The 133,665-nt window shown below is 43.7% G+C and overlaps 1 protein-coding gene across 1 annotated transcript; it reads right to left on the bottom strand.

Annotated features, from left to right (window-relative positions):
* Positions 1 to 37,079: 37,079 nt before the first annotated feature.
* Positions 37,080 to 113,271, bottom strand: UBE3C (ubiquitin protein ligase E3C). The gene is made up of 24 exons (XM_075271518.1): positions 113,197 to 113,271; positions 106,359 to 106,472; positions 104,362 to 104,415; positions 103,611 to 103,685; positions 102,340 to 102,480; positions 99,218 to 99,333; positions 96,755 to 96,912; positions 95,848 to 96,001; positions 92,940 to 93,160; positions 91,295 to 91,446; positions 90,870 to 91,057; positions 77,212 to 77,298; positions 76,971 to 77,128; positions 75,297 to 75,529; positions 69,147 to 69,251; positions 67,990 to 68,077; positions 65,850 to 65,947; positions 64,679 to 64,811; positions 62,602 to 62,849; positions 47,955 to 48,167; positions 45,106 to 45,294; positions 43,111 to 43,177; positions 42,404 to 42,534; positions 37,080 to 37,988 (listed from the first exon to the last, which is right to left on the bottom strand). The coding sequence occupies exons 2-24, from the start codon at positions 106,422 to 106,424 to the stop codon at positions 37,818 to 37,820; spliced, it is 3,246 nt and encodes a 1,081-aa protein (XP_075127619.1). The 5' UTR covers positions 106,425 to 106,472; positions 113,197 to 113,271; the 3' UTR covers positions 37,080 to 37,817.
* Positions 113,272 to 133,665: the final 20,394 nt, after the last annotated feature.

The following is a 133,665-nucleotide window of genomic DNA, read 5'->3' as shown; positions in this document are numbered from 1 at the left end:
GGTTCTGCGCAGTGACCAAGTATCCCGGTGTTGCACGTTGGCTTCTCCTGTTCAAGGGAGATTTGATGTGAGGCCTCCCTTTTTCTAAGAGCCTCCCAGACATTATGGGAGAGTTTGGGAGTAACTTTGGCAGACTAAGGGCTAGTTCACACGGGGGCAAGGAGGCAGATTTTGACAGTGGATTTCATCTCAAAATCCGCCTCCATACAATAGTGGTCTATGGAGACCACTAGCGTTTTTTTTTTTTTTCCACTAGCAGCGAAAAAAGAAGCGAGCTGCGCCAGCAACCTCCAGAGTTGGCCCATTCATTTGAGTCGACTCTGGAGGGGCAAGCCGCAACCGCAACGGTCGTGGCAGGGGTTTTGACCCGAGAGTGACGCGGCTCCCCACGTCACTCTTGGTGACAAACTCCGCCCCCCATGTGAACGAGCCCTAAAGCCTTAAGAGGAGAGGCAGACAATTCTGGGTATTGTAATCCACACTTCAAAAAAAAAAAAAAAAAAAAAATGCAGTAAATGAATTTTAAAGAGGACCTTTCACCTCCTGGGGCACATGTGGTGTAATACACCGCTGGAACGCCAACAGCGCGCTGAATTCAGCGCACAATCAGCTTTCCTGTTCTGTGTCCCCGGTGAAGAGCTATCAGTGCCAGTACCGTAGCTCTTCACTGTCACAGCATCTATTGTACTGTTAGAGGGGTCGCTGAGCGGTGAGAAAGGCCCCCCCAGTACTCTTCTATGGACGAGCACTATCAGGAGGGGACATGGGCGTTCCTCACTGCTCTCACAGTACAGCGCTATAGACACTACTGTGAGGAAGGGTGTTCTTGACTGACTGCCAGAAATGCCCTTCTGACAGTGAAGAGCTGCGGTACCGACACGGATAGTTCTTCACCTGGAGCACAGAGAGGGAAAGCTGTCTTTCTAGCGGTGTATTAAAGAGGACCTTTCACCACTTTTGGGCACATGCAGTGATTTCAGCGCACTGTCGGCTTTCCCGATCTGTGCCCGGTGTAAAGAGCTTACGGTGCTGGTACCATAGTGCTCTATGGTCAGAAGGGCGTTTCTGACCATTAGCCAGAGACGTCCTTCTGCCTCGCGGCGCCAATCGCGCTGTACTGTGGAGCCGGGAGGAACGCCCCCTCCCTCTGCTCACAGCGCTCGTCCATAGACGAGCATTATCAGGAGCGGGAGGGGGGAGTTCCTCCTCGCTCCACAGCACAGCGCGATTGGCGGCGCGAGGCAGAAGGACGTCTCTGGCTAATGGTCAGAAACGCCCTTCTGACCATAGAGCACTACGGTACCGGCACCGTAAGCTCTTTACACCGGGCACAGATCGGGAAAGCTGACAGTGCGCTGAAATCAGCGCACTGTCGGCTTTCTGGCAGTATATAACACTGCATGTGCCCAAAAGTGGTGAAAGGTCCTCTTTAAGCCGCATGTTCCACAGGTGGTGAAAGTGGGGGTGATGTTTTTATCTTTTAGTTTGGCAAACTAAAAGAAACTGGCGGTTCACATCTGCTTTCAGGCCATTCCATTCCCCTCTCTATGAGAAATGCAAGCAGCTCTTTTCTCTCCGTATTTTTCGTGCGGAAACAACACAGACCCCATTAAGTCTATGGGTCCATGGGTTTCCTTAGGTAACCACTTTTTATATGGACTAGGTTTCTGTTCAGGGGATCCCCAAGCAGACTTCCCCAAACGGAAACCCATGCGGAGATGTGAAGTGGGTCAGTTCTATATAAAGGAGTCAGGACAGGTTTCTCCATCTTGGCGCTTCACACAAATGCACAGGTTACCTTGATACATATGTAGGTTTTTTTCTAGCTTATTTTCTCCATTTTTTGCATCTGGTGATTTTTTTTTCCTGTATTTTTAAAGACATTTATGGATTCATTAAAAGTTATATTTTATTCAAAGAATCATGGCTTTTTTTGTGCTGAAAGTTTTATTATACTACTATAGTCAGGACAGTAGTCAGAGGAGGCGGAGTCTATGGTCTGACATACTGACTCCATAGAAGATTTGTTGATCCTCTGCTCCGGGTCCAAGCCATTTTTTATTCCTAATTTATTGTCCACCCAATTATAGCAGTTTTTATGTTATGGCTAGCCTGAGGGTGCCCTGCAAACATTTCTCACAGATTTCCTGGCAGAAGATTTGTACCATATACAGCGGCAGCAAAGCAGATGCAACATTATGAAATCCACTGTGTAAAGTGACCTGCATATTATTTTATGTTCACTATCTTTGGCGACAGTGTTGAATAAGTCCTGCATGGGCATCTAATGATGGTGTAGTTCCTGATGCAACAGCTGGGATCGGAAGAACCTAAAATATCCAACACTTTGGCAGGGGTGAACCTGCCCCTTTCGCCGCCGCCCGAGGCAAACGACAGAAAGCCGCCCCCCCCCCCTCCGGGAGGAGGGGGCGTGGCACAGTGTCGGGGCATGGCTTAGCGAAGGGGGCGGGGCTTCGCACCATTTGCAGGAACGGAGAGGACCTGCTCTCTGGTCCTGTGGCCTCCCCAATCCACCGCTCGGTGCTAAGCCAGTCGGACAGCTTGTCCTGGACTGGCTTAGGTAAGCAAAAATGCCGCCCTCCCAGGGGCCCTGGCATAGCGCCGCCTGAAGCGGTCGCCTCATGGGAGGTGCGGCGCTGCACTTTGGTCAGCGCAACCAAGGGGACCACAGCATTAGCAGAAGGGTCTAACCCTCTGAATTTCGGACATGATCAGGCACTTAAAGGGTTTGGCCGCTTTCAGACCAATATTGATAAACAAATGTACAATAAAAAGATATACAATTTTCCAATATACTTTCTGTATCAATTCCTCACAGTTTTCTAGATCTCTGCTTGCTGCCACTCACTCTGTTACTTCTAGAGGATAAAACTCTGACCATGGTCATGTGATTTACGGTCCACAGAACGTTGCTGTCTCCTGCTCTCACGATCCGTCGCCCCCGCCCACATGCCCGGCCACGCCCACAGGCATGCCCCCGCCCACAGACACATCCGCCCATAAGCCCGCCTGGTCCCGCCCATAGGCCTGGCCCCGCCCATAGGCCTGGCCCCGCCCTAGTAGATCTTTTGCTTTGGTCAGCTAACAAAGTAGCTCACACGCTGAAAAAGTGTGAGCACCCCTGCTGTAGAAGTAACAGAATGAATGACAGCAAGCCGAAATCTAGAAAACCGTGAGGAATTGATACAGAAAGTATATTGGAAAATTGTATATCTTTTTATTGTACATTTGTTTGTCAATATTGGTCTGAAAGTGGCCAACTCCTTTAAGAATCCCTGAACAGTCACCTCTATAAGAATCTGAAAAGGGCCCCAGCGCTGTCTGTGACTATTCACATAGCACAATTTTTCCAGAACTGTAACTATTTGTCACAAATTCATAAAAACAAAACTTGTGTCATGACCACAGTGGTGAATAAACACAACGCCTGCTGTCAGGGCCCTCTAAGTGTTGCTCTAACAACAGCCTTTGTCACAGTGACACAGCATACATTGTATTATCATACAAAAGCATGCTGATACAGTCTAAGATTAACACAATGACAATAAAGGGATAGTCCAGTCTGAAAAAAATCATCGCCTGTCCACAAACAACTGCATCTTGTTTGATGGCTGCTGTTGCCACCAGCTCACGAGCACTGTCGTGGGGTTCTCGTCTGGCACATATGCAGACAGATCTAGCTTTATCAGACAGGTGTAATCACAGATCCATTAAGCCCCCGATTGAAATTTATTAATGGAAGATTATGTAGATAATCTGTTTTCCCATAGTCCAAACAGCAGCGCAACAACTGGGGTATTCCTGCCCCTGCGAGCAATTAGGACAGGTGGAACTTTTACTTAATCAAAAGTGGAACCTCCCCTATAAGAGGCCAACTGACCCCCTCCCCCCCGCGTAATTATAAAGTATAATATTCCGAAAATATCTTCAGAACAGGAAGGGAGGGAAGCTTGCGCTGCTGTTTGGACTATGGGAAAACAGATTATCTACATAATCTTCCATTCCCCATACGTCAAACAGCAGCGCAACAACTGGGGAGGTAGCAAGTAAATCCCCCCTAGGGTGGGACTTCCTGGCAGACTGATGAAAGGACTGAGTGGCCAAAAGCCACTGCCTCTGCCGCGAACCGCTCCAATCTGTAATGTCTTACGAATGTCAAGTGCGAACTCCATGTTGCCGCTGAGCAGATTTGATCCAAAGAGACGGACTGTCTCTCCGCACAGGAGGTGGCCACCGCACGGGTGGAATGTGCCCGGACGAAGTCTGGAGGTGGCAGTCCCTGATTCTGGAAGGCCTGAAAAATGGCCCCCTTGATCCAACGTGAAAGGGTACCCTTGGATACTTTCTCCCCTCTATTCCTACCTGACGCATTCACAAACAGGTTCTCGGTCCTCCTGAACGCGCTAGTCCGTTCCAGGTAGATACTTAGACATCTCCTTAGGTCCAGGGTATGCCACCTTTCCTCCTCCCGGCTCACTGGGGAAGGAAAGAAGGTGGGCAGTGAGATAACGTGGTTTATATTCTGCCCAGAGGGCACCTTGGGTAGGAACCCCGGCAGGTACCTCAACTGGACCCTGTCTGGGAAAAATAATAAGTAAGGCTCTGTAGCAGTCAAAGCCTGCAGCTCCCCAGCTCGTTTTGCTGAGGTAACCGCCAACAAAAATGCCACCTTATAAGATACCCATTTCAAATCTGTCTCCTGCAGCGGCTCAAAGGGGGGCTCACAAAGTCCCTGTAGTACCGTACCCAGATCCCATTGAGGGACCGGGCTGTGAACAGAGGGGCGGAGCCTAGAGGCTCCTTTCAAGAATTGACTCACCAAGGGATTCTGGGACAACCTGATCCCCAGGACCGCAGACAATGCTGCCATGTGTACTCTTAGCGTCGCCGGAGCAAGCCCCTTGTCCAGGCCATTCTGCATAAACTCCAACACCGACTCAATCTCCGAACCGGATCGCCGGTTCTCCTCGCACCATTGTTGGTAGATTCTACCAATCCTTACATAAGCTCTGTTAGTTGATAGTGCCCTAGAACAAGCTAAGGTCGCTCGAACGGCTTGGGATAGTCCTCCGTGTCCATATAAGGCACGGTCAACCTCCAGGCTGTCAGGTTGAACGTCTCCAGGTCCTGGCATAGCCGATTGTTCTGGGTTACCAGGTTGTGAAGAAGCGGAAGTCTCCAATAGTTCCCTCGACTCATCTGCATGAGGTGGGTAAACCATGCCCTCTTTGGCCAGAATGGTATGATCGCAATGACCGATACCTGGTCTTGTCTGATCTTGGCCAATACCTTCGAAACCATGGGAAGTGGAGGGAAGATGTATGCCAGCCTGAACTTCCAAGGTATTGATAGGGCATCCACTGCCAAGGGGTTGTCCTCCTGGTAGAGGGAACAAAACCTCTCCACCTTGGCATTGTACTGGGTGGCCATCAGGTCCACCTCGGGGAGACCCCACATCTGGGTAAGTTGAAGGAAAACTTCCCGATTCAGCGACCATTCGCGCGCCACAGTCAGGCCTCTGCTTAGCTGATCCGCCAACGTGTTTAGATGTCCTCTTATGTGCACCGCCGTGAGATGACTTACGTTGCCTTCCGCCCAGGTGAAGATCTGGCCTACTAACCTGAGCAGAGATGGGGACCTCGTCCCTCCTTGTTTGTTCAGATACAGGACCGCCGTGACATTGTCTGTCCTGACCCTGACTGCCTTGCCGCGGAGCGTTTGGGTGAAATAACGTAGTGCCTTGAGGATTGCGCACAATTCGCGCCAATTTGATGACTGGGACCTCTCCTCCGGCCCCCATGTTCCGCTTGTTAGGGTCTCCCCCAGATGCGCTCCCCATCCATAGAGGGAGGCATCTGTCGTCAACAGGGTCCAGACAGGCTGGACCGTGGACTTCCCGTTCTTCAGATGGGACCACCACCGTAGTGACCGACGGGTTTCGACAGACAACTGGATGAGTCTTTGCAGCCCCGTCTGGCTGCGGTTCCATAACCTGAGAGTCTCGCACTGTAATGGCCGCATGTGCCATAGTGCCCATGGCACTGCATCTGCAGCTGCCGCCATCAATCCCAGGACCCTCATGGATGTTCTCACCTGAACTCTCCGTGTCACCGCTAAGTGATGTACTGCCCGGCGAATCTTCTCCTCCCGCCCGGGAGGTAGGGAAACTCGCATCTTGAGGGAATCCAGGATGAATCCTAGGAATTGGATCCGAGTGGACGGAATAACCACGGATTTTTGCCAATTTATGAGCCAACCCAGTTCGCCTAGGAAGGCGATGGTGGTGTTTAGGTGGGCAGTGAGGACCTCTGCTGACTGGGCTTTCAACAGCCAGTTGTCCAGGTAGGGTACTATGAAGATACCCTGGAGCCGAAGAGCCGCAACGACCGGAGCCACAACCTTTGTAAAGGTGTGGGGGGCCGAAGAAATCCCAAACGTCAGGGCTGCGAATTGCAAATGGCGCAGCGTACCGTTCAACACAACCGCAATTCTCAAAAACCTCCTGTGCGGTGGAAATATTGGGACGTGTAGATATGCATCTCTCAGATCTAACGTGACGAACATGTCTCCGTGCTGCAGGAACGGCAATACTGACCTGATAGTTTCCATTCGGAAATGAGTCTTGACAATGTAACGATTGAGACCTCTTAGATCCACCACCATTCTCCAGCCCCCTGTGTTTTTTGGTACCAAAAAAACTGGAGAATACACGCCGGTTGACTGCTCTACCTGAGGCACCGGTTCTAGGGCGCCCTTGTCCAGGTACTCCTGGACGGCCCTCTCTAGGAGAATTTGTTTGAGATCCAATAAAACACGGGTTCTGACAAATTTGTTGGGGGGTTTCGAAATAAACTTTATTCTGAATCCTGCAGCTACCAGCTGCAGAACCCACGGATCCTGAATACAGCAAACCCAAGCTGGGAGAAAAAGAGACAAACGCCCTCCTACCGGAATTGGGGAAATGGGAACGGGCGGTAGAGGAGGGGAGGATTGAATGTCAGAAACTTGGCTTCTTCTTCTCTGCCTCACGGGTGAGACGCCGACCAAAGCCTCTGCCCCGGGCCCCGGGGCGCCTTTGATATGTTCCCCTAGAGGGGAAGGGTCTAAATCCTCGACCCCGAAATGAAGGGCCTGCTCTACCCAGAGCTCCTTGGGGAAGATTCTTCCCCTTACTGTCGGCTAACCCCTCCATAATGGCATCCAGCTCCTTACCGAAGAGCTTACCAGGCTCGAAGGGGAGAGCGCAAAGGTTGTACTTCGATGTATTGTCAGCCCTCCAGGGCTTCAACCAAAGGGGCCGTCTAGCCGCTGTGGCTAATGCCATAGCCCTCGCCGCGATCTTCACTTGATATGATGCCGCTTCCGCCAGGTAGTCCACCGCCAACGAAGTGGACGACAGAAACGCCAGCAATTCATCGCGTGGGACCCCCGCATCAATATTCCTCCGAAGGGCTGAAACATTGCCTTTCAAAAATTGGACGACCTCGGTCGCTGAAATTCCCACGGAGGCCTGCGCAGCTGCTGAAGTATAAATTCGACGTAGGGAACCCTGATAAAAGAGAAGGGATTAGGTATGTTCTCCTGAGATCTTGTCTCCCCACCTTAAGGTGGCCACTTACCTCCGTACGCCGATCCATCGCATCCTGTAGATTAGAGCCATCTGCCGATGGCACCACTGTTCGTTTCGACAGCTTCGAAACGGCCATATCGACCCTCGGGGGCGGACCCCAGCGATCAAACTGGTCCTCCTCCACCGGAAAGAGGGTCCGAAACTTCTTGGAGAGTTGAAACGACCTCTCCGGGCGCTTCCACTCCGCCTCCATGTTTCTTGCCACTGCCGGCTCCACCTTGAAGGACCTCTGTCCCTTCTGGTCCGGGTCCCCGTCACGCTCTGGACGCACCATTTTCATCAGCCTTGGCATTTTCTCCAAGGGAAAAGACGGACCCGTATCCACCGACTCTTCATCTGAAGAGACTTCATCCACAATCTGAAATTCCTCATTCAGAGGAAACGGACGGGAAGTGGACTCCAGACGAGGTCTCTTCGTGAGATGGGCGATAGAGTCCTTCATTTCACGCATAGACTCCTCCACAAAACCTTTCACCCAGGAGATGACCTCATGAACCTGGGTTTCTTCCGCCCGTGGAGCCCTACATTGACGACATCGTGAATTTTCATATCCATCAGGTAACGGAATATTGCAATCCTTGCATGGTGCGTGTCTGCGCACCGCTGCGGATTTCCTGCGTCTTCCCTCGTCGGAACTTGACGACGAGGATGAAGAAGCCATCTAAAAAAGAGACCAAATTCATAAAAATATCTCCCCCCATACCTGACAGGGAGCCACAGATCACTTCCCTAAACCAAGAAAAAAATACCTTACAATCCAGTCCAGAAAGTTTAAATGCTGAGTTGAAGACTCTCTGTACACCACCAAGCTGAGCAAGCTTCAGAGCCTGAACCAGTCCCTGCAACACCTGAGCAGTGACTGGCAGGCAGAAGCTGCCATACTAATATACCTCCCAGAGGGGGAGGGCACAATAAACCCCGCCCCTCCCGAGGAGGGGTGGGTGGTGTAAAGGTGAGGGACCCAGGGGCTTCATACTCTCCCCCCCACCAAGGGGGAGCTCCGTGCCCCTTCACCGTGTCCCAATACTCCCCCCCGCTCAGTTTCTAAGAGCCGGGGAGAGCAGAGAAAGCCGTCGGACAGGCGTGAGCTACTGCGCATGCCCGGCGGCACGGGAGCGCATAACACAGCCGGGCCCGGCGCGCACGCGCGCGAACCCGTCCTGCGCATGCGCCGAACTCCGAAGCTCCGTACAGGAGCCCGGGAAAGCCGGCGCCGAACGCCGAAGTGCGCGGGTCCCTGCCCGCGCCTCCAACGCTTCAGGTAGGCTGCAGTCGAGCTCTCCCCCCCCCCCCCCCAATCTTGGGGAGGGGGCGCCCAACCCACAGCAACAAAATATAAAAGGAAAAAAAAAGGAAAAAAAGGGAAAGTGGGAGAGAGGAACTCTGCCCCCCCTCCCAACCTTCCCCTGCCACCTGTTCTGCCCAGCAGGACAGAAAAAAACGCGGGGGGGAGGGGGTCAGTTGGCCTCTTATAGGGGAGGTTCCACTTTTGATTAAGTAAAAGTTCCACCTGTCCTAATTGCTCGCAGGGGCAGGAATACCCCAGTTGTTGCGCTGCTGTTTGACGTATGGGGAATATTTTTTTTATATAATCAGGAATTCAAGTCAATATCTTTTAACCTGATTTCCAAAAAAAGTTGGGATATTGTGTAAAATGTAAAAGAAAAACAAGAATGTAGCGATTTGGAAATTTCGTATCAGTTTTTATTTGCAATAGAACACATATCAGAAGTTCAAAGTTAAATTTTTTTCCATTTCATTTGAAAAAAAATCACATATCTCAAAACATTGCAACAGGGTTAATAGACGTATGCAAATATAAATGGTACTAAAGAAAAATAGCTGGAGGATCAACTGTTTATGAAAAAGAGCATGTTAGAGAGGCAGAGTCGCTCAGAAGAGGTTATTGGTGCATCTAAAAGTTCTGGAACGATTTGAGAAAAATGTTCCTCAATGTAAATTTATTTATTTTTTTTATGTAGATTGTGACCCCCATATAGAGATCACAATGTACATTTTTTTCCTATCAGTATGTCTTTGTGGAATGGGAGGAAATCCATGCAAAAACGGGGAGAACATACAGACTCCTTGCAGATGTTGTTCCTGGTGGAGTTTGAACCCAGGGCTCCAGTGCTGCAGGGCTACAAGGCTAACCACTGAGCCACCATGCTACCCCCTTCCTCCATGTAAAATTGCAAAGACTTAGGATATCTTACTATCTACAGTACATAATATCATCAAAAGATTCAGAGAATCTGGAGAATTCTATATGCACAAGGGACAAGGCCAAAGGTGAATATTGGATGTTCATGATCTATGAACACTGATGGCACTGTATTAAAAACAGGCAAAAATCATTAATGCAAGTCATTGCCTGGGCTGAGAAATACATACAGAAATCATGGTCTGTGAACACAGCTCACTGTGCAATCCACAAACGCAAGTTAATGCTGTATCCTGCACAGAAGGCTATCAATGCTGAGCAATATATAGCAGTCTCACGCTAGGTTCACACCTGCGTTCATGTCTCCGTTCTATGGTTTCCATCTTCTGCATGGCAGAAGATGGAAACCATAGACCGGGTCCAGCCGTGAGCGGCGGTGAGCGTTTTAGGCTCTCTGCCGCGAAACCGGATTTTTTAATCCGGACACAGAGTAGTGCATGTCCGACTCTGTGTCCGGATTATAAAACCCGGTTTTGCGGCGGAGAGCGCAAAACGCTCACTGCCGCTCACGGCCGGACAGCTTTCTCACCCATTCAAATGAATGGGTGAGAAAGTCTCCTGCAGGCTTCCGTCTCCTGCTCTGTTTTATGCAGGAAACGGAAACTTGCAATAAGGACAGATGAACGCTGATGTGAACGAGCCCTTAGAATAACATATACTTCTGTCCAGACTGTCATTTTCAAGAAAGACCTTGCATATTTCAGCAGGACAATGCTAAATCAAATACTGCATCCATAGGATAGTATGGCTTCATAGAAGATGAACCCGGATGCTGAACTGACCCCCTGCAGTCCAGACCATTCACCAATAGAAAACATTTGACAGCTAATGAAACAATCTGGCAAAGAAGACTCAGGACTGTTGATCTGCTAGAATCTTACATCAGACAAGAACAGAACAACGTTCCTCTCCCAAAACTCCAGCAATTGGTCTCCTCATTTCCCAGAGGAAGAGGAGATACTTCACAATATAACGCCAACATATTCTGAAGCACTTTACAAATCAGAGGGTACACGAGCAGATGTATTTGACATTACAATGTGACTAATAATTAACATATCAAATTATAGGAGTAAAGTAAGAGGGCTTGTTTGGTACAATGGTCCAGCCATTTTTTAATAAATAAAGTCATACACAGTCCAGTCACAGTAATGTGACCATCGCCTACTTTTGACGTCAACGTTATATAACCAATCGCAGAAGGCCCGTGTCATCAGCCATCTGGGTGCACTCATCATTGTGGAAGGCATGATGGATCAACACAAGTATGCATCTATCCTTGCGGACCATGTTCACCCCTACATACGAATTGTTTTTCCTCAGGATGATAGCATCTACCAGCAGGACAATGTGACATGTCATAAAGCTTGCAGTGTACGTGCATGGTTCGAGGAGCACCAGGATGAGTTTACTATACTCCCTTGAAATGATAGCTTAGTGTCATGAGGTGTAAATCAGTGTGATCAGGTCATGTGAAAATCCTGCCTAATCAATTATAAATTTAGGGAATGTTTGAAGCTGCCACAGTTGGGTGTTAATCACATTGCTCAGGTTAAATTGTTCTAGAAGACCAATGCAGCTCGAGAAAGGTTTTGGAGATGGGAGTGGGATGTTCAGATAACAGAGGTTACAAGTGTAATATCATTGGCAGACTGTAGAGGATGGTTAGGGCAATAGTGAGGAGGGAGGAGATTTAGGGAGACACAGCGCTATGGACAGATTTATGGGTGAGTGTGATCATTTTATACTGTACTAGCCTCTGCCCTCGACTTCGTCTGTGGGTTATTGGAGTGGATCATCCGCCTATATTCAGCAAATTGCTGCTGTCGATGGTTTGCCTGCTTTGGTGTTTTGGCAGCTCTTAAGCTATCCTGCTGCTGAACTTGTTCCTCGCAGCGTGCCTATGATTGTTCCGGCATCTCAGCAGCTCGCTGGGTGCCATATAATGAGCGTGTTGTTGGTGTTGATGATCCGCCTGCTCCAGTGTTTTGACAGTTGTCAAGCTGGCCTGTCGCTGAACGTGTTCCTGGCACTGTGCCCAGGATTGTTCCGGCATCTCAGCAGCTCGCTGGGACACCATATACAGTCCTATGAAAAAGTTTGGGCACCCCTATTAATCTTAATCATTTTTAGTTCTAAATATTTTGGTGTTTATAACAGCCATTTCAGTTTGATATATCTAATAACTGATGGACACAGTAATATTTCAGGATTGAAATGAGGTTTATTGTACTAACAGAAAATGTGCAATATGCATTAAACCAAAATTTGACCGGTGCAAAAGTATGGGCACCTCAACAGAAAAGTGACATTAATATTTAGTAGATTCTCCTTTTGCAAAGATAACAGCCTCTAGTCGCTTCCTGTAGCTTTTAATCAGTTCCTGGATCCTGGATAAAGGTATTTTGGACAAACAATTCAAGTTCAGTTAAGTTAGATGGTGGCTGAGAATGGACAGCCCGCTTCAAATCATCCCACAGATGTTCAATGATATTCAGGTCTGGGGACTGGGATGGCCATTCCAGAACATTGTAATTGTTCCTCTGCATGAATGCCTGAGGATTTGGAGCGGTGTTTTGGATCATTGTCTTGCTGAAATATCCATCCCCGGCGTAACTTCAACTTCGTCACTGATTCTTGAACATTATTCTCAAGAATCTGCTGATACTGAGTGGAATCCATGCGACTCTCAACTTTAACAAGATTCCCGATGCCGGCATTGGCCACACAGCCCCAAAGCATGATGGAACCTCCACCAAATTTTACAGTGGGTAGCATGTGTTTTTCTTGGAATGCTGTTTCTTTTTGGACGCCATGCATAACGCCTTTTTTTATAACCAAACAACTCAATTTTTGTTTCCAAAATGAAGCTGGCTTGTCCAAATGTGCTTTTTCATACCTCAGGCAACTCTATTTGTGGCGTACGTGCAGAAACGGCTTCTTTCTCATCACTCTCCCATACAGCTTCTCCTTGTGCAAAGTGCGCTGTATAGTTGACCGATGCACAGTGACACCATCTGCAGCAAGATGATGCTGCAGCTCTTTGGAGGTGGTCTGTGGATTGTCCTTGACTGTTCTCACCATTCTTCTTCTCTGCCTTTCTGATATTTTTCTTGGCCTGCCACTTCTGGGCTTAACAAGAACTGTCCCTGTGGTCTTCCATTTCCTTACTATGTTCCTCACAGTGGAAACTGACAGGTTAAATCTCTGAGACAACTTTTTGTATCCTTCCCCTGAACAACTATGTTGAACAATCTTTGTTTTCAGATCATTTGAGAGTTGTTTTGAGTAGCCCATGATGCCACTCTTCAGAGGAGATTCAAATAGGAGATCAACTTGCAATTGGCCACCTTAAATACCTTTTCTTATGATTGGATACATCTGGCTATGAAGTTCAAAGCTCACTGAGGTTACAAAACCAATTTTGTGCTTCAGTAAGTCAGTAAAAAGTAGTTAGGGGAATTCAAATCAATAAAATGATAAGGGTGCCCATACTTTTGCACCGGTCAAATTTTGGTTTAATGCATATTGCACATTTTCTGTTAGTACAATAAACCTCATTTCAATCCTGAAATATTACTGTGTCCATCAGTTATTAGATATATCAAACTGAAATGGCTGTTGCAAACACCAAAATATTTAGAACAAAAAATGATTAAGATTAATAGGGGTGCCCAAACTTTTTCATAGGACTGTAATGAGCATGTTGTTGGCGTTGTTGATCCGCATGCTCTGGCGTTTCAGCAACTCTCAAGCTGGCCTGCCGCCGAACCCGTTCCTCGCGCTGTTCCTGTGATTGTTCCGTCATCTCAGCAGCTCGCTGGGTGCCATATAATGAGCGTGTTGTTGGCATTGATGATCCACATGCTCTGGCGTTTCAGCAACTCTCAAGCTGGCCTGCCACCGAACTTGTTCCTCGCGCTGTTCCTGTGATTGTTCCGGCATCTCAGCAGCTCGCTGGGTGCCATATAATGAGTGTGTTGTTTTTGTTTTTTTTTAAGTTTATTCACCTCTGGGCCTCTGCTTATTATAGTTAATGGATGGTGAACCCCAAAAATAGTGTCATTCAGCCCCTCCAACACTCAGGGACAGTAAGTATGGCTGTTAGTGTGTGATTTTATATGATGGCAAGCTAGGCAGCAAAATTGCAGTGATATTTACTAGCCTGAGTGTGAGGTTTATAATTGGTGTTGTATGGCCATAATAGTGAAGATGTGATGTACAACCAATTCAGCAACCATGGTCTGGTTTAGTATTGAGTAGCTGATATAGGGGTGGATTTGATTATATTTCTATATCCTTTCTGGGGTGCATTTATTAAATGTATAAATTTTGATGTTATGATGATATTAGAGATAGCAGAGAGACAGTCACTGGTGTTCTGTAATGGTGCTGGGGTGCTGGAGTGATGTCATGAGATGAGGTACAGAGAAGGAAATAAGTATTTGATCCCTTGCTGATTTGGTAAGTTTTGTAAGATTTTGCTCCGTTCTGAGCGCTACTGCGCATTCCCGAGTGCCATTATCTTATAGCTACCTATAGAACTGCTATAGCGAAGTGCACTAAAATGGCGCTCGGATGCACAGTACTGAAGTAGCCTGCCACACCTGCGCAGTAGAGTTGGAGTGCCGGCTACAGCGCAAGGCTGGAACTATTGCGCACGCGTGGCGGAGTCAAATGAAGTGGAAGAGCCATCCCCGCAGAAGGAAGTCTATAGAGGAAAACATGTAAACATGATGGTCTGGAGGGGAGTATTGGTGACGTTCCATTTTCGGAAACAGGGAAATGGAATGTCACCAGAAAGTGTACCTGGGGCGGTCATGTGATATGGGTAAATATACCTTTTTCCTAAAGTATGTAATTTAGAAAGTACGCAGGAGGAAGATGTTTAGATTAGTGTAGAAAATACATTTTATCCCGGACAATCCCTTTAAGCATGATGGTCGGAGCATCCTGGGTTGAGGCTGCTTTGCTTCTTGAAGGCTTGGATGCCAGGCAGTCACTGCTAGAAGATTTATGTACTATAAGGTGCTTCAGAACCTTTTACAAGACAGTGTGAGTACAGCAGTCCATCACCTTGAGATGAAGAGACATTGGGTGATGCAACAAGACAGTGTGCCGAAATACAAGTGTAAACCAACTCAAGGGTGACTGACAAGTCAGATGCTTGACTATTAACCCTATTGAGATGCATTGGCAAGACTTAGCCTGTGCACATAAGGCATTTTGGAAATATTACACACGAAACATAATATGTGGGGGAACCACTATAACACAAAATCAAGGACAAAAACCCACAAAAACTAAGAAAATATAAATTTACTGATGAATACTAAAAAACATAAATACCACAAAAGTACATATAAGGCAAAAAATTGCTCCCAAAAAACAATGGAGGGGGGGGGGGGAGGAGGACTTGTAAGGTCTTAAAAAATACCAGTAATGCCAGAGCATGATAGTAAGGGTATGTTCACACTGAGTTTTTTGCAGGTGGATTTTATCAGTATACGATTCCATTTGCCTGCATTTTCTGGTTATTTCACATTATTATTAAATCGTACATTATGTATTCATTACTATAAAGTCTTTATTTAATGATTCATTAAATTAAATTAATTAAATATTCAAATACAGGAAAGAACAATTAATCTTCAGCCTGTCCTGCTCACTGTGACCACTAGGTGGTGCAATTTCACTATCAAAATTCCTGCTGCAGGTTCTTTTGTTCGCACACAGTAGATAGAAGTGGATTCTATATCCCTATAATGCACCGAATGCAGAATCCTTCAACCTTTGGTGACATCACATTGGATGGCGCAGTCGTGACACACCCCGACTATACCCCTCGACACAGTATATCAATAATATTGGGGTATGACAAAATGATTCGTTTATCCCCATTTATGAAAAGGGGTTTCCCAGGCTAAATAATTGATGACCTATCCGTAGGATAAAGATCAGCAGGGGTCCGACATTAGAGACCCTGGATGATCAGCTTTTTGAAGTGGCTGCAGCATTCAGGCCTTTTCGGTACTTACCAAGCATAACACTGTACATTTATGGCTGTGCTTGGTATCACAGCTCAGCTCATTCACTTGAATGGGACTGAGCCGCTATAAGGTTATGAGACCGATGAATGTGATGTCATATGGCCTGTGACAACTAAAGAATGGGTAATACAGAAGATTTCTTTTGAAATGACCTTTGCCCTATCGAGACATGACCTGTGACATGTCCTGAAGAGGTCTGTACACATAAGTACCCCAGAAATATTGATAAACTGAAACTTATTTACAGGGAGGAATCATCCAAAATATCTCCTCAACCCTGTATAAACTTCATTTACAGCAACAGGAGACCATTGGCGGAGATGCTCAATAGAGATCTACAGGTTATTAAATTCAAGGGTTCACTTACTTTTCTTTCTGCATTGTGGATAGTTACTTACTAAAGGACAGGTACATTAATGTGTGTGTTAATAGAATAGGTAGATTCTGCTTTTCTACCATTATGGCTTCGATAACAGCCAGGCCACATTTTATTAGTAAATCCAGGTAATTCCTGAGGGTTCACCAAGGGGGGCTTTCACGCTACCGTCGGTGTCCGACAGCTAGTGTCCGCTGCTAATGTCCGTTCAAAATCTTGTGCGGACATTAGCATTGGGCACTAGCTGTGTCCGTGACATTTTGCATTGATTTAAATGGACATCGGGTGCGTTGTTTTACTGTCCATGGGTGTCCTTAAAGGGGTTGTCCCATAACAAGGATCCTATCTATACTGCTAGTTTATGTGGATATAAGACTTTTCCTAAATACATTGCTTTATCAAAACTGCTTTGTTTGGCCGCTATCTTAACTTATTCACTTCATTGTTGACACTGTCCCTTGGGATTATCTGCTCATTTGTCAAGTGACATAGCTGCCTGCTCTCAGGGGGGGGGGGGAGTGAGGGGCTGACAAGCAATGGAGCTCCTCATATAGGGGAGGGGGAGGTGAGAGCTCCGGATTACTGTGCTGTCTATCTTCAGCTTTTCCACTTATCAGCCGGTTTCATTTTATTTGGCTGATAAGGGCTGAGATAAGGAGTCTGTTACCTTTATATGTAATGAAAGCTGACTCAAATCCAGCTCTGCTACATCAGTTTCCACATCAGCGACATACTGTGGATCATAGCAGATAGCAGAGCAAGTGAAACCCCGCCCACCAATGTGCGAGAAATCCAGGAAGTGAAGAGAGTACAGAGCATTCAGGCTGCAGAACAAGAGTTATGGGAATACCCCTTTAACTGTCCGTTCCCAAAGATGTCTGACTTTTCAAGCGGACAGCAAAACCCGACATGTAGGTTTTTGCTGTCCGCTTGAAAAGTCGGACATCTTTGGGAACGGAAAGTTAAGGACAGGCACGGACAGTAAAAGAACGCACCCGATGTCCATTTAAATCAATGCAAAATGTCACGGACACAGCTAGTGTCCCATGCTAATGTCCGTACAAGATTTTGAACGGACATTAGCAGCGGACACTAGCTTTTGGACACCGACGGTAGTGTGAACCCTCCCTTACTTTTCCCGGACACTGTAGTTGTCCAAGGGAGGTCAGAGGTAGACTTATTATAATAGACATACTACAATCTTTACCTCTTGGTGACAGGGCACAGGGCCATACATTATGGTTATGACTGTACCTAGCATAATAGCACACTATGGCTCAGTCCCAATCAAGTAAATTAGACTAAGCTACAGTCCTGGCATAACCACAATTATATAATATATTTATGTCTTTCTGTAGTTCGTGTATTGCTTCCCAGTATTTGCGTGGGTTTCTTCTGGGTACAAGACGTACTAATAGAGAAATTATATTGTGAGCCCTATATGTGACTGACAATGCCTATAAAGTGCTGCAGAATATGATGGCGCTATATAAGTAAGAGATAAATAAATAAAATATTAATGGTCTACTCTATATCCTAATATTAAAGTCCCAGTCCTACAATATTGGTATTACCTTATTACCTACTGTTGCCCTTTCCACTATTGTCAATGCATTCAGTATCTCTTGAGAGTTTATTTGTACAGAGAGAGGAATCAATGAGCCGGATTAGGAGCTGGAAGTCTAAAGAACAGGGCAGTGACCACAAAGACAGTAAAGAGGAGAGCGGCAAACAGACATACAAAGGGAGGCCAAGATGTGGGGCTGGAAATCGAATTACGCCACAACATTCCATTGACTGCCATGAGATATATATATACTCTATGTGTTGTGTCTATTGCACACATGTATTACTTATCACAGTATTAGCCTACATTTGCCGGATTTACCAGCCTGACATCATACAATATTAGGGAGCCTTCACACGGAGTTTACGCTCCGCTCATTCTGAATGTAAACTCGTTCAGAGTGAGCGGAGTAAAAACAGATCCCATTGATTTCAATGAGTGCCGGCATACGCGCGTATCACAATGAAATCAATGGGAGGCTTTTTTTTTTAGCCTATTGCTTTCAATGTGATACGCGCGTACAACATTGATTTCAATGGGTAGCATGCATAGGCCGGCACCCATTCAAGTCAATGGGATCTGGTTTTTACGCCGCTCACTCTGAACGAGTTTACATTCAGAATGAGCGAGCGTAAACTCCATGTGAAGGCTCCCTTATAGTTATCTATGTTGTTAGTAGTCCCTGCCTCCTAGCGACATACTGTCCTGTATATAATCACTATCACTATCAGTATGTCAACGGAAGGCAGTGACTCCTAGCAGCGTACTGTCCTGTATATACTCACTGACCAAGTTTCACGGATTAAACTCATTTGTGTGAATCTAAGCCAATACTGTAGTACACAATACATGTGTGCAGTTCACACTACATATTGAGCCACTTATTGGGAACAAGTATTTGATGGAGCACTCACACCTGACAATCGGTCTGGACACTTGTCGATCAGCCAACTAATGTCGATGCAGCATTTTTTATTGCTATGACAGAAATCTCTGCTTTTTACAGGACCTACAAAATGGATGAGATTCTTGCTAATCCCATCCACACATTGCAGAAAAAACTCTGCAGCAGAAATGTTGTGATTTCAAAAATGCAAGCATTTTTGCAAATCACAGCATGTCGATTATATCTACAGAAAGGCCTCTTTTTTTTTCCTGTAAACTCTATGTTGATGCCTTTTCCTACTTTTGTCTCATCTGACCAGAGAACATTCTTCCAAAACGTTTTTGGCTTTCTCAGGTACGTTTTGGCAAACTCCAGCCTGGTTTTTTTATGTCTCTGGGTAAGAAGTGGGGTCTTCCTGGGTCTCCTACCAAACAGTCCCTTCTCATTCAGACGCTGACGGATAGTACGGGGTGACACTGTTGTACCCTCGGACTGCAGGGCAGCTTGAACTTGTTTGGATGTTAGTCGAGGTTCTTTATCCACCATCCGCACAATCTTACGTTGAAATCTCTCGTCAATTTTTCTTTTCCGACCACATCTAGGGAGGTTAGCCACAGTGCCATGGGCTTTACACTTCTTGATGACACTGCGCACGGTAGACACAGGAGCATTCAGCTCTTTGGAGATGGACTTGTAGCCTTGAGATTGCTTATGCTTCCTCACAATTTTGCTTCTCAAGTAGGGTTGAGTGATCGTTTTAGGTGGGATCGAGATCGGTGATCTTTTCCCACAATGCTTTGCTTAGCCTTCACACTGAGTATACGCTGTATACTCAGTGTGAAGGCTCCGCTGCAGATCCCATAGGAATGAATGGAAGCAGCCGACACACAGCCTTAACCCCCTGCATGCCGGCTGCCTCCATTCATTCTAAGGGGAGACTAAACTAAACATCTGTAGTAGCTACTTACCTCCAGAGATGGCTGGTCCGGTGCCAGGTGTGTTCTCTTGCTGCCGCTCCACGCTGGTCTTCTCGCTGCCCCGCCTCCTTAGTGTTTAAAGAGCTAGGAAGGCGGGGCTTGTGGCTTAGGAGCGTGTGGGCGGGTACGGGGCGGGGAGACCCCTTCCCAGTAGCCGCCCACACTCTCCTAACCCGCCCACACTCTCCTAACCCGCCCACACTCTCCTAACCTGGCAGGGAGGGGGCAGGGAGCAGCGTGGAGCGAAGCAAAGAAGAAAGAAGGACCGGGCACCGGACCAGCCATCTCTGGAGGTAAGTGGACACCAGGGGGGACTAAGTAACCAGAGGATTAAAAAAAATCCTCTGGCTACTTAGTGATTCACTACACAGCGTGGATTCTAACAATTGTTAGATTCCATGCTGTATAGTGAATAGGATTGCTTTTAAAATCCGATCTCTGATTAATTAAAAAATCCCATTGACTTGAATTGGGATCGGAATTGGGATCGAGATCGGGTTCGAATGAAAAATGATCGGAAATCGGATTTTAAAATCGATCCTGAAAAGTCAAGATCGGCTCAACCCTATTCTCAAGTCCTCAGACAGTTCTTTGGTCTTCTTTCTTTTCTCCATGCTCAATGTGGTACACACAAGGACACAGGACAGAGGTTGAGTCAACTTTAATCCATTTCAACTGGCTGCAAGTGTGATTTAGTCATTGCCACCACCTGTGAGGTGCCTCAGGTAAGTAACAGGTGCTGTTAATTACACAAATTAGAGACGCACACATGATTTTTCAAAGAGTGCCAATACTTTTGTCCACCCCATTTTTATGTTTGGTGTGGAATTATATCCAATTTGGCTTTTTGACAATTCTTTTTGTGGTTTTCCATTGAAGACAAATTAAATGAAGATAATAATACCAAAGAACTTGTGATTGCAATCATTTTCTGGAAGAAAATGAGTATTATCTGACAGAATTGCAGGGGTGCCAATACTTTTGGCCAACACTGTATGTATAGTAGAGGCAGTGGGTCCACAGAGGAAAACGGCCAGCTTTTTGTGAAAAATGTGTTCTGCCAACAGTCCACGGTGTGGGACCTTAACCTCATGTAGTATATCAATTTAGCAAATAAAGCCTAAGGCCAGGGCCCCACAGGTCAGAAACGCTGCAATTTCACCTCAAAATCCTGACCAAAAAACCCTGTCTGAACTCAGATTTATAGTCCAAAAATACGGTAGATGATCCAAAATAGGACAGGCTTCATAATTTGTGATCCTTGTATTCGGCAAATGTAAATGAGGATACAGGAGGCCTAAGATTTCTTAGACAATAAGGGAAAAATGTACTATGTAAAACACAAGCAGGTAGAGTTTGTACATTAATGCTCCTTAAACTCTCAATATTGTTTTATTCTGCTATAAGGAAAAATAATGTAAAAAAATTCCATATTCTCCATGTAGACACGTCATTGCCATGTGGCAGAGGTTGATAATAATACTAGTGTAATGGATGTATCCGGCCGCCGTGCTCTGCTATTTCCAGGAACAATCTGCTCTCTCCTCTGATGGGATATTTAAAAGGCGATGTCCAGTCAAGGTTCAGATGTAAAACTATTCATAAGGATTGTGCCCTTGAACACCTAAACCTAATCTGCTCCTTCTATTACTTTCCTATTGTCCTGGCAGTGACTCACGGTCCCACAATCTGCTTATTAAAGATGGCAATGCCATAGATTTACAGATATTCGCTATTTTCAGGACTACATTTAACAAGGAACGTTAAAATAGATGTTCTACTTACTGGCAGCGTTAATAGAAAGCCTGGTCTCAAAGGACAATAGAGAATCGCACACGAGGCGGACATTTATTTCTACATTCTCTGTAATTTTCTGCAATTTTACAAAACCTACAACAGATCGGATTTAATATAACGCCGCAATACTCCCAGGACTTCTAGCTAAAATAAAGCAAACAATGCAATTACTCATTTAAAAAAATTGTGAAAAGCAATGTATTATCGTAGAATGGCATATTGTTTTTAGGTTTGCGGAGATGCGGATTATCAGTTAAGAATTTATCCTTAGAATAAGTCATCTATTGAGAATCAGCGGGGGTCTGACACCCAAGAGTAGACCCCCGAGGATCAGCTGTTTGAAGCAGCAGCAGCGCTTACTGGTTACATGGCTCAGTCCCATTCAAGTGAATGGGGATGACCTGCAATACCAAGCACGTGACGGCTGGGAGAGGGGAGCAGCATCATGGCGGCTCCCATAGCTGTGTACACAGTGGTCAGAAAGGCAGGGACGGTAATAAACCTTCCCTGCCTTCATTAGGGGAGCTCCGGCTGTAGAACAAGAAAGACACTTCCGGATATAAATACTCTATGGATGGTGCGGAAGTGGTTAAAGGGATTGCCCAGCCATGAGAAGGTGTGTAAATGAGATAACTGTCTTATAAATACCGCACCAGTCAATATTTTCCAGTATGCACGGACATAGGTTCTCAATAGAGAGACAGCAGTTTATCTTCCTTGATAACAAAAGGATTGGACATGTTCATGTTTAACATGCCTGATCGTATTTACCACCAAAAGACAGGACACCATCATACGCATTAGTTAATTGGCCATTCTCATCCAATATGTATGGCAACTTTAGTCCTGGTTCACATTTGCGTTGGTAATCTGTTCGGGGAGTCCGCATGGAAACCCCCTCTAACGGACTACCGAACGCATTGGCAAGCAGTGAACAGTAAAAGCACATGGACCCCATAGACTATAATGGGGTCCACGTGCTTTCCGCGTGGTCTCCTCACGGAACATGCGGATAGAAAAGTACTTCACAATCTACTTTCCTGTCCGCATGACTCATGCAGACACAACGCGGAAAGCACATGGACCATTAAGATTTTGCACCAAATAGTGCATGACGGTAAATGCAGCAATGGCAGTGATCCCCCCACCCCCAGTCCTTCTATCTAATAAGCACCCAAGCTTGAGCTTATTGTCAAATGATTTTATTCACATTTTCCAATAAATTAACTAAAAAACATTAACAACCATAGCAAACAAGGTGGTGCAGCGCCCCACGTAAGACAAGATAGACTCAGATTAATAAGAGCAATGGCAAGAGGTATAAGTAAACCGCTGTGTCCTGCAAAAGTGGGAGCAAAAAAATGGGGAAGATGTGTAAGTGGGTGGAGGCGGAGTGCTGGAGGGTTCAACTGGCCAACATGATGAAAAGATCGAGTGTATGGAGCGCCCAACCCACCCCACAGGCAACGCAACACAGTGTGGGGAAGGGGAGAGAGTCAACCTGAAAACCCTCGAAGAGTCATAAAAACCAAACAAAAAGAGATGGGGAATGGAGAAGGGAAGGGACAGCACTATGGGAACGAGGACCCTCGGCCACGGTGTGGAGCAAAAATGGCACTGCCTAGCAAATGACTGGGGGGTTATAGGTAGGTGTTCTAGATACCTAGAGACAGGGGTGTAACTAATGGGGTAGCAGTGGTATCAGCTGCCACAGGGCCTGAGACATTAGGGGCCCGACGACAGCCACTACCGCTGTGTTTTTTCTTTTTTTTTTAATATGCCATTACCAGCTGGAGTTACTCCAGACAGTAATAGGCCCTATTTACTTACCGATCCTGGCAGGGACTGGGATCGGTAAGTGACGCCGCGGGCCCCACAAACACTATTATTGTACCCGGGGTCTTTTCAGACCCCCGAGTATAATTATTGGAGGCCCGGGAGAGGTAAGGTAGCATAAAACACACTGTTACTTACCTCTCCAGGCAGGCTTCGGGCCTACTTCTGTGACGTCCCTTACGTCACATGACCGGGGCCTGCGTCCTTATGCGTTCGCCACAGGGCCCCATCATTCCTAGTTACGCAACTGCCTGGCGATACCTAGAATACTCTTCTTTGTTTGCAGTGTCTATATATCGATAAAGTTCTCCCAGCACCACGAGTTTCCTTCTTACCAGGGGACTCCACTAATCCTAAGCATGTGCTTATATGGCCCCATTCACATCTGCATTTGTGTTTCCTTTCAGGCAGTCTGTTTGGGGACCCACCGAAGAGAAACCTATCCACATAAAAAAAGCAGTTACCTAAGAAAACCTGCACCCCATAGATTATAATGGGGTCCGTGTGGTTTCCAGTTGGTTTCCGCACTAAACATGCAGCATTTTTCTCTCTTCATATTTCATGCGGAGAGGGGAACGGAATGGCCCGAACGCAGATGTGAACCGGGCCTTAAGTTTAAGGGTTAATCCAGCTCAGCTTGCAGCACATTTATTATGTGTTTTAGGCTGAGGCCATACATTACAGAAAAGCTGTGTTTTTGTTGTCAATTTTGTTGCCTTTTTATGAACCGAAGCCAGGAATGCATTGAAAACGTCACGGTCATGTGAATTGTCCGATTCATGGATTTGGTAATCGCAGCATGTCAATTATACCTGTAGAAACGGCGATGGTTTCCCTATAGGTATAATAGAAGCAGAAAGCCCGCGGAGGTTTCCTTGCTGTGAAAAGCACTGGAGGAAAAACCCTGGTGGAAATGCATTGCGCTTTTTCGCTGTGGCCAGCTACGCGGAAACGCTGCCCGTGTGTGCAGATTTTGCTGTGTTTTTTTTTTTTGAGCCAAATCTAGTAGTGGCTACAATAGGAAGGGGAAATATAAGGGAAGTTCTTATACTTCTTCCTTCTGCTCAATCCACTCCTGGCCTTGGCTCAAAAAATGCAGCAAAATCTGCAACAAAAAAGACAACTTTTCCGGAACATGGGGCCTTAGTCTAAAAATTTTCGCCGCAAAGTAAGCCAAAAAAAAATGAGTAAAATTAGAAAAAAGTGTATAAATATGGATCAGATTTAACAAAGTGGATTATACTGGACGATATGTTGACTGCCTGTTCTAAGGCCTGGTTCACATCTGCATTCGGTAATCTGTTTGGGGAGTCTGCATGAGGACCCCCCAAACGGAATACTGAACGCATTGGCCAGCGGTGTACAGTGAAAGCACACAGACCCCATAGACCAGGGGTGCCCAATACGTCGATCGCGATCTACCAGTCGATCGCAATGGACGTATGGGTCGATCGCGGGATGCAGCCAGGGATCCCTGGTGTCTGCTTGTTCACAACGCAGGCTGAGAGTCATCTACAGACACTGGCTACCACAGCCCCAGCCTGCCAGTGTCCAGAGATAACTCTCAGCCTGCGCTGTGAACAAGCAGACACCAGGGATCCCTGGGAGGCCACAGAACGCCGCTGTCTCCTGCTCTCACGATCCGCCCCGCCCATATGTCTGGCCCCGCCCACATGCCCCGCCCACATGCCCACCCCGCCCCCACCCACATAACTTGGTAATGTTATAAAGTAGCTCACATGCTGACAAAGTGTGAGCACCCCTGCCATAGACTATAATGGGGTCCGTGTACTTTTCACACGGTCTCCGCACAAAACATTCGGACAGGAAAGTAGATCATGAAGTACTTGTCTGTCCGCATGTTCCGTGGGGACACTGTGCGGAAAGCACACGGACCCCATTATAGTCTATGGGATCTGTGTGCTTTCACTGCTCACCACTTGCCAATGTGTTCGGTATTCCGTTCGGGAGGTCCTTATGTGGACTGCCCGAACAGAATACCAAACGCAGATGTGAACCAGGCCACGTCTAAAATGAGATGCTAAAATTTTGTAAAAAATTTTTTTATTTTTGTTTAAATGAAGGGATCGGACAATTTTCTCGCAATCCTTTTACCCCTTGTTTGGCGTTCCAGCCATTATATGGTCTTGATGTGTAATAATCCTTCCTCCCCATCGCTAAGCCTTGATACATCTGTCACTGTAACCTATGGAATAGCTTTTTAATAAATAGATTTTTTAAGTGTTACTAATAATATGGGAACCATCGCGCCGTTGAACTCCATCTTAATTTATTATGGCAACTTTGTATGTTCCCAAACGACTTCTAGATGAGCCGTTACTTTAGATCTCTAGTCTGGATTACGTCCAGATTTCGATGAACAAAATTGCAAAGAAGTATTTGGCAGTAAGATTACATTTATAAATCTGCTCACAAAATGGGATAAGTTTTGTTGTTAATGGAAAATGTGCACCTCATTTCCTGTTCATCATGCTAAAAATGTGACCTCCCGATTGTATGAAATATTGTTAAATCATTGTGCAATAAGAACATTTTCTCTGAAAAAAAGAAGAAATGTAATGACAACCGCGGAGAGAAGCTTAATATAAAATAATTGTCACATTCCGAGGCCACATAATTCTTAGACATCAGGACCCAGCGCTGACAAGTAAATTTACTTCCGGATATTACAGATTTTTAGACGTTATGATTATTACGGTGATTATAGTAGAAGATGCTGAAGGAGAACGCCGGATAAAGGAGAACTCTGCGGTAACCTTGTAATACCTAGGCCTGGTCAATGCTTATGTCCAGTTGGGTGGTAGTGGTCAAAAGTAGAGATGAGAGAGTAGTATTTGATCGAGTAGGTATTCGATCGAATACTACGGTATTCGAAATACTCGTACTCGATCAAGTACCACTCGCTGTTCGAATGGAAAAGTTCGATGCAGAACCAGCATTGATTGGCCGAATGCTATACAGTCGGACAATCAGCGCTGGTTCTTCTCCTACCTTTAGAAGTCTTCTCCGTGCAGCTTCCCCGCGGCGTCTTCCGGCTCTTCATTCACTCTGCCAGGCACCGGGCCTGGGCAGAGCCGACTGCGCATGTCCGCTTGTAGTGCGGGCATGCACAGTCGGCTCTGCCCAGGCCCGATGCCTAGGCAGAGTGAATGAAGAGCCGGAAGATGCCGCGGGGACGCTGCACGGAGAAGACTTCTCGGATGATCCAGCCCAACCCTCACTCATGGACTTGGTAAGTATAATTTGATGGAACGTTGCCTACCCCTGAAACGAGCATTTTCCCCCCATAGACTATAATAGGGTTCGATATTCGATTCGAGTAGTCGAATATTGAGGGGCTACTCGAAACGAATATCGAACCTCGAACATTTTACTGTTCGCTCATCTCTAGTCAAAAGCATTGACCGGTTCTTGTCACATACACAGTAAATCCCAGCAATATTTGGTGTGACCTTTGCCCTTTGCCTTCCATCAGTTCTTCTCGGTACTTGCAGACAGTTTTTGAAGGAACTCGGCAGGGAGGTTGTTCCCGCCATCTTGGAGAACTAAGCACAGATCTTCTGTGGATGTAGGCTTGTTCCAATCCTTCTGTCTCTTCATGTCATCCCAGACAGACTGGATGATGTTAAGCTCAGGGCTTTGTAGGGGCCATATCATCATTCCTCCGAGGGTGGTCACACCAAATATTGATGGGATTTAGAGTTCCCTTTTGTTCATTCACATCATTTTGTGACCACATCCACATATGTTCTTAACATCTGTCCACTGATTCCAGCACAGATGGAGTTTTTGCTCCCTTCATTATTGGGCAATCAGTGCAGTCAGTTTTGGTGCCTCATATACTACTTGCCTCTCTATTGTCAGGTGGGTGAGTAAGGCAGGAACAGGCAGGGGGTGTGATTCAGAGCTCCAATCATAGGCAGCCAGTGTCAGAGCTCAGAATCACACCCCTTGTCTGCTCCTGCCTGACCCAGCCCTTCTGACAGTACAGAGACTAAATAGCATATCAGGCACCAAAACTAACAACACTTATTGCTTGACAACAGTGGGGGCTAGAGAAAAAATTCCAACTGTGCCAGAATCAATGGATCAGTGTCTAAGGTGGAATTGAAATGTTGTCTTTCATTGACAAAAATAAACTAAAAAGCTCTCTTACTTTGCAGCATTTTTACATACCTTCCTAAAACTTTAAACAGTACTGTGGATAAAGAAATGTCTCTGTGTCTAAGGGTTGAGCCATGGATGTCTTCTCCTTCTCACCATCCTGTTGCAGGCTGTAAGACAACTGGCTGGTTCAGCAGATCCTCTGTGGTGCCCTATCAGCATTAGGATTCAAAGATATCGGGGTGGTTTCTTAGGTTTTTATATTGATGACCTAACCTTAGGATAAGTCATTAACACCCAGCACCCCCACCAATCAGCAGATATCAGCAGTCACAGCATAGGTAAAACCTCCAGCGACAGTTCAGAATCCACAGCCAGAAGTGCACAGCTCTGTACACTGTGTTTTAGCCAGTGCTTTGGCTGCTCATATCAGCTGATTGGTGAGGGTGCCACGTATTGGACCCCCACCAATCTGACCTCTGCGGACTTTCTGCTTCTATTATGGAATATAATAGGTATATAATAGGTATAATTGGATTCGCTAAAATTCCATCCACTATGCATGGACTGTAAAATGCCAAATTTTTCCCGCGATGTTTACGCCTAAGCCTGGTCATGCTGATAAGGTCAAAACTGTGTTTATGACTAACTGACCAATAATTCTGGGTAACTGTCGTTGTCCTAATTGATATGAGCTAAGGGCTAGCAACGAGGTATTGATACCAAACGCAAAATGTTGGCATTAACTCCTTTCTTAGCAGTGAAGAGAGTGCACTGACACACTTTTTATTAAGAACACGGGGGTTAAATAGTAGCAGAGAAAGGAAGAGAGATAACAACAACGTAAGTTTTCATATTCATTCCTGATTGGTATGATACATCTCAATAAAACAGAAAAAGTTTAATCAGTGCCATATATAGCCAGCTACTCCCGGTCCTGCGTGGTGACCTTGGGGAGCTGTCTTCTGGCTGCAAGCCAAGCACTTGTTTTTCTTGCACCCATCCTGGATGCAGGCGCCATCTTATCATATAACATTATATTGGTTTCAAGCGTAAGCAACTATATCTAGCATTTAGCTTTTAAAGATAACAATGGCTTTCATACATTACATGATTATAACCTTCACAACTTTGCCAAAGCCTCACTCACAGTTGATCTTCAACTAAAGACGAGCAGCTCAGCCGGAGACTGATATCTGTGTTCTCTGTAAAAAACACAGCAAAATCTGCAACCAAAAAAAGCAGCGATTCCACAACGTGGGGCCTCAGCCTATCTCTACTCACCAGACTTCCAGTTCTGTTGTATCCATTGTCAGTGCATGTACGGGCTCGTTCACATCTGCACCTTTACTCCGTTCTGCAGGTTTCTGTTTCCTGCACAAAACAGGGCAGGAGACGGAAACCTGTCGGCATGTTTCAATCCCAGTCATTTGAAAGGGCTTGAAAAGTCTCCGGCCGTGTGAGCCGGTGAGTGTTTTATGTGCTCCGTGGCGAAACCGTTTTTTTAAACCGGACACAGAGTCAGGCATGCAGTATTCTGTGTCCGGTTTTAAAAAAAACGGTTTTGCCGCGGAACGCATAAAACGCTCACCGGCGCTCACGGTCGGACTCGGCATGACAGGTTTCCGTCTTCTGCATGCAGAAGACGGAAACCTGAAAACGGAGTTGAGGCGCTGGTGTGAACCCAGCGCACCTGGTGAGAAGCATTGTAGGTGTGAACCCCTTCTTGCGTTATTTGCTGTTGTATTCAATCTCTAGACTCCATTTACATTACACTCCCACCACGGCTAATAAAGCCAATGTCAATGGATCATTTTTATTCAAGGAGTAAATTCCATGCTGTGTTCTGAATTCTCATTTTATCGCTTCCTCCTCTGACAGATCACTAATCTCTTCCCGGGAGTCAAGTCCTAATATTTCTTGAATAAGAAAATCTGGGATGTGTCATTAGATTTGTTTCATGGAGCTGTATCTACATGGAATGGCCACTTTATTAGAGATACCTGCCCTTACACCATTGAAGCTTCTCTGTATGACACCGAGACATGGCCCTGGAACGCAGCACAACATGGCGTCCGTGTCAACCATCACCTTCAGGCTGGTTATCCGCCTTGTGTCTGGAAATGCAAGACCGGAAAATATCGCAGAAGACCACCTCAAATTCCTCTCCAATTTCTGCCATGTGACCCCACCACTATCCATATACATTCTCATGAAAGCTTTCCTGACATCATTTATTTTCCAAAAAAACCTTGCATTACCTATGAAAAAAAAACACAACTCTATAAATAAATTGACAACTGGGTAAAACCACTTTCCTTGTCAATAAGGGGTGTACCCACAGACTCTGACATTGATTGCAAGGACACATATACCACTAGTAGAATAGTAATGCTTATTTGTTAATTTATCCATACAGTTCCAGGAGGAATAACAGAGGGACAGTACAAAGCATTGTGTACAAAGAATTGAAAGGAAATGGATTACAGTGTCTGGGATTTTTCAGATTTTTTTCATACAGATAACTTACCCACAGGATAGTTCATCGGTGTATGATCTGCAGGGTTCAACACCCAGACCCCATACAGATCAGCTAGTCCACAGTTTGTGGGTGCTGAAAGCTACAGTAGTGAATGGGGAGTCTGTTCCTATTCAAGTCATTGGAGCGGTGTTGCCTTTCCCCATCCATTACCGCCTCTTCCTGTGCCTGTAGGCTGCTAGTACAGCTGATCTGTACAGGGTCTGGGCACTGGACCCCTACAGATCAGATAAAGAATAGGTCATCAGTATGAAAATCCGTTTGTGGATGAACAACCCTTTTACCCCTGTGTTTCCTTATTAGTCTTCATCTTTTCTAAAGTTTAAAAAAAAAAATCTCAATTTATTATTTTTTGCATTTAATCTGCAACAAATGGCCAGAACCTGAAACCCATCAGATATTGTTCCGAGCACTTCAGCTGTGACGGGCAGTATTTTGTGTCCGTTCACTTTGTCACCGTAACACTTGCATTGCCAGGATGTACTTAGAAAATGTTTTAGCGTCCATTTGTCTTGACCGTTCACACCTCTTGCATGAATCGGAGGCGTCCGCCATGTTTTATTACATTTCCTTCTGCTTGATGATGACTTAAGGTGGAAACATGTTGATAAGTTCTAAGACTTTGTGTACACCGCACCTCCGTAGTCTGTATATTACTTCAAGTTTTGCCTTCTCCCCGTGTTTATGACAGCGCTTAACACCGTGAACTGCGGGATATTTTATCTGCCGTAATGGATGATAATGTACTTCCAACAACGCCGCCATCCTCTCTGCATACATTACGTTCCGTGCTCGCAATGAATTCAGATACTTTAGGTGACTGGGAATATTTTATGGATTTATTGTGGTATGAACTGAATTAGTAAGTGCGTGAATAGAGATGAGCTTGGATAATTACTTGTGTAGCCTGTTGACGGAAGATGATATATAGAAATGGATGCTGGAGTCACATGACCACTAAAATCATCATAAAGCAGAGGGAGGAAAAAAAGACAAACAAAACTTTTGGCTCCGAACCTTCTCTCTGCATTTTTTAAGTGGATTCGGGGACGGAAACCCCATACGAAGACCGGGCCGAGGTGTGAACCTAGCCTGAGAGAAGTAGTTCTTTCTTGGGATCCGTAACGTGTTACGATTATATAACCCAATTTGATGATGTTCTGACACCTGAGGTACCCTTTCATGATGGTGGTTATTCCACAGCCTCTATCCAGTATTCAACCTTTATATCCTATTAATATAAAGGTTTGGATGTTTGTGGGTTTGTGTGTTTGGATGTTTGTTCCTCAATCACAGCCAAACAGATGAATGGATTTTGTTGAAATTTCATACACACACACACACACACACACACACACATATTGCCCAGGAAAAGGTAATAGGCTACTTTAAATGTGGGTCACTCACCCCAAATCGCCACCGTGACCCTCCAAAGAACCCTCCGGCTCTGCTGTAGAAGCTGGCATTTCGCCAGCACTGGTCTGTCCACGCACCTCCTATTGGTGAAAGGGCTGGGTGTGGGCGGGCTCTGGAGCCAGGGCTGTGGCACCATACGTTGGGGGCTGCATGTGGGCGTGCCAATTGAGCAGGGACACAGTGAGGAAGATGGCAGCAGCCCACATGGTCCCGGCGCCGCAGCTATCCCACACCGCCTACACACTCACTTTGCGGACAGCTAAAGAGGAGGCTGTTGCCCCCGACACACCACATAACAGGTCAGTTCAGCAGGTTGGGGGGGGTTTCCCGGGGGGAAGGGGGGGTCCCGGGGGGTTGGTGTCCACGTCGTCGGTCGGCACAGCCATGTCCCCTCTCCACGCCGGCACCCAGACGAGTCTCTGGGGCCGGCATCAGGTTGATATGCCAGCCAGAAGCCTTGCGCTGGCTCCCTGGCCTGTCAGCAATTCGCTTCTATTGCAGCCTTGGCTGCGTAGCCTGCAATAGAGGCGCCGGTATTATGCAGTACATTGCATAAAAGCGGTGCTTCCATTGCAGTCTACCTGCCATAGCCAGAGTTTCCTCCGGGTGTCGGCGTCAGTGGAGTGAGCGAGCGGCGTGGGAAGGTGAGTAACAACTATTTATTTGTGTTACAAATCCAAGGGGGACATAATCTAAGGGGCCTATGAAACTGGGGGGCAGATAAAGAGCAGGAAAGAGAACATCATGACACTGGGGCACAAAACTGGAGGAAGAGATGGGGGGACATGACACTGGGAGCAGACATGGGGGGACATGAAACTGGAGGCAGAGATGGGGGGACAAGAAACTGGAAGCAGACATGGGGGGACATGAAATTGGAGCAGCGATTGTGTGCATATAAGTGGTTCAGCACCACCGCCAACCCGCAGACGAAGACGCGGGTAACTGCTAGTACCTCAATAATTTGTTGAAGCCGAGGGGGGCTGTTGGGAACATATAATACTGGGTGGGCCCCCCTGTGGAGCATATAATACTGTGTGTGAGCCACTGTGGGAAGCATATACTGAATGGGGGCCACTGTGGGCAGTATATTATAGTGTATGCTGCCACTGTGGAGCACAGGGGCACTGTAGAGCATATAATGCTGTATGGGGGCCACTGTGGAGCATATTATACTGTGTGGGGTCCCGTCACTATCAACATTTTGCTATAAGGAGGAGGTAGGGGGCCCCGAGCAAAAGTTTGTATCGGGGCCTACAAGACTTTAGTTACACCACTGGACCTATCAATCCCCAGTTTATGAGGATTATAACCCTGCTTGCTGATTCTACACCGCAGCACCTTTCTAGTATACACCCTGGATCATTAACCCCTTGCTTTTCTTAGACTAATTTAGTCAATGTCTTAAAGGGGTTGTCCAACAAAAAATGTTATTCATTCATTCCAGCACCAGTTTTATTTTCCCACAGACATTGTACACTTGTGTGGCATCTCCTTTATAGGTTCCTCATTGGGACCCCTGAAAATAAACGAAGATGGCCTTTTTTTCTTGGCAGTTTGTAAAAAAACAGCCATGTTAATAGACACATTTAAATTAACGTATTCTAAAATGGCTGTATCATCATATTTGATGTTCCTGTGAATAATACCTATAGGTAGTACTGTATGGTAACTTTATGACTTCCTTCTGTTTGTACCCATTGCAGCCTCTGGCAACTACACCATGGCAGTTTTTCCCTGTTTACCACCCCCTTCTTTCTCTCACGATCTCACGAATAATTACATGTGCAATGGGGGCTGGCTGGCTATAGTAAATTGACCCCGTGTCAGGGGATTATTCCGATCAAGGCCAGAACCCCTGGGTCCATTATGAAGCCGCCGGATAACCTAAAGTGGTTTTCCCCTCTCACAGTTTCAGCTTTGCCTGCAATCTCTTCTTCTCACTTCCTGCATTCCCCCCCCCCCCTTCCCTCCCAGCTTAATGAATGACAATATGAGGTATCACAATACTTAAGTAGATCAGATATGCACATGCTTATCTGTGTGTTTACATAGAGAGATAACAAACTGCAATTAGCTGAACGGATTGTCCTGCTGGCACTGAGTGAGTGATGTCACTTGTCCTATCTCACAGGTCTGTGGTTATAGCAATGCTGTGTAAACAATGGGAGGAATAAGGTCACATAGCAGGCAAGCAAAGCAGAATTTCTAAAGTAAAACATTTAGGAAAAGTCTCCAATTTACATAAGCTACCAGTATAGATAGGAACCTTGAGATGGGACAACCTATTTAATATCTCTGCATTTTGCTCAATTCAGCTTTCTTTCAACCCCGACCAATCTTCCTACCCCAGCTGCAAAAACTCCCACAGCATGATGAGTAAGTATGATGCTTAGAATTAAAAAAAAAAAAATTAAAAAAAATTCAATTTTGGTTTCAAAAGATCAGGGAATTTTGTTTCTCGCACTCTTAGGGTGAATTCACACTGAGTAAACGCTAGCTTATTCTGAACTTAAAACACGTTCAGAATAAGCGGCGTCTAAAGCAGCTCCATTCATTTCTATGGGAGCGGGGATACGAGCGCTCCCCATAGAAATGAATGGGCTGCTTCTTTCACTCCGTGCAGTCCCATTGAAGTGAATGGGGAGTGCCGGCGTATACGGCAAGCTCTGCTCATGCCGGAGCGTACACGCCGGCACTCCCCATTCACTTCAATGGGACTGCACGGAGTGAAAGAAGCAGCCCATTCATTTCTATGGGGAGCGCTCGTATCCCCGCTCCCATAGAAATGAATGGAGCTGCTTTAGACGCCGCTTATTCTGAACGTGTTTTACGTTCAGAATAAGCTAGCGTTTACTCAGTGTGAATGCACCCTTAGGGTCCATTCACACGGAGTAACGCGAGGCATTTTTTGTGCTTATTTTTACGGCTGTAATAAGACATTTCCATTGAGTTCTATAGTAAAATACGCCTGTATTTTTACGTCCGTAATTTTACGTCCGTAAAATAATGGACGTAAAATTACGGATGTAAAAATACAGGCGTATTTTACTATAGAACTCAATGGAAACGTCTTTTTACAGCCGTAAAAATAAACACAAAATAAGGACAAAAACCGCCTCGCGTTACTCCGTGTGAATGGACCCTAAGAGTCATTTAGGTGCTCTTTGATGTGTCTTTTATTGAGGAGAGGCTTCGGGAATGCTACAGCGATGGTTGACGTTCTGCAAATTTCTCCCATCTGCACACAGGATCTTTAGAACTCAGCCAGAATTGGTCACCTCTTTTACCAGGGCTTCAATATGCATTGCCAGCTGTGAGATGTGAGTTTTTTCCAAATCATGTCCAGTCAACTAAATTTAATCAAATATGCCTCCAGTAAAGGTGTAAAAACATCTCAAAAACAATAAAGTGAATAAAATACAAAGCCTCAACATAACAAAATGGGGAAAAAAAAAGTGAAAGTGTCTCATCATAGATTCAGATTGTTGCTCTCTCTTTCAGGTCGAGCACGTATAGATCCAAAGCTATTGATGGACTGTGAGACTCCTGGAAGTGCAGGGTACAGTGACCTGCTATTTACATCAGTGCCACAGAGAATGAATGGAGTCGCAGTGCATATACTTGGCCTGCCGCTTCATTTTGATGGGGTAACGGGACCCTGACTCTTGGTGAAGCCAGTGCTTGGACCCCCACCAATCAGCATGTTATCCTCTAGCCTGTGGGCCAAGTGTACGACCAACTTTAGTAAGGAGCAGTTTAAAGGGTTACTAATTCATAGTGATAGTAATAATTCAAAGAAGTGTCACGCTGTCATTGCACATGATGTTCTGAGAATTCAGCCATATACAGGACAGTAATCCAATCCTACAAATCTAGTAACTGTGATTGTGATACCAATATAGGATTGGCTGTTTCCGCATGGAACTATAGTGTAGCCACTGTAATTGGTGCACTAATGTTACAAAAAAAAAAAAAAAAAACTCCTCCTAAAGTGATCCTACTCAGATGGTATCACTATTCTATTTTACCTCAGTCTCTATGAATGTGAGTGGGGAAAAAGCGGAAGGGATTCAGGCTGCTTTGTGTCTATGAAGTAGCTTGCTGCAACAGAAACCTTCTCCCACTGCTTTGCCTTATGTAACCCAGGCAAGTTTGACGCAACTGGAATATAAGATGACGCAAGGATTTATAGTGTTCTGTAAGTGATTTAAAGTGTACCTAAACTTTCAAGCAAATTAGATTTTCTGGCAATATTTGTGTCATTAATAAATGTTGGAATCTACTTTATTTAATTTTGGCTCCTTTCTGTGAAATCCTGAACTGAAATCCACTTCTGTCCCATCTTTATGCTTCTCTTCTCTGTACACTGCTACTATCTTTAGTATGATGGTGTACAGGCTACTGTATAATGCAGGGAAGCTGAGGCTGGGGGAGGGTCACTCCAAAGAGTATTATCTCGGGCACTATAAAATGCACAACTGTGATTCTGGTGTCATATGAGAGAGGAGATTTTCATCTGTCATATGACACCAAGAAAGTTCTACCTCTATTGTTTCCAGAGAGATCACTAGTTGGTATATATATGTCAGTTCTGGCTGTCTTCAACTGGTGATCTCTAGAAATAATAGAATCTTGGTGTCACATGTAAGAAGTGAATCTCATCTGTCACAGGACACCAGACACACTCTTCTATGTTTTATAATGCCCGTCATTAAACAATTTGAAGGGAGCCTCAGCTTTCCTGCATTATACAAGAGCCCGTCCCTTTGTATTTAGTAAGTAGTGTACAGATTCAGCTCACAGTAGAAAATGGAAAAGAATAAAGTGCACAATTTCATGGAAAGGAGCCAAAATTCATTAATAAAGTAGATTACATTTATTAATGTCACAAATAAAGGGGTTAAAGGCCTTAAAGGGGTTATGCCACCAAACGTATAGATGGAGGATAATTACTTGACGGGTCAGGGTCTGACCACTGATCCCAAGTACAGAGGGATCCTTTTCCTTGCTTATCAGCCAGGCTGAATATACACGTAACTGGTGATGGACGCTGCTCCCTTTCACTTCAATGGGAGCGTTGGAGACAGCTGAAGTAAAGCACTCGGCTATCTTTGGCATTCCCGTTGAAGTTAAAGGGAATGTTGTCCACCACCAGTCGCACCCACATTCAGTCTGGCTAGTGTGGTGGAGTAAAGGGGTTGACCATGCAAAAATGGACAACATGTTTATGTATTAAATAGGCAGAGGGCAATGAAAAAAAACAATTCATACTTACCTATTCATGGTACTCTGGTACCTCCTTGCTCAGTCCGGTGATGACGTATAGCAGAAGTCCAAGCCACATGTGACCACTGAGGCCAATCAGTGGCCTCAGCAAAGGGCCTGAGATGCCACTACCTGTAACATCGCAGCTTCAGCGGAAGGGATCCATGATGTCACAGCCAGTGAATAGTTTCACTTTGAGAAGATGCCGGAGCAGAAAGACTAGAACGTGCCAGGAGAACACCGGAAGATTGGGGACAGGGGAGGTTGTTTTGTTTTTTTGACCTCTTGGAGTTGTCCAGTCATTAAAAAAATGCCTGGACAACCTCAATAGAAAGGGAATGACCTTTAATAGAATTGACAAAACAGATTTTGAGTCTGAAATAATATTTAATAGATGTTACCATATATTCTCCTCCATAGCCATGACAGTGGACTGTACTACATGACAAAAAAAAAATCTGATAAAAAAAAACCAAAAACTGTACAGTAATGAGAACTGAAGCAAAGCAATTCTTGTATATTCACAAATTTATCGTAGTCATTGTGATGTACATTGTACAGAAGCACTTAAAATTCATAGTCCATTCAGCCTCTCCACAGGGGTCTTTAATAGAAAGAAATAAAATACTAGAAATGACACTTGATGTCTACCCACCAGCGGGGCAGGTAGTGAGGGGGACACAGTGGAGACAGTTAAAATTCTTGTACTATTTCTGATGCAGGTAGGATTGGCCGTAACGCGCCTCGCTGTTTTGTTGTTGGTGGAGGTGTCTGTATTCTAGATGATCCGAACCCTGTTTTTTTGCCCTTAGGGTACCAGTCTGCTGGTGGTATAGACATACTGCCAGCTTCTGGGGGGTTCAATCCAAACAGCACTAAGCCAAGTGATCATCTTTGGTAAATTGTTGCAGACTGGTGACATTATTTAGTGCTTTTATTCCTGGAAAATTGTTCTCAACCAGCAATTTTTACTTGATGAAAGTCGATGGCGAATTTCAGATCTCATACAGATGTAATAAAGCCAGGATTCCTGAAACATCTCCATGTCATGGGGTATTCTATTTAGGCACCAGTTTCCAATCCCACGTTGGAGTTGAAGTGTAACTCAGCTCAGCTCAAAGCCAGCAGCACATTCTATAGCGTAAAGCAGTTTGCTCCTCATAAGATTCTCATCATAAAACTCTGGAAGCTTGAGAAGGTTCATGCAGGTGCTTGCAGTGGGAAGTCGCTCTAGATCAGACCCTCCGTTATGGATGCAGAAGGCAGGATACAGCTCCTAGAAGTGGAAGGCAATGGGAATTTAGACACATACGTGACAAAATGATGTGATCTTTAATATTACATAAGTTCAGCTAGAGCCTAATACTGGGTTCACACTACACTAGTACTTGCTCTCGGTTGTCCAGGTTTGCTGGGGGACTTGAACCACAGAGAGGCGAACCGCTAAAACAGCAGTTACACACATAGCTCCATTGACTATAATAGGGGACAGTGATTTTGAAACTGAAAAGGTCACTGTGCTCCCATTTTTCATCGGACTCTGCGAAAGATGTGCGCCTAGCCTAAGAAAGTTCACTGGTCCAGTGTATTCACAAGCTAAACTCAATCTCTGCCCATCTAAACTAAGGGCTAGTTTACACGGGCACAAGGGGGCGAATTATGATGCAGAATCCACATCATAATCCGCCACCCCTCACAATGGTGGTTTATGGAGACAACAAGCAAAAAAGAAGCGAGCTGCCTTTTCTTCAGACGGCGTCCGCCTCGCGGCAGCATCCTCCGCAGTCGACCCATTCATTTGAGCCTACTCCGTAGGGGGAATCTGTGACTGTCGGAATCCACGACAGTCGTATTTTGGCCCGAGAGTGACGCGGCTCCCCACATCACACTCGGTGCCAAAATCCGCCCTTCCGCTCCCGGGGCCTAACTCCTTTGTGTGTAGCTCATCCCTAGCTGTATCCACCACCAATCCTGAGCAATCATTTATAATAATTACACTTCCCACAGTCAGGTGGGTGGTCTCAGACTGTCAGACCGCCCACTTGACACTCTAATTAGCACAAAAGGTGCTGAAACTAACAGCATTGATTTCTCAAGAACAATGGAGGCTAGAGAAAAAATTCCAACAGCAATGGAATCAATAGAGAAATATCTATTGAAGGATGTAAAGGAGTGGAGGCGGTGAAAAGTCCCCTTTAAAAGTATAACACATCGCAATAGTCAACTCCAAGGGTGGAGGGGTCTGTGGATGGGGGAGGAGGTTAGCAGTATTTAGTGGAATAGGATTGTAGCACTACGCTTAATATCTGCCCTGCCCAGACATCAATTAGAAATAGTTATTTATAGGTACTAGATAATTTCAATATCCTCCAAAGATTTTCTCTTACCGGCAATCCCATCTCCCCATTATAAAGTGTTATTTAGTATAATAATGGACCTTTGTAGCTTTCACATAAAGGCGACGCTTCCCCGGGGTTATTAACACAGGAGGAGCCAACCGCTTCCATACATCCCACTGCCAAATTGCTGCATTTCGGGGCCATCTCTACATAGGTTATTGGCTTTTCCCACTTTAAAGGTTTAGTAATGTAGCAGGATGAAGTGCTACCGTAAAACCAGCGGCCGGCCAACGCAAAAACTGCATAATGAAAGACATTACAAGCGGGAGACAACAGTTCACCAGTGGAGAGGAACCATTTATTATTCTGACCTGACTGGAACTTCGCTATCTTACTCACTCGAATACAAATGTAGGTTTTCTCTGTCTCTACAGCAACCTAATTTATTAAAGTTATTAAGCTTTAATTAGTTTTAGAAAATGCTATCTTGTAACATTTAATCTGGCTCCAAATGGGCTCTTAATTTGTTAATGGTCTAACCTTGTGATATCCAGAGTCTACAAACATTAAATAATGTCTGGGATTTGTCAGGCTCCGTATAGCCTTAAAGTAGTGACTAGTGCCAGCGCCTTAAGAGTAATACTTAATATTCACGTTACAGAAGGCCTGGACTCCAGATAAGTGCCTTACAGTAACAAGGGCTTTATCAAGAACTCTCAAGACGCAAAATACCATTGGGTGGAACTTAAGAGGCTTCTGATATGTTTTTAATGGCGCCTATATGTCCAGTCACTTGCGACCACTTACCACATCTTTCTCGGATTTCTTAGGTGCCGTGCACCAGACCAATTGTCCATCTGAGTTGGGGCCCGGTTGGATGACATCGGAGTGCATTCTGGGATACATTCACGTCTATGGGGCTTCCCGATCCATTCCATTCTGAGAACATGGATGATTATAGAGCTGGTCCTATTCTACTCTGTGTTTTTGGAACGGAATCGATCCAGGAACCCCATAGACGTGAACGCATCATGGAATGTATTCTGATGTCATCCGACTGCATTAAGTGATAAACCTGTCCCCAATTCAGATCCACACTGGGTCGTGGGCATGGACCTTGGGGTTTCCAGTAGATAGACTATCACCAACCAAACTTATATTGTGTCTAAAGGACATCACAGCGGTGGGTGCAAAACACAGAAGAGGTGCAAAAAATTGGCGTTATACTTTTTCTTTGTTAGGTTCCACTTCTAGTTCTGGCCTACAAAAACTGACTGTGTGCACTAATGTATACTTGCTAACATTTGGCAAGTGACGTTAGGGAGAATGGTGCAGCAAAGCATGCTGCTTTTTTAATTTATTTTTATGAAGCCACACCCCTATGGGTGTGGTCACACCTACGTCCATGGCTATATCGCCTCTTGGGAGTCACCACACTACTTTTTTTGTGACGTTAGCATGAAAGGTGCTCTTCACGCCTCCTTTTTGGCCATGGCGGACACATACACATTGTCCAGAGCTGTGCTTGGTAATAAATAGACTGCAGAACTTGTCCAAGTCCCTTGTAAATAGCTGATCAGAGGGTGTGCGATATGTCAGATCCTCACAGACCTGATATGGTGGCCATCACTATCAAAGGGGTATTACATTTATTTTTTTTTATTAATGACCTCCTCAGGATAGATTATTAATACAGGATCAATGGGATCTGACTCCTGGTACCCCTGCTGATCAGCTGTTTCAAGGATATGTGTCACTCCTGCGAGCGCCGTGACCTCTTCATGGTTTACATCGCAGTTTGATTCGGAGTGTCTGTAATTACATTGCATGGCCTCCATGAAGCAGACGGCATGGGATGTCAGCAGTGCAGACGTCACGTACCCGTGCCCTTTACACAGCTGATCAGCCTGGGTACTGCTTAACAAACTCTCACTAATCTCTGATTGACAACCTATTCTCAGAATAGATCATCAAATAAAAAAAACAATCAGGATACCCCTTTAAAGGTCCTGGAAAACCCCTTTAAAGCAAACATTTCCATTCCTATATAATATGCATTGACTCTCTTTTTTCCGGCTGAACATAGTAATAACTCTAATAACTCGTCCATCACGCCGCTCCACAAGCCCAAACATATTTCCACACCTTTAAGGAATATTTGTAAATGGTGAACAATGGATATTGAAAAATAATGGCCATTTTAACAAGCCGACAATAGGCATTAAGATGTCCCTTGTGTAGCTACAGTACCCATTCATGTGCTCCAGATAACCTGTGTCAATCTTTACACATGTGTGCTATAATGTCGGCTATATTTGGCCTGGCTATTATTTATAGGGGCGGCGGGTTACTCACAGATAACGTTGGGACATTACTCAGAACTCATTTAACGCTATTCAGACAAATAAGACATCCATAAGGGATTAGGGCAGAGCAAACATTCTCACTTCTCTATTTATCCAGCACATAAATAGCCCGATCTGGTCCCCGCCCCGCGCTGAATGGACGACGTCTAATTATTCACTAATCACTGTCTAGTGGACGCTTTCATGTTCCCTTTCAATGCTCCTATAGATGTAATATGTTGATTCGGCTCTATTCACATTTATTTATCTGGGGTTACAGCCAAGTTCGCTCCCTTTTGGTTGATCGGCTAAGCCTCAAATTGCCTTTTAATGTAGAAGGTCATGAACTATTCATGGGGTGTGTAGATAAGACGCCCATGATCACGAAGGGTCACAACATGGCACCAGAGACCGGTATCACTGCAATTTTACTTATTTGCATAATGACAAAGATGGCGATATCCAGACAACTAAGGAACCAATTCACAAGAGGATCAGGTGACCCTGAACTACGTCTAGGTTGATTTGCTGGGTTTTGGAGATTGAATTAGGCAGAAGTCCTGCCCTCCATGTGCCTGAATCTCAAATTTACTCCAACTAGGAACTCTTATGTATTTGAGCTACAGTTTCTGGTCTACCTTATAGTGATTTTTTTTTTTTTTTAATGTAGATAGTGAGCCCCATATAGGGATCACAATGTACATTTATTTTCCTATCAGTATGTCTTTGTAGAATGGGAGGAAATCCACACAAACACGGAGAGAACATACAAACTCCTTGCAGATGATGTTCCTGGCGGGATTTGAACTCAAGACTCCAGCGCTGCAAGGCTGCAGTGCTAACCACTGAGCCACTGTGTTGCCCCTCTTTATAGTAAATTTGTCAGGCGGCTCCTCCCCTACTAAGCCCCATCTCTGACACAATCACTTTTTGGAAAAGGAAGGTGCAAAAGTGGAGGGCTAGAGAGGATCTGATAACTGTAGGATTGTCCCTCTGCTTTTACTTACTTTAAAACCTAATAATGGAGGCCGAGAACAACTTGTCACAAATTTCAGTAGTTTTCTCTTCTCCTCATCGGTAAAGTTTTCCACGACTCTCCAGAAAATTTTGATCACAGGATGATCTGCAGAGTATCCTCCTGAAATAAAACACCAACAGAGACGATTACACAAATGTCACCCGAATACATAGGATAGGTACATGCATAGTGTCCATTGTGGTACTTATACTAGTGATACATTTCCTCTTCTGAATAGTCATACAATGTGATCCTGTATTACTTAAAGGGGTTTTCCGGCCCCAAATGCATGTTTCATATCCACGGGATAGGTCATCAGTATGTGGGGGTTCGATACACGGACAGCACACAGTTCGGCTGTTCCCGCAGCCTCCGGGGCCGAAAGCTACTGCAATGGATGCGGAGTGGAATCATCTCTGATCCTATTCAGGTACTAAGAACCTACTAAGTACCTACTACTTGAATAGGAGCAGAGCTGTTTCTGCTCCTTGACCACTTCAGTAGTTTCTGGCCCCGTGAAGGCTGCAGGAACAGCTGAACCGTGTGGGGTCTGGACCTGACAAGTGTGAACAGAACCTAATATTAGTTCATCTATCCCTTGTTGCGTGGTTTTCAATGCATAGATGATGGATGTATCTAGCTATATTGCACATTTTAGGGTTGAGGTTAACCATATTATGGTCCTTAATATTCTACCTGAATAGTTTGTGAAAGACTTCAAGTCATCAAGACAGATTGGAACCTGCGCCCCTGAAATCAAAACCTAGAAAGAAGAATGAATAAGATGAAAATATATAATATAGTCATTCAGAAGAAAAACAGGAACACATAAAAAGTGGGAAAGTCTTATCAGAAACATCCCCTTCAATATGGGAGCTGCTGCAGTGATCAGCTGATCTACATATGTCTGAGCCAGGAGACCCCTGACAAAAAGCTGATTGTGACGGGGAAAGTTGTGGTTCATTGGTCATTCTGGCTCCAGTGGCCACTGCAGGTAACATGTTGTGTTACACGTGGTCCCTCCAAATGAATGAGGGTGACAGCTCCCACTTCTCTCTGTTATCCACTATGTCTCATTAAGGGGGCAATACATAGCAAACAAAACACACAGAGGATGCAGAGCAATTCAACAATGTCTATAACTAAATTCAGAATTACGATTGGATTTGGAGTTGTAAATGATGTGTAAAAGTTCCCATTACAGGGATTATCCATCCTACAAAAATGATCTGCAAATCCATCCACTCTAGTGCTAAATCTTCACTGTACCCTATTCTCGGCTTTATTTTACTTGCTGCTCCTTGCATCACTATTGTCTATGTGCAGTGAATCTGTGAACAAACTACATTTCCCATGATGCATCTCCCTGCTCCCCCCTCCAATGAAATCACAGGTAATACATCACTCCCACATCTGAGGTCACATGATGCTGTGATGTTGTTTGCAATATCACTCCCCCCTGTGAGCAGAAAACTCAGACTGTGAGAGCAGGTAGATGGATCATGGGAATTGTAGCTTGTCCACAGATTCCCCACATGTAAACAGCAGTGACACAAGGAACCTGAAGTAAAATAAAGCCAAGCAAAGACTGCACAAGGGAACAGTGAGGATTTAGCACTGCTATGGATATATTTGCAGATAATTTTTGAAAGCTGGATAAATCCTTTAACTATTTTAAGAAGCAAAAAAAAAAATGCATGAAAAATACACTATAGTAATGTGAAGTTAGATGGCGCAAGAGAGCAGCCGTAAGATACCTGAATACACTTCTAATTGCAAGAGGAAAATAGGGGCTGGTGGGAGCGGCGGTAAGGTAAATGACTTGGCCTTAGATATCAGGTGCAACAAAAATAATGGCTATACTTCTGCTTGGATACAAGCAAGCATTTACTAGAACAATTGGGGATCTTTATGAAGACTGGCACAGTCAATGCCAGTCTTCCTAACCCCTGTGCTCGCCTCTTTAGAAATGTGGTGGCTGTCGTATTGGGCCAAGCAACTCTGCTAAAATCTTGTAGCTGATATAGATTCCAATGATCATTTGCGTCAATAAACTAGCGTACGTTATATTGCGTCTTGCGCAACTCCTGTGCCATTTTTGCTTCCATGAAAGCCAAAGAATCTGGTGTGGACCCTAATATGTCCAATGAACTAACATAACCTAACTCTAGATGGCGCAAGAGTGCAGAACAAAGATGACCAAATTCCCTAATATAGAACTGGATTGGATCAGATTTGGGGGGTTGATATGGCCGCACACATTGGAGAGCTGTGAGCCTCACCCAAGACTGAGCTAAATCTACTTGTCTATCAGATCAGCCCCCTATGGCGTCGCCTCCCTTCAAATGAATAAAGGTAGTTATTACCAATGTAGTAGTTATCCACAATGGTGAGATTTTACTTGTGTATGGGACATTTTCAAACTTTTTTCCCCCTATAAAGTCTTTCCCTCTTCTTTTATAGGCGATCGGACACATTCACGAATGACATGCTGTTACCCAAGACTCCTTAGACATCTACAAGTAGCTGCAGCCACTACACAATATAATGTAACTGAACGTTTACCTTGGGCTTAGAAACAGATTTAGTGCCGAACCCGCTTCCGATTATTGGGATTTACCTGTATTATAGACTTAATTCTGGTGTTCATTTACACGGGCACCCACCATAGGCACACAGCTTATACTGTACCTGGATTTCTTGCTGATCAAACATCCTGAGCCATTCCAGATTGACCACATTGGCAAGACCTTGCCTGAATGCCAGACAATGCTGGCGGATTTGCTTGTTTAGCCTATAGTCAGCGACAAGGTGGATGTAAGCGATCCGGTTGGCACTGGTTACGGGGATATCTTTGCCTCCCAGCTTCAGTTCTACCACCTAACAGAAAGGAACAGAGGAAATAGATCACAATTGTACATGTAATACGGCACCTAAAAAAAATGGTGTCTGTTGTCATCAGGTCTTTCTTCCAATTTCTAGGAGACGTGCCATGTAATAATGGGCGAGATGGAAATGTGAATGGTTAAAGTGAATGCTTCCTGGTCACTAGATGACGCTCTCTGACAACTGCACTATACACATACAGAGATGGAGCCACACGGTTTCTGCATTGGACTCTCCTATACATAGATTTTTTACATGACCACACAGGGCTGCTTATGTGAAGCCTAAAATGTAAACTTCCACATTTGCAATTTTAGATAAACCTGTATACTGTATATCCATATCAATATATTTAACCTAGTGCACATGGTTTCATGTATATGAAGCCTCGCTGGCAGAGTCTCTGGACCGCTGCGGCCTCTTGCTCTGTCTATCCAGGCAATTCTCGGCCCCCACATCTGTATGGGTTGCGATGAGCCTGTATTAACTATTGTGGCCACGGCACTTCTCATAAGCTAACCATTTTGTGGGTATCTTAGATGTCAGACTAAAAATCCAGGACAAAGCGGTAAGTCTCTAACACTTCTAAGGCTGCTTTACAAAAATGTTTGATTTGGACAGAAAAATAGCACCAAAAAAAAAAAACCTGATCCGTTGATCCCTTCGCTTATATTTTTGCAAAAAGTAAATAAATAAACAAAAAAAATGCATTTTTGGTGAGATGGATAGAAAGGAGATGTGTGCGTTTTTCCATCCAGCAAGTACTATTAAAGCAATCTAAGGCTAAGGACATACGTTGTGGAAATGCAGTGTTTTTTTGTTGCAGATTTTGCTGGGTTTTTTTTTTGTTTGTTTTTTTTACCAGAAGGGATAGATCTAAGAGCTTCCTTTGCATTTTCATTCCTTTTCAAGCCGCTCCTGACTTTGGCTCAAAAAACGCTGCAAAATCTGGAAAAAAACAATGTGTTTCTGCAATGTGGGGCCTCGGCCTAAGGGTGCATTCACACTGAGTAAACGCTAGCTTATTCTGAACGTAAAACACGTTCAGAATAAGCGGCGTCTAAAGCAGCTCCATTCATTTCTATGGGAGCGGGGATACGAGCGCTCCCCATAGAAATGAATGGGCTGCTTCTTTCACTCCGTGCAGTCCCATTGAAGTGAATGGGGAGTGCCGGCGTATACGGCAAGCTCTGCTCATGCCGGAGCGTACACGCCGGCACTCCCCATTCACTTCAATGGGACTGCACGGAGTGAAAGAAGCAGCCCATTCATTTCTATGGGGAGCGCTCGTATCCCCGCTCCCATAGAAATGAATGGAGCTGCTTTAGACGCCGCTTATTCTGAACGTGTTTTACGTTCAGAATAAGCTAGCGTTTACTCAGTGTGAATGCACCCTAAGGGTGTAATCACGCAACAGAAATGGTGATTTGAGGCGTGAAGCTAATTCAGTGCGATGTCTTGCACCGCAGACTCTGTGGTTGAACCATCCATGGATTCTCCGGCAAGATTGAGCAGGATACTTATTTTTTCAGCGTCCTGCTTCAATCTGGGTTGAAACCACCTCAAAATCAGCAGCAAATTGCACCACGTCAACATACCCCGACTACAACAATTTTAACAAAACATTGCAGGTGCAAATGATCACCTACCCACTGTAGAGGGAATAACTGCTAGATTGTTGGGCCTCATGTCCCCCTTTATATAAAGCGATGATGGTTAGGACATTGGTGTAGATAACCAAGTACAACACTCAACACATCAGCTTTGGAAAATTGACTGTACGTGTGAACATACCCTAAAGGTGACAATAAATGTAACCAAACTCCCGGCCTTCACATCTGTATGGTCACGGCACATCCCTGTGTCTTCTTTGTATCGTCTTCCAGTAGAAAACCCACAATGCAGTAAGTACGACGCCATATTGATTACTCTTTCTTTAGCAATATTTTGTGCAGATTGCCAGTTGCAGGCTACCTCAATGTTACCGTATTCCCTGGGGACGCAGGCTGTGCCGCCCTGGTATATACGAACACCCATACCGTACTGTAATGACATTCATACGGAGTCTGTAATGCTCTTGGCCTGCCTGGAGTCCTCTGCTGTGACTGTGGCCATATAAAACGTGGCTTATTTCATCCAAAATACAGCCATAATCTATTTTGGCTGCGGAACAATTACAGATTAACGACTTCTGCATTAGAATTTCACTCGTCGCCTCAGTAAAAGTTTTAAGCGACTGTTAATGTCCTCGACATCCGGGATTATTGCTTTATTATTACCTAGCTAAATACAAATTGAATACAAAAAGGCCTACTTAATGCCAGAAGCAATTCTAGGATAATGGCTAATCTTTACCGTATCTTCTAAGTGTAATTATTGTAAGCTTTAGGTCATCCAGGCAGAAAACCTGATATATACAATGCCTGTCCAAGACGGCCATTCATAAAAGTCAGACGCTAGAAGGAAACAAGAAACCCACGTTGGATAAGACGTACATGCGCCGCACCGATCGAGCAGATGGGCTGACCGGTATTTATGTTACAGCGCACAATATGAAAGCAAACGCCTCGGTCACGTGTACTCTTATCTGCACACCCCAATAATAAGTATGTGACAGTGGTATTAACCATTACCCAGCCGCCATGAGAACTTACCTGCGCTTCTCCCAGATCATTATTAACCACAGTAAAGTTTAGCCCAAGTTCCTCCACATCTCCTTCGTAGCTCTTCAGGAACAGTAAGTTCTTGTACATTTCGGGATCCAAAGACGCCAAGTGGTGAATGTCTACATCAGCGCTGGTACCCAGTAACTTGGATAAGAAGAAACTGGCAAAGGGCAGCTCCACCAGCATGTTCTCATATAGCGCCTGTAGAAGGAAGAAGACAAATAGTCTGTAAGAAAGCGGGATCTTCACTAGACTTCTCTTTTACTGATTTAATTTCGGTGTGAGTGTATAGTCAGAATATAATCTTAAGAGGAGTCTTGTCACCAAAACACAACAGATCAACCCCGCAGATAAATAGGTTAGGGTCACCTGAATTAAACAGGGTTTTCTCCTTGTGCTCCTGGTTTCAATACACTTTGGAGCAATGAGGGAGTTGTCATTTACCTCCTTGGAGCAATGACAATGCCTTTGCTGCTCCAGAGCATCTTGGCAATGGAGGAATAGAGAACACAAGGAGAAGACACTGTTCGATTCCGGTGACCCTAACCTATCCACATGCAGGATTGATATGCTGGGTTCTGGTGACAGACTCCCTTTAAGGGGGTCTTATTGCCACTCTTGACATTTCTGATCTAGTAAATAATTGTATTGTATTGCAGTTCCTGTGATTCCTCCTTCAAAATTATGAATGTATTGACAACTGGGTGTCACCACTCCCCATGTCAAAGGGGTGTCCGTGACAATCTGATATGATCAGCAGTGATAGGGCTGTGTGTAGGGACACAACCCCGCGACTGGTAACATCCAGATGTCAATTTATTCATACAGTTCAAGACGGAATAACAGCAACATAGATCAAAAACACTAGATGTTAAATAATTGTGGAGTATGAACCAAGACAGACAAGTCAGGAGGCAGGATGGGTCCTCCTTATATACATATGACCCCAAAAGACTATTAAACCCCTTTATAACTACCTAATCACCCACTCACCCTATACCCGCCCATACTCACATGTCCCAAACAAGAACGAAGAGATCCCAAACACTACTCCCCCAAACCACCCACTCCACAACCACCCCCCTGACCCCAACCACTCTTTGCTTTAGCAATGCCAATTGTATTTTTGGTTGTGCCAATAAAGCCTTTTTGTATTTGTATAGGCACATGAGATCTGACCATCACCATGCCAGAACGTGGTATATTAAGAAATAAAACATTTTAAGGTGCTGATAGACTACACACACATTGGCCCAGATTTAATAACTGGGCTACGCCTAGAAGGTAGCCTAAAATGCACCCCAACCTGGGTCATTTTTTGGTGCATCTAGGCCTCTGTGATCCACTCGTCACTTTTTAAGACAGCGGGGTTAGCGAGACAGGAATCTAGACGGGTCAGGTTTACTATAACTGATGCCAGAAAACTAGCGTGAGTTATATCAGAGATGTGACTGGTGTAGATTTGAGCTCAGGTTCACCTATATGCATCAGAATTATTCAGAGGCCAAAGTTTTTTGTTTTTTTAATTGAGCTCTGGTGTGCCTTGTGCCCCTCGGGGGAAGAAATTAATACTATGGTAAGAAATGCCAGTCTTAATAAATAGCATCCATTATTTTAGGCAACAAGTCTACTGGGCAGACATCAGTCAGTGATCGGCAATCCCAAGATCCTTGAACGCTTATGTCATCTCCATCCAACCTGAATGATGCAGGGTTAGAGGACTGGAATAAGATAACCAAGTACCTTAAGATTGGAGGATGAATATGGAGCATCTTTGAAAAGCCAAAAATGAAATTCCTGCCTCCTGCGGCATCTCTGCTCTCACATACTTAGCAGGTGATGGTACTGCAGTGATCAGACATTGCACTACGGCTGGTCGGCATTATCAACATCTACTGCAATTGCTCCTGGCCATACTGGATTGGGTGTATTACAATGTATGATATCCTATATGAGTCTAGCAAGATGCAATGTTAAAAAGTGCAGACCTGAAAACCCTATGTGTGGTATATAGCACTGTAGACCCCTATGGTATAAGCATTGTCCATAATGTGGATGGGGTGTGACTACAGACGGAATAGCTGACACAGTAATAAAACACAATCCACTTATGTATTATGTGTGACTTGCATGGCAAAAGGTATATAGATGATAAGATATCCTTGTTATGGAAACCCTTTGACACTTTCACCCGACTCACGACTCAGCCATACACATGTATGCAGGTTTCTCATCTGTTGTAGCCTAAATGGTGGCTGGTCTCACCAACATTGGCAGGTTAGGACAATTGTTCTCTCATGAGTATGGCCGCCTTTGGCCTCCTCTACAGTGCTTAAGACTTTAATAATGTCTAAATGAGCTTAGTGCTTGTTGAGCCATCATGAACCCTGCTGAGATGCCAAGGTCTACACACTTGAGTTGACCCCAACATGTTTGCATGACTGCAGCCTTGTAGGAAACAAAGTTAATAAGAGCTCATTTATGACCAGAGTGTTTATCAAGGGGGTCATCCATTACTTCAATCTATGTGATCTGCTTCACTGAAACAACTACATCTACAAACATACAGTGGTGTGGCCCTAAGATATGGGCATCCTAATGGACCACCCACAATGGCCCACTTATTGTAGAACATCATGTAAACTAGATATATCTAATGCATCTTTAGACCGTCCAGTCTATGTCTATACCACCACTAACTTTGGGCAACAGTAAATTTCCTTAAGATTTTTAGCACATTTAAACCATACTTGCCAATGTTTTTCAAACGCAATCCGGAAAGCGGTGCGCTGTGAAAATTTTCAGGTGACCCTGTCCACCTTTTTACAAATCTATGCACCCTCTGGGTTGTGACATAGCCCTTGTTATTGCAAGTGGCAGCCTCTTCTTGTGACGTGACCGGCAGGAGCATTCCACCAGGCCCACGAGATTTGCTCACTCCTCCAGCGTGTCATCAGGTCACCCGATTTTTTTTGGGATCATCCTGGATGTTTTAGGAGACTTAACAAGTAAGATTTAAGCCATAGCCCCTTGCACCGGTCACCGCTGGGAAAATGTGGTACTTCATGGCACCTAGTCAGAGGAATGCGCATTAGTGTAATACAAGGGAAAGTCTTCCAGAGATGGAGACACTTTCACCGAGAGTTGGTCAGTTTGGGTTAAAAAAAAAAAAAAAAAAAAAAAAAAAAAAGAGGGGTCCCGAGCAAAAGATAGTCCATATGGGCAAAAACACAGTTTAAGGTTGTTGTCCTACAATCACAACTTATCTACTGTCTAAACACTGGCGGGCCCATCGCTTGGGCCCCTAAGGATCTGTGTCCCCTGTATGAATGGCGGGACATGTGTGAAAGTAATCTCTGCTGTCACTAGAACTGACAGAGATAGAGGAATGCAGTGCGTGGCCATCTTTGTCGATCCTACAACGTTCAATGGGTTGGCAGCTCACACACATAACAACGCTCTATTGCAATGGGTGGAGCCCCGAGGGAAAAAGACAGTTATAACCAGTCCTATGAATATTTGTCAAAGGGGTTGTCTGGGCTAAATCAAAATCTCATTGAGGGATAGGGTTTGGATAAAATGAAAAAAAGAAAAGATACTCACCTACCCCTGGGCCTCAGGTTTGGGTGGATCATACCCCATTCCCGCCAATCCATGGAGTACATGTAGTGTAGAAGGTCGGGTGAGTACTTCAATCAAATACGGGCCTCAGTGGCCATGTTGCGTTATTGGCAATATCACTACTAACACGTTACCATTATCATGCATGTGCCTGCTGAGGGCCAGTGCTTGGCCCCCTGCACTTCTGAACCCGGCAGTCTGTGAACTGGAGGTAATACGGGACGCATCACCCGAACTGAGAACCAGGGGTAGGTGAATCGCATTTCTTTTTTCATCTTACCCAACTCCTGGCCCTGGTGAATTTTTAATTTAGTTGTAAAGGGAATCTACCACCACCAAAATCCCTTATTACCTGTTGTTAGCAAAACAGTGAACATACCTTTTTTGTATCATGGGAAGAATATGCAAATCTGTCTTCCATGATGTAATTAGGAAGTCAGATGCTGCCTCTGTATTGCATACCAATAGAGGGCGCTCACTGGAATGTGCAAGCCTATCTTCCCTGATGTAGTTGGGAAGACAGAATTCCAGTGAAATAACCCAACAAAGGCTGCTCCCTTTTGCGTCATGCTCGACCTTCCAAGAGGCCTTTGTTTTGCAATAACGCTGGGATTATTACCAGGTATAGTCTCTCAATCGAGGACGGCCGTTTCGATGTACTTGCATCTCATCAGCTCGATGTAGAGAGGACTATAACCTGGTAGAGGTGAGAGGCTTAGACAGGGTTAAGGGGATATTGTCACTCCTTAGGGAGAGACCTTTTTGTGTCAGTGAGTAAAATCTTGCTCCCAAGAACATGAGTATTATCACTCTGACAGTAACTGCCCTTATAGCAATATTTAAGGGATTTAGAAGAGATTTTGGTGGTGGCAGACTCCCTTTAACCTTCTAGTGTACAGTCACCATTGACTTGCAATAAAAATGCAACAAATAACAAGTATGGCCCATGACAAATAAAGCGCCCTGTAGGAAATCACGGTTTATTCAAGGCGTGTGTGCGAAATTCCTGTGTGTGCAAGAACAAACGGGGAGTGTGAAGCTTATTCTATAGCCATGGCAAGGTCATTGTTTGCTATACGGAGAACAAAGCCTCCATTGTAACAAAATGTATGTATGTATGAAAGCTACCTGGATGAAAACTACAAATTACCTTCATGACTCAGAGTCTAAAAGCAGAAAATAACCCCGCGGTGCCCTTCCCTTTCCACCTTACAAAAAAAAAAAAATCAGGTTTACAGATTCAATATTGAAGTCCCAATAAATGATGGTGTTAAGCGGCATGACCGCATCAGCGAAATGGATTATAAATGAAATATCCATAATGTATGCAACGCAAATATCAGCGCTGGCATAAATCAAGGTATTTTCTAAACACAGGTTAATTGTACAACTCCCCAAACTGTCTATTTTTTATGCAAAATAATCCACTTAACATCTGTCATATTGGACTTAATCCGCAGACACTTGCATCAGATGCCCTTACGGGGCCATCAATAACTCGGCCGCCGCGGAGAGAACGCTGTAGGTAGATTGCAGAAACTTGTATGTTATTTTTCAAGTGTCCGTCTCCTGCGAGTGTTTATTGCCAGGGATTGTGCCAAAATGATTGGAAATAAAACGGATTAATTATGGTAGAAGCCTTTTAATATAAGAGAGTGAGCCGCGAATGTGATTAATGCAAATTGTGTTGCTATCATGAGAATGGATGGGGACAACATCGCGGGCCATCGCCGCCGGCTGCCAAGTAACTTTGGTAATTTACTGCATTAAGAATCAATAAAAAAATAATGCTTTTCAAATGCATCACTATCAATCTGGAGGTAGTTACACAGCAAACATTTATATTTCCATCTAATAACTATATAAACTCGCCAGCCCTATTTTACACCAACTTTGCGGAGATTAAGTGCGAAGATAGTCACTGCATTTCCACTTTCAGTAATTTTTATTGGTTTTGGTGTAAAATCTAAAAGCCGCACCAATTATTAAATGGGTACAGACCACAAAATGTATATACAGATATAAAATGAACTGGTGTATTAAGTCAACCAGTCTAATCTAAGGCCATGTTCTAATCGGTGACTGCTTTTATAAGTCATGGAAAAAGCGCAACGGACATTCAATGGCAGATGCAAGGCGGAGGCCCCTCTGTTGGGCATCCGTCTGCATTATAGCCAATGTAAGAAAAGATAACGGAAGAAAGATTACTTTTTTGATTGAATAAAATCAGGCATGAAGGACTTTTCCTTCTATTACAGAAGAAATCAAACATGATGAAAGAAAGCACCTATACCTATGATGGGTGACAGCAACGGACATTAAAGGGGTTGTCCCATCACAAGGATCCTATCTATACTGCTTGTTAATGTGGATGTAAGACTTTTCCTAAATACATTGCTTCAGCAAAACTGCTTTGTTTGTCCACTATCTTACTTTATTCAATTCTTTGTGGCCACAGCCCTGACCTAGCTGCTCATGAGTCAAGTGATGTATCTGCTGCTCTCAGGGGGGAGGGAGGAGGGGCTAAGTGCACCGGAGCGAGCCTGTGTATCTAGCTATTCCTATGTCTGCACCACGGGACCTAGGTCCTGCACTCACATAGGGGAGAGGAGCTGCTTTCATTTGTTCTGTTCTCCCAGTTATCTAATTCAATTGTGTTCATTATGGCAGAGACAGGCAGTGTCTGTATGTAACACAGAATGGAGTTGATGCTGCCTGTACTTCATAGTCCAATATGGGTGGGCGGAGCTACATGCTAATTTGGGGGTGGGGCTGAACAGCAGGTTGCATGTGAAACCCCGCCCACCAAATGATGCGAGAAACCAGGAAGAAAGAAGATTTTACAGCAGTGAAGACTGGTGAGTATGCGACGTGGGAATACCCCTTTAATAACGGTAGTGTGGACATAGCTTTATAGTAAAGAAAGGTTCCTCATTTGGTAACACTGTCATTTCTCTCTGGCATATGCAAAAAATATCCTGTGTATGGGATGGAGGCCTACAGCCTTTGTATACCTATACAGGGCAAAGGTTGGCGGTATAGGAAATGCTTCTGATGTATGTCTCTGACATAGAGAGTACTGTAAAAAATTTCAGGCGGTGTGGTAAAACTGCTGCAAACTAAGAAAGCTTTCAGAAATAACTAAATGAAGTGAATGAAGAAAAGAGAAATCTAAATCCCATTAACCCCTTAGCGACCCTTGACGTAACTGTACGTCATGGGTCGCATGGGGATGTATGGAGCGAGCTCACACGCTGAGCTCGCTCCATACACGGCAGATGCCGGCTGTATAATACAGCCAGGACCTGCCAATAACAGCAGCGGTCGGTGCCCGAGCCGATCGCTGCTGTTAACCCTTTACACACTGCGGTCAAACGCGACCGCAGCGTGTAAACAGCGCAGGCGGCATGGGCGCCGCCATGTTTCCCCGATCGCCGCCCTCCTGAACGTCACATGAGGGCGGTGATCGGTTGCTATGACAGCCGGAAGCCTATTGAAGGCTTCCAGGCTTGTCTCTGCCCGAGATCTATTAGACGATGCCAGAGGCCAGAGGCATCGTCTAATAGAAGTGCTGGGATTCTGCTATTCACTGCAGTACTGTAGTATTGCAGTGAATAGTATGAGCGATCAGACCCCCTAGGTTTCAAGGTACCTAAGGGGTCTGATCATAAATGTAACAGAAGAAAAAAAAAAAAGTTTTTAAAAGTATTAAAAAAATAAAAAAAATATAAAAGTTCAAATCACCCCCCTTTCCCTAGATTAGCTATAAAAGTAATTAAAGAACATTAAACATAAACATATTAGGTATCCCCGCGCTCCAAAATGCCCGAACTATTAGAATATTAAAACATTTATCCCGTACTGCGAACGGCGTAGCGGCAAAAAAAATAGAAACAGCCAAAAAGCGTTTTTTTCAACACTTTGCCTCCTATAAAAAATTGAATAAAAAGTGATCAAACCATCAGATCTTTCCCCAAATGGTATCAATAGAAACGTCATCTTGTCCCGCATAAAAAGACACCACAACCAGCTCCATACATGGAAATATGAAAAAGTTACAGGTGTTAGAACATGATGACACAAATTTTTTTTTCTATTTTGCAAAGTTTATCATTTTTTTAAAAGTATCAAAACATTTCAAATACTATATAAATTTGGTATCACCGCGTTCGTACTGACATGTAGAACACAGGTAACATGTCATTTGTACCAAACAGTGAACGCTGTAAAAATTAAACCCATAAGAAAATGGCGCAAATGCATTTTTTCTCCAATTGCACCTCATTCTGAATTTTTTTCCAGCTTCCCAGTACATTGCACAGCATATTGAATGATGCCATTACAAAGTACAATTTGTCCCGCAAACAATAAGCCATCATGTGACTCTGTGAACTGAAAAATGAAAAAGTTATGGCTCTTGAAATGTGAGGAGGGAAAAACGAAAATGCGAAACCAAAAAATGGCCTGGTCCTTAAGGGGTTAATATTTGGTGTGACCTTTGCCATTTGGAGGAGGTTTCCTGGAAGTGATGATACGGCCCCCGCAGAGCCCTGATTTCAACATCACCCAGAAGGATTGGAGTAGGCCTACTTCCACAGAAGATCTGGGCTTAGTTCTTCAAGATGTGGGAACAACCTCCCTGCCAAGGTCCTTCAGAAACTGTCTGCAAGTATACAGAGAATAACTGATGGAAGGCAAAGGTCACACCAAATGTTGATGGGATTTAGAGTTCTCCTTTTCTTCAACATTAATGGGGAAGTCTTAGTCCAGCAGGAAAAAACGGGAACAAAGTGCGATTTAAAAAATAACCCCAACCTGAATGAACCCCAGCACCTTTGCACTAATCTCTAAAGGTCCCATCTCCATATGTAGGAAATAATGACTCACTAATCACTAGATGACACAGGTGTCACAACAGGACAGAGAGGTAGAAAAAAAGTGGAGGCAAAGGTAAATACCGGAACAAGAGCTATGGCAATCGCTGAGGTGAGTGTTACTCAGTGGCCCCTGCCATCACCTTGAAAAGGAAGTCCCCAGGAAACTCCCTATCAAACCAGTAATAGTGCAACATAAGGGACATTATACTGAGCACCATCATACTTCTAGATCAGGGGTAGGCAACTTTTGGCACTGCGGCATGCATACTTGCTCTGCTATTTTTGTAACTCCCATGGACGTGAATGGAGAATGTTGGGAGTTGTAGTTTCACAGCAGCTGGAGAAGCGAAGGTTGCTGACCCTGGTTCTAGATAATACAAGAGATGCTTAGAAGACATACGCAAGTGAGGCTCAAGTACAATGGGGCGTAGCAGAGCCTCCAAGGACTCTTGGCATGCCCCCAATCCCTTGAGTCTCATCAGCTTTGTCAAGGAAACGTTGCATTTATTGGACTATGTAAAAGGTAGGATGGTGCTCAGTATAATGTCACTTCCACTGGTTCCATATCAACTTTCCTGGTGACACTCCCTTTAACAACTCTTCCTATAGGTCTTATCCTCTGCTCCTCTAGCACTGGGGCTATTTTTGTGAGATGTAAGGCTTCCAGGATCTGGAGACCATCATGTTCCGGATTAATGGAGTATTACTGTTCATACCGTGGTAACAAGCCAAGCGCCATGTATCAGCGGAGATTAACGGCTGCATTATTGCTGTAAAATTACACAGATTTTACCCTCCTTTACAGGCCGCACAAACAACTCTGCGTAATGGTCTGATAGATCTGCCTATAAATGTTTCCATAAACATAAAAAAACTACACACGAGATATTACCAAGGAATATCAAAGGGAAAAAAAAAGAACAACTATGTTTACGGATATTATATGTTAATATTAAATCACAAAAGTCACAGCAAAGCAAAAAGTTCAGCTGGAGCCATTATGGAGGGGAATTAATTGTATAATCCTCTTGGTTAAGTAGGCAAGGCTCGCTCTTATTACCGTATACTGTACTTTAACTGTTTATTTATTCCCTGTCCGCCGCATGATTTACAGCCAATAAAATGCAATCACTTCACAGGCCGAAGGGAGGAATCATTTGCTAATGGAACTTTTAGCAGATATGGGACCACTGACATGAGGTAATTCTTCTCAGGAACGGGCCGTGTTCTACTTTATCACGGTAAACATTCACTAACGTATACATTAAGGAAAAGTTAAATACATTATGACCTCATAAATACTCCAATCAGTCAATAGGCTACTTAGTGTGAAGAGACCAGACTCTATCCGTCATTTAATACTCGGGTAATTATTATATAAATTCGGGTTGAAGGGACATGGCCATCATCATAGGTGCCCAGTACATGAGGACAACTCGCATTAAGACTTTGTAACCGTCTGCAACTCTGCAAGAGATGGTCAAGTGCAGGGGCCACTACAGAGCGGAGGGACCATTACTATAGGCCACACTCACTGCTCATACAGGAGCAATGCACTTTAATATGTAACCCACAGAATAAAGGTTAAAGTGAACCTGTCATGTGATTTCTGCTGTCCTATATGAAAGCAGGATATGATAGAGGAGAGAAGCTGAGCTCTGTGATATATAGGGTTATAGGATATAGGGAGAGAAGCTGAGCTCTGTGATATATAGGGTTATAGGATATAGGGAGAGAAGCTGAGCTCTGTGATATATAGGGTTATAGGATAGAGGAGAGAAGCTGAGCTCTGTGATATATAGGGTTATAGGATATAGGGAGAGAAGCTGAGCTCTGTGATACATAGGGTTATAGGATAGTGGGAGAGAAGCTGAGCTCTGTGATATATAGTGTTATTTGATAGAGGAGAGAAGCTGAGCTCTGTGATATATAATGTTATAGGATAGAGGGAGACAAGCTGAGCTCTGTGATATATAGGGTTATATGATAGAGGAGAGAAGCTGAGCTCTGTGATATATAGGGTTATATGATAGAGGAGAGAAGCTGAGCTCTGTGATATATAGGGTTATATGATAGAGGAGAGAAGCTGAGCTCTGTGATATATAATGTTATAGGATAGAGGGAGACAAGCTGAGCTCTGTGATATATAGTGTTATAGGATAGAGGAGAGAAGCTGAGCTCTGTGATATATAGGGGTATGTGATAGAGGAGAGAAGCTGAACTATGTAATATATAGGATTATATGATAGAGGAGAGAGGCTGAGCTCTGTGATATATAGGATTATATGATAGAGGAGAGAAGCTGAGCTCTGTGATGTATGGCCATCTTACAAGTTGGGAACTTCCGAAAACTTAAGTATACATCAGAAGATCCGTTGCAGGATTCTGTATTGGATCCACCTGTGGCAAAAAATCTATCGAAATTGTAAGGTTTTCACTGCTGTTTTTTTCTACAGGGTGTGAATGGGTTCGTTGCCGGCCATTCTGCCACAGCTATTTCATTGCAATTCCAACCTTTGTGCCCCAGGCCACAGCCTGGTAGGAGCCAAGCCCTTCTCAGTGCACGGGCATGAACTATCAATTCACTACAAATTCCGGTGTCATCGCCATCGCGTGTCTAAGCGACTGGGTCCTTACTAGAAATATACGGCATTTTTATCTCATTTTCTGTCAGGCCGGATCCCGAGATGAAGATGGAAGACGGACATTATGTAGTTCATTGTGATAATTATTATGCAACAAATTTTCTTCCACTTTTGAAGAAAAAGAATTTAATTGTGTAGTTGGAAACAGAAGGGAGGTGGAAATTTATATTCCTTCAAAAGATTTCTCTGCAATATATCGGAAGCTGAAGTGATGGCCATTAGCTTTGCACTATATCAAACGTGACTAGATCTGGCTGCGGAGAAATTCATATTTCTGAACTCACTTTAATTATCTTGGGTTCTACTATTTGATTCTCTATCCCATATACATTTGGCAGAAATTTACTTAAACTCATATATAACGGCCTGGAGTCCAGATATGGATTAGATGTAGATCCTAAAATCAAATCAATTCAGACACAATTCTTTTCACTATTAAATCTTAAAAAAACATGAATCATCCCCGGGGACATTAAAATTATGACCTCATCCGTAGCCGTCCACATTTCTCCGCTTTCAAGTGCGCCAAAGTGACAGAATACAAGCTGCCGAGTGTAGACCTGCCCAGCTACAGCCGTGTTCACATTACATTTTCATACCTTGATCCAGGTAGACAAATTGGCATCCAGCAGATGACGTTCACACAGAGATTTTTGGTGGATACAGCCTCAAAATCCTGACCAAAAAGACGACTCCCATTGAAATCAATGGGAGCCGGTCAGGAGTTTTTATTCCAGTAGCTGGCTTGTAGGAGGACTAGGTTCACACTAGCGCTAGTTCTCCATTGTTCTAGTCTATTGAAGGACCAGAACAATGGAGAGGCGGACTGCTCTAGTAGCTGCGGTTACAATGCAGAGTCTGGCGGACCACACTATTATAATGGGGTCAGTTGGTTGTCCATTGTTTTAAAGCCAAAACCGGCACAGGACTTTTTCAGTGGACACAGCGATTGAGTTTCCAACAGAGCCTAAGATAAACCTACACCTAGCACAGCCTAAGATAAACCTAACAACTTCTGTCCATAGGATCAGCTATAAACCTGTGCATGTTATACAGCACAAGGTTGTGGGGGGCTAATAATATCTTATGAAAAATTATGTATAGAGGTAGAGGCAGCGATTATTCTATCTGTCCATCTCTCTCTCCCAGAGAGATGCAGTTTGGATCTTGCCAGACTGGTTATGCAAGACACTATGCACTGTGCTATCTTACAAAGAAACTAATTAAAATGGAGACAGTTCGGCAGGGACTAGGGGCATTGTTAGGAGAAGATCAAAGACGAAAGACCCCTTTTAAGATAAAGGGACAAGAGAAGGGTAATTAAGCTAATTGTCTCCAACAAGGATGTAAACACAGGATGCCTATTGTCATTAGAATACCATGAGATAGACATCTAGGGTGTGTATTTGAGACATGTGCTGATGGCTGCCATTTTGTGTGACCATGCGGTCACCAGACCATGTGCTCACAAGACTCCATTTTAGAGGAGAGCTAGCCCTCAGGGGGGTGTGACCTCTCTCCAGTTTCTTATCCAATAGATATGCATCAGGGCTATTGTTACAAACTTCTCCACCAATAGATGTTAGGCTAATTATACTAGCCAATCCTGTTCTGTCTATGCCATGTGATATATACTTTGTTCTAGCCATCATTAAACCAGAATCCATTTTGATACACGACCACCATGTGTCTTGTGGTTCTCCAGGTCAAAGATGGCGGAGGCCGATCTTGGCCTGTTAATTAATTTTCCTTTACAGACAGCATATCTCTGGGGTATTATGATTCCCCCGACAAGGTATAGGAGTCATTGCACTCCTGTGGATTACTCTCCATTGTATACATTTATAGGTGCAAGTGTATTATCACAATACATAATAACTGCAAGTAATAGAATATTTTACAATGCTCATATCTGTGTATAGCGACTGTGGTATAGCAGAGCAAAGACACCAGTCACAGTACGGTCTTACCAAAACTGAGCAGCTCATATTGTACACAGTGGTACATAGTAGTGGACAGATTTGAGTCCAGACGCAGGCCCCGCCAGAGAAGAGATCATCAAGGCCGGCATGGAAACCTCCAGTCTTGGCAAATCCTCCCCAATAAGTATTTTGCATTTTACTGTCCCAGTCTTAATAAATCTCCCCCAATGATTTTGCCCTATTTGTAGAATGCACCTGTCCCCAAACTAGGCCATTATAATACAAGGGAAAATCTGCATAAAATTTTAGCTGACTATCAGTTGAAATCGCTTGAGAAAAAAAAATGTCCACCCTGTGACGCGAGTGATTTTAACTGATGGCCATGTAAAGTGGTTTCCGTTACATGTCAATATCCTGTCGTACAATAATTACTAACGTCAATTAAAACCAATGACATTTCCAGGTTTTACCCTACACCGCTGACATACATTTTCTATTCAATAGGATGTGACAAGTGAGTGGCACACAATGATCGCGATTTACTCAAGAAACGTCAAATTTTCAGATTATTGACTAAAGAGAAACAATCTGCTGAAATGATTAATTTACCTAATCTAATTATTTACCAATATACCAATTAGTAGGGCTCTAAGAATCTGTCAGAAATCACCCAAATATCTGTTTTTGAGCCCTGCTATTGTTTCTATTGTAAAGGCAGCAACTTTTAACAATAAAATAGTAAATTGTCCAAAGCTTAATTCGGATGACCCCCCACTTATCTCATATTAAAGGATATTCCAGGACTCCTTACTGGATGATCTATCCTTAGGACACCCGGCCCCCGGCAGATCAGCTGTATGAAGAAGCTGCAGCACTGGCATGAGCTCTGCAGCCTCTTCACTACTTAACAATAAAATTGTGCAGAAGCTGCGCTTGGTATCGCTGCGCAGGCCCATAGACTTGAATGGGTCTGAGCGGTCATCTCGCCATGTGACCATTGCAACCTTGTGAAGCGGAAGAGGTGCTCAGGGAGCGACCCCTCCAGCCAAAAACAGTTGAAATGCAGGGATCCCTAGTGGCAGATCCCCAATTGATGATCTACCCTTAGAAAAGGGTGTATGCCTCTATACACAGCATCTTGTCGTGGGAGTAAGTAGGGAGAGCCCCACTCATGAATACACTGGACTCATAGACTATTCATAGTGTATTCTTTCAGTGCTCATTGTAACCAAACAACACAATACTATTCCTACAGACCTGTAGCTGCAATATATATACATCAATATTACATCTGCGGGGGTTCAAACATTTGCCGCAACAGTTTGTACAGTGAGTGAGCAGCACGGCTCTACCATGTTGCCTTGGTCCCAGGCGTCAGACCCTTCCATGCTGCTAAGGGTCGGCCATCAGTCTACTGATGTCCAAAGTTATGACGTGCCTGGTATCAAAAGCCATTTGTGACTGGCCCTTCATATCTATGACTGCTGGTGAAGAGGAGGTGCTAATCGATATAATCGTGTATTACTAAGAAGTCATGTGACCACAGAGAAAATGAAATGACATCGGTTACCTTTCCCAGCATCCTCCCTAAGAAATAATAGTGTCTGGCGAAGGAGTCTCCGACGAGCATCTGTGCTGCAGGATTGGGGTACAGCAAACCCTCATTAGTAGTCTTAAAAAATCCCTGGTTAGGATTAAATCCGGATTTCAGCAGCTCATTGAGAAATTCCCTAAATATTCCTCCACCATCTATCCCAGCCTCGTCCAAACCATGAGTATTTAGTAAATGGACCCGGATTCGCTTCTTGAGGTCGGGCTCTGAAAAGACAGATAAAAGGTTATTGTAATAAGAAGCTACAAAATTATAGACATTTGAGACACAATTCCTTCTATTGTCGGGCTAAACATATTGATGAGATCCTTAGGATAGTTCATCAATATCAGATTGGTGGAGATTCGACACCCGATACCCCTGCCGATCAGCTGTTCTGAGTGGAGCAGGAAGCAGACAGCACTGTTCTCCGTTTAGTGGCCAGACCAGGTACTGCAGATAAGCTCCCATTCATTTTGCCTATTGGCAATAATTTACCCCTTGTACAACACCTATTTAAACTGTACAGAATAAAACTTAACTTTTAATTGTTTGAACAATAAAAAAAAAAACTGTATAGGAACTCCCTGTGTAGTGTCAATTTTATGTATTAACATTTTTATTTAAAGGGAACACACCGAAATGACGGTCAAACCGATCAAGAGCAGGAAGCTGGGCAGACTGATATATAGTTTTATTCATTTAAACCCATGCTCTTTCTATACTTAGGAGTCCAGTGGGCGGTCCTATTCAGTGATTTGCAGCATAACTGTGCTTACAGATCTTTGTCAATCTGCTCAGCTCATCCAGTTCTGCTAACAGAGCTGCATGCAATATGTGACAGGTTCCCTTTAATGCGGAGATGTGTTACGCTAAACCATCTGCAATATTTCCTCTGCTAGACATTAGAGAATCCAGGAGAGAACGGTTCATGACACAGAGCCAAGTGTCCACTATGTGTGCCAAACCTCAATGAGGATTATACATTGCTTCCAGCACCAGTGGATTAGTTGGAGTTAAATAGGAGTAAATTCTCTCTTGTAAACAAGAGACTCTCTGCTTCCTAAAGGTGACCTTACACCTTAGAGCGCTGTCAGTCTAATGCTTCTTCACTGACAGCTATTCCTCCCAATCCTTCTATATACACACATACCGAGGCTGAATGTGTTCTCAATAGGGAGAGTCAGGATATCCCCCTGTATATCTGGTGGCTGGTTGACCCCACTTTGCCTGACCTTCATCTAATGTGCATAGCCACCTTAAAGGTTACCTCCAGTTATATAACTATTTTTCATAAATGAATAGTACATGTGAGTATAAAAAAAACTTTGTGATATATCTTATTAAAGAAATCTGTTATCTTCATCACTGATCAGGCTGATCTCCTCCTCTTTATCTTCATTCACTCTGTTTGTTTACATAGAGTTGTCTCCATATCCAGCTCACACACAGAACTCCATGCAGAAGGGTAGGGGGAGGAGGAGGCTTTCAACTAATGTATTGCCTCGGTCGTCTGGAATTTCCAATTAAAAATAATGGACATCGGCAGACCTGGTTATAGTCCATGTGTTCCCTCTGCCATTTTCACAGTCCGTTTTTCCATTCTAGTCCTACAATGGCCCAGAAGAATGGAAACCCAGCCCTGATGTGAACCTAGCCTTAAAAAGGTTCCCTCACTCAAAGAGCAGCAGAGTGTATTGAGTTACTTTTTACATATTGGTATATGGAGGTGGGGTGCGAGATTAGTGTGCCTTTTCCAGCAGCCTCTCCCCCCCCCTCCATATACCAATATGTAAAAAGTAACTCAGTCTGATAAGGTAAGGAGAAAACATATTTCTTTAATAAGATATATTACAACGATACTTATATGTACCTGCAATATTTATTTATGATTTTTTTTAAATTTAATTTATTTATGAATTATTATTATTTTATTTTTTTTATTGGAGGTATGTTGTAATAGTCCCATTGGTGAAGCTGTCGTACTGACAGCAAATTCACAGAATTTGCAAGAAGATTCAATGAATAATAAATCAAAAACATATGTCATACTGACCATTCTCTGGAGATAATTTATCGTACGCATCTTCATAGATATAGTTCCTCCTAATGGTGACGTTAATCCCATCTAAAAATGGCCCATCACCTTGTACTTCTTGCTTGTCCGCATAGATCAGTCTTTGGAAGATCTAGAAATGATGTAGAATATTGGTCATTTGTGTTATTGTACAGTCTTTGGTAGTCCGGGTATAAGGAGAGTTGTAGTAGCACAGCAGAGAAGTGATAGACAGAAATCTTATTTTTAAGGGTTTTGCAGGCTTATTAATAGATGACCTATTCTTAGGATAGGATGTTGGGCCCCTACTGATCATGGGGTTTTATAGGGGCCGCATTCTTTGGCTGAGTGTTGTGGCTTCTTCATAGAATACGAAGCTGAGCACCGTACATTAATATGGCGAATTTATTTGGTACTGTAGCTCAGCCCCATTCACTTGTATCAGACTGAGCTGCAAACAGGTCATATGACTGATGAACGTGACCATCACGTGGCCTGTGAAACAGAAGTGTTGTTCAGGGAGCGGATTTGTGGGGGTCCTGTATATTGGACTTCTGCTGACCTTCAAGTGATGACCTAGTCTCAGGACAAGTCATCAATTAAAGCCCGGAAAAGCCCGTCATACACTATGCAATGGCCCAATAGCATACAGTAGTGTCCTCACTACAGATACAACCTCATTCTGCAACAACTAAAACAAAAATAAACTTTATTAAGTGTTCTTTCTTTAGAAGGTTGCAGAACAGTAGGGTTATTGAACGGGTTTCACACTTTTGCGATTACATGTTTGTTTAGTACAGTCCAATGCAAGGCTCTGTTCACACTGGCATTCTTAGCTGTTTGTCACAGTTTTGCCGTCTTCATCCCTATTCCAGGCATTACATATACCAGAACTAATTTGTACAATCTGAATTAAACAGTAACAGAAATCATAACCCTAACAGAGCCTAGAAGATACAGCTGGGACCGCTGAGGTTCCCTGCTATGAAATATAGGAATTGGAAATAAAATTGTGCAGTCCTGATCCTGTCAAGCCCTGAATGAGAAAAACAGTACATGAAATTTTCCATTACCATGGCCCACATAGTGCCCATATGATCAATAGGTGTAACCCTCATGACCCTGGACTCTATGGGGTCTTATACACTGCTAATAAATGATAAGAAATTACCTTTACTCTTTCTTCAAATGGGACTACAAAAGGAAGTTCAGTCAAAATCGCTAACTGCCTTTCTTCAGAAACAGAGAGGGGCGCTGGCTCCATACCCACTGGAATAAGAGAAGACAAAGAGGATGGTGTGTTAGAGCTCAAAAGCAATTCAATCAATGTGTCCGACCTGTCAGAGTTTCTAAAGGTGTCTGACCTGTCAGAATCGCTCAAGGTGGCCACCGGTTGATGATGTGGTGAATAACCTTTTTTGTATATTTTTACACAAATTTCTTGGTTGTCGCTTCCAAGGTCTTATTGGGGAAATCCATTAAAACGTCTACAGCAGTTTTCTGACATAGAAGTGACAATTTTTAGTGCACAACTGAATGGCTCGGCACCTCGGGGGCGGGTGTTAGTGGGAAGGGTGTGGTCTTCCCCAACCCAGGAGATTTATTTATTATACATAAATCTATACCAGCTCCTAGGTGTGACAAATGTGACCTTCAGGTATACAGTGGGCAGAGAAGCCTCCTAATTTACAATTTAAAATATAGGTGTATGTCCACTCCAGCATACAGGGGAACAATACTGGAGTAGAAAATCCCCCTCCCTCCAATTAATACAGGTCTTGATTATGAAATGTAATAAAAAACAAAAACTATAATGCTAACCATGTTCATTGCTTTTCAATAATATATGTTATCTGCCTGGTATCCATGACTATGACCAGGGATTGTCTATACCTATATGTACAATTACTAGAGATTAGAATATGGTAATAAATATACTGGAGTTTGTGTACAGCTTAGTAAGCATAACCTTTCTTATAAAAAAATTAAATAAAAAATCTACATATATAGATTCCGGCGGTGGAGGGTCCTCTCTACACGTGGCACCATGGGTAAGCAGACAGAAACCCTATAAGAGATGTCCTAACATCACCCTATATTGCTTGCGTCTTTTCTATCTCTGCATAGTGCTAGCGGCAGCAATAACAGTGCAAGGGTTAATCCACATCTAAACACAGAACTGCGTGTACAGCAAAGGTAAGTCTCAATTAGAAAGCTGGAGCTCTATTACTCCGCTCAATTAGTCACGCTGATCTACATTTCACCATCAAGATCTCAAGACATGGAGAGAGTAATGGTCACAAGATGTCAATACACACAGCATTAGGAGGCCGAGGAATGCCACTTAGCAGAATGAGGGGTCACGTGTAAATACGGCCAGCTGTTCTAGACAGGACTCGCCACAAAACCTTATTTGTTCTCATTGTAAATGTGTTTTTTTTTTTTTTTACATGAAATCAGCACAATGTATTGGCGCTGATAAAACACAGTGACAAAACCAGCTGAACCCAAGCATCAGATGGGTCAGAAGACAGATAAAGGTCTACATGATGTCCACAATGGGAAGAAGATATTAATCATGGTGGAGACGGCTCCTGGGGGACATGCCCAACATCTGCTCTATTTTATATGTAGGAGTATTCGACTTTACATACCCAACCCCTAGCTCCTCTCCCCTTCCTTACTACAATAGTGAATGATCTGAACCAAACCTAACGAAAATGTAGAACTTTTTACTTTACAGCCAGTCTCATCGAGGTCCAGGAAGTTCAGATCTATGATTATTATTTTTTTTTTTTTTTTTCACGACTGCTTTGCACCTGTTTTCATGGATCGCATGGCTGATTATCAATGTTATAGAGGGTTAGGGTATGTTCACATGACAGAATTTGGAGAGCAATGTGCCTCAGTCTTCTACCTCAAATTCGTCTCCAAATTCCATTGTGGGTTTGCTTGCTGGTTACCCTCAGACACAACGAGAATAGTCAGTACTATGCCACAGATTTTGAGGCTGAATCAGCCACAGAATCCACGGGCAGATTGAACAGGACGTTTGATTTTTCAGCGTTCTGAAAAAGAAGAAGTGTCCATTACTGACTTCCATTGAAAACAATGGGAGGCAGACTCTGGATGGAATTTGGAGCTGCTTTGAGCCATTTTTTTTGTGTTGTAAAGTGAGACACCTCTAAACCTCGCCCATTCTGGGGCACATATTTCGAACCTGTCGTGTTTTTCTGTTCTGTTCATATGTTGGTTAGATTTGGGAGGTCGTACCCCCGTCTAGATTTTTACCAGCAGGTCTGTGTAATTACCATCTAAAGTTGATTGTAGAGGTCCTATCCTCCCCATTCTCCGGTACCGCCATACGTGTCTTGCAGAGGGTACATACAACTGTGTTACCTAGTAAGTAAAGTGCAGATAATAAAATACAAGATGAGTTTTACACATGAGGCCGCCTTACCATGTGAGAAGCACTGGTGTAAGCTACAGGTGCCGCCGGGGCGGCGCCGCCATTATTCTGCACACTGTTTACATGTTACGCTTAGTTTACATCTATGTGTCCGTTCTTCTGGTCCATTGAAGCGGACTACAAAAATAGCAGCCACTAATGGAGACTAAAGTACCCAATTGACTATAATAGGGTCCGTCAGGCATTTGTTCATTTAAAGGGATTCTACCACTAAAACGCTTTTTTTTCTAGTTACCACATCGGAATAGCCTTTAAAAAGGCTATTCGTCTCTTACCTGTGGAAGTGCTCTCCGCCGCGCCGTTCGTTCAAAATACCAGTTTGTACCGGTATGCTAATTAGTTCTCTCGCAGCGATGGGGGCGTCCCCATCGCAGGAGCAGCGATGGGGGTGTCCCCATTGCAGCTCGAAAACCGACCGGAGCGCCGCCTCTCTGGTCTTCGGTGTCCTCCCCTTGCCTCTTCAGCGTCTGTCGGACGCCTGCGCAGTATGCTCTCTGTTCGACGAAGATTGCCGAACGTACTGCGCATGCGCGAAAGTGCGGCGCCCGCACTATGGCTGGGACCGCAATTTCGCGCATGCGCAGTACGTTCGGCAATCTTCGCCGAACAGAGAGTACTGCGCAGGCGTCCGACAGTACGCTGAAGAAGCAAGGGGAGGATACAGAAGACCAGAGAGGCGGCGCTGCGGTCGGTTTTCGAGCTGCAATGGGGATGCCCCCATCGCTGCGAGAGAACTAATTAGCATACCGGTACAAACCGGTATTTTGAACGAACGGCGCGGCGGAGAGCACTTCCACAGGTAAGAGACGAATAGCCTTTTTAAAGGCTATTCCGACGTGGTAACTAGAAAAAAAAAGTGTTTTAGTGGTAGAATCCCTTTAAGCTAAAATGCCCTGGAAGACCGACTTATGATGGATGGACACCCCACGCAGATGTGAACCCAGTCATAGCTGCAAGGTTATTACACATATATATTATACATACATATCAGAAACTTACTTTATCAGCTTTAATATTCTCTTGTTCAGACAGCCAATGATTGAGAGGACAAAAGTTTCTTCTGGTATCTCGAGCCTTTAACATCTTTACCAAGTTGGTGATGACCTATAGACAACAAATATCACATTGACAACACATTGAGAATGACATATATGTCTGCATGAAAGTGCATGGCCAGGCATGGCTTGGAGACAACTGGTCATTGCAATGGGTTACAGATCCCGGGCGCAAAGTGATCACCTGACCGTCTGCTTAGTTTCCACTTAAAAGAAGCGGTCATCATGAGGACACTTACCACCCTGCAGCACCACGAGCTACTAAACGCAGATGACTCTCTGAAGATCAATGTTCTCATTGGCCAACTATAAAGAGGTTATCCCGCATCATTCATGTGACTGCTGCAGCCATCAGTGACCATGAAGTGTATTGCAAGGATCACCTCTGATGTCAGTGATTAGTTATAGCAGTAAAGTGAAATATCTCCGTGATGTCATTACTGCAGGGCCATAAAGTGACCACTGGAACGGTGGGAAATGTAATGGGTGAGTAATGGTTATTTTTATTCAGTTATATAATTTTCTGCTCTAAGGTTGTTTCCTAAACTCCTGGCTGATCTCTTTTATCTAGTACAAGGATTAGTAACCCTGGTACCCGTGTCATGGGTGGCACGTTTGGCCTAATAATCTGGCAAAGGTTCCTCTCTGCTGTTCGGCTCAGAGATGTAAAGTACCCTTCTTGTCCCTGGTCATCCCTTCACAAACTATGGGATGGAGCTGGAGGAGAGAAGATAATGGCAAAGACGTTCGGCAGGAAGGAGGGGCTAGCGAGACACAGTCAGAGGGGAGGAGACGTTTTAAGGGAGGTGGTGCTACGTAAAGGACATCCTGCGGTCCTATGCCACTCTGCCTTATCTACTTGCTGCACAAGTGCACAAAGTTTCTCTGTATCAGGGAGGCCTATGTAAGGAAGAAGCTGTCAGAGGGAAAGAAGCATTTAGAGGAGAACGTGACAGCGCCCTCTGAAGGATAAAAGAAGGTCAAGCAGCTGAAGGTGAGCAGGAGAGGTAAAGTGTAGCATGTGTAACTTGAGTGACTAGTAATACAGCAACAGAGTCTGCCACCAATCTCAAGGTAGTGAACTTCACCCTTGGCAGAGGGGTACAACTGAATGTGTATATTTTTTTTTGCACAATCAAGTACTTTAAGGGTTTGTCCAATTTCAAACAAATATTAAGAGACATTTTATTATTTGCAAAAATAAAAAGTTGTACAATTTTCGAATATACTTTATCAATTCCTTATAGTTTTCTAGAGCTCTCCTTGCTGTCAATCATTCGGTTACTACTAGTGGATAAATATTAGTCTATAGTCATGTGATATACAGATTGTAGTCATGTGATGAACACACCGGTGTATGGTGCATTACTAGACAAATGTCTGATTATTGTGCTCTGACTATGACAAGCTGTGCACCTGTGTGTGCTTCACCTGACCATGGGCCGTCCAGCACCTGACCATGGACCGTCCAGCACCTGACCATGGACCGTCCAGCACCTGACCATGGACCGTCCAGCACCTGACCATGGACCGTCCAGCACCTGACCATGGACCGTCCAGCACCTGACCATGGACCGTCCAGCACCTGACCATGGACCGTCCAGCACCTGACCATGGACCGTCCAGCACCTGACCATGGACCGTCCAGCACCTGACCATGGACCGTCCAGCACCTGACCATGGACCGTCCAGCACCTGACCATGGACCGTCCAGCACCTGACCATGGACCGTCCAGCACATGACCATGGACCGCCCAGCACATGACCATGGACCGCCCAGCACAGGGATAGGGAACCTTCGGCTCTCCAGCTGCTGTGAAACTACAACTCCCATCATGCTCCATTCACTTCCATGGGAGTTTCAAGAACAGCAGAGCAAGTATGCATGCTGGGAGTTGTAGTTTTGCAACAGCTGGAGAGCTACCTACCCCTGGTCCAGCACATGACCATGGACTGATGTTTATCCCCTTGGAGTAAGCAGAATGAATGGCAGCAAGCAAAGTTCCAGGAAATTGATGCAGGAAATACACAGGAAAACTGTACAACTTTTCATTATACAAGCAATGTTAGCCGTTCATTCCTCAGTTGTTCTGATTCCCCAATGGACCAGAACCACAGACACGCCTATTTGCCAACTCCCTGACCAAGCAGTTACAAGTATTTAACAACTGTTAAACGCCCGAACAAGGTCAGATGCTTAATAGATAGTACGGTAACAAATAAAGCTGCAAGCAAACCCCTGGTCTGTACGGGGCCTTCTGCAAGTTCCCTAGTATCCCAAACCACATGAGCCAAATCTGCCAGCTTGTGCTTTTCTCCATCCAGAACATCAGCAAATAATTGGGTCCTATTTAAAACTTTTAAGTGGAACTCGGGCAGCCGGCTGTAAGAAAACCTTCGCCTAATATGGCACATTAACGCCATATTCCTCCTTAGGAAAACATTATCATTTAGGCTCAATTCAGTTAATGTTCATCGGGCCCATGCTTGTAAGTGAAATGTGTTGTAAAATCAGGGCGAATGGGCAGGATGGAGGCTATTGTAGGCTTGTAGAATGAATAAGCATTGCTTAATTAGCCCATCAGGTTAAGTGCACGCATTAATGGGTCCTTCTTAAAGTCTAGCGTGACATCTTCCTCCAAACATGGCCAAGAAGAAAGTTCCATTAGCAATATTAATACAAGCTTAGTTGATCATTTTCATTCAATTAACTTCTTTCAATTAAATAGATAGCTTGACAAAAGCAGTGATAAAAGACCTGGAGGGACAGCTGATGACTCAAGCCGAACATTACTGTGCGAGAGGTCGCTGCTACTAAACGGACAGTAAATCTACCATTCAATTTGGAAAATGCATTTCTCCCGCTTCTGTGTCTTTAATGAGCGGGGTTTTTTTTTTTTTTTAGCTGACTGGATCTGTTTGCTTAGGGGAGGACACGGAGCGACGCTTTCCTGCACTAGGTCCATTCTGGGGTCTAGTCGAAAACTTTTTTTTTTGAGACAGACAGGAGGCAGCCTTAAGATATATCCTTGTATATGGATTTCCCCCTGTAAATCCACAGGAAAATCTACCATGACCTGTGTATTACATGCAGGTATATCACAGATTTTGGAATTCACCCTATGCGGAGGCCAGACAGTCATGGGCGGTTTTTGTACAGGTCATCGCCTGATCATGAACGGACCACCACCACTGTAGGACCGAAACCAAAGGCCTATGTAAGGTGAGTTATGTTATCTTTTCGTTTTAATTCAGAATATCCAATCTTTATTTTTATTACCTTTATGAAGACAACCCCTTTAAAGAGGCGCCTTCATGTCCTCTAAGGCAGATATTACACAGTCCAGTCATAGTAATGTGACCACCGTCTACTTTTGACGTCAACGTTAAATAACCAATTGCAGAAGGCGCGTGTCATCAGCCATCTGGTTGCACTCATCATTGTGGAAGGCACGATGGATCAACACAAGTAGGCATCTATCCTTGCGGACCATGTCACCCCTACATGAGAATTGTTTTTCCTCAGGATGATGGCATCTACTAGCAGGACAATGCGACGTGTCATAAAGCTCGCAGTGTATGTGCGTGGTTTGAGGAGCACCAGGATGAGTTTACCGTACTCCCTTGAGAATCTGTGTGACCACCTCGATCGGGTTGTTCGCGCCATGGATGCTCAACCGAGTAACCTAATGCAGCTGGTCACGGCACTGGAGTCGGCATGGCTCAACATCCCAGTGGACATAATCACAACATCCCCTCTCTTCCTGCACGTCTCGCAGGTGGTTATTCTGGATTTTGACAGGTGGTGACATTAATGTGACTGGACTGTGTACATACTATTGTAAAGGGGACAAAGTCTTCCTCCATTGCATAGAAATCGTGACATTCGTTTTGGCTACTGACACCAGAGGGGCCGCCTCATGGCTTAGGGTCATTTACGGGTGGTTTGGAATGCCCCCTTCTTGACAGCACAAGTCTATAATGTATACTGAGGCGAAATAAACAGAACTCTTATCTCTCTAATGGTGGAAAGATACTTAGAAAGTGCAGAATTCAATGGATAACAACACTCACTACTTTAGAGGACATGAAAGGTCCTCTCTGTGCTCCTGACCAATAGTTATTTTGCCCGACTCCTCCATTTTTCTCCTCCATCTCTTCGACAGAGCAATGCAGTAAACAGGGAGGGGGAAAAAGACCTCTGCTGAACACTTCTGGCAGTGAAATACAACTGCCCAATGCTCATCTCCTTCAGTCGGAGTTGGAAGGTCCTCGCACACATCAGACGGTCAACCATTCCCATCTACACCAACTGATTTGGCCAAGACACAACTAACCTGTACAGCCAGCTTTAGGCTAAGGCAACAAGAGGCAGAAAAGCTGTGTTTTTTTTTTGCTGCAGATTTTATTGTAGCCAAAGCCAAGAGTGTCTTCAAATCCACTCTTGGCTTTGGCTCAAAAAAATGCAAGAAATTCTGTAACACGAACTGCAGTTATTCGCAATGTTTGGCCTCAGCCAGAGAGACAAAGTATAAGAGAGGAAAGAATCGCAGGATAGCGTGCGTACAGATAGAAGAAATGCGAGGCTAGATTTACTCCTGGCAGGAATGATTTATGGTGTCCACACTTCTGAATAATGTTGTTTCTACAGAACGTGGAAGAATTTCTGCAAGTCCCATCCAGATTAATGAGACAGTCCCAGAAACTGCTGCCACATGTGAATATATCCTTACAGAGCGTTGCATTAGAGAGAGGAGACACAAAGGAGAGAGAAGGACCATGCGGAGAGAAGGAAGATTTATTCTAGTGTCAACCGAAAAGGGATTTGCCCTCCATTTGGTCCATTAACACCAGCATTATACAAGTTCTGATGAGATACTAATTAAGCGGAATTTTAAGACATTAATGCGTCTTCCTCATCAGAAAAATGCTGAAAATAATCCATCAATCTGATTGTCTTTCAGCTCTTTTACAAGTTTATGTGATCTGAAGACATTTCCGGGCAACCTTGGTTACAATGCAGATTGTCTGAAGACTATAATCTTAAAGGGGTTATGCCACACTAAGTATTTATCTTCTATACATAGAATACACGATAGAAACCTGATTGGTGGGGGTCTGACCACTGAGACCTCCAGGATCCTGAAAAATGGGGTGTTTCCCATGTATTTTCAATTCGTGCTGAACGCTGCCAGGCCAAATGCATGTGTGTCACTTGGTGGACGGTGATCCAACGGGAGGGCCAGAGATAGCGGAGTACTGTATTTTGGCTATCTTCAGCAGAGTTGAGTGATTGAGAGCTCGGGTTCTTCGATCCACCAAGTAACTAGCCTACATTCATCAGCCTGGCTGTAGTTAGAGTGAAGGACAACGCTGGTAAAAGACCTCTGTTCTCAGGAACAATGGGGGGCCCAGTAGTCATATCACCACTGATCAGATATCCTTAGAATAGATCAATAACTAAAGATTGACAGGCATCCATCACCCAAACCCCCAGCCAATAAGCTGCTGCACTCGGTATAAATCTGCAGCCTCTTCAGTACTCTGCCATACATTTGTACAAGTGGCTGGACTTGATATCGCATTTACTAGAATGGGACTGAACTGCAATCAGGTAATGTGAGCAATCAATTTGACATGGCAAGGCCTGTGATGGTGAAGTGGCGCAGGCCATGGGTGTGGCTGAGCGAGTGCAAAACAGAACATTAAACGTCTGCGTCCTATGCAACATAGTTGGCTGTTCCATGTAAAAGGAATTGACTTACTAGATCATGTTGAGCGACTTATTAGCATTGACAAATTTGCCAGTCTAAGATGCCCTTTAGTGTGAACAGAGCCTAAAAGTTTAAAGAGGGGATTACCCAACTTTTTGGAGCCGATCACCTATCCTTCCAAACAGGCCATCAATTTTAGATCGGCACTTCTGCAAATCAAATGTGTCAAGTTCTCCTGTGAGCACGGCCACCCCTTTACCATTTATATTGGGTGCCATCATTGTTAGCACTGTATATTTCATAGTGAAGTTATTATGTGAATGAGATCCAGGAAAATACTTTCCTCCGTCACAGATATAATGATAAAACATCCTGGGTACCTTAAACAGCTGAATCCAACGTTTCTGCTCTGTCTGAATACGTTGCTGCATCTCCACATTGGTGGTGACACCAACACTTCGGAAAGCTGCCATGTATTCTTCTCGCACCTCTGGTTTTGTCTCGGGGTATGCCAGCTTGATTATTCCTAAGCAAGCATCTCGCAGGCAGCGGGAGAGTACGACCAACTCTTCTAATGTGAAAGGCATCATTGAAGATTGTCTCTGGCCAACTACTGCAAGGGAAAAGAAAAGTCAGTAGTCTCACTCATGGTTGCATAGCATGGACAACACAAGAGATGGATTAAACTTGTATAACCATGTTAGGGCGGGTTCACACCTGCGCCTGGTCTCCACTTTAGCCAATCCGTGAGCATCTTCTGCTTCTCAGCAGCGAAACCAGGTTTTTTTTAACCAGACACAAAGTTCTGCATGTCCGACTTTGTGTCCAGCTAAAAAAAACGGTTTTGCCGTGGTGAGGCAGAAGACGCACACGGGCGGTTACTTTGCAAACCCATTCAAGTGAATGGGTTTGAAAATTGACCGCCAGGTTTCCATCCCCTGTCCAGTTTCTCAGGGCAGAAGACGGAAACCCGCCAGATTGGCTAAAGCGGAGACCGGGCGCAGGTGTGAACCCGCCCTCAGAAAATCAAAGTTACATACAAGGGCTTTTCTCATGAAGACAATCTCTGTCCATGAAACTATCGGCATGTGGAGGTGGCCCAGAGCCAAAACAAAGGGTCACTTATTAAAAGTGACTCCCACTTCAATGGACCTGTTTGCCGTTACACAGAGATACCTATGTATCTAACTTCCAAAAAAGCTGTGCATAATTTAATATTACAGTGCGTGTACATGAGGGGCAACAGCACTTCTGGCAATAACATGATTTGTATTCTGCATTTTTTAGCAATTTTCCCTTCTTCAGGCTCTATCTTTAATTTTCAATTCTCCTTGATCTGGAGTGTGGAGACTAGCTACTATGATGTCTCCCATACATTGCACACAGGCGGTAGAGAAGAATCTGCTCCATCACTCACACTCCAGAGCTGCTCTAGGATCACCTAGGACATATACTGTATAAAGAAGTAGTAATCTGTATAAATGTGAATAAAGCACGTGTGGGGAGATAGAAACTTCCTATTTAGCTGCATGCAGTCTCTTCTGTGCCGGTATCTCTCTTACTTCACTCCTCCCTATTTCTATAGACTTCTATTGTGAGCTGTAATATGACAACTCTGTGACCTACTCTTTGTATTAGAAGACAGAAACAAGCAGATATTCCAGTAAAAGTAAATTTAACAAGGAGAGCAGGTAATAAAAGCCTGATAAGTGGTGGAGGCGGCATGTTTCTTTAATAAGATATATTACAATAACTAGACATGTGCCACACAGTTATTGAGAAGTGGACTATGCATTCTGAAATTGGGCATTTTTTTTCATTAGGTGATGTACTAGAGAAAAATCTCAGATTTAGAGAATTTGGGTGCTTTTTACATATAATTTCCGATCCTTGCTCTCCTCAGCACTATTCTCACCCATCATCAAATTGGACTCCATAGGGTTTGTCAGTCTCAGAATGATGCTTCCATATCATCGATCCGTCATCAATACTGTCAATATTAGCTGTACATAAGCAAGCCGTGCACAAATGTGAAGACAGATCAATCCTCTTACCTTCTATGGGGTCACCAAAGAATTCGTTATCGTGTATAGAAATAAGGGAATGACTAAAGAGTGAGCTAAAAAGATAAAACAGAGGGATGATGCGATTGGAGTCCTCTAATGACATGGGAGAGCCTCTGGATATCACCTGGAGAAGCGGCACCATGGACCTACAAAGACAAACCCCAAATCATTACCCACATTCAGGAGGTACGGAATGAATTAGGAAATGGTTTAATACGCCCCCACTTACCCGGTGATCATTTTTGTTGTCATTGAAGAGATCAAGTACCAAAGGTGTCTTAAAAATCTTGCATTAAATGCTAGACTGTACAGGAGCCTGAAAGAAGAAACAGAGGTCTATGAATGAGAGCACTTAGTCCCAAATCCCAATATGATTGCATGGTCCTAATCCCAAGAGTTTAGGAAGCAACACCCAACTGGCAACAGAAAATTATAATGAAAGGTCATAAATCAGTTTTCTGCTATCTGGAAAAAAAAACGTCTCAGTAGTTATTAGCCTGTACATGGCCAGATATACACTCCAGAATGTATATTATAATTTTTGCTGTCAGGTGGGCGGTCCCTGTTTTTATTCTCCAGCCAAGAACCGCCCACTTGACAGTAGAGAGCCTAAATATGCTGAAGCCAATAGAAATGATTGCTGTAGAATGCTGGGGGCTAGAGAAAAAAATTCCAACTGCACTAGAATCAGCGGTGCAGCGCCCACTGCAGGATGCAACGAGTTGGTGGAAGTGGAGCAACATTTTCTTTATAATCCTTTCTAGTATAAATATAATAACACAGTGTAGAGTCCTCTAACCAAATGTACTGTATATTGAGGACTTCTGCTTGAAATCACAAACTCCGATAGCTTCTCCGTTACTAGAGGTCATAGGCCAAGTGACAATTATTTCCGATTCATAAATATACTTAAATATGACTGATCTAGTCTGTAAATAAAAAAAGTGAACGGTCACAGTAGTTTCCTTGTATACTTGATGAGTGTGTTACATATCAGTATTAGGCCTAGGTTGCATCTCCCATTGTGCAACCAAAGATCGCCTCTTTCACTCATGTAAAGGTAAGTTCACAAGGGGATTTTTGGACCGCATTTTGACGCGGAATCCACCTCAGAATCCGGCTCCAAAAAACGCCTCCCATTGACTTCAATGGGAGCCGTTCACTTCTTTTTTACACTAGCGTTTTTTTCCGCTCACGGAAAAAAAAGTGACATGCCCTTTCTTACCGCAGAACCCACTGCAGCGGCCGCGGCGCAAACACTCCCTCCCAACTAGGCCCATTCCAGAGCGTAATGCCGCGACTAGACACCGGCCGATGCACTGCACTGGAATACAGTTGTGGCAAGCCGTTTTTTGGACTGGAATCTGAGGCGGCCTCCATATCAAAAGCCGGTTCAAAAAACCCCGTGTGAACTTACCCTTAGTGAATGGCATCACACTGTGACCCCTGATGGCGCCGTGACTTCTAGTCATAAAAAAGTCAAATATTGCTTGCCTTTTTTGTGATGGTCACAGCACTCGAGGTCACAATGTGGCTCCACTCACTAACATGAATGAAGGGGTCGCAGGGTGACGCAACAATATTTTGGGCACACAATAGGAGTCGCGGCCAAAGTTACCGTGTGGCCCTAACCTTATACTATAAGAAGAAGTAATATCTGATGCATTAGTGACTACCAACCCCACAGAAAGATTTTCATTATGCAAATTCATTTTGACTGCAGTTATACTTTGAGCCAACAAATTTTTTTTTTGTAATTTTTTTTTTTTTTAAGAGATGAGATTTTTTTTTCCCATTTTTTTTTTAAAACTTCTGATGACATTTATTAGCTATCTATGAACAAGACAGTAATCTCACAAATGAGTTTGCCATATGTAACCTTCTAATAGACTAGAAGAGTCCATAGGAAATGGCTGAGCGACCTCCTGCACTTCCTACTCTCACCAAAGGTCCTTGGCAGAACGCCTCAGGCGACACCTGCCTGAAAAAATATCAACGTAAGAGCCCCAATTACAGAACGCCAAGGGTTTAGTGGAGAGGATAAACACTGGGGGCAATAAAACAAGCCATTTCCTCTACTGCTGGACCATGGAGCATTTTATCGCATTCATAAAGGGAAGAGATTTTACATGTATATAGTATTATTTCTAGGTAAGGACAGACTTTCATCCTGCAGTACAATATATATGTGTGTGTGTATATATATATATATATATATTATTGCAGGATGTGTATGGCCATGTCCTGATAATTGCCCCATGGTAGCTGTTGGATTTCATCATGCCCGATGCTTTTGTTCTTGATAGCTATCCAAGGTGTGGGCTATCTTAAAGGGGTTTTCCAGGATTTACATTTTAATGACATATCCTTAGAATAGGTTATCAACACCTGCCCATCAGTTCTTGAAAAGGCTGCGGCACCAACAAGTGCTGCAGCTTCTTCGCTGTACCAATGATGCCAAATTCACTGGTCACATGGTAAACTGGAATAGGGCTGAGCTGCAATACTGGGCACAGCCCCTATGATATGTACAGAGACTGCGGCACTTACCTGAATGCTGCAACTTCTTCAACCAAACAATCAGGGAGAGTCCTGGGTGTTGGATCCCCACCAATCACATATGTATTGCCTATCCTAAATCCTAGAAATTCCCTTTATGTGAATGTCTCTCTGTTCTGGCATAGGCTTCATGCACACAGCCGTTTTCCAAGCAGAGTGCATTCTTATATCCGTTTTCCGAGCCGAGAATATTCCGGGTCTTCCAGGTCCACATGTCCATTTCAGTAGATCTGAATCTGGACTTGAATTTAGACCTGCCCTAAAAATATCGGAGTGGAAGATCAGAAGGCACTTGGATGTGCACAAAGCCTTGGGCCATCTTGTACAATTTTATAGAAGCATATATTTCTTATGGCCCATAAACGAGTGTATTACAGCTCCATATAACCTCTGTATTGTACTAGGATGTAACTCGGCACTCACAGACTTCTGTAGGGCTTTGCTGTACCTCCATACTGTGCCTTCAATTTCATGTGAAGACATATACAGGAATGTATGCATCCAATAGGAAAAAAAAATACAAGGCATGCTCTACTGGACGCAGTCTTATGGAGCTATTCGGAGCTATTCTCCCCAAGAAGAGCTGCTCAAAGTTTCATGTTTGTCTAAAGCCAATAAAAGGAAGTGTGAAATTCCTCCCATCCTATTATTAAATGGCCCATTAAGTTTTTATTTAGAAGAAGCCCCAATAAAACTTAATTAGCTAAAAGCGAGATTCGCCTGGCCATAAACATGGACTGTATACCATTACAATCATTTAAGATAATGAATTTAACACAATAGGTTTAGAAGAAGGTGTCACAATATTGTCACCTCTATCAAGCTACATGATGTCCCTGGCAGAACATGACAGCTGATACCATCAGTCCCCAGCCAGGTCAATACAATACAATGCATGCTTTCCATCGCTGATAGCATTTTACTGATAAACCATTGAGATAACAAAAATTAAAATACAATGGCGGATGTGTCCAGAAAACACAATCAAAGGGCAATTACAAGGAATACACCTGAAATGGCTTTACTCTTTCATCCTGTGAAAGGAAGGTCAGGGAACGCAGTGTTGACACATGAAAGTTGGGAATAGGAATGCACATAAAGTCCTGTGTGGTAGGTTCAACATCGCACCTGAGTGTTACTATTCCCAGCTTAGCGAACAGATTAGTACTGGATAAAGGCCAGGCGTTAAATAGACAAAAAAAAAACATGAAAAGTAAAAAAAAAAAAAAAAAAAAAAAAAAAAAAAACTGCAAGTAGGGCAAAACTAAAGGGGTTGGTCACTTTTCGATAAAACAAGCAAGACCATGCTGGAAGCCCCCACACTATATACAGCAACACCCCAATCCCAGGGACTCCCCCATTGCCCATTGTGTCAGCGGATGTATATTGCTTCCAAAAATACAGTGGTCACATGATTTACCCATGTAACTACCTCCTTAGTTGGCAATGAAAATGTCCACCATGTATGCAGAGACCGGAGATTATTTTGGTGCTGACTTAGAAATGCACAGACTAGCGGTTGAGGGTAAGATTGGTGTGGTGGTGTTGATAAAACATGTGACTGCTGCCATCTTGCTCTTACGTATGCAGCGGACAATGGCATACACAGCTTACACACCAAGACCCTGCGTAGCAAGGTCCTAGAACCGGGGCGATGATAAGAAAAGAGGAGGCGGGGGACTTCTTCACCTTGGAGAAAACACACACATACATAATGGAGGGAAATTTACTATAAGGTATAAGGAAAAATATCTTTGTACCGTGTGGATATGAAATATAAAGATTTATTTTTGAGGAGTCTTCAGTAGTTGATACCTTTTTAAATGGCTAACTAATAATGGTTGAAGGATGAAGGTCCCTTCATCAGGCTGGTATAACACAATATCTAAAGAGCAAAGATGTGTCGCACTTCCCCTAGTTGTGTTATAGATGGGCTAATGTGTTCTCTCTGCCGCTTGCCACTTTTTAGGAAAGTGGGTGGAGCAGGGCAGGGATGTCTTGGCCCATAATATTTACTAGTGATGCGGTATTAGTTATACTGGAAACCTATGCCCTTGACTGCCATAGGTTTCGGTTCTGGCAATATGGAAGTTTCTTTGGGGCACCAGAATTAATAATACTATATTATATTATAATATTTTATAGTATAGTATAGTATAGTATAGAATAGAACCTATTAATAATTCTAGTGCCCCTTGAGCTAGAAGATAAAAGAGTTAGGACTCGCTTGGGAAACACTTAATAATCCTCGATATTGGCAAATAATTGTCTGTTGGATTGTAAAAGATCCCACCGGTAACAGGAAAGACTAAACCAGTGATCAGGGCGATTGACTCCCTAGCCCAGAGGTGGGCAATTAATTTTCCCATGGGGCCGCATAAGAAATTGAAGCTATGCTAGAGGGCAGCGCCACGGCAAATTTAACTCCACCCAATTCTACGTTGACTCCGCCCATTCCCAATCATCTTTCCATGTGCCCCCACAAAGTATTATCCTCCTACAGTCACCCGTACATTATATGCCCCCACATTATAGTTTTCCTTTCCAACTGCCCCACAGTATTAGGTCCCTCTCCTGGTGCCCCAGTATAAACTGGAGGAAACTAGAGGGGACATGAAACTGGAGCAGCTGGAGGGGGACATTAAACAGTGGGGGTAGTTGGAGGGGGGCAATAAATTGACAGCTGGAGCGGGACATGAAACTGGGGGCAACTAGAGGGGGACATTAAAATCGGGACGCTGGAAGCAGACATTAAACCGTAGGGGTAGCTGGAGGGTGACATTAAACTGGGGGCAACTAGAGGCAGACAGGTCCCCCTCCAGCTACCTCCACGGTTTATTGCCCCTCCAGTTGTCCCCAGTTTAATGTCCCCCCAGTTTAACTGCCCTCTTCATCTACCCCCAGTTTCATGTCCCCCCTCCATCTCTCCCCCAGTTTCATGTCCCCCCCTACATCTGCCATCTCTGCCCTAGTATAACATTCCCCTTCCATCTCTGCCCCTAGGTTACACACACAGACAGACACATATAGACACACACATACACACTCTCCACCCTGCATCTCACCTTACATCTCTCAGTACCTTATGACACACTCCACATGTCTCCATCTTCTGCTGGCACTAAGATACGCCCCCTAGACACGCCTCCCTAATCAAGCTGTGCGGGCCGGTCTGAATCAGTCAGAGGGCCGGATATGGCCCGGGGGGCGGGCTTTGCCCAGGTCTGCCCTAGCCAATGATGCCATACATACAAACAGCTTTGATAGCCAATGGCCACAAATTTCCAACCTGGACAATGACATTTTTAGCAGACAGAGGTCTGTCGTCCATCACAACTGGTTTCAATTTCATCCACCTTTTCCCTACATTGGCAGCTTTACTCCCAAAGCTAAGCTACAGCACATCATCTTGATGGGCTCCATATCTGGACTAGCTGTCTATGTCTGGACTGTCTATATATACCTGTTACATTAGATATACTGTAGATAGGAATACAAAGGTATCTCCTCTCATGAGCAGCTACTAGATACACCGAGCAACAGCCTGTGTATGAGATCCGGCCTCTCAATAAAGCCACAAATTAATAGAGCTGCTAAGTAGACTAAGACTTGTAATGCACTTTAAAGATTAGCGGAATCAATAGTGCAGACCTGACATGCCCTGGGGAGCCACAACAAATATTGCTTGTTTGTAGCTATGGATAAACCAAGGTTAAATTGACTTCTAAATTGAATCAAACAGTAAATCTTGGTGTAACTTGTAATCCAGGAGAGGGTTTTTCAGAGTCACATTTGCCTATGGAGCACAATTAGCAACGTGCTCAGGATCAGGAGGAGACAGGCAACATGAGCTGTTCTAGCACCAAAAAAGGGGGAAAATCAATAAAAGAATAAGTAGAAATAAATGAGCTGAAAGCTGCAACAATTTATTAAACAAAAACATTTTAACATAGCAAATTGTGACTAATAACCTTGACACGCTCGACGACTGCAAAAAAGTCCTATTGATTTGGACTCTGTTAGAGGCTACGAAGATGGCTGAGCACGTAATATCCTTCTTAGCAGGCCTGGGGTGTATACAGGGCTGATCGCACTAGTCTATACAGTATGAGATGTATACAGGCTGATCACACTAGTGTATATAGAATGAGATGTATACAGGCCTAATCACACTAGTGTATACAGTATGAGATGTATACAGGCTGATCACACTAGTGTATATAGAATGAGATGTATACAGGCTGATCAAACTAGTGTATATAGTATGGGAGGTATACAGGCCTAATCACACTAGTGTATATAGTATGGGAGGTATACAGGCCTAATCACACTAGTGTATATAGTATGGGAGGTATACAGGCTGATCACACTAGTGTATATAGTATGGGAGGTATACAGGCCTAATCACACTAGTGTATATAGTATGGGAGGTATACAGGCCTAATCACACTAGTGTATATAGTATGGGAGGTATACAGGCCTAATCACACTAGTGTATATAGTATGGGAGGTATACAGGCCTAATCACACTAGTGTATATAGTATGGGAGGTATACAGGCCTAATCACACTAGTGTATATAGTATGGGAGGTATACAGGCCTAATCACACTAGTGTATATAGTATGGGAGGTATACAGGCTGATCACACTAGTGTATATAGTATGGGAGGTATACAGGCTGATCACACTAGTGTATATAGTATGGGAGGTATACAGGCTGATCACACTAGTGTATATAGTATGGGAGGTATACAGGCTGATCACACTAGTGTATATAGTATGGGAGGTATACAGGCTGATCACACTAGTGTATATAGTATGGGAGGTATACAGGCTGATCACACTAGTGTATATAGTATGGGAGGTATACAGGCTGATCACACTAGTGTATATAGTATGGGAGGTATACAGGCTGATCACACTAGTGTATATAGTATGGGAGGTATACAGGCTGATCACACTAGTGTATATAGTATGGGAGGTATACAGGCTGATCACACTAGTGTATATAGTATGGGAGGTATACAGGCTGATCACACTAGTGTATATAGTATGGGAGGTATACAGGCTGATCACACTAGTCTATATAGTATGGGAGGTATACAGGCTGATCACACTAGTGTATATAGTATGGGAGGTATACAGGCCTAATCACACTAACACACAGTAGTTGCTCTAAAGCGCTTTACTGTACTTAGTACATGAAATTGTTTTTTATAGGAGCAACTGAGAATTAGTCTTATTTATACCCCCAGTATTAAGATACACAAAGGGTAATTATGGTCCCTGAAAAAAAATCTAGTGATGAAATTGGGCCTAGCGTGCTTACACTCTAGACCAGGGGTCCTCAAACTACGGTTTGCGGGACACGTGGTCCGCTGAGGACATTTTTCCAGTCCGCCACATGTGGCCAACGAGCCGTCGCCCCGGATCGATCACTAACGGGGAATCCAGTACAGGATTGGTGGGGGGAGGTTGTACTGAGGAGCTTATAATACAGTGTGGGGGGGTGTACTGAGAAACATATAATATGGGCGGGGGGTGTGGGGGGGGGGTACTGAAAAGCACATAATACGAGGGAGGGCGTACTGTGGAGCATATAATACTGTAGGAGGAGCTACTGTGGAGCATATAATTATTATTATTTTATTTTTTTTAAACTATATGCCCCACTATAATCCAAATTCTTTATAAAGTATACCTACAATGGAAGACACAACTGTAATGTGAACAGAAGCTAAGCCTTCTTGTGACGTAAGAGGTTGTTATAGATAAAGACAAAGGAGCCTAAAACTATGATCACACATCCTGCCTTAATGGCTATAGGTGAAAAAAAAGCTAATGGCCCTAATCTTAAGGAGGAATCTTAAGCTTCCCTGACATTTTACTTCCTGACAGCAATAAACATCAGTGGGCCAAGACAGACTCTGAGGAGATTGGAGAACTTATTGGCAACTCGGCTGACATGGATTCACATCACTGCCCACAAAAAAAAGCTGAAGCTCAGTTTTACGTTCTCCTAGTCCACCCGGAGGAGCCAAACATCTCATGTAACAGCATCCACATGCAGAGGCCAATGGCTGCATTATCATACAGTATAACGGGGCAATCTCTGGCGGCCTGAATGTTTGCACCCAATCTATGACACACTGCATGAGGCTTAATAAATCTGACACATCTTTAAGTCTAAGGCTAAGGGTCTCACGTGGCATCCTGCAGCATAAAAGTGATGTGGGGAAAAAAAAAATGCGGCAGCAAAGCTTCGTGGTTCTTCCCGTAGCGCTTTAGACAGAAAGTTTGCAGAGGTTTCCTCTGCGGACTTTGTTACAATTATACCTATGAGAAAACCGCCGGAGTCTCCATAGGTATAACTGACATGCTGCGATTTCTAAAACCGTGCTAGTTTTGGAAATCACAGTGTGTTCGCACTACGGTTTTTACTGCACAGTGGGCAGATATCTATATTCGCTAGACAGGTCATCCATTTTGCCCTGACTGTAAAGCATCCGCTGTGGCAAATCGTGGCGTATACGTCCTGTGGGGTCTTAGCCTAAAGGGGTGTTCGCATGAAGGATTCCACTCAGATTGTCTCCCAGTTTTCAATGGGAGGCAGAGATCACAGCAGGAAAAAATAAGCGTCGTGCTTGATTTGCCACAGAGTCCGCAGGCAGAAGCTGCCTCAAAATCAGCTCCAAATTCCGCCTCAAATTGGACTTCATTCATTTCAATAGGAGGCAGATACTGATTTTTTTTTTTATGATAGAGTCAGGGCTCATTCACACTGAGTTTTTTGGCAGCGGATTTTGACGCGGAATCCGTCTCAGAATCTGCTGCCAAAACCGGCTCCCATTGACTTCAATGGTAACCATTCGCTTCTTTTTTCCCCTAGCTAGTAGCGGAAAAAAGAAGCAAGATGACTCTTCTTGCTGCAGATTCCGTGGCTGATACAGGCCACGAGATTCTCTCCCAGTTAGGCCCATCCCGACGGGATACGGGATGCTGGTGCACTGCTCTGGTATCCCGTCGCGGCCAGCTGTGCATAATGTTCACAGACAGAATGCAAATTCTGACGTGTGAACATACCGTAAAAAGTAAGTAAGCGTCACGCTCAATCATCCAGTAGATTCCACTCGAGAACTCTCATTAAAGTGAAGGGAAGGTGGTAAAACACGGCTTGTTAGGCGCTGGGATCTGACATGGAATTAGTCAATTTTGACGCAAATTCTGTTGTAGATTTGGTCAAGCAGAAAAATTCTGCTTCTGAATTCCTGAGGCAGAATTTTTCAACTTCTACAAATTTTGCTGTGTGAACCTAGCCTAATACTTCTGTACTGAAATGTACTACGCCACCATCTACTGAAGCTCAAATGAAACAATATTACTATCATCATCATCATCTCTGGAGTGCAGGGCTTGATAAATCCCCCTCCTACCCCAAAAAATGGTTTCATTTCACATTTTAATGGGTCGCTTTTGCAGCAGCTTTCGACTAGTGAATTGAGAAAGTAACATGCATTAGATAACTGCAACAAAGTAGAACTGATTTAAAAAAAAAAAAAAAACTAAAAACATTTCTGGAAAAAAAAAAAAATACAAAATGATTCTGACATCAGATATAATGATCAAAACTCTCAGGCCTAGAAGACTTGGCAGAGTGAACCATTGGGAAATTTCCACTGTTTAAAAAGCAAAGGGGTAGATTTAGGCTAGGAGTAAAGGGAAACATTGGTTGCGACTCCCAACCACGCAACAAAAATTCGCCTTGCCGCCCGACAACTCCTTCACTGATGTTAATGAATGCAATCCACTAGTGAAGGAGTTGCAGATCGACGCAGCAATCTTTGATCTTATGACAGGCCAAATACAATGGCGCATCTTCTGTCTGATACTTTTAGGCTAGGTTCATGTGGAGAAATATGGAGAGGAATTTGAGGCTATCACCTCCTCTCCAAATTTTGATTTGTGGATCCCACTTTGCTTTCCTCCATGGGTTTGTTGGCTGACTAGCCTCAGACACAATGTGGCATGAGCTTCATGCTGCAAATTCTGCCATAGCCACAGAATCTGTAAGAGGATCGAGCAGGATCCTTCTTTTCTTAGCGTTCTGAAAAAAAGAAGCATTGAAGAACAATATTCCCACCCAGCCGGAATTTGGCGCTGATTTTGACGACATGTGAACCTCACTTTAGTAAATGTGCCCCAACATGTGGTAGTGTGCAGCATAATTTATTCTTACAGTATATTAGCATTCTTTAGCCTCACAACTCAGTATTAAATATATTTTATTACTGGCCAAAAATCCAGAACATCTATCCAGCCCCAGAGATTCTGATGACTACAGCTCCAGGAAACGGAGATATGGAGCCGTTTGGCAAAGTCTTCACACTGCAGATTTGATAGTTGTAGGTTATTTTCCTTCTCAAACTAACAATATGGTAGTTCTGTACAGGGTCCAAAAAAAACAAAAATCTATTTGACCCCGTAACCGTGCAGAACCACTATTCTCTTCAGGAAAAGAAAGATATCAGTAACCCTGGATTCTAAATGTGATGTCCCTGCCAAAGAGATGGCCTAATAATCTCAGTTACCTGAATCCCTAATATCAGAGTTTTCAGGTTTGAGTTAAAGGGTTGTCCAGGATCTGAAGGATAGGTCATTGAACGCCCGAACCCTAACCACAGTAAAGGTCATGGGTATATGAATAGTCGCGGTCCAACACCCGGGCCCTGCCTAGATCAGCTGTTTCAGGCGATGGAAGCTGTATACTAGGTATACAGTCACAAATAGCTCTATTCATTTCAATGGGAAAGGAGCTGTAGTTTCAGGTTATCACTGCTACAGGGTACAGAGCCTGATATTATATACGGTGTACGGAGCTCTGTATACTGTAGTGGTGGTGCCTGGAACTGCAGCTACGCTCACACTAATTTAAAGGGATCCTATCATTAAAACTTAATTTTTTGTGACTAACATGTAGGAATAGCCTTAACCCCTTAGCGACCCTTGACGTAACTGTACGTCATGGGTCGCATGGGGATGTATGGAGCGAGCTCACACGCTGAGCTCGCTCCATACACGGCAGATGCCGGCTGTATAATACAGCCAGGACCTGCCAATAACAGCAGCGGTCGGTGCCCGAGCCGATCGCTGCTGTTAACCCTTTACACACTGCGGTCAAACGCGACCGCAGCGTGTAAACAGCGCAGGCGGCATGGGCGCCGCCATGTTTCCCCGATCGCCGCCCTCCTGAACGTCACATGAGGGCGGTGATCGGTTGCTATGACAGCCGGAAGCCTATTGAAGGCTTCCAGGCTTGTCTCTGCCCGAGATCTATTAGACGATGCCAGAGGCCAGAGGCATCGTCTAATAGAAGTGCTGGGATTCTGCTATTCACTGCAGTACTGTAGTATTGCAGTGAATAGTATGAGCGATCAGACTCCCTAGGTTTCAAGGTACCTAAGGGGTCTGATCATAAATGTAACAGAAGAAAAAAAAAAGTTTTTAAAAGTATTAAAAAAATAAAAAAAATATAAAAGTTCAAATCACCCCCCTTTCCCTAGATTAGCTATAAAAGTAATTAAAGAACATTAAACATAAACATATTAGGTATCCCCACGCTCCAAAATGCCCGAACTATTAGAATATTAAAACATTTATCCCGTACTGCGAACGGCGTAGCGGCAAAAAAAATAAAAACAGCCAAAAAGCGGTTTTTTTCAACACTTTGCCTCCTATAAAAAATTGAATAAAAAGTGATCAAACCATCAGATCTTTCCCCAAATGGTATCAATAGAAACGTCATCTTGTCCCGCATAAAAAGACACCACAACCAGCTCCATACATGGAAATATGAAAAAGTTACAGGTGTTAGAACATGATGACACAAATTTTTTTTTCTATTTTGCAAAGTTTATCATTTTTTTAAAAGTATCAAAACATTTCAAATACTATATAAATTTGGTATCACCGCGTTCGTACTGACACGTAGAACACAGGTAACATGTCATTTGTACCAAACAGTGAACGCTGTAAAAATTAAACCCATAAGAAAATGGTGCAAATGCATTTTTTCTCCAATTGCACCTCATTCTGAATTTTTTTCCAGCTTCCCAGTACATTGCACAGCATATTGAATGATGCCATTACAAAGTACAATTTGTCCCGCAAACAATAAGCCATCATGTGACTCTGTGAACTGAAAAATGAAAAAGTTATGGCTCTTGAAATGTGAGGAGGGAAAAACGAAAATGCGAAACCAAAAAATGGCCTGGTCCTTAAGGGGTTATAAAGGCTATTCTTCTCCTACCTTTAGATGTCTTCTCCACGCCGCTGTTCGGTATAAATCCCAGTTTTTGTCTGTATGCAAATGAGTTCTCTCGCAGCACAGGGAGCGGACCCCGGAGCTCAAACATCACTAGGGGCGTCCCCAATGCTGCCAAAGAACTCTCCAGCGCCACCTCCATCTTCTTCTGAAACACCCTCTTCACAAGTCTTCTTCCTGCGCTGGCTTCAAACTTCTAGGCCTCAGGCAAAGCCAACTGCGCATGCCCACTGGCCACCAGAAAATGGCCACTTACAATACTGTGTAAGCGGTCATTTTCTTGTGACCCGCAGGCATGCGCAGTCTGCTTTGCCATAGAAGTTTGAAGCCAGCGCAGGAAGAAGACGCAAAGAGAGGCTGTTCCAGAAGATGATGGAGGCGGCACTGGAGAGTTCTCTCGCAGCTTTGGGGACACCCCAAGTGCTGTTTGAGCTCCAGGGCCCGCTCCCTGTGCTGCGAGAGAACTCATTTGCATACAGACAAAAACTGGGATTTATACCGAACAGCGGCGCGGAGAAGACATCTAAAGGTAGGAGAAGAATAGCTTTTCTTAAGTTTTTGTGACTAACATATAGGAATAGCCTTGAGTTTTAATGATAGGATCCCTTTAGATAAGAGCTGCTTCTGGCTATATACCTAGTCCATGCTTTTTGGTGGCCGAAATGAAAGTTGATAGGGGCAGGGTCCGGGTGTCAGACCACGACCAATCTCATACTGATGACCTTTCCTGTGCACAAATCATCAGTGTCAATTAATGAGGCTAGATTACACATCCTGGTGTTTGGGATGACAAGTGCCGATCAATGGTATAATTCAATAATAGGCAGTCACTTGCATCTGCCTTGACACAGGTTGATGCAAAAATACAAAGGAGAGAAATGACAAACGAACTGAAAAAACTGTGACAAACTATTGTACCCATAAACCACAGCTTTCATACAGCTGCCACTTACAAGATGTCACATATGTACATATACGTCAGCCTACTTAGAGATCTTAGTACTTGCCTGACTTTGGGAACCATCATGCGGTGCTGTACCATTAGTGTATGGCATATAGACGCCATAAGAGTGAAGACCTCCTCGCTGGCAGAGTCTCTCCACACCATATTGAGCAAGGTGTTAGTCTGCTGTTTAGTATCCAATTTCTTTAGGCACTCTTCTGTGATATACTGCACAGACATCACGCCATCTCCCTAGGCACAAGAATATATCAATGGAAGATTTGTCTAGTCTAGCTCAATAGTAAATCGTAAACTATAACAAAACATACAAAGGGGTATGGTCAGGATTCTTTAAGTTCAATTTAAAAACAAGTCATACTTTTCATGGACCCACTGAACAATAGTGGGAACAAAGACTTATATGTGTTGGTCACTTGTGTAGTCTTAGTTTTTAGCTGCGCTTTGAACATAAAGGGTTAAATCACTTACAACTGTGGTGACCATTTTGCTGATATCCTCATCATCATCTTCAGAGTCGCTGGCAAGCTCTTGCTGATTTGCAACAGTGGAGACTGGTAACTGGGAGAGAAAGGCCTGAAGTACCCTCAGGTATACGAGCATCCCCTCTTCTGATAGGGTGCCTGAAATACAAGACCAAAGTGACAGGCGGAGGGCAATAATAACTGTAATACACGAAAATATTGAGTTATCTCCACATAGCCTAACTTGGGTGAAGTTCTTATTTCCATTAATAAAGCTAATCATAGGATGAGCGCAACGGACTTTAACCGCGCTCCATTCACTCCAGTGTAAAAACACGATGGAAGTATTCTTCGGTCATGATTTTTACTTTTCAGATGCAAGAAGAAATCCTGCACGCACTTATTCTTCTGTCTGAGAAGTAAACACACATGATGGAAGAATGCTTCATGTTTTTCACACTGGCATGAATGCAGACAGGAGGCGTTCTATATTCTTCTGACATTGCAGCGCTATGTAATCCTGTTGATCTCATCCTATCGCAGATGACAGCAATGAACTTTATTAATGGAAATGTGAACTTAACCGATATCTAACACTAATCCAAAGGATATTTCACCAAAGCCATACGCTGCAAAATTTTGGGGATAGGAGAAGTTTCTGAAAGTCCTGTAACAATGGTCCTGAAATAACTACTATGAGTGAAAACTATTACATAGACACAGCAACAATAGTCATCTTTCAAGAGGACCTTTCATGCCCTCACAGATGTGCGGTATTATATACCACTAGAAAGCCAACAGTGCACTGAATTCAGCGAAATGTCGGCTATTCTCTTATGAGCTCCGATGCTGCAGATATCTGTGCCGTTAATTTCGACACCGATGTCTCTCCACTGTCAAAAGGGCGGGCCTTACAGCTCACCATCATCGCTGGGTTATGAGGAACACCCCTGACAGTACTCTAAGATAGCCTTGTACTGTCAGGAGGGGCATTTCTTACCACCCAGCGAAGACATTGAGCTATAAGGCCCGTCCTTCTGACAGAGGGGAGATATCGGTGCCGAAATTAATAGCACAGATATCTCTAGCATCAGAGCACATAACAGCAAATCCGACAGCGTACTGAATTTGGTGCAGTCGGCTTTCTAGCAGTTTATAATACCGCACAACTATGAGAACATGTAAATAGTTTAACTTAATCTAAAATGAAAAATAAAGCAACATATGCAATAGGTCCTGATTAAAAATCTTCTTATTAATTTCAATAACTCTTATGCAGACTATGCGTCTCTACAGTAACGGACGGCAAGCCAATTCTATGTGGTTTCATCCTTGAGTCCTGCAATCTCCTAATTTCTCCACCTATACCTTACTTTGTGCTAACATACCTTTCCTACAAGATGGAAAAGACTATGACTGCAGGATCAGACTACACACAGTTTGTCGTCTGTTACCATGGAGCCTGCATAGGAGCTGTGCAAACAAAATAGTAAATACATTTTAAATCAAGACCTGCATTGCTTTACGTACTGAGAAAATTAGAATATGTGCTTGTGTAGATGGGTGTGACATTTAAGCATGCTGCAATAGCCCAAAACAAATCGGAAAATTGAAGCAATAAATAAAGGCAAACATATTTTTTCATTCCTTACTCAGGTATGTTTCCCCAACTGTAAGCACAAAATAGAAAAGCCAAGGGGTCTGGTCACATCTCAGATGGCACTGAAGCTGTTCCTTTAGTAATGCATTCAGGAACAGTTCGTATGGGAAAGCGGTGTGCGCATCCGCCAATGCTGGAATGATGAAGTGGAAGATCTGATCGGTGTAAGGTGCAGCCAGAAACTCTCTGGTAAAGGCAGAGAAAACCTGTTGCCTAGACATGAAAAGAGCATACAGTATTTAGGAGAAAGTACAGCTCTGGTCATACATAACCAAAAAGCAAACCTACAAAGCAACCCTAACGGTCAGTTCACACTGAGTTTTTTGGCAGCGGATTTAGACGCGGAATCCGCCTCAAAATCGGCTCCCATTGACTTCAATTGGAGCCGCTCGCTTCTTTTTTTTCCGCTACTAGCTAGCGTGATGACCCTTCTTGAATCAACCGTGGCATGCGTGGTGCGCCACTCCCTTCCGATTAGGTTCATTCATTTGGGCCTAATCCAGAGTGGAATGCAAATTGCGCCGTGTGAACATACCCTCAGATTCATTTCCCCGCTGTCAGCTGGTTCATCCAGGAGTAGTGGAACATCTCAGACCAGGCTAGGCACAGTGTGCTCTGACCCCCGCCACTCTTGGATGGACTGGACGTAAGCAGGGGGAGTGTCTTAGACTACCAAAGCACAGTGTGAACAGAGTAGTCTGAGCTGTCGGCCATTTAACAGAAATTAAGATGTGTGGGAATAAAAAGAACAGACAAGAACAATATGTATCACTATGTATACTACAGTATGAACCTTGTGTTCATTTTTGTAGATTTTGCTGAGAAACATATATCAGTGTATAATACTGGGATGGGCAGTCTATGCTTTATTTTTTTTTCTCCTAAGACTATGGCCACACGATGACTTTGTCTGTGAACACCAAAATATTGTCATGACACCCTACGGCTCCTTCACTCATGTTAGTGAATGTAGTCACATTTTGATCCAAAGGCTTTTAGCTGCAAAAGAGTCAAATACTGATCAACTTTTTTGTGATGGTTGCATTGCAATCCCCAAGGGTCCTCTGATTGAAGCTATATGGTAAGGTGAACTTTCTGAGAGTGCTGTATGTGTTTACCATTGCTGTGGGGCTGAGCCTGTGGGGTTGTTTGGGTCTAGCCGGACAGCTGTGGTATTGCTCAGTGGGCACCGTGAATACTAAGAACCTCATGTTCATTTATGTAGATTTTGCCAAGTAGCATAGATCAATGTGAAATGCTGGGATGGGAATTTTTTTCTCCTAAATGTTGCATAGGAAAGAAGATCACCAGGTATTTTGACTATGACCTTTTGCATTTTTTTTTTTGCACTCGTTTTCATAAACCTTTCTCGTTGTTAGTGCCTAATACATAACGTGTGCAACCTAAGATGCCTTTACCGAAGAGACACAAAATGCCACTTGTAGTTTACCGGTAATGACCCCCATTTATGTTGGGCCTCCTCATCACGATTCACTGATCAAAATCCAGAATTTTATCACATGATATATCATAACCACATGCTTTGGAAATAGTTGACCGTGTGCGGGGACAGCGCTGGCAAAATTGCAAATTAAATTAAAGGATAATAATTCTCTTGATGAAATTCCCATTGCCAAAAAGCTGCCAGAGCGGTGGCGTGGATACACAGAACGTATGTCTCTTAATCTTCTACCCTAAAGTAATCAGTATAAATTGTGCGGCATTTCAGCTGATGTAAAACATGAGGATTACTCATCATTTATAACTTTCGGGCTTACATTAAACTCAAGAAAATGCAAATACACAGTATGGCAGCCAGAATGACTTTCTAAGTCTATGCAGAGGAGCAGGATAAATCATAGGACTGGAAACTCAGAAAACAAACACCACTTTCAAGGTCAAATCTTAAGATCAATTCCTCACTTACACATACTTTCTTATTGGAGGAATAGGCACCAATATCAACCATCTTTCAGGGTTTGTCTCATCTGAGCAACTCATTCCCTAGAGCTAGCTGCCCTGACATTCTGCTGAATGGCCTGGCTGCTAGAAATCCCCCAGATCTGCTGTCAAATCTAGGACAATGTGGGTAGCCATACACGTCCATGAGCTGCTACAACAGGGGAAGTGTTCTACTAAAAGCACGCACCAAAGTAACTAGGTAAGGAGCCACTTTCTACACTGGCGATCCATCCAAATAGAGCGAGGGCATCAGTTGGATTGGTCATCAATTGATAAGCCCAGGCCCCGTTCTGGCGTCAGAAAACGGAGAGGAATTTGCGGCAGGGAATCAGCAATCGTTTGTGGTTTCCATCAATAATACAGCCCAGGAGTCTCAAGCTGCGGAATCCACGTCAAGATCGAGCAGGACACTTATCTTTTCAGCGTTCCACACTGATCTCTGCCTCCCATTGAAACCAATGAGAGGCAGAATAAAGGTAGAATTTGCCGCTGATTTTGGGGCAGAATCCACCACAAAATCAGTGGTAGATTCTGTCATTCACAGAACAGAGAATATCTTGAAGGTCGGTGGAGGTGTTGCTGTTTAGGCCCACACCACTGAGGAGAATAGGGGATTTTTATTCCCATTCTGTATGGAGGTCGGGCAGTGCGTGTGTCAGTCCATTTATTTCAATGGAAGTAATCTGATTGGAGTGATGCGCACACTGTATGACTACCACTCCCTCCAGGATGGGAGATAAATAATTCTGTTCTATTGACCTGCCCTCAATTTCTTTCTGTCTTTTTTGCCAGACAAAATAGTCTAATCGACTACTGAGGTAAAAATGATGTGACCCTATAGTACCCTCAATGGGGATACTGTCCATGCAGACTGAGGCAAAGTTTCACATTATGCAAGAAAGAAGTGAATGTATATCAGAGATGAGCGCATGTCTTACCTCGCACCATCAGAGCAGGAGCTATATGTAAAGTGCAGCGGTTTCAGGACATTCTCTAACAGGATCTTTGCAATAGGGACTCTGGAGACGTCGCTATAGTCAATGCTGGAGGGAAGCTTGTTGTTTATTAGCAAGAACAGTGACCGGTAGTAACCTGATAGAAAGAAGATTTCGATTAATAAATGCTTAAGATATTAGGCCTTTTTATGATATATTATTATTACTACAATTGCCATAGGATTCCATATATATTTTATTTCTCATCTTGGCACTTATGGCTATATCCACAGGACTTGTCATAAATGCCCAATACGGCGACTCCATTCACAGCTGTGATGAAGGAGAGATGGTAACACAAGCAATGGTCTACCTATTCATTTACATGGTAGTTGGAAATGGTAGCGAGCCCTTCCTCTGGCATCTATATGACATTTATGACATATCCCATGGTGCAAGTGTGAACAAGTATTTAGGCGACATGCACATTTATGACATGCACATTTATGACATATCCCATGGTGCAAGTGTGAACAAGTATTTAGGCGACATGCACACGAGTGCGTGTAACTGGGATGTGGTTGAACGGTGAAGATGGCACATGGACGTGCCATCTGTGCCTCCATGGCCCCATTCATTGAGGTCAAGCACAGACTGCAAAACAAACAGGAATAGGACCTGTGCTGAGTTTTGCTCAGGATCATGACCCCATACACAGGACCGTGAAAATACACAGTTGTGTGTATGGGACCATACAAATGAATGGGACAGTGTGCTTGCCGTGAAAAACACAGCATGTACACTGAATGTTCACTCAGTCGTCTGCATGAGGCCTTAGACACACCTAGATATGTAAAAAAAAAAAAAAAAAAAAAAAAAACAGAAAACACCACTTGAACAAATTACCAACCTTTCTGAATCATGTAGTGCAAAATTTGTTCAACTAAGGAGGCCACGGTCACGGGATCTTGTAGGACAGGTAAGTAAGTGTTTTCTGATGAGAAGACTTCAACCATTCTCATGGGTAGTGCAACATTGAGACTGTCATCATGGCACTGCTGTAATAACCTGTATGGCCCAGGAAGATATGAACAGATGTAAATCAATAAAAAGCATGCAGTAATAAAGCGTGTCTCCAGTAATGGGTTACGTTCAGGCCACCATTGGCAGCTTAAAGCGGGGACACATGGAATGAACACACTGCAGAATTTACATCAAAGATATTAAGCAATATGTTCCTCTTCAACCACTAACAAAAAAAAAAATAATAATAATCAGGTGACTTTTGCAATTGCTGACCTGGTGAGTTATCCTTAGGAACGATCAATATCGGATCAGTGGGGTTAACATCTGGCACTAGTGGTTACTGCAGCTCAACTCTCATGGAGCGGTTCTAGTTCTAGCGGCCGTGGCTAGCAATATTAACTTGTCAGTGGGGTTGCCCCACTAGACGCAAAAAAATTTTAACACTTTTGTACTACAGGGAATACGAATACAAATTGAACAATGTACTCGCTCACCAAGTGCATTGCTCACTCTATTCATTTTCCGAAAGGTGACCCCTCTGGTCATGTGATCGGCAGACTGACCTGCCAATTCCCACACCAGCCATTTTTCCTGCGTAAGCCTATGAGACCCTGAATCTTATGCTCTCATAGACCTACATAACAATCAGTGGCCGGTGTGTAAATCATCAAGTCAGTCTGCCAAACGTGTGACCACCCTAGTCACCGTTCAGTGAATAATGACCTTGGCAAGTGAGTGCAAGGCTTACTTTGTATTAGTATTACTTTGTATTGTATTGTATTGTATTGTATTACTTTGTATTAGTATGCCCTGTAACTCTTTGCTGAATGAGTAGGGCTTTAAGGGTAATACAGAGATTTTGTTTTACACTCGCGTTGTCTTTCCTATAGCAATAAATTAAGTAACACTGATCAAAAATGCAAGACGCATGTGTGGTTTCAAAAACTGCATGTGTTAACACGAATAAAACCTGTATGTGTAATAGCACTCTTAAGCTGGGACAACACGGGGGTTTTTTTGGAACGAATTTTGACGCAGAGGCCGCCTCAGAATCCGGTTCTAAAAACTGCTAGCCGTGACTGGATGCCGGTGCAGTGCATAGGCATCCAGTCGCGATATTCCGCTCTGGATTCGGCCCAAATGAATGGACCTAGTCGGTAGGGAGGTGTCGCACAGTGAACTCTGCGGCGGATTCCGCATGTTGCTTCAAAGGAACCCACTGAATTCAATAGGAGGTGGTTTTTTGAGCCGGATTTTGACACGGATTCTGACCGAAAAACCCCGTGTGAACCTGGCTTTAAAGGGATTTTGGGAGACTCAGCCAGAAGCACTGGCCATCCTGCCGTGTAGGAGCTTTGCAATAGAAGTCCCCATCGTACAGTTGCTTAGACCATATAAGACCTGAGTTCTCAGCTGTTTCTCCCATCTTCATAATTAAAATTCTGGAGCTAACGTGTCCACACAACGTTGCTGGAATAACACTTTAATAGCTCCTTTGTATTTCCAATCAGAGCTTACAAGGGGCTGTTCAGGTTCTGAATGTAATTGATAAGGATAACCTATCCACAGGATAGGTTATCAGTATCAGATCACTCAGGGTCCAACACCACGACCGTGTCCCGATCAGGTATTTCGGCTGCCGGAAGCCATATACTAGGTATATGCTTGTAAAGAGCCCTGCATACAAGAAAGTGGGATTGGGGCTGCAGTTCCAGACACTACTGATCTCAAAACATTGATATCTCGACAACATAGGCAGCGATTCACCAAGGAAAAACATGAGACCCTAACCTATCTATCCGAAGGGCTAGTTTGAGATGCTATGCTGAGTTTTAGTGACAGACTCTCATAAAGCTACTGCATTTCTAGCAATTATCTTCACTTTTACAATAAGGAGGTACACAATGAAAAATCCAACAAAGAAACCTATAGCTGGTGCCAAAGTACCTGAATTGGCCAGGCCAGAAGTGACTAAGCTCAAGTGACGACTGTGGCCGGTCACTGGTCTCAGTAGTCACATGTTGGGTACCGATGACATCACTTCTGATATGTCACTAGTACCAAAAATGTGATGCTGAGGCCAGTGATTGCCACAGTGGTCATCTATAAGCTTCTTCACTTCAAGCCAGGCCAGCTCAGTCTGTGCACAACAGGGAACAGGAGACGCATCACCCAAGTGGAAAAACAGACTAGCATCAGCTTTTTTAAAATGTTTTAATTAATAATAATAATAATTATTATTTATTATTATTAATTTATTATTTTTGTATTACACAACTCCTGCCCCACAGTGAGTTTTTCATTTATCACAGACACCCCCTTTAAGTGCTGCTTGAGATTCACTTACCTACAGCATAACCCTAAGAGCCTCTTGATTTGATACAGACAAGTCAGTCTGTCGGGGCCAGTGAGTTGCTTTACAAACTGAGAATTGTGTTTTATCAAGTTTTGACATATCCAAATCTATGAGGAGGAGAAAAAAAAAAAAAAAAAGAGGTTAACTGATTAGTCTCCGGATGTATACCTTTCCTGGTATTAAATGCAATTTATTCCTGTAGGCGGATCACAATTTTTAATTTTTTTTTTTTTATTTTTTTTTTAGCTCAAAAGCTGGACCAAAGGGAGGAACTGCTATAAAATAATCCCATTACTCACCTTCTTCCCAGTCTTTGCTTACTGTGCGGCAGTGTTGACATGCCCATGTGAGTAGTCAGGTGTCAGCAGTCACTGCTGCCGCACAATTAACAAAGACCAGCGGAACGCAATGGAGCGGATGCTGGGTTCTATCTGGTGGTGAGTAATGGGATTTTTTCTTATTTTGACTATCCCAATTTTTTTTTTGATCTTGGAAAGTAGTCAAATTTGCAAACTAAATGGGTTTTTCAGGAATTCCCAACATCTAAATACATTACTAGAAAATCCTTGGAACGTAAGCACTGATCTAAAGTAGGCCTTTCTACTAACATTGTATTGTCCAGGTCTACTTTTCTGACAATCTAATTTGGATAGAATTAGCTCAAGGGTCCCAGGGTAAACACAGATCGGATATTTTATTATCCAACAAAACCTCATGCCACTGGTACATAGGGTATAACAGAAACTGGCACACATCAATGCATTCATGTCTAGCTGTGTCCATCAGATATCCTATGTCCTTTCAGAACAATTATGTGCCATCATATCTGCAGCAATATACATTTCTTTCATGTATCCGGCTACATATTACAGTAACATGACATCAATACAGCCTGAAAACAGTGCTGCCGGGTACAAGCTCTATGGCTTCAAATGGCACATGTGGATATACATAAGGTACATCTGGCTAGACAGAGGCATCCCTATTAAAGACGAATGCCAAAAAATTCTGCCTATGAGTGGGACCAGCCAAGCATCTTGGGAATCCTCCAACGCTTGGCCAATGGAAAGATTGGAGGGTAAACATAAGTCAGCCATGTTTGATTCCAACATACAGTGGGGCAAAAAAGTATTTAGTCAGTCACCAATAGTGCAAGTTCCACCACTTAAAAAGATGAGAGGCGTCTGTAATTTACATCATAGGTAGACCTCAACTATGAGAGACAAAATGAGAAAACAAATCCAGAAAATCACATTGTCTGATTTTGTAAGAATTTATTTGCAAATTATGGTGGAAAATAAGTATTTGGTCACCTACAAACAATCAAGATTTCTGGCTCTCACAGACCTGTAACTTCTTCTTTAAGAGTCTCCTCTTTCCTCCACTCATTACCTGTAGTAATGGCACCTGTTTAAACTTGTTATCAGGATAAAAAGACACCTGTGCACACCCTCAAACAGTCAGACTCCAAACTCCACTATGGTGAAGACCAAAGAGCTGTCAAAGGACACCAGAAACAAAATTGTAGCCCTACACCAGGCTGGGAAGACTGAATCTGCAATAGGCAACCAGCTTGGATTGAAGAAATCAACTGTGGGAGTAATAATTAGAAAATGGAAGACATACAAGACCACTGATAATCTCCCTCGATCTGGGGCTCCAAGCAAAATCTCACCCCGTGGGGTCAAAATGATCACAAGAACGGTGAGCAAAAATCCCAGAACCACGCAGGAGGACCTAGTGAATGAACTACAGAGAGCTGGGACCAATGTAACAAAGCCTACCATCAGTAACACACTACGCCGCCAGGGACTCAGATCCTGCAGTGCCAGACGTGTCCCACTGCTTAAGCCAGTACATGTCCGGGCCCGTCTGAAGTTTGCTAGAGAGCATTTGGATGATCCAGAAGAGTATTGGGAGAATGTCCTATGGTCTGATGAAACCAAACTGGAACTGTTTGGTAGAAACACAACTTTTCGTGTTTGGAGGAAAAAGAATACTGAGTTGCATCCATCAAACACCATACCTACTGTAAAGCATGGGGGTGGAAACATCATGCTTTGGGACTGTTTCTCTGCAAAGGGGCCAGGACAACTGATCCGGGTACATGAAAGAATGAATGGGGCCATGTATCGTGAGATTTTGAGTGCAAACCTCCTTCCATCAGCAAGGGCATTGAAGATGAAACGTGGCTGGGTCTTTCAACATGACAATGATCCAAAGCACACTGCCAGGGCAACGAAGGAGTGGCTTTGTAAGAAGCATTTCAAGGTCCTGGAGTGGCCTAGCCAGTCTCCAGATCTCAACCCTGAAATTTTGTTACTGACCAAATACTTATTTTCCACCATAATTTGCAAATAAATTCTTACAAAATCAGACAGACAATGTGATTTTCTGGATTTGTTTTCTCATTTTGTCTCTCATAGTTGAGGTCTACCTATGATGTAAATTACAGACGCCTCTCATCTTTTTAAGTGGTGGAACTTGCACTATTGGTGACTAACTAAATACTTTTTTGCCCCACTGTATCCGAGCCTTTGCTCTCACAGGAGATAAGCCTCTATAGAGGTTTCTGAGAGTGATTTATTCCCTTCATCCTAATGGGAACACATGCATGCTTGTCCAAGGTCATCTTGTATGTATATGGGGGATTGGGAAATATAACATGTGCTCGCTAACAGATAACTAACGTGTATGGACAGCTTAGCAGTGGTTAGTAAAGATCCACAATTTTTTTTCACACTATTTTGAGCACTGTCATCCAATACAACAAATGAACAGTAACGCGTTTGTATGTTGTCCCTGTGTTTGTTGGGTTTCCTCCCACACACCAAAGACATTCAAATAGGAAACGTAGATAGTGAGCCTTTTATGAGACAATGACTGACAATGTTCGTAAAACACTACCCAATATGTTGGTGCTATAAAATTAACAGAAAAAAATCTACCAATATCATTTTATAATGGAGTGTGGAAAGTTAAAATTACATTTCGTATAGCAGTGAATAAGCCGTACCAGAAAACTGCACACAGTACCCACAAACATTATATAGCCGCCAAAAAGGCCTCACTGGGAAGTTTATTAGATGGATAGGATTTCTAATTGTCCTTACCAAACGCTTAGAATCTTCTGCCTGTCTGTAAAAAAAGAGCAGTTTCCGCACAAGAAGTGTAAGGCTTCTTCCATCTGCTGAGGGGACACTGGAAGGAGCGGAGTTAGCACAGAAATCAAACTCGCTTCTTTGGATGGAGTACTGAGAATGAGAAAGAATAAGCCCGACATCAGCATCACGTTTGTTAGTCTGGCGGCACAATGTATAGGATGTGCTGGGCATGTCAGGAGGTACGCACAGCACCAAAGCATTTATGCATCTTGGTAGGAGAAATCCAACAGGATACACGGCTTATTGTCTTTTTTTTTGCTGTATTTATGTTCATATGCTTATACACGGCACCCTCTATGAGCAGATGTTTGTAGTGTAAAGTATAGGGGATCAACGGTGGGTTCATATTTCAAGTACCTGTAGATTTGGAATCAGTGCAACCACCAAAAATCATGGCAATGTCAAATTCTCCCCATAGAGTTTTACATCCTACAGTACGCAATATTATTCTTATTGCTTGGTCAGTCTAGTAAATGTGAATAGTAATGGGAATTACATAGAATGTTTAAAACCACAAAATATAATTTTTTTGTTAAAGCAGCTGTCCCATGTGTAGTCTTATAAGCTATACATAGGAGAGGGTAGAAGCATCTGACCTCTGAGGGTGCCACTGCTGGGCTATGTTCAATAGTCCATTGAAATTGAATGGAGCAAAGCACCTATGCACGCTCAGTTCAGACAAGGGGACGGATTGAGCCGATCTTAAGATTTCAGGATCGTTTTTAAAATCTGATTTTCGATCGACAATCGGGATCCGATCTTTCCCGTTCCCTCAACCCCAAGGCTGGTCTTACACGACCGTATTGAATGTACGGTCCGCTAGTTGCTGATCGGCAGCATAGACTCCGCAGACATCCGTGTCCTGCCGCACTCACCCATAGAGTTCTATTGGCGAGTCCGTGCAGTGCCGCAATTCACAGCCATTACGGACATGTCCTATAAATTGCGGACCATGGTTGCAGACCGGCCACACCACGGATAAAATATCTGGTGGTGTAAGAGGCCGCACTGAATATAATGTGTCCGCAATTGAAAACCCTTAATTGTGGACCATTTGCGGACTTACATAACAGCCGTGGAAGACCAGCCTAAAGGGGACTGCCATTCTCATGATCAGTAATGGGACTCCAAGTGATTAGAAGCTTATATAGGCGATAAGTCTTGTTTGTGGGATCTCTCTAAATGATAAATACAGTGTAAGTGTACAGGAAAATACATACTTGCTGTTTTCTATCCCTGTAGCCTCTTATGTAGGATTGTATAATTATTGCATTCTTCAGTCTCCTCCTCTCTTCCTGTAAAAAAAAAAAATAAAAAATCATTAAAACAGGCTTCAATAAAAGGACAAAATAACTGTAGAAGTATTTCAGTTTTCTCTGCTTTATGGTTTGGTAAAGAATATGATCATAACTTTGATAACAGACTGAAGGTACAGCCACAAGTAGCAATCAAAATGCCTCTGAAAACAGCCCTAATATAATGTGGGCATCTCACATTCAGCCCTTGACTAAATCAAAGGGTTACACATCACATTCAGCCAAGTCAAGGAGCAGCCACATACACTTAGAGGATCACTCACATTAGGGAATCACTTAAAAGGGGTTGTCCTAGACTACAAACTGACAACATATTCTTAGGATAGGTCAATAAGTGATTGGTGAGAGCCCAACACCTGAAAGTCCCACAATCTGTGGATATGTGCACAGTGTACGGAGCCAGGAGCAGACGGTACTACTCATAGTGTAGGGGCCATGCGGTACTATTGCAGGAACCTGGCACAGCCACCACCGTATACAGAGTTATCTTCTTACATTGTGATATCAGCTGAACAGTGGGGGTATCGGACCCTCATCTATCTCATACTAATGACCTATTCTAAGGACAGGACATCAATATGTAGCCTTGGACAACCCTGTTACTTTTAGATATGCACCAGACACACTGCTTTACTGTAATTTTCTATGATCCTACCTCCCTCTTTCGCCTTTCCTCCTGGGTTCGATGAAGTAGAGAGGCTTTTTCTTCCTAGAAAATAAAATATAGTATAATGTTATCAAAGACATTAACTAGAGATACAAACCTTATTGTGACCTTTCAGGATGAAGTTTCCATTAGGTAAGAACTGACTGAATAAAAAGACCTGAAAGAAACCCTGAAGCAAATTCAGATGCAGAATTCAACAGGAGTGGAATTGGCATTTAATCAGCATCACAAACCACATGTACTACATGCGGATTTTGATGTGGATTAGCTGCAGATTTGCACATCTACCCATATAGATCCAAGCTCATAAGACAAAACTACCATAAAGCAAGTGACACTATTAATAAACACAATAATATCAGCATTTATTACCGATCAATATTGGAGAACAAGCCAAAATGTCTGTAAATCAGGGTTAAATGTCATTCTACATGATCAGGCAAGCTGCAAATACCCTGAAGGCCACAGGCACCTGTTCAGGAGAATCATAGCTAGTCATCTGCTATATTTGTGCCAATGTCTGGAACAATGCCTGCAGAGACTTCTCTTAGGTGAAGCAGCTCACAGGACATCTAGAAGATCTTCTTGAAAATCATAAGGATGGATTGCAAGGTTTTCTCTAAATAATAGCAAATGCAAAATTGAAAACTATAAACAGAATAGGAGAGCCACGAAGAAGAGACTCAACATGCAAGTCAAGCTCTGTGCTCAGTGGGTTACTGTCTCCATGCCACGCCTGCTATTACCCCCTGTGCACACACATTTAGCACATCACTGTTGAATTATCAGTTTAACGCTTGTCTCATAGTGACATGTCAGAAGTAGAGATGAGCGAACAGTAAAATGTCCGAGGTTCGATATTCGTTTCGAGTAGCCCCTCAATATTCAACTACTCCAATCGAATATCGAACCCTATTATAGTCTATGGGGGGAAAATGCTCGGGGTAGGCAACGTTCGATCAAATTATACTTACCAAGTCCACAATGAGGGTCGAGCTGGATCCTCCGTGCAGTCTTCTCCTTGCAGCGTCCCCGCGGCGTCTTCCGGCTCTTCATTCACTCTGCCAGGCATCGGGCCTGGGCAGAGCCAACTGCGCATGCCTGCACTACAAGCAGAAATGCGCAGTCGGCTCTGCCCAGGCCCGATGCCTGGCAGAGTGAATGAAGAGCCGGAAGACGCCGCGGGGAAGCTGCACAGAGAAGACTTCTAAAGGTAGGAGAAGAACCAGCATTGATTGGCCAACTGTATAGCATTCAGCCAATCAATGCTGGTTCTGCATCGAACTTTTACATTCGAACAGCAAGTGGTACTCGATCGAGTACGAGTATTTCGAATACCGTAGTATTCGATCGAATACCTACTCGATCGAGTACTACTCGCTCATCTCTAGTCAGAAGGTTTGATCATCAGGGTCTAGGTGCTGGGACCTCCAATGATCACTACAATGAAGCGGCAGAAGCACTGAGCAGCGCTCCTCAACTCTTATCAGCAGTGCTTGACACTCCTTAGAGAACAGAATAAGGGCGGGTTCACACCTGCGCCCGGTCTCCACTTTGCAGGTTTCCATCTTCTGCCCGAGAAACTGGACAGGAGACTGAAACCAGCAGTCACTTTTCAAACCCATTCATTTGAATGGGTTTGCAAAGTGTCTGCCTGTGAGCATTTTGTGGTCTCCACGGCGAAACCGTTTTTGGGGGGTTTTTTTAAACCGGACACAAAGTCGGACATGTCGGACACTGACTGCCGGGTTTCCGATTCCTGTCAAAGTCCATATAAAAGTAACCCCAAATCTCTAAGAAGAGTCGATCACAGCTGAAGAGGCATAAGCACGTCTGCCATTTCCTCTGAGTGACCACAGAGGGTCTTCAGCACCTGAACCCCCCCCCCCCCCCCCCCATCAAAAATTCTGATACGTAACTTAGACATATCGAAATCTTTATAAAACGCCAGCTCCCCTGGACACATAACAACTGATGTTCCTTACCTTTCTACTTGCTCCTCCCAGCGACACCTTTGGCCTGGTTTTGAAATCTCCCTCAAAGCTGAACATGGCTGCGGTTTATCCCATCTAGGACATATGGGGATTCTGTGGGGGTCACTAAGAGAAAATAAAAAAAAGTGAGAAAATATCCAAATAAGCAAACATTGTGGAATTATGGTCACGTGCTACTCTTATCCATCTGTGCAAACGGATCAGAAAAAACCCATTAAAATCCATGTAAAAAATACAAGAGCTTTACAAAGACGTTATCTTCCTGCTCCAGTTTTTGAGCTACTTGATATTTTCTTCTTCATTCAGATCTAATTCTACATCCAGAATCCTGCCGATTGCCTATTTTATTGCCGTAATGAAGTTGATACACCATAGAGATTTGTCAGCTGAATGTTCATTCAACTCAGAGCTATCTCAGACTGTTCCTCTATATCTGTGCAAGGTGCATGCCTACCGAACTAGGAGAGAGGAGAAAGCTGGGGCAGAACTAAAGGATTGGGCTGCTGACATCCACCTGAGAGATCCTGATCTCTCCCAACATCCATGGTTGGCCAAATCGGTAAAAGGAGAAAAAAAACTGTGTTTCAGCGCAGATATCCAATCGATTTGCCACACATTTTCCCCTTTGCATTGCTGAAAATGCACAGGATAAAATTAACTTGATGTAGATTTAAAATCCATCCTATGGATCAATTTCCGCACAGATTCCGCGTGATATTTTTTTCTTATTGACGCCTGCGGATCTGCTTTGTTACAATCTCCTCTACTTTGCTGCTACTGTAAAAATACAGCAGATCTTCTGCACCAAAATTCTCTGCAGATATTCTGTAGTGTTTCAGTCCATTGTTTCCTACTCTAAAAAGAACACAAATCAGAATATAATGTATGTACAGTAGACATATTCATATTTTCCTATTGACTTTAACATCATTTTAACCCCCCAACCACTTCATAGAAACCCTGCCAAAGACTGTGAGAGGGAAACTGGCCTAAGAGCTTATTGACACGTCCCTTTTATACAGACCTGTGACTAGGGCTGGGCGAATACTCGCTAGTAGCGGAAAAAAGAAGCAAGATGACCTATCTTGGGGAGGATTCCGCGGCTAACTCAGCCACAGCGTCCGCAGCGCGAGATCGCCTCCCGGTTAGGCCCATACATTCGGGCCTAATCCGGAGTGGAATGCTGGTGCACTGCATCGGCATTGCATCGCGACTACCAGCACAGTATGTTCACATGCGGAATCCATTTTCCACCGTGTGAACCGACCCTTACTCACCTCTTCTGGGATTTGGTGTGACTCAGTGTTCTCTTTGCGCTTCTGCCTGATGCCATAGACCACTGAGACAGTGATTGGGCCTCAGCAGTCCCTGACATCAGTCAGAAGACCCAAAAGCAGCAGGGAGTTGCGTCAGAGCCCTGGAGAAGTGAGTAAGGGTGCATTCACACTACGTTTCCTGAAGCTTATTCTGAACGTAAAACGCGTTCAGAATAAGCGGCGTATAAAGCAGCTCCATTCATTTCTATGGGAGCCGGCATGCGAGCGCTCCCCATAGAAATGAATGGGCTGCTTCTTTCACTGCTAGCAGTCCCATTGAAGTGAATGGGAAGTGCCGGCGTGTACGGCTCGGCATGAGTAGAGCTTGCCGTATACGCCGGCACTTCCCATTCACTTCAATGGGACTGCTCGCAGTGAAAGAAGCAGCCCATTCATTTCTATGGGGAGCGCTCGTATGCCGGCTCCCATAGAAATGAATGGAGCTGCTTTATACGCTGCTGATTCTGAACGTGTTTTACGTTCAGAATAAGCTTCAGGAAACGTAGTGCGAATGCCCCCTAACACTGTTTTTTAGATTTGATCACCTCACCTGGGCCTCCACTTAATATACTCTGGGGTCTGAAGGGTTTCCCTATAGATTTAATAGGGAAAGAAAATACACAGAGGTAAATACAGCAAGAATTAAATGGAGGTTGGGAATTCCTCACAGGCCAGTGATGATGCTCAGCTCTAAGAGTGCCTGCACACGGAGTAAAGGCTCGCTCATTCTGACACGTAAAACTCGTTCAGCGTGAGCAGCGTAAAAAACAGATCCCATTGACTTGTATGGGTGCCGACATACGCGCGCTCCCCATTGAAATCAATGGGAGGCTTTTTTACCTATTGCTTTCAATGTGATACGCACGTATGCCGGCACCCATAGAAGTCAATGGGATCTGTTTTTTCCGCTGCTCATGCGTAAAGGCAGATTTTCCGCTGCAGATTTTTATCAGCAATGGGTGGATGGGATTAGCCAGAATCCCACACACTTTGCAGATACTGTAAAACTGACGCTAGGTTCACACTAGCGCCCGGAGTCCGTTCTAAGCTTTCTGTCTTTTGCACGCAAAACCGTTTTTTTTTTAAACCGGACACAGAGTACTGCATGTCCGACTGTGTCCGATTTTAAAAAACGGTTTAGCGGTGGAGAGCATGAAATGCTCACCAGCGCTCACGGCCGGACATCTTTCAAACCCATTCAAATGAATGAGTATGAAAGAGTCCTGCAGGTTTCCGTCTCCTGCCTCTGTTTTGTGCAGGAAACGGAAACCTGTATGAACAGAGACCGGGCGCAGATGTGAATGAGCCCTTAGTGTTTTTTTGTCAAAGCATTTCTGCCCCAGCCAAAACACTGCGTTTTCGCAACGTAGGGCCCTGGATTTAATTTGCTATTTCTGAGTGGAGGACAGTTATAGTAATGGCTTACCTGCACAACTACCGTCCTCTTAACATTATGTATATTCTGTGCATTACTGCATGTTCTGAATTCCCCCCTGGCTACAAATACTTTTCAAAAATGGTATGAGGAGTATTTTTACTCTGACAGACAAATATGCAGTGTGACCTCTGGGTATACAACGTTATAAGTCTCCTTGGAGCGGTATAGTTACCCTCTACAAATCTAAACTGCTAAACTAGGTTTCTCATCCTATGACAGTAAACATTTTGGGCCCCTTCACACAACGGACTCCACCTCAAAATCTGCAGCAGATTCCGCCATCATTCCACCTCCCACTGTATCCAATGGGAAGCAGATATCGGAGCAGGCTGCTGAAAAAATAAAGCGTTCTGCTCGTCCTTGTCGCTAACTCATGCTCGGAACATCCTGCTGCTTAGACCCATTCATCTGGGCCTAGTCAGTGGAGGAAAATGAAGGGGAATGAGGCAGATGTCCACCTACAATCCATGTGTGTGAACATACCCTTTAAGGTTCAATTCACAGATTACAGGCAGAGATCTCAACAGTGATAATAAAAAAATCTATCTATTTATGTATATCTATATGTGGCCTCTATGACAATGACAAGCATAGCAGTACTTCAATGTTGTTGTTGGCTTAGTGAGAAATGTTACCCCGTAAGATTAGGGCTACGAGGCTAAAGCATAAGTTCACTTGTATTAGATTTGACAATGGCAAATGGAAACCCCTAGGCTGAAACTCAGATTTCTGCAATAGATCAGCACCTTCATTGGGCTTACTGTCATTCTATAGGGCTCAGACTTTCCCAAATAGAATCCGCTGCGTACTGAACCCATTGTCACCCATAAGGGTATATTCACACAGAAATTTTTGCAGGCGGATTTTGACACAGAATCAGCCTGCAAAAATGGCTCCCATTGACTTCAATGGGAGCCGCTCACTTTTTTTTCCCGCTAACTAGTAGCGGAAAAAAGAAGCAAGATGACCTATCTTGCCGCTGATTCAGCCACGGCGTCGGCGGCTCGAGACACCGTCCTGTTTAGGCCCATTCATTAGAGTCTAATCAGGAGCGGGATGCCGTGATGGAATGCAGAAGTTGCATTGGCATCCCGTCGCAGCTAGCCACGCGGAATGTACACAAGGCGGAAAAGGTTTCCACAACCATTTCCTCCGTGTGAACATACCCTTAAAGGGGTTGTCCCACGTCGCATACTCACCAGTCTTCGTTGCTATAAATTCTTCTGTCTTCCAGCTTTGTTGCGTCATTGGTGGGCGGGGTCACATATGCAAAGCCAAGCGGCGAGATGCCGCCGGCCCTGCGTGCGCGCTCATAGACCAGTCTAGCCTTCACAATGCAATACAAGCCTGACATCCGTCTCTCTCTATTACAGCGGATGCCTGGTCTGTATTCGCATTGTGAAGGCTAGACTGGTGTATGAGCGCGCACGCAGGGCCAGCAGCATCTCGCCGCTTGGCTTTGCATATGTGAATACAGACCCGGCATCCCCTGAAATAGAGAGGCGGATGCTGGGGAGTGTAGATGCCGGCACAGATGCCAGCAACATCGCTATGCTTCTGCCCTGCATGAAGCCAGCAGCGGCAGAAGCGATGCTGTTATTCCGCTCTGGTGTCCGTCTGCATTCACCAGAATGTAAAAAAAAAAACAACATGGCGGAAGCTTTCTTCGCTAGAAAGACGGAGGAAAAAGACATGCATGCAGGACTCTCTTCCGTTGAGATTCCTGTCTGATTAGGCCCAATCAATCAGCAGTGACAAGTCGCAAAGTCAACCAGCCATGGCTATACTGCGGTGGAAAATCAAGAATTCCTCTTCCTTTTATGCCGTGTGAATTTACCCTAACAACAGTAGTGAGAACCCGCCCTTAGGTTACATCCCCATGTTTAGTTTCTGCAGAAATGCAGCGGAAAAAAAAAAGCTTCATTTTACAATAGCAGAAAAGCAGAAAAAACTCAATGAAAAAGCTGTAGAAAAAAAAACACACCATACATTTTCACTGCATTTTGTTCCACTATGTTTTTCTTAGCTGCGATTCACTGCATATGACCTTAGCTTTGGTGGGTTTTCCAGGGATTTTAAATTGATGACCAAGTGGCAGCGTTCACTGGTCACATGGCCTGATCACAGCTCAGTCCTATTCAAGGGAATGGGCTGAGCTGTGATACCATGCTACAATGTACAATACAATGAAGGACCAAATACACAGATTTATGGTGGAAAATCTGATTAGTAAGGACCCGTGCTCGCCAAATATTGTATTCTGCATACACCCGTGAGGTACCCTGCAGCTGCATCCATTTCAGAGAGGGATCATCTGTCAAGCGATCCCACTGCTGATACAAAAGTTGTGTAATCGCAACTCATAAAGGTGAGCCTTACTCTTATATTACCAAACTGTTCCAATACAGCCACTCGGTATCTTCCTTTTGTTTTTGAGATTATGCAACAATGTACGGCACTGGGCTTGGTAAGTGCTGAAATAAACTGCTGACGCTAGCGTCATACTTGTCGTCTCTTTCATTCAGGTCAGCTGGGAGAGCCGAACCACTATAACAGCGGTCACACATGGACCCCAATAATAATAATTGGGTCTACCGGTGTGTCATTTTCAATCTGAAAGTGGCAGAGAGAAAAGTCTTCCATGTAGGAGGATTTTCAGCACTTTCTGTGACGGAGTCCCCAATGCAGATGTGAACCCAGCCTGATCAGTGGGGGCCCTGGTGTTAGATCCCTGCCAATCTAAGCTCACACTGAGTTTTTTGGTCAGGAATCCGCCTCAAAATCAGCCTCCAAAAAAAGCCTCCCACTAGAACTCTATGGGGAGGCTAATTTTGAGGCGGATTCCTGACCAAAAAACTCAGTGTGAACTCAGCTTGATAGACAATTTATCCTAAGGAGAGGTCATCAATTTATAAGTCCCAGAAAACCCCTCTAAGCCTAAGGCCCCGTGTAGTTTTTGGAAATCGCAGCATTACCACTGGCTAGAATCCCATCCACTTTGCCGGGACTGTAAAACGCTGCGGTTTTTGAGTTCACGCCACATGGGGCTTAAGCCTAAAACAGACAAAACAAAATCCTCTCTCACGTCTGCAGTGCATTCAGTTTTCTGCTGCATGTGAACGGGGTATAAATAAAACACACCAGTCACTTGCATTAGTTACTGTGCGCCAGAGGAATCTCCTAGGATTGTGGCCCAGATTCTTCTCCTAAATCTGGTGTGTGTGCACACGGCCTAAGAAGCTTTCTGACAATACGTACATCTTATTGACTAGATAGGACACCCAGATTTATGGACCACACAATTTCGGTCACATGATGCAACTTTTGACAGATCTTTTAGCTATTTCTCCAATTAGACATCCGTGTAGATAAGAACAAACCATGGAAGAGCATCACCCAACTGTCCTGCGCTACGGTAGTATATGTACACCAGGTACCATGCCCATCACCAAAAACAGCCTGAAACCATTCTGGGGTCTGGTTGGGCCTTTACAGATAATGTAACACATCCAGCAAATTGATCTAATAATGATGATGATGTAAAACCAGTGCCAAAGATGAAATCATACACCACCGTCACAACACACATGACATCATATCACAGCCGCTTCTTATACTCTATAGAATTAAGCACAAATCGCAGACTTTTACATAAACCTCCAATGACAGCGAGCGCTAATATTGTTACGGATCTCCCCTAGTGACATCATCAGACTATTACAGTGACATCACTAATACAATAAGCAAAGCAACAAAAGCATCATCTTTAATCAGAAATGACAGACTGATCCCAATGGCTACTGCACACTGGCTGCTAGGAAAGAACAAAGGCTAGGGCAGCAGTGACGTCATCTCCATGACGTCACGGCTTAGAAGAGTGGCTACTCCTGTATTAAGGGGACTTAGGGGTTTCCCTGTCACATATGACTCAGCAGCAGAGATACATGACAAGGAAAGCTTTACTATACGACGTGCTGCAATATGCCTGACACCGTGGCTTCTCTATGTGCAGCCGACACACTGGCCTGTCCCCGCCGGTCCCTTCTCCCCTGCACTGTGACAGGTGACTCGTTACCTGGGAGCTCAGACCGGGCACCACTCAGCAACAAAAACAGCAGCAGCTCCGGACATTTCCCTTGACAACGGAAGTCCCGCCCCCAGCAACCCGGCTCCATCTGTTCAGCACATTGGTCGCTACCGGCAAGTATCCCCCACCTCTGGTTGGAGGAGAGCTGTGCCAATCATATGTCTTCCTGCTGCGTAATGACGTCACTGGTCAGCCAGGCTTTTGCTTGCATGGAAGTGTTTAATAAAGCATTGTTGAAAAAAAAAAATAGTGCTGTTAGCGAGCGGCTCATTCCTATAGGACGGCGTAGGATGTTACTCCTCACGTGACCGCGGTGAAGGACCCGCTCTGTATCACGTGATACTTCTCTACAAAGGTCAAGTCTCCTCACCTCGAGTAGTGAAGGAGAATGATCGGGCCCATCATGGGGGCAAACTCTTGTATATCCACATATATAGTACAATTACTATTACTATATATAGACTGTATTGTCTGAGACTCTGTCTTCCTAATTACATCAGGGAAGACAGACTTGCACATCCTCAGTCAGCGCCCTCTATTGGTGTGCATACTTGAGGCACGGACATCCTAATTACATCATGGAAGTCAGATTTGCATATTCTTCCCATGTTCCTTTGCAGTGGAGCGCTCATGGCTTAATAAGACTCCACACACCTATATCTCCCTATGGAGTGACGATATCCCCTTAACCCTATTACTATATATACATTGTCTATGTTAAGGCCTCATGCAGCAAATCGCAGCCAAGGAGCGCTGAGGACACTCATTGCATTTTTTCCGAAATATTTTCCCCACAGAGTTTTGCTTTACAGATTATACCCTCAGCATTTCTGTAGTTATAAGTGACACGCTGCAATTTACAAAAGAGCAACGGTTTTAGAAATCACATTTCTGCTGCATGTTTTATTTCTGCGATGTGTGAGTGGGACTAGCCAAAATCCCATCCACTTTGCAGGTGCTGGAATACACAGTGTGTTCACAACTTAGGGCCCTGGCCAAAAGCAACTTCTTTTATTGCAGATTTTGCTGCGTTTTTTTGAATCAAATCCAGGATAGAAATATCAGAACTTCCTATAGATCTCCCATTCCCTTTGTAGCCATTCTTGGCTTTGACTCAAAAAAAAACAAAAAAAACACAGAAAAATCTTCTACATTAAAAGCTGTGTTTCTGCAAACTGTGGGCTCAGCCTTACATCTTTGTGAAATATAATGTATTGCTAATTATTATTATAACTTATATATATGTTTGTGTGTTTGGATGTTTGTTTCTCAATCACGCCAAAACAGCTACACAGATTTGGCTGAAATTTTACACATACATACATTGCGTCCTGGTTTGAAACATAGGCTACTTACTATGCCCCTGCACGACTGCACTTCCTGACTGACGACAATTTGCTATTCTCAAGGACCTGAGACAACGTCATCCCAGGTCTTTGAGCAATTCCTCGATTGGCTGGCCCTACTGTGTGGTGCACATGCCAGTTGCGCTTACGGCCGCACATGCCGGCTTAGGTTACGGCTGGGCGAGCAGTGTATCGCCTTAACTTCTATGGTCAGTACAGCAGGGCTGGGTGCTGTTCTCTCTGCTAAGGCTGGTGATGCGCGGAATAGGCTGCGATGTAGCAGTGCCGACACGCGATGTAGCAGGGGGGGTTAACCAGCGGGGGCCAATGTCGTGCGCTGGGGGGGGGGGGGGCGCCGGCTCCCGGATAATGGGGGCTTCGAGCGGGAGGGCTGGCTGCTGTTGCGGGGGGGTTGGGGGCGTAAGGAATGCGGTGGATCATAACCGACAGGAATTCGCTACATATAACCGGCTCAGCACCACGCCCAACCCGCAGATGACGTCGCGGGCGCATGCTAGTATTTTTTAAATTTGCTAAATAGGAAAAAGGTATCTAACATGACACCAAGGGGTTAACTAACATTTGTTTTTATTTTTTTTCCTCCTGCGTTCTGATCTGCGATTTATATCGTTGTCAAACTGTAATGTTTAGCCGACTGGTTCAGAGTATTTTTAAGATGTTAGGTCCTGGGGGGTGTTTCCAGTATGAGTTGGTATACCACAAAACTGCCCTAAGGGAGGACACCTGGTTTACCCGTGACATCCAAGACTCATTCATGTCCTTGCTAACCCCTGTTCATTATCATAAGCACTTGCAATTGGCTTGTGAGCATCAAAACTGAACTATGAAGCAATGGAAGAAGCTCTGTCTGATGAATGACGTTCTATTTTTCATCCAGATATGTGTGCATGAGCTATGACTGTAGGGAAGAGTAAGTTCCCTCCATTGTATAGTAACTGTGCTTGATATTGAAGCTCTGCCCTTTTCTCTTGAATGGGGCTGAGCTGCTAGCAGGCTATGTGATAAATGAACCTGATATCACATGATCTGTGAAATGACTCTGAAGGAGTGCCGCTGATGCTTCAAACAGCTGATCAGCAGGGGTCCCTGGTGCCAGGCCCCTTTGATCTTCAAATCACCTATCCTTTAAAGGTGTTATCCAACTTCCAGAAATTATCTACAGATATGTCCCCTGCAGTGCTAAATCGTCACTGTGCTTTTGTGCACCTTTTGCTTGGCTTTATTTTACTTGCTGCTCATTTTATCAGTATTATTTACATGCAGCGAATCAGTGGAAAAACTACATTTCCTATGATTCATCTTACTATTCCACAGACACTGTCCCATACAATCTAAGCTCCCTACCAGTATGTCTATAGAGTGTGGGAGGAAACCACAAACACAAGGAGAACATACAAACTTCTTGAAGATGTCCTTGAATCTAGAATTCCAGTGCTGCAAGGCTACAGAGCTAACCACTGACCCCTCGTTCACATCTGCATTTGGTAATCCGTTCGGGTAGTCCGCATGGGGATCCCCCAAACAGAATACCAAACACATTTGCAAGCGGTGTATAGTGAAAGCACACGGACCCCATGGACTATAATGGGGTCCGTGTGCTTTCCGCGCGATGCCTGCACGAATCAGGAAAGTAAATTGTGCAGTAATTTCTTGTCCCCATGTTCCCTGCGGAGATCTGGAGGCAAGCACATGGACCCCATTATAGTCTAAGGCAGGGGTGCTCACACTTTTTCAGTGTGTGAGCTACTTTTTAGCTGACCAAGGCAAAAGATCTACTAGGGCGGGCCTGTGGGCGGGGCCGTGGCAGGCCTATGGGCGGGCATGTGGGTGGGGCGGGCGTGTCTGTGGACGGGGCCGGGCGGATCGCGAGAGCAAGATAGCGGCGTTCTGTGGCTCCCAGTGGCTGCCGCAGCCCCAGCCTGCCAGTGTCCAGAGATGACTCTCAGCCTGCACTGTGAAGAAGCAGACACCGGGGATCCCTGCATCCCGCGATTGACCCATACGTCCCTTGTGATCTACCAGTAGATCGCGATCGACGTATTGGGCACCCCTGGTCTAAGGTGATCCGTGTGCTTTCACTGCACACCGCTTGCAAATGCATTTTGTATTCTGTTTGGGGGGGGGGGGGGGGGGTGAGCCACGCTTTAATTGTTCTCAACAACAGCCACCTCAAAGCAATAGCCCAGCTCTAACAGCAGTCCATTGCTAATATGCCATGTTTCCATGACCCTTAACAATTGAAATACCCCTTTCATCCGAATTATATGGCAATACATTAGGCTTGTCTGTAATAATACTCACTTGCATCTGTTAGAACATATTGTATGCCCTGAGTGCTTACCAGATGTACTGGATGAGATAGAGGCCATACTGTGATGTTAAATGACATTGACATCCTGAGGTCACCAACAATTCACATGTCCCAAATCTTTGTTTGTAATTTTTTATTTAGTCCAAAAAATATTTTTGAAAATAAAAACATAAAAATGCAAAGTTGAAAGATGCGTCTGGTCTATGCACTGTATAGTGACTGAAACAAACAAAAATTGTTCTCCATCTTGTATAGAGGTTGAGCACAGGAACTGTGGATCAACTCCCATTGACTTCAATGGGACCTAACATGCAATACTGGTGCCAGGTCATTGTACACGGCTGACGGCTTCCGGCTCCCTGCACAGTATAGTACACCTACTGGAAGTATCATTCAATAGCTGATCTATTTGGATGCCCCACAGATCAAATATTTATAGTGTATCCTAAAGACAGGCCACAAATTAAAAAAAAAAAAAATTAAACTAATAAACTAATTTGTAAAACTATAAGGGTCTGTCAGGGGCTTAAAAGGGAGTCTGTCAGTAGGAAAAAACACATTAAACCAGTCACTGTACCTTGTAATACTCATGGCTCGTTTTGATGTAAATCAATTTTTGTTAATAATAATAACTTTATTTATATAGCGCCAACATATTCCATAGCACTTAACAAATCAGAGAGAACATGAACAGACAGTAAATGACATTACAATGTGACAAAGAATGAACATATCAAATAATAGGAGTAAGGGCCCTGTTCTATGAGTAAGTAGGGAGACACGAGAGGTCAGAGGGCTTATATGGTACAATGGTCCAGCCATCTTTTAATGGAAAAAGGTATTATAACTGAAGCTGTATGAACCCGTTAGCAGCCGGTATCTGTGAATATACAGATACTAAGTGCATGGAGTGCAGGGAAACTTCTAGATGAAGGGGTCAGGCTCTGAGGAATAGTGTGAAGGATGAATGGGATAAGAAATGTTAGTACAGTGAGCGGAGGTGTAGAGCAATGTGATCAGGTCATGTGCTAAGCCTTCCTAAACAGACGGGATTGTAGGGCATGCTTGAAGCTGCTGTAGTTGGGGATTAGTCTGATTGTCCAGTGTAAAGCATTCCAGAGCACCAGTGCAGCTCGAGATAAGTCTTGGAGACAAGAGTGGGATTTTCAAATAACAGAGGATACAAGTCTAATGTCATTGGCAGTGACGAGGGAGGAGATGTAAGGCGGTGCAATGCTTTGGAGGGCTTTATGGGAGAGTGTGATCATTTTAAATTATTATGCAAATGAGGTAAGAGTGCATCAGAGGTGTCTTACATCAGCTGTGTATTGCCGCTGCATTATCACCTTCTCATCCAGAATGATGCCAGCGGATTTTCCACCGCCTGCCCCCGAGTGTCCAAGTCTCTGAAGTAGGAGACACGCTGTACTGCTCATACACATTTGTTTGCAGTGTAGCCAGCTGCAGTCGCAGTCCTTCTCTTCTGGATGTAGGTGATGTGAGGTGTACATGTGCAGTACAGTATACTTCACTATTTGGAGACTCAAGAGCAAGCAGTGGAACCTCCGCTGACATCATTCTGGGTGAGAGGAGAAATAAGATACTAAAGATGAGCGAGTACTGTTCGGATCAGCCGATCCGAACAGCACGCTCGCATAGAAATGAATGGACGTAGCCGGCACGTGGGGGGTTAAGCGGCCAGCCGCCGTCAAAGCGGAAGTACCAGGTGCATCCATTCATTTCTATGGAACGTGCTGTTCGGATCGGCTGATCCGAACAGTACTCGCTCATCTCTATAAGATACCAATCACTCCTGAGCCCTGGAACCTGAGGGGGGGGGCCCAATGACCTGTCTACAACATACAAAAGCACCAGTATTATAGATTGCACATGGTAATTGGGGTCCCCATTTCAGATTTTGCCATTTCAGATCAGGAGCTTCAAGTGACACCTCTGCCTAAAGGGTTAAACACCACAGCAAGGTGTTAGCTGTATCTTATAACACCCACGGCTAATGGCGCTGGTTCAGCTCGTGAGCTGGCGCCGTGTCCATGACGTAATAGTACATCATGGAGCACTACCCTGGCTGGGCCACACAATGCACAGGCGCCCTGAAGATACAATAATATTGATTACACCAATGAATTGTAAACATCTTTAATTGATTCAATTATTCACTTTATTGCTCCCAATTAGACATTAATAAATTCGCTCCAATCCAGAATGCCTTTTTTTTCATTTTTTTTTTCTGATTGTTTACCGCCAACATTTACAACAATTATTCAAAAGAAACTTCATGACAAAACAATAATTGGTAATTAAGATAAAAGTGGAATCTCACCAGACACCGCAATAATACTGATTAACCATAGATCAAGGGTTGTCCTCTGCGGGCCCTTCGCTTTATTTCCTCTGTAATTTAATTATTTCTAGTTTGACAGCCCTGTGTTCATCGAGTAGATCTTTAACTAGCTGTTATTATGGTGACTGCTCTCCTAATTGTGCTGTTGTCAGGATCAATAATTCACCATGATCTGCTGAAGCTAATGAGTTTGTCCAATTACAGTATGCGAGCATTGCCGGGTTTAAGCACAGTGTGAAGGGCTGAGCTAATTTAGATGATTGCAGGGCAAAGGTGTGGTTACAATCTATAAGCTAATTCAATATACTCCTTGGATAATGAGAAATATGGAAGACGTGTCACCACTCCAGCAAGCACCACCTACTGTATAAAGGTTAACTATCACTTTCAGATTTATATCGAGCAATTCTTTTTTTGGAAAGGTGATGTTATGAAGTGCATAAAGGATTGAAAAGGAAAGGGTATTCCGCAAAACTTATCAAGACAAATCCCTGCTGATCGGCTGATTGTCCTGGGGGCACCCCCTGAGACTTCCTGTTATCGCCAGGGAAGTTTTGATGAACCGTACACAGACACGGCAGTGGCGTAACTACCGCCATAGCAGCAGAGGCAGCTGCCACAGGGCCTGGGACATTAGGGGCCCGGTGACAGCCGCTACCGCTTATATCATTATACTCGGGGGTCTTTTCGGACGCCCAAGTATAATGATTGTCGGACCGGGAGAGGTAAGAAACATAAAAAACACTGTTACCTACCTCTCCACGATCCTGCCAGGCCTCCTTTCTGACGTCACATGAACCCAGCCTGCGTCCTGGGTCATGTGACGTCCGATGTCATTGAAGAAGGACGGCAGCAGAGGCCGACAGCGTAGCAGTCGGGGGACAGGTAAGAAACAGTAGTTTTTTATGTTTTTATTCCCCCGGGTCTCGGATTAATTGTTTATGGGTGTCTACAGTGGGACATAATACTGTGTGCAGGAGCCACTATGGGGGATAATACTGTGTGCAGGGGCAACTATGGGACATAATACTGTTTGCAGGGGCCACTATGGGACATAATACTGTGTGCAGGGACCACTATGTGGGGTAATACTGTGTGCAGGGGACACTATGGGGGATAATACTGTTTGCAGGGGACACTATGGGACATAATACTGTGTGCAGGGACCACTATGTGGGGTAATACTGTGTGCAGGGGCCACTATTGGGGATAATACTGTGTGCAGGGACCACTATGTGGGGTAATACTGTGTGCAGGGGCCACTATTGGGGATAATATTGTGTACAGGGGCCACTATGGGGGATAATACTGTGTGCAGGTGCCACTAAGGAACATAATACTGTGTGCAGGGGCCACTATGGGGGATAATACTGTGTGCAGGGGACACTAAGGGACATAATACTGTGTGCAGGGGCCACTGTGGCGCATAATAGTGTGTGCAGGGGCCACTATGGGATATAATACTGTGTGCAGGGGCCACTATGGGGGATAATACTGTGTGTGCAGGGGCCACTATGGGGTATAATACTGTGTGCAGGGGCCACTATGGGGGATAATACTGTGTGAAGGGGCCACTATGGGGCATAATAGAACGCGCAGGAATGCGTAGGAGGGGGTCGGTCGAGAGCGTCAGTGTCGGTGCTATATAAGTAAACAATAATAATAATAAAGGTCACTTTTTAGATCACTAGAAGTCAATGGGTAAATATGAATGTTTTTTAAACAGAGCATGAATAATGTTTGTAAAAAAAAAAAAAGGGACATTTACTTTTTTAGTCTGTTTTTTCAGCTTTGACGAAACCAATAAAAGTATATGGGTCCGTTTTTAACATCCATTTTTTCAGCTAATGTGTCCATTTCACAGATGTTGAAGGGGTTGTCCTGTTGTGGACACTTATCTCCTATCTACAGGAATGGGGGATAAGAATCTCTAGGGCCTCCTTGGGAGGAATATGCAAATCTATCTCCCAAGATGTAAATAAGGCCTCCTTGTCAATGGAGCATCAAAGCACTTGGAGCTCCTGTCACGCAAGTACACTGGTGAACCATTCACAAGGAGGCCTTATGTGGACTTTCCCATCCTCTTGGTCACTGGGAGACCCAGGGATCAGGCCCCCAGTGATCAGTGATCCCCTGTTCTCTGGATATGGGATAAGTGACCATAATAGGACAACCCCTTTAAGACTGGATGAGTGAATTGGGTGAAAAAAAATTAATCAAATTCATCCATTTTCTTTGATAGATGGTCAGAAAATTGAGAAATGTTTGGCACTCTGATGAATAATAGACATTAAAAACCATCGAAAGTCTGTAGTGTGCATGAGACCTTAAAGTGGTTTGCCTACAAAGACAATTGAAATCCTATCCATAGAGCAAGGAAACCGTGATTGGTGGAGGTCGCAGCTGGGAACCCTGCAAATTATGAGAAGGTCCCATCTATAGTTGTCTAAATGGAATGTCTCTCATGCAGGTGCATTGCCCCTCCATTCATTTGTATGGGAGTGTCAAAGTTAGTTAGGTACACCACAGCTTGAAAAAGATTCCAGATGGGATTGAAACGTCTTGGAATAGAGAAACACTTCACTTTATATCGTGAGTGCTGCCATTTTGTACTGTTTTTGAGTACACTACTTGGCTATCTCTCATAAAGATAACTGGACAACTACTGCTTCATTAAACCCGTACCCAAAAAGGTAATACAGGGGAGACTGAGTACAGGATTGGTGGGGGATGACTAAGGTGAGTAGGACTATGTTTGTTGTTTTACTACATGCTAAGCTGTCACTCAGCTCATTTTCTCTGACTGATCCTCCATTCCAGATATCTGTGAATGAGAACATCTGGTGAGCGCTATCACTGAGCAGAGGCTCCTCGCCACACACATTCTAGATGGTTAATTATTTCTAAAAAGTCTTTTGTTCCATATCAGCCTGTGTAGCATAGTCAATGTCCAGAACAGAAATATTATGGAACCATCTGGAGATTCTGTACTCCTGGGTATCCATTTTCCATAGACTTTTTGTTACTTTGTCACTTTTTCATACTAATTAGAGATGAGCGAGTAGTATTCGATTGAGTAGGTATTCGATCGAATACTACGGTATTCGAAATACTCGTACTCAATCAAATACTACTCACTATTCGAATGGAAAAATTCGATGCATAACCAGCATTGATTGGCCGAATGCTATACAGTCGGCCAATCAACGCTGGTTCTTCTCCTACCTTTAGAAGTCTTCTCCATGCAGCGTCCCCGCGGCGTCTTCCGGCTCTGAATTCACTCTGCCAGGCATCGGGCCTGGGCAGAGCCAACTGCGCATGCCCGCGCTACAAGAAAATGGCCGCTTTGACTGTAAGCGGCCATTTTTTTGTAGTGTGGGCATGTGCAGTCGGCTCTGCCCAGGCCCGATGCCTGGCAGAGTGAATTCAGAGCCGGAAGATGCCGCGGGGAAGCTGCACGGAGAAGACTTCTCAGACAATCCAGCCCGACCCTCATTCGTGGACATGGTAAGTTCAATTTGATCGAATGTTGCCTACCCCTGAAACGAGCATTTTTCCCCCATAGAGTGTAATAGGATTTGATATTTGATTCGAGTAGTCGAATATTGAGGGGCTACTCGAAACGAATATCGAACATTTTACTGTTCGCTCATCTCTAATACTAATTATTTGTTTATTGGATTTCACTTTCTATTTTGTATGGTTGATTTACAGAATCCAACATTTCAAGAAAAAGGTTAATTCAACAGACACCGAAGCGCTAGGGACAGGTGAGTATGATTTTTTTTTTCACATTCCCTGGGCTCCTCCCTATGTCCTGAAGTTCGTGGCTAACCCCTTTATTTAATTTTAGACTCTGGATCCGACCCCAAAATCCTAGACAATATAAATACACATCCTCTACATCAGACTCTCAACCAGACTCCTAAATTAAGGTCAGATCTCAAACTAGACCCCTAACTTTATTTCAGATCTCTAAACTAATTTTAGATGCCAAACCAGACTCTAAATGAATTTTAAACTCCAAATCAACTACATTACTTTAGACCCCATAACAATTTAGACCACCAGGGATCGCTAGGGGAAAGGTAATAAGAAGGTGACATTAAAGGGGTTCTCTAGGGTGGGTTTAATACTTCATGGGCAATACACAGAAACCATCCATGTTTGATCCTTCTGACAGTGGAGAAATATCGGTGCCAAAACGCAAAGCTGACAGTGTGCTGAATTCAGTAAACTGTCAGCTTTCTAGTGGTATATAATACTGCCAATGTCAGAGGATATAAAAGGTTCTCCTTAAGTAGCCACCGGTGAGTGTGTTCCCCCCCTACCCATATGTCCATATTCTAAGACAGAGGTGTGACTATCAAGCATAACTTTATGAAGGAGAACGATTAACGGCACCAATATCTCTGGCAATGGGGCACATACCGGCAAAGCTGAATTCGGTACATTGTCAACTTTCTAGCGGTATATAATACTGCTGATGCAGATGTCATACTGCGTATGTCCCTATTGAAAGACAGAAGTGTGACTATCAAGCATAACTTTATCAAGGAGAACGATTAATTCTGTACATGAATACATCAAGTAGATAGGCAAAACATGTCCGGAGAAGAAAGACTGAATTGACAGTGTTCTCTTTCATCATTCCTGTGGTCAAGTTCAAAATAGAAATAATTTATTACCTGTGATTTAGAAATGATCCTCCTGCCAATTAATCAATTACTCCGAGTAATCAATGTGCGGCGCTAACAATTAGTTGACATTTCACTCCCAATCTGGCAAATGCATTTGATTTCAGGGTTAAGTGTGAGATAAAGTGTCTCTTGGAAAGGAGAAAAGTGCTTTCCATCCGGCTAATGATGAAAGGCTAAATAACATCGAAATAAGAATGATTCTGACCCGATGTCCCAAAGTGAGCTGAGATGATAAAACAATGGCACATTATATAGTACTTCAACGGCTTTAATTATTTTAATGAACTTTTTTAATATACATTTTGTAATAAGGAAAAGGTCACGAATAATTAGTTTTGGAAATTTTTCAAAAGTATGAAAAGAAAGGTGTTAATCTTAGATACTGTATGTCGGGCTTAATGTGTGTTTGCCTTGTTATGAGCAGAAAAAGCTTTATTGATTTTAGATATAAATGATCTGCTTAATAAGAAACAAATGATTTGTGGAATCTCTGGCTCACCATACCACGTATCACAAACATTATTGTATGTTCTTGAAAAGTCATTCTTGGTCAAATCTTTTTTTTTTTTTTTTTGTATATTTTGGTGGATTATTAAACAAACCTTCTTTATTAAATCCATGCAAAATTGTATTGATATATTGTTTACCATAGGGGTGGTCGTCTACAAGAAAATAGCCTATATTAATATATATATATACGGTATATATATATATATATATATATATATATATATATATATAATTTTTTTTTTTCTTTTACTGTAGATTGTGAGTCTCACATAGAGCTCACAATGTACATTTTTTCCCTATCAGTATGTCTTTTGGAATATGGGATGGAAATCCATGCAAACATTGGGAGAACATACAAAATCCTTGCAGAGGGGTTTTTTGCCCTTGGCGAGATTTGAACACCAGGAGGCTGCAGTGCTAACCACTCAGCCACCGTGTGGCCCCTAAAATATGTAGGATATGAGTGAGAATTGGTCACAAAATATTCTGTCTACATAAAGGTTCTTCTCAAAGAGGAATTTGTTTTGGAGATGTTTCACTGATGATGGTATTCCAGCTAGTTTTTTGGATGATGACTAAAGATGTTTATCATTGTTGACTACAGATTCCCATACATGTACTGGTTTACTGCTGTTGTCTAAGGGTACCCATACTTGTAACGGTTTGCCATTGTTGACTAGGTTCGTGTATGTTCTATCACAGGGGTGTTCTTCTATAAGAATATAGCCAATATGCTTAGGATATGATAAAAATGAACATTGGTCATAGAAAATCTTGTCTACAAAAGGGCATGGTCTTCTCAAAGACAATTTTTTTAGGGGGAAAAGTTTCACTGATGGTTGTATTCCAATGACTTTTTTATGTACTGGTTTACTGTTGTTGACTAAGGGTGCCCATACATGTACTGGTTTACCATTGTTGGCCAAGGGTACCCATATATGTGCTAATTTACCAATGTTGAGTAGGAGTGCCTATATATGTACTGGTTTACCACTGCTGACTAATAGTGCCCACCCATGTACTGATTTACACTTTTGACTAAGGAACACCCATACATGTACAGGTTTACCACTGCTGACTAAGAATGCCCATACATGTACTGGGTTACCAATGTTGACTAAGAGTGTCTATATAAGTACAGATTTACCACTGTTACCTAAGGATGCTCATACTTGTACTAGTTTACCATTGTTGACTATGGAGGCTCATATGTCTACTGGTTTGTGCTATGCCTCCAGTAACTGTGTAGAAGTAACTGCAGACAATTCACCCTGAATTACAACAGTTTACTATGGCAAATGTGGTTATTAGAATGTCCTTGTAGGGTCAATAGTGGACCGCCCGGATGTATATAGTAATCTAAATGACTCCCCTTGTTTAGATCACTGAAAATAGGGCAATGAGAAGGTTAATGGTTATTTTGGCTATATACTTGTCATTTTACCCCCATAAGCATTATTTTAATGTTTGCTTTCTAAATTTGTGATTAGCCGTCTCACCTTGGCTAGTATCTATATTTGGTTGATTTACACTACAGCAATAAGGGGCCCTCTAATTGTGCCGACACAACCCTGGGTCACTATTGTCATTGGAAATAGTATACAGTTTTATTGGATTGTATCTTCATTGGATTGCTTTCAGTCATGATGTAATAAAGATTAAAAGTGTTTACCCAAAGCAAGTTATCCCACTTGTGAATGGAGAGCTCTTCTGCTGTCTGCCCAATGGAGAGGGGATAACTTGCTTTGGTTACAAAACTGTTAACTTTTAGTTTGCTTGTTTCAGTGATATTGGGAAACATTAAGTCCTATCATTTATGTGGCTGCTACTATGACACATATTAACTGCCTAAACATTGATGTAGGCCAGGTACGCTCCTTTATGGCTACGTGGCTTATAAGATTTTTATACATATCTATCTCCTATCTCCTGCGCTGGCATTTCATTCACAGAGATTATTCTGCATACCAATGTTTGGGCCCCTAGCAATCTGACATTTGCTCTCTATACGGTGGATAGGAGGTAGGTGTGTGTGTAATGGCACCCCCTTCCCCTTTAATAAAATACTTTTCATACTAAGGGCAGAATGTCTAATGTTACATTTGCAATGAGACAGGTGCATCCAGTGTTCTGGGCTCTAACTAAACATAAGTTGGTTGCCTCACCTATAATAGAAATCAGTTCACATAGTCAGGAACCTCTCAGGTAGTAACAACCCCCTAGGTGGCTCTCCAACCAAGCTCTGCCCTAGTCTGCTAGTAGAGCAGACATCTTATATCTCACTATCGAGGACAACCTGACACAGAGTGTCCACAAAGTGTGGCCTGGAGGGGATGGGAATGACAAGTCCCTCTACCAACCTACCTGCCATTCCCTAAAAATCGAGTCCAGTGCACGGCACTAAATGATGCTCAGCAAAACAAGATGTTTGCTGCAAAACAAAACTTATCTGGATTTCATTATCATACCCATCTAAGCAATCTGAGTGAGATGTACACCCCCTCCAGTATTATACCAGCCATCAACTTACAATATATATATACACAAATGTAGCAAACATGGACATAACCTTTAACACCATTATAATTCTAAGCAATAGTATAATGGTATGTAATGCATTAATTATATATATATATATATATATATATATATATATATATATATATACACACTATGTGATCAAAAGTATCCAGACACCCCCAAAAACATACGTTTTTCATATTAGGTGCATTGTGCTGCCACCTACTGCCAGGTACTCCATATCAGCGACCTCAGTAGACATTAGACATTGTGAGACAGCAGAATGGGGCGCTCCGCGGAACTCATGGACTTCGAACGTGGTCAGGTGATTGGGTGCCGCACATCACGCAGGTCAATGCCAAACGACGCCTCGCTTGGTGTAAGGAGCGTAAACATTGGACGATTGAACAGTGGAAAAACGTTGTGTGGAATGACGAATCACGGTACACAATGTGGCGATCCGATGGCAGGGTGTGGGTATGGAGAATGCCCGGTGAACGTCATCTGCCAGCGTGTGTAGTGCCAACAGTAAAATTCGGAGGCGGTGGTGTTATGGTGTGGTCGTGTTTTTCATGGAGGGGGCTTGCACCCCTTGTTGTTTTGCGTGGCACTATCACAGCACAGGCCTACATTGATGTTTTAAACACCTTCTTGCTTCCCACTGTTGAAGAGCAATTCGGGGATGGCGATTGCATCTTACAACACGATGGAGCACCTGTTCATACTGCACGGCCTGTGGCGGAGTGGTTACATGACAGTAACATCTCTTTTTTTTTTTTTTAAAGAGGCTGCAGGGGCCATAGTGGCCCCTGCAACTTCTTTTTTTTTTTTTTTTTTTTTTTTATGTAGATTGTGAGCCCCACATACAGCTCACAATGCACATTTTTCCCTATCAGTATGTCTTTGAAATATGGGATGGAAATCCATGCAAACACGGGGAGAACATACAAACTCCTTGCAGATAGTATTTTGCCCTTGGCGGGATTTGAACACCAGGACTCCAGCGCTGCAAGGCTGCAGTGCTAACCACTGAGCCACCGTGTGGCCCCATGACAGTAACATCTCTGTAATGGACTGGCCTGCACAGAGTCCTGACTTGAATCCTATAGAACACCTTTGGGATGTTTTGGAACGCCGACTTTGTGCCAGGCCTCACCGAACTACATCGATACCTCTCCTCAGTGCAGCACTCCGTGAAGAATGGGCTGCCATTCCCCAAGAAACCTTCCAGCACCTGATTGAACGTCTGCCTGCGAGAGTGGAAGCTGTCATCAAGGCTAAGGGTGGGCCAACACCATATTGTATCCAGCATTACCGATGGAGGGCGCCACCAACTTGTAAGTTATTCTCAGCCAGGTGTCCAGATACTTTTGATCACATAGTGTATATATATATATATATATATATATATATATATATATATATATACACAGTATATATATATATATATACTAACTCCAAGTGAATGGCATCTCCTTCCTAGGACATCCATATTATAACAGTATTTGTGTTTCCAATCAGACGTGTAGAAAGATCATGTTTGTTTCTGTGATCCCATAAATAACGCCGGTGACTCTGTCAACAGATTAGCTGCAAATTAACAGATCTGGGAGAAAGTACATTAAAACTTCCATTAATTTTTAGACTGAGCTAATGACATTTTTGTTTAAATAATTTCCTAGTGTTCAGCCAAGAGTCATAATTGGTTTGGACAGATTAGGGCACCGGCGGGTGACTATGGACTGCAAAGCAAATACAAATACACATCATTCTGTATTTATTACTCTGTGGGGATTAGAGGGAGAGTTCACCTCACTTACCAATTTATACGCAAATCTTGCTGAAATCCTTCCAAGAGCTGAAACCTTTAGTTTATAAATTCATTTAGCATAACTTTTGGTCTATGTGTTGTATATCACAGTCATACGTGTGTGTAAATAACGGCTGTATCCGTCACGGTTTTATCAGTCTCTAAGTGGCTAATACTTATATTCCATGCAGAGGTGAAGTGTGAATGTGGCCCGAGTTACACATTACTGCGCAGAATTGTACTTACAGATTCAATTAAAAGTACCTTCAGTCTTTAACCTTATACAGGGGCAGGTTAAAGCAGTTGTCCATATATAAAATCTTAATACATGTAGAAAATGTGATATAACAATAATAATAATAATAATAATAATATTTTGGGGGGAGGGGAGACATTTTTAAAATAAACTACAATTAAATTATGTTTTTATTTTTTGTAATAGTAGGGGGCTGGAAACAAAGAAGTACATAGTATTGCAAAGCACTATTATCTGTAAGCTATAATGTCAGGCTTCTGCAGAGTACTCATGGGCCAATTCCCCAATTCCCTCTGCCAGACAGCTCAGATACTCCATTTGCTATTTTTTAAAAAAAAAAGGGTTCCAAGGGGTTAAACAACTAGGATTAAAATTTTCTTTAATCCAAGCTACTACAGTTGTAATGCAGTTGTGCCTCTGCAGTCCCATGAGGTACAAGTATGGCATGGAGCAGTGGCGTAACTAAAGTCTTGTGGGCCCAGGTTAAATCTTTTGTCCGGGGCCCCCTACCTCATCCCTACAGCGAATTCTTGATAGTGATGGTTACAGGGGCTAGGGAGTTTAATCCACTTTAGTGTGGTTAGGGGTAATCTGTGGGTCTCCTTGGTTTATGGGCCAGATGGAAGCTGCAATCTCAGTACTGATGTCAGTGCTTATGGGCCCCCTAAGGCTCCTGGGCCCCGGTGCCACTGCACCCCCTCAAGTTACGCCCCTGGCATGGAGCCTTTGGATGAGAAACTTCATGACTCACATCCATATCATGTAACGTTAAATAGAGTCTGTCAGCAGTAAATTGGATATAAACCTAATCCTAGTACCTTATATAGGGGATTCTACAGTTTACGGACAGGCAGAAGACGCACAGGAGCGGTCACTTCGCAAACCCATTCAAGCGAATTAGTTTGAAAACTGACCGCTGGGTTTCCATCCCCTGTCCAGTTTCTCGGGGCAGAAGACGAAAACCCACCGGATTGGCTAAAGCGGAGACCGGGCGCAGATATGAACCCACCCTCACCTGTCCCCAGTGCTCCGGTGTCCTCCCAGTGGGGTCATGTCCTGCTGCTCCAGTGGCTTCTCAAAGTGAAACTGCTTACCAGCTGTGACATCCTAAATCCCTACTGCTGACCCCTGAGGCCAATGTGTGGCCTCAGGAAGAGATCCTGGGGCGTCACGGGTAGTGACATCACATGTTCTTCACTGAGGCCGCTGATTGGCTTCAGCGGTCACATGCGTGTGGGAATTCCACCAGAAGTCAACAATGGACCGGGAGGACCGGATCACCCCTTGAGGCACTGGGGAATGGCGAGAATGATTTTTTTAAAAAATTTACTTCACCGCCCCCGGCCAATTTTAAAAAATAAACCCCTTTAAGGAATCCAATATGGTAGGAAGCCTGCATATTTAATAGTATATGCTGCTCTGGTGACTGTGTAAGGTATCAGGGCCTGCATTGTCTCAGTTTTTTTTTAATTGCAAAAGTAAACCTGAGGATACATAAAAATAACTCACAATCCTTCTAATTAAAAGGATATTTATTTGCTGTCTTTGTGTTGTTTTTTTGCGCTCATGATGATTTATTGTACAATCCAAAAAAATAAATAGGGAAGTGAATTAATATATTATTAGACAGTGAGAGGATTTGTCGCATTAGCCTTTACCTCAGATTTTCCAGGTGATTATGACTCACAGCACAACAAATCTTTTTATAAGTTTTTAAAACTTGGTAAATTAAAATTCTATTAGGTAATCAAAGGCATTACTAATACATCACAGATCACGAGTCACGACCGTTGCACACATGATTTATACTGCAAACTTCAAGTACGTAAATAGATAAATAAAATCATCATTAGGTTCAACCCAGAACAGGAAAAGTAACCTTATTTATTGTAAATTTGTCAACTCAAAATCTTATTATTCTCAGCATGCTATTCCTAGCATCATTTAGTCAAATGTCAAAGCGATAGAAATATCTTTGTAAAAAAAATTGTGTTCTGCGTTGTTGAAAGGGACTTCAAATGTGAATTAAGTTTATAATTCTATTTTTTCTTTTTAAAGTATTTTTTTCTGCATTGTTTTTCATTGAATTTTTATAGAGTTTGTCTCTGCCCCATTACACATTCACACATGGACAAAATTATTGGTACCCCTCGTTTAATGAAAGAAAAACCCATAATGGTCACAGAAATAACTTGAATCTGACAAAAGTAAAAATAAATAAAAATTTTATGAAATGAACTAACGAAAGTCAGACATTGCTTTTCACTTCCACAGAATTTAGAAAAAACAAAACTAAAACTCATGAACAATCAAGATAAGGACCAGACGTGGACTCACTGGGAGATCCAAGCCTCAGGAATTCCGCTTCCACCACAATAAGGATCAAATCGGCGTTATTTGGTAAGACAATAGAGATGAGCGAACAGTGTTCTATCGAACTCATGTTCGATCGGATATTAGGCTGTTCGGCATGTTCGAATCGAATCGAACACCGCGTGGTAAAGTGCGCCATTACTCGATTCCCCTCCCACCTTCCCTGGCGCCTTTTTTGCTCCAATAACAGCGCAGGGTAGGTGGGACAGGAACTACGACACCGGTGACGTTGAAAAAAGTAGGCAAAACCCATTGGCTGCCGAAAACATGTGACCTCTAATTTAAAAGAACAGCGCCGCCCAGCTTCGCGTCATTCTGAGCTTGCAATTCACCGAGGACGGAGGTTTCCGTCCAGTTAGCTAGGGGTTAGATTCTGGGTAGGCAGGGACAGGCTAGGATAGGAAGGAGAAGACAACCAACAGCTCTTATAAGAGCTAAATTCCAGGGAGAAGCTTGTCAGTGTAACGTGGCACTGACGGGCTCAATCGCCGCAACCCAGCTTTCCCAGGATCCTGAATGGAATACACTGTCAGTGTATTCCCGTATACCCGATATATACCCCCGATACCCGTTCCAACGGTGTGCCCCCCCACCTTCACCCCAGAAATACCCTGCAAGTCCCCTAGCAATAGAATTGGGGCTATATACACCCACTATTTTTGCTACTGCCATATAGTGCCATTGTCTCACTGGGAATTCAAAGAATATATTGGGCTTACATATAACTTCAATTCCAGGGAGAAGCTTGTCAGTGTAACGTGGCACTGACGGGCTCAATCGCCGCAACCCAGCTTTCCCAGGATCCTGAATGGAACACACTGACAGTGTATTCCCGTATACCCCATATATACACCCCAAATCCCCGTTCCAACGGTGTGCCCCCCCACCTTCACCTCAGAAATACCCTGCAAGTCCCCTAGCAATAGAATTGGGGCTATATACACCCACAATTTTTGCTACTGGTATACAGTGCCATTGTCTGACTGGGAATTCAAAGAATATATGGGGGTTATGTGCACCCACAATTTTTAATACTGGTATATAGTGCCATTGTCTGACTGGGAATTCAAAGAATATATGGGGGTTACGTGCACCCACAATTTTTAATACTGCTATACAGTGCCATTGTCTGACTGGGAATTCAAAGAATATATGGGGGTTATGTGCACCCACAATTTTTACTACTGGTATACAGTGCCATTGTCTGACTGGGAATTCAAAGAATATATTGGGGTGACGTGCACCCACAATTTTTGCTACTGCTATACAGTTCCATTGTCTCACTGGGAATTCAAAGAATATATGGGGGTTATGTGCACCCACAATTTTTAATACTGGTATACAGTGCCATTGTCTGACTGGGAATTCAAAGAATATATGGGGGTTATGTGCACCCACAATTTTTAATACTGGTATACAGTGCCATTGTCTGACTGGGAATTCAAAGAATATATGGGGGTTATGTGCACCCACAATTTTTAATACTGGTATACAGTGCCATTGTCTGACTGGGAATTCAAAGAATATATGGGGGTTACGTGCACCCACAATTTTTAATACTGCTATACAGTGCCATTGTCTGACTGGGAATTCAAAGAATATATGGGGGTTACGTGCACCCACAATTTTTAATACTGGTATACAGTGCCATTGTCTGACTGGGAATTCAAAGAATATATGGGGGTTATGTGCACCCACAATTTTTAATACTGGTATACAGTGCCATTGTCTGACTGGGAATTCAAAGAATATATGGGGGTTATGTGCACCCACAATTTTTAATACTGGTATACAGTGCCATTGTCTGACTGGGAATTCAAAGAATATATGGGGGTTATGTGCACCCACAATTTTTACTACTGGTATACAGTGCCATTGTCTAACTGGGAATTCAAAGAATATATTGGGGTGACGTGCACCCACAATTTTTGCTACTGCTATACAGTTCCATTGTCTCACTGGGAATTCAAAGAATATATGGGGGTTATGTGCACCCACAATTTTTAATACTGGTATACAGTGCCATTGTCTGACTGGGAATTCAAAGAATATATGGGGGTTATGTGCACCCACAATTTTTAATACTGGTATACAGTGCCATTGTCTGACTGGGAATTCAAAGAATATATGGGGGTTATGTGCACCCACAATTTTTACTACTGGTATACAGTGCCATTGTCTAACTGGGAATTCAAAGAATATATTGGGGTGACGTGCACCCACAATTTTTGCTACTGCTATACAGTTC

Source organism: Leptodactylus fuscus, chromosome 4 (assembly GCF_031893055.1).
Source record: "Leptodactylus fuscus isolate aLepFus1 chromosome 4, aLepFus1.hap2, whole genome shotgun sequence".
Classification (NCBI taxonomy): Eukaryota; Metazoa; Chordata; class Amphibia; order Anura; family Leptodactylidae; genus Leptodactylus; species Leptodactylus fuscus.
This window is presented reverse-complemented; position numbering and strand designations above follow the sequence as displayed.

Bases quoted from the DNA above. Each gene is read 5' to 3' on its own strand.
- UBE3C (XM_075271518.1), bottom strand. From the start codon at position 106,424: ATGTTCAGCTTTGAGGGAGATTTCAAAACCAGGCCAAAGGTGTCGCTG. The intron at 102,481-103,610 runs GTATGTATTTTC...TCTCATTCTCAG, and splicing joins ACAGGGATAGAAAACAGCAA to TACTCCATCCAAAGAAGCGA. The intron at 37,989-42,403 runs GTAAGTAAAAGC...TTCCACTTCTAG, and splicing joins CTCCATTATTAGGTTTTAAA to GAGCTGTATCCTGCCTTCTG.